The sequence below is a fragment of the Vanacampus margaritifer genome, chromosome 9 (assembly GCF_051991255.1).
Source record: "Vanacampus margaritifer isolate UIUO_Vmar chromosome 9, RoL_Vmar_1.0, whole genome shotgun sequence".
Taxonomy (NCBI): Eukaryota; Metazoa; Chordata; class Actinopteri; order Syngnathiformes; family Syngnathidae; genus Vanacampus; species Vanacampus margaritifer.
Window position 1 is genome coordinate 24,799,175 of NC_135440.1, and position 112,538 is coordinate 24,911,712.

At 40.0% G+C, this 112,538-nt stretch overlaps 13 protein-coding genes across 32 annotated transcripts; 5 read left to right on the forward strand and 8 right to left on the reverse strand.

Moving 5' to 3' along the window:
- Window positions 1-1,386: 1,386 nt before the first annotated feature.
- On the reverse strand, window positions 1,387-13,120 carry cacng6b (calcium channel, voltage-dependent, gamma subunit 6b). Of its 2 annotated transcripts, XM_077576092.1 has the most exons (5): window positions 12,855-13,120; window positions 9,838-10,369; window positions 4,252-4,326; window positions 2,299-2,436; window positions 1,387-2,211 (listed from the first exon to the last, which is right to left on the reverse strand). In XM_077576092.1, exons 2-5 carry the CDS (start codon window positions 10,199-10,201, stop codon window positions 1,991-1,993), a joined length of 798 nt encoding a protein of 265 aa, XP_077432218.1. In that variant the 5' UTR covers window positions 10,202-10,369; window positions 12,855-13,120; the 3' UTR covers window positions 1,387-1,990. The 2 variants fall into 2 exon arrangements, with proteins under 2 accessions (XP_077432218.1, XP_077432219.1); XM_077576093.1 differs by lacking the exon at window positions 12,855-13,120 and having other exon boundaries at window positions 9,838-10,419.
- Window positions 13,121-16,193: 3,073 nt separating this feature from the next.
- u2af2a (U2 small nuclear RNA auxiliary factor 2a) lies at window positions 16,194-24,667 on the reverse strand. Of its 6 annotated transcripts, none has more exons than XM_077575653.1 (12): window positions 24,094-24,667; window positions 22,849-22,990; window positions 21,513-21,548; window positions 21,177-21,283; window positions 19,872-20,023; window positions 19,670-19,786; window positions 19,455-19,593; window positions 19,250-19,329; window positions 18,944-19,066; window positions 18,765-18,851; window positions 17,615-17,863; window positions 16,194-17,473 (listed from the first exon to the last, which is right to left on the reverse strand). In XM_077575653.1, the coding sequence occupies exons 1-12, from the start codon at window positions 24,140-24,142 to the stop codon at window positions 17,339-17,341; spliced, it is 1,416 nt and encodes a 471-aa protein (XP_077431779.1). In that variant the 5' UTR covers window positions 24,143-24,667; the 3' UTR covers window positions 16,194-17,338. The 6 variants fall into 6 exon arrangements, with proteins under 6 accessions (XP_077431779.1, XP_077431777.1, XP_077431776.1 ...); XM_077575651.1 differs by having other exon boundaries at window positions 19,250-19,347; XM_077575650.1 differs by having other exon boundaries at window positions 19,437-19,593.
- A 1,004-nt stretch (window positions 24,668-25,671) lies between these two features.
- On the reverse strand, window positions 25,672-31,584 carry ccdc106a (coiled-coil domain containing 106a). Of its 3 annotated transcripts, none has more exons than XM_077576386.1 (8): window positions 31,428-31,584; window positions 30,692-30,752; window positions 30,488-30,589; window positions 29,863-30,081; window positions 29,702-29,758; window positions 28,263-28,514; window positions 27,830-27,994; window positions 25,672-26,286 (listed from the first exon to the last, which is right to left on the reverse strand). In XM_077576386.1, exons 1-8 carry the CDS (start codon window positions 31,461-31,463, stop codon window positions 25,970-25,972), a joined length of 1,209 nt encoding a protein of 402 aa, XP_077432512.1. In that variant the 5' UTR covers window positions 31,464-31,584; the 3' UTR covers window positions 25,672-25,969. The 3 variants fall into 3 exon arrangements, with proteins under 3 accessions (XP_077432512.1, XP_077432511.1, XP_077432513.1); XM_077576385.1 differs by having other exon boundaries at window positions 30,674-30,752; window positions 31,428-31,583; XM_077576387.1 differs by having other exon boundaries at window positions 30,674-30,752; window positions 31,485-31,508.
- A 170-nt stretch (window positions 31,585-31,754) lies between these two features.
- LOC144058126 (transmembrane protein 238-like) lies at window positions 31,755-33,686 on the forward strand. Of its 2 annotated transcripts, none has more exons than XM_077576388.1 (2): window positions 31,755-31,904; window positions 33,012-33,686. In XM_077576388.1, the coding sequence occupies exon 2, from the start codon at window positions 33,014-33,016 to the stop codon at window positions 33,341-33,343; it is 330 nt and encodes a 109-aa protein (XP_077432514.1). In that variant the 5' UTR covers window positions 31,755-31,904; window positions 33,012-33,013; the 3' UTR covers window positions 33,344-33,686. The 2 variants fall into 2 exon arrangements, with proteins under 2 accessions (XP_077432514.1, XP_077432515.1); XM_077576389.1 differs by having other exon boundaries at window positions 31,884-32,029.
- LOC144058124 (C-Jun-amino-terminal kinase-interacting protein 4) lies at window positions 33,500-44,694 on the reverse strand. Of its 3 annotated transcripts, none has more exons than XM_077576384.1 (28): window positions 44,573-44,694; window positions 43,596-43,847; window positions 43,324-43,518; window positions 43,119-43,239; window positions 42,450-42,520; window positions 42,296-42,360; window positions 42,120-42,180; window positions 41,879-42,039; window positions 41,543-41,790; window positions 41,318-41,375; window positions 41,078-41,230; window positions 40,937-40,979; window positions 39,550-39,677; window positions 39,380-39,433; window positions 39,144-39,269; window positions 37,931-38,063; window positions 37,752-37,838; window positions 37,639-37,686; window positions 37,429-37,570; window positions 37,247-37,289; window positions 36,298-36,378; window positions 36,144-36,211; window positions 35,925-36,073; window positions 35,679-35,850; window positions 34,614-34,727; window positions 34,435-34,533; window positions 34,216-34,302; window positions 33,500-34,147 (listed from the first exon to the last, which is right to left on the reverse strand). In XM_077576384.1, exons 2-28 carry the CDS (start codon window positions 43,692-43,694, stop codon window positions 34,035-34,037), a joined length of 2,919 nt encoding a protein of 972 aa, XP_077432510.1. In that variant the 5' UTR covers window positions 43,695-43,847; window positions 44,573-44,694; the 3' UTR covers window positions 33,500-34,034. The 3 variants fall into 3 exon arrangements, with proteins under 3 accessions (XP_077432510.1, XP_077432508.1, XP_077432509.1); XM_077576382.1 differs by having other exon boundaries at window positions 37,907-38,063; XM_077576383.1 differs by lacking the exon at window positions 44,573-44,694 and adding an exon at window positions 44,517-44,559 and having other exon boundaries at window positions 37,907-38,063.
- Window positions 44,695-45,622: 928 nt separating this feature from the next.
- Window positions 45,623-50,593, reverse strand: LOC144057424 (uncharacterized). 3 transcript variants are annotated; one of them, XM_077574975.1, is made up of 3 exons: window positions 49,898-50,593; window positions 47,236-47,695; window positions 45,623-46,205 (listed from the first exon to the last, which is right to left on the reverse strand). In XM_077574975.1, the coding sequence occupies exon 3, from the start codon at window positions 46,147-46,149 to the stop codon at window positions 45,736-45,738; it is 414 nt and encodes a 137-aa protein (XP_077431101.1). In that variant the 5' UTR covers window positions 46,150-46,205; window positions 47,236-47,695; window positions 49,898-50,593; the 3' UTR covers window positions 45,623-45,735. The 3 variants fall into 3 exon arrangements, with proteins under 3 accessions (XP_077431101.1, XP_077431100.1, XP_077431099.1); XM_077574974.1 differs by having other exon boundaries at window positions 49,767-50,593; XM_077574973.1 differs by having other exon boundaries at window positions 47,236-50,593.
- Window positions 45,878-56,168, forward strand: LOC144057423 (visinin-like). Of its 3 annotated transcripts, XM_077574972.1 has the most exons (5): window positions 45,878-46,073; window positions 49,870-49,946; window positions 50,020-50,493; window positions 52,795-52,906; window positions 54,542-56,168. In XM_077574972.1, exons 3-5 carry the CDS (start codon window positions 50,113-50,115, stop codon window positions 54,628-54,630), a joined length of 582 nt encoding a protein of 193 aa, XP_077431098.1. In that variant the 5' UTR covers window positions 45,878-46,073; window positions 49,870-49,946; window positions 50,020-50,112; the 3' UTR covers window positions 54,631-56,168. The 3 variants fall into 3 exon arrangements, with proteins under 3 accessions (XP_077431098.1, XP_077431097.1, XP_077431096.1); XM_077574971.1 differs by lacking the exon at window positions 45,878-46,073 and having other exon boundaries at window positions 48,137-49,946; XM_077574970.1 differs by lacking the exon at window positions 45,878-46,073 and having other exon boundaries at window positions 48,138-50,493.
- On the reverse strand, window positions 54,918-69,318 carry LOC144057421 (germ cell-specific gene 1-like protein). 3 transcript variants are annotated; one of them, XM_077574966.1, is made up of 9 exons: window positions 68,615-69,318; window positions 67,859-68,033; window positions 66,321-66,366; window positions 65,775-66,025; window positions 61,817-61,999; window positions 60,927-60,974; window positions 60,704-60,856; window positions 60,038-60,149; window positions 54,918-58,414 (listed from the first exon to the last, which is right to left on the reverse strand). In XM_077574966.1, exons 4-9 carry the CDS (start codon window positions 65,968-65,970, stop codon window positions 58,027-58,029), a joined length of 1,080 nt encoding a protein of 359 aa, XP_077431092.1. In that variant the 5' UTR covers window positions 65,971-66,025; window positions 66,321-66,366; window positions 67,859-68,033; window positions 68,615-69,318; the 3' UTR covers window positions 54,918-58,026. The 3 variants fall into 3 exon arrangements, with proteins under 3 accessions (XP_077431092.1, XP_077431091.1, XP_077431090.1); XM_077574965.1 differs by having other exon boundaries at window positions 65,775-66,188; XM_077574964.1 differs by having other exon boundaries at window positions 65,775-66,366; window positions 67,859-68,030.
- A 137-nt stretch (window positions 69,319-69,455) lies between these two features.
- atg12 (ATG12 autophagy related 12 homolog (S. cerevisiae)) lies at window positions 69,456-71,738 on the reverse strand. Its single transcript, XM_077574976.1, has 4 exons — window positions 71,577-71,738; window positions 70,878-71,014; window positions 70,743-70,805; window positions 69,456-70,102 (listed from the first exon to the last, which is right to left on the reverse strand). The coding sequence occupies exons 1-4, from the start codon at window positions 71,668-71,670 to the stop codon at window positions 70,043-70,045; spliced, it is 354 nt and encodes a 117-aa protein (XP_077431102.1). The 5' UTR covers window positions 71,671-71,738; the 3' UTR covers window positions 69,456-70,042.
- A 50-nt stretch (window positions 71,739-71,788) lies between these two features.
- On the forward strand, window positions 71,789-73,468 carry isoc2 (isochorismatase domain containing 2). 2 transcript variants are annotated; one of them, XM_077574969.1, is made up of 7 exons: window positions 71,801-71,919; window positions 72,055-72,127; window positions 72,294-72,418; window positions 72,507-72,719; window positions 72,798-72,868; window positions 72,934-73,051; window positions 73,292-73,468. In XM_077574969.1, coding segments are annotated over exons 2-7 (594 nt in total). In that variant the 5' UTR covers window positions 71,801-71,919; window positions 72,055-72,126; the 3' UTR covers window positions 73,358-73,468. The 2 variants fall into 2 exon arrangements, with proteins under 2 accessions (XP_077431094.1, XP_077431095.1); XM_077574968.1 differs by having other exon boundaries at window positions 71,789-71,919; window positions 72,507-72,868.
- Window positions 73,469-75,040: 1,572 nt separating this feature from the next.
- Window positions 75,041-83,601, forward strand: foxj2 (forkhead box J2). The gene is made up of 10 exons (XM_077575595.1): window positions 75,041-75,187; window positions 75,472-75,816; window positions 76,692-76,766; window positions 76,888-76,980; window positions 77,055-77,180; window positions 78,802-79,144; window positions 79,994-80,170; window positions 81,384-81,485; window positions 81,576-81,905; window positions 83,025-83,601. Exons 2-10 carry the CDS (start codon window positions 75,481-75,483, stop codon window positions 83,138-83,140), a joined length of 1,698 nt encoding a protein of 565 aa, XP_077431721.1. The 5' UTR covers window positions 75,041-75,187; window positions 75,472-75,480; the 3' UTR covers window positions 83,141-83,601.
- Window positions 83,602-84,098: 497 nt separating this feature from the next.
- epn1a (epsin 1a) lies at window positions 84,099-97,987 on the reverse strand. Of its 2 annotated transcripts, XM_077575593.1 has the most exons (13): window positions 97,693-97,987; window positions 94,594-94,747; window positions 94,062-94,163; window positions 93,511-93,669; window positions 91,997-92,125; window positions 91,607-91,727; window positions 91,368-91,525; window positions 91,133-91,204; window positions 90,080-90,163; window positions 88,820-89,111; window positions 87,079-87,243; window positions 86,700-86,942; window positions 84,099-85,090 (listed from the first exon to the last, which is right to left on the reverse strand). In XM_077575593.1, the coding sequence occupies exons 3-13, from the start codon at window positions 94,128-94,130 to the stop codon at window positions 84,627-84,629; spliced, it is 1,956 nt and encodes a 651-aa protein (XP_077431719.1). In that variant the 5' UTR covers window positions 94,131-94,163; window positions 94,594-94,747; window positions 97,693-97,987; the 3' UTR covers window positions 84,099-84,626. The 2 variants fall into 2 exon arrangements, with proteins under 2 accessions (XP_077431719.1, XP_077431720.1); XM_077575594.1 differs by lacking the exon at window positions 91,133-91,204 and having other exon boundaries at window positions 97,693-97,986.
- A 4,563-nt stretch (window positions 97,988-102,550) lies between these two features.
- On the forward strand, window positions 102,551-109,942 carry sbk3 (SH3 domain binding kinase family, member 3). The gene is made up of 4 exons (XM_077575597.1): window positions 102,551-102,845; window positions 105,352-105,499; window positions 105,831-106,033; window positions 107,888-109,942. Exons 1-4 carry the CDS (start codon window positions 102,789-102,791, stop codon window positions 108,629-108,631), a joined length of 1,152 nt encoding a protein of 383 aa, XP_077431723.1. The 5' UTR covers window positions 102,551-102,788; the 3' UTR covers window positions 108,632-109,942.
- Window positions 109,943-112,538: the final 2,596 nt, after the last annotated feature.

The following is a 112,538-nucleotide window of genomic DNA, read 5'->3' on the forward strand; positions in this document are numbered from 1 at the left end:
AAACTCTCATACATTCAAACAACCTCTTACACATATTTGTAAAACTTTTCATATTCGCCAAAAACAGAACCCCTCACATACAAAACAAAAAGCAATCTTTTTTGCTGTGTGAGAGTCTTTGAGGAGTGTATGTGAGTTTAGTGAGAGGTGTTTTTGTTGATTTTGAGAATATTTTTAGGACTGTGTGTGTTTTTCTGAGTGTGAGAGGACTGTGTGGAGGAATGTATAAGGGTTTGTGAGAGAGTATTTTGGGTTAGTGTGTCTTTGTGGGAGAGTTTTTACTGTCAATGCGAGTTTATTTATGTGAGGTTTATTTTTTGTTAAGAGTTATTAGGTGTGTGTGTGAGAACTATTTCGGTGTGCGCAAGAGGTTATCTGTCATATGAGGGTTTTTTTCTAAGATGAGAGGTTTTTATGTGTGTTAGAGAGTTTTTGTGTGTATGTGTGAGAGGTGTTTTTGAGTGGGAGCGCTTTTTGTTGCATGTGTGTTTTTTTATTTTGGTGATTGTGAGTTTTTTGAGGTACCTGAGAGAGGAAGATGTCATTTTCACACCGCTTTTTTTGTTTTTGTTTGTTTATTGAGAGATTTTGGTGCGTGTGAGATGTTTTTTGGGGCGAGTGTTTTTCAGATTTGCTTGTATTTCGCTTCTCAAACATGCAACTAGCGTCCAGCCCGACATGATATAAATACGACCAAGATCAGATGTCACGTAGATCGCCTTTCTTCCCAAAGGGAGCGTTTAGCGTGCATGTGTGCTGCTGATGCAAAGACAGATACGGCTTGTGACGGTAATTATCCCGGTGTGAGGGCTCCGGTATGATCGGGCTCTCACCGGGAGGGTGGGGGGGGGGGGGGGATAATGGGTGTTGCGAGGGGATTTGGACGAGACATGCAAAAGGTGTGAGCACACGGAGGGTGGAAAAGTAAACGATGAGGCACGCATAGTTGAAATTCACGGGTAAGGTTTCTAAACTTGAGCAGTGACTAGCTAATTATAGAGTGTGTGTGTGTGTGGGGGGGGGGGGGGGGGGATTGCCATAAAGGTCACTTGTGGGTTGAATTGGAGGGAAAATCATTTACATGTTTCTTCGTTAGCTTCATTCAAGACTCCAAATTGTGAATGCGAGTATGATTGTTTTTGTTGTTGTGTGGTGCCTTGTGATCGGTTGACATCCAGGCTCATCTTGATTGGCTCCTGCTCACCTGCTGAGACCCAATGAAGACAAAATTCTATTGGAGTTTGCACTCGGTTGCTAACATTCAACCTTTTTTTCATTGTGTTGAAAAAATACACTTTAGAAAAACACAGTGAAAATATGTAGGAACACGTTTCGCTCTGAGAAGAAACCAATCAGAGGACAGAAACATGTTGATGTCATGGAGGATTTGAAATTTGATTGGTTGAAGAAACAGTCCCATTGCTAACATAGTTGAAGCTACATGGGACAGTATTATTGATTCTGAATGCCATGGGGCAGATTAGATGGACATAGCAACACATAGAGGCTGAAATCTGATTGGACGAAACAAAACGTCCACTTACATGCAGTGAAAGCACAGAGAAATGCTACAAAACAAAAACAATAGATTTTTTTGGGGAACAAATATTAGACATGATGTTGTAAATAAAGCTACAACAAGATTTGATAAGATAATGATCATTCATAAAATATATAAAGTGATAAATGTTATGTACATTGTAGAGCTTAAAAAGTGAGTCTATACAGTTGTCAGATGTACAAAATCTTACATACATTTTTTTTTGGTGATAACATCCCCAAAAAATTAACACTACAGACGCTTTTTCAAAATCTGATTGCATACCTGTTGGCGAGATCTGCTTTATACACACAAAGTGGGAAAAACATAAATCCAACGAGGTATTGCGTAATAACTGTCAAATGCTAAGCTATGCTAATTGTTATGCTTTAGAAAAACTGTGGAGAAAAAATAAAAGATAAAAGACGTTCCAATGTCGACAACCACTCACTAGGTGGCGCTGTTCTTGTGCGGCAAGCACTTCTGCCAGGAGCTGACGGGAAGCGAAAGGATGAGGAAGAGGACGCCTCCGAAAATGAGGACGGCCCCCGCCGAGCCCGCGCAGGCCGCCGACCACGACAGCTGGTGGTGCAGAGGGATGGAGTGGTCGCTGGACAGCAAGGTCAGCACCGACTGATGGAACGTCAACACCGACACCAGCACCAGGACGCCTGAGCCGTGCGTGCGTGGCGGTGGGCAAACCGTTTATTGGCATTAGCACGTTACGTCACATGACTTTTATCTGAGTGAGGTCAGACCTGAGAGTATGAAGCAGAAGGAGGCGGGCTTGAGAAAGAAGGAAACGCCTTTGCTGAGTGTCATGATGATGCAGATGGAGCCCGTCACCATCATGGTTAGACTGAGGAGAGCTAAAATGGCCGCCGCGATGTTCAAATCTAGAAGAGGGGCAAAAATATTGAAAAATGGACTTGTAGGGTTGGAATCACATGGAAATTACAATTACAATACTTTAACGCCCTAACTCGACATTATAACCAAAGGTGGCAAATCCAGGTCCAGAAAGTGAAAACCCTGCCACAGTTTGGTTTTAGCCCCAGATGCTAGCTATTTAGCTCCCTAGCTAGCTCCCATTGTGTTCTTTTCCCTGCTGGTACTGGTAAACGAGCAGCATGGGAGCTAGCTAGGGAGCTATCTAGCTAGCATCATCTAGCTTGCTATCTCCCATGGTGCTCGTTTACTGGCTAGGGAGCTAGCTAGCTAGCACCTGAAAGTAAAAACCCTGCCACAGTTTGGCTTTAACCCCTGATGCTAGCTAGCTCCCATGGTGCTCGTTTACCGGCTAGGGAGCTAGCTAGCTAGCTAGCATCAGGGGCTAAAGCCGAACTGTGGCAGGGTTTCTACTTTCTGGACCTGGGTTTGCCACCTCTGATCGTAACCCTACTTTGAAACCCTAACCCTACTAGAAAACCCCATTTTGAAGCTCCAACCCTATTTCGAAACCCTAATCCTATTTCTAAACCCTACTTTGTAATCTGACTTGGCAACCCCATTTTGATGCCAAAACCCTACTTTTAAAACCTTGCTTTGAAACCCTAATCCAATTTCTAAATACTACTATGAAACCCTAACCCTATTTTCGCGCTCTAACCCAACATTGTAACCCGACTTTGAAACCCTAACCCTGCTGGAAAACCCCATTTTAAAGCTCTAACCCTACTTTGAAACCCTACTACTCTACTTTCACGACCAAACTCTCTCTGAAACCCCAACCCTATGAGGAAACCCTATTTCTAAACCCTAACCCTACTTTATAACCCTAATATTAAGTATTGAAAGAGGAATAAAATTATTTTGTCCTCTTTGCGTGTTCCAAAAATGAAGATAGATTTAATGTAAGAAAAATACACCTTTGCAAAAATGATTTAATAAAAATCAGAGAATCTCTGGACAAATAACAGCCTCTAATTCATCACTTAAACAGGTGGGATTCAGAGCGTCAAATGTAGCTCTTCCGCGTGCACAACGGTTTCTTATAGTTAAAAAGACCTCCTCTCTTTCATTTGTAGACAAAACATACTCTCTGGGTATTTTCCATGAGCGATGGCGAAAACAGAGTCAGGTGTGTGTGGGTGTTCAAAACAGATTCTGTTCTCAAGGACCAAATGTGTTTTCGCACAAAACTCTGAGAAGGAACTTTTTTAGACTAAATAGTATGTCCCAGTTTAAGGTCAGATTATACCGAAATCAACACCACTTGCTCTGCACAGGACACAAAACATTTCGACAAGGTTAATATAAAGAATTAAAATGTTAATAATGTGTAACAATGGTTAATATATGAAATGAAGTATTAAAAATGTTACAATATCTATCAGTATGAACCATGAAAAACACTTTAAAAAAACAAAACAAAATACGTTTTCAAACGTCTGCTTTTACTTTGTAAAACCACGCTTAATGTTTTTGTCGATTGTCTGAACTCTAATCAATTTTTAGTTTTGGCATCCGCCTTGATGATGCAAATGTTGTCGTGCGCGTCGGCAAGTGGGCCAATTTGGCTCAACTTGAAGCACATTTTATTGGCAGGTGAAGACGCGCAGGTGCAACATACAAAATCTGCGCCAACATGTGAGCCGTTGATGTCATCATTAGTCCCGAGTTACATACGAGCGTCCCGTTGATTTCGACCTCAATTTGCAAAAAATAAATAAATAAAAAAAATGGGGTTTTGAATTTTCCATTCATCTTACTTTTGTTTGTGGTCTTCTTGAACACGATGGCGTTTTCCCCCGAGGTGAAGAATTTGAAGTAGGTGCAGTTGGATTCTGTAGACCAAGAGGAAACTTTAGTACAACACGCACGCACGCACGCACGCACGCACGCACGCACGCACGCGTGTAGTGGTTTGCTGCTGGTCTTGTGTGATGTGCTTTCTATGCATCCATGCACACACTATTGTCCTTCCAGGCATCCGTCCTATTTATAGACAAGTGTTGAGTCGGAATACGCACACACGCTGCACATATGGCGCTGCTAGCTGCAGTAGGAGTGCGTTACTGTAGATATTGGTCATTTACTTGAATATTTATTTTTCAGATGGTTTCAAGAAAATAGCCTAGATTTGAAAATACGAGCACACGCTTGACGATCCAAGTTTGTTTGAAACCCTCGAAGACAAGTTGAGTGTATTGAAATTTGATTTGGACACAAGATCACCTACAAACATTACGAGAACCGGGAAGAGGAATTACAGGGTGGATTTTATTTTTTTTTTTAATTTTGTCGCCAGGCCTCGTTTAGGAATTCCTTACACGTGTTATGTACGCAGGTGTCGAACTCAAGGCTGGGGGCCCGATTTGGGCCACCGCGTCATTTAATGGGGCCTGCAAAAGCAAATCATGTGCGATGATGTCATATTTATTGCTAAAGTATCAAAATTGTAAATTAGGGTTGCTCGATTATGGAATTTTTTTTAATTACAATTATTCAAATGATTATTTTTTGGTACAAAATGAGAACATTTTTAAACATTTAAAAATATTAAGACAAATAAAATTATTAAGTTCCTTTTGGACCAAGCAAGATTTATTAAATTTGTCATTTTATAAAATTTAAAAAAGGTGCAAATATATAAATTTAAACAATTTAAAATTTGTATTAATAATTTTTATTTTTGTTTATGATTATGCCAATAATATAATATAATATAGGTAATAAGGTCACCAATATTAATTAAAAACTTTTTTTTTTTTAAACATTACTCATTCATTCAGAATTCAATGTGGCCCGCAACAAAAATGAGTTTGACACCCCTAGACTACGATTTGACCAGGGACGGGCGATCGGGGCTCTGCCTCTCCTGCCTACCCTACATGTGAAGAGTAAACAATAACAACAATTACATTCAATTCTTTTGCTTTTTAGTTCTGCGGTTGCAACATATAATGCAACATAAGTTCCCATTAAGTTAAAAAAATAAATTAATAAATATTTCTATTTTGTGTTTAGCAGTCATGTCAAGATCTTCATTAATTCATTGCAATCTTGGTATCCTATAAAGCATTAAAAAAAAACAGGCACAAGGAAGTTGGAGGAAGAGGAGGAGGAGGAGGAGGAGGAAGAGCGAACTGGGAGCGCAGATGGAGGGGAGGTGAAAGCTGCAGAAGAAAGAAGGACGCCACAGATGGAAGAGGAGGTCGAGGGAGCAAGGGACGGTGGAGTGAGAGTGGGTGGGGTGTGTGGGGGGGGCAACATGTAGAGGGGGGAGGTTGTTAATACTGCATTAGACCTGCTCTCCCTTGGTCCCTCCCTGTCCCTCCCTCTCATTGGCCGTTCACTATATTTAGACAAAAACTGTGAAGTAGACAGATTCCACTCGGCTTTCCGAGCACATAGTGACAACTCTCACCCACTGAGCGTTACGGGCTGCGCATGCTTGTACACACACACACACACACACACACACACACACAAACACGCACACACATATAGAGTACATGTAGCCACTACTTATCAGCTTATCTGTGATCTCGCTCACTCATTAGGCCCATATTGCGTTGAAGACGCCTCCGAGCCGCTCGTTTTTTTTCGGGACGGCAGCCACGGAGCGTAAAAGATGGGCAAGAAAACAGTTGCTTTTTTTTTGCCGCCAAACAAACATGGCGGCCATCTGCCAGTGGTGCGAGGGCGTGTGAGAAACATTGTCGCGAGCAGACTGGTTGCCGTCACACGTCAGCACGCTGACATGTCACAGAAATAATCGATAATATTATCAAAAAAAAATGTAATTAAATTAATATAGAGAATAAAATTCATACAAATAAATAGACTATATAAATATGAAAAATAATACATTATTAACTCATTCACTGCCATTGACGGCTATAGACGTCAAAAATTCATTTGAACAATTTCTATTAGTTTCACATTTTTTCCTACTTTTGTTAACAAGTTTGAAAACCAAGAAAAAAAAATTTTATTATACATTTAGAACAGATAAAAAAATATTAATTGTGAGTTAACTAGTGAAGTCATGCGATTAATTATGATTAAAAAATATTTTTTAATAATATTTTCTTTAAAAAATAAAGATTATTAAAAATCCCTTTTTTAACAAGAAGAAGAAAAGATCACTAAAAATTAGGGGCGTCAGGCGATTAAAATTTTTCGTTATTAATGGCATGACTTCACTAGTTAACTCGTAAATTTTATATCTGTTCTAAATGTACAATATTTTTTTCTAGGTTTTCATACTCAACAAAAAAAACTTAACAAAAGTGGATTTTTACTAATAGAAATATTTGTAATGATTTTTTTTACGTCTATAGCCGTCAATGGCAGTAAATGAGTTAATAATAGTAATAAATATATAATTAAATAATTACACTACAGTGAGAAAAATAGGCTGATTAAAAAAAAAACAATCATTTTTATTTTTAATGGCATTATCTTTATTTTATGTCTTTTCCTACAGCGTCGCGTATGTGCAATATTATTACATCATGCTCCGCAAGGCTTCCCTTCCGTCTCCTGCCATTGGACGACTCCTTTGCCGTTGCTCTTTAATGATTGAATTAGCACGTATGGCGGGCTGACCTAGATGCATATATGTACGTACGTACACGCTATGTACAGTGCGCCGCGTCACGTTCACACACCCCCCGCGTGCTACGTTTCAAGACAAGTGTGCATCTGAGGCTCACGTTCGGTGCTGACGGGAATTTGCTGTTTTATGTAAGCGATGCAGTATATTGCTGGCGTTGCATTTTCTTGAGGACTCTAAAAGTTGATTTTAAGTTGGCATTTATTTCAAAGTACAAACACTTTATCGATTTATTTTATTTATTTCCGCCTTTGAAATCAGAGCATTGCAAATTAGAGGATGTATTTAATTGTATTTGTTTGAATAATGTGGATTTTTTTTTTTGATTCATCAGACTATACAATAGGTAATAATTAATGAATATAACCGGTTCAAACTTATGTTAATTACACACCAGATTTATAATTAGGGAATAGCATCACTATTACTGTCACGGCAACCCTGACTCATTTATTTTTGTGGTTTATAATTTGTGAAGCAGCCAGGATACGGCTCAGGTTATACAAGCACGGGCGTCGGTGCTCATTTCACTTTTCAGAGTTGTTTTCAAGGCGTGTACAGACTATATTCCGTGCACCCTTTAAAGCGTCATTTGTAGCTATTAATAACTGGAGTCAAACGCTAAACCAGATTTTTTTTATTACGCTGAAATGCATCCAAGCCTCTCATGTTGTGCTAGCCTGGTCAAGCGATGAAAATGTTCCGCAATTAATCGCAATTAATCATGTTTTCCTACTTCTTCTTCCACTTTTTGTAACAAATATTTACTTGAGGAAAATACTGGAATTAATGTGAAATCATCAAAGTATATTTAGTAGTACTGTGAAGCGATTACATTTTTTAAAATAATTAATCACACAATTTTCCGTAATTAATCGCATATTAATCACATTTTTCTACTGCTGCTTATACTTTTTTTTCAAAGCTTGTAGCAAATATTTACTTGAGTAAAATACTGGAATCAATGTAAAATCATCAAAGTATATTTAGTAGTCCTGTGAAGCGATTACATTTTTTTAAATAATTAATCACACAATTTTCCGTAATTAATCGCATATTAATCACATTTTTTTACTCATGCTTATACTTTTTTTTCAATGTTTGTAGCAAATATTTACTTGAGGAAAGTACTGGAATTATTGTAAAATCATCAAAGTATATTTAGTAGTGCTGTGAAGTGATTACATTTTTTTAAATAATTAATCACACAATTTTCCGTAATTAATCGCATATTAATCAAATTTTTCTACTGCTGATTATACTTTTTTTCAAAGCTTGTAGCAAATATTTACTTGAGGAAAATACTGGAATTAATGTAAAATCATCAAAGTATATTTAGTAGTGCTGTGAAGCGATTACATTTTTTAAAATAATTAATCACACAATTTTCCGTAATTAATCGCATATTAATCAAATTTTTCTACTGCTGATTATACTTTTTTTCAAAGCTTGTAGCAAATATTTACTTGAGGAAAATACTGGAATTAATGTAAAATCATCCAAGTATATTTAGTAGTGCTGTGAAGGGATTAAAACATTTTCAATAATTAATTGCACAATTTTCTGTAATTAATCGCAATTAATCACATTTTTTTACTTCTGCTTATACTTTTTTTCAAAGCTTATAACAAATATTTACTTGAGGAAAATACTGGAATTAATGTGAAATCATCAAAGTATATTTAGTAGTGCTGTGAAGCGATTACATTTTTAAAAATAATTAATCACACAATTTTCCGTAATTAATCGCATATTAATCACATTTTTCTACTCCTGCTTATACTTTTTTTTCAAAGCTTGTAGCAAATATTTACTTGAGGAAAATACTGGAATTAATGTAAAATCATCCAAGTATATTTAGTAGTGCTGTGAAGTGATTAAAACATTTTCAATAATTAATTGAACAACTTAATGTAATTAATCGCAATTAATTGCGTATTAATCACATTTTTCTACTCCTGATTATACTTTTTTTCAAAGCTTGTAGCAAATATTTACTTGAGGAAAGTACTGGAATTATTGTAAAATCATCAAAGTATATTTAGTAGTGCTGTGAAGAGATTACATTTTTTTAAATAATTAATCACACAATTTTCCATAATTAATCGCATATTAATCACATTTTTCTACTCCTGCTTATACTTTTTTTTTCAAAGCTTGTAGCAAATATTTACTTGAGGAAAATACTGGAATTAATGTGAAATCATCCAAGTATATTTAGTAGTGCTGTGAAGTGATTAAAACATTTTCAATAATTAATTGAACAACTTAATGTAATTAATCGCAATTAATTGCGTATTAATCACATTTTTCTACTCCTGATTATACTTTTTTTCAAAGCTTGTAACAAATATTTACTTGAAGAAAATACCGGAATTAATGTAAAATCATGAAAGTATATTTAGTAGTGCTGTGAAGCGATTCAATTTTTTAAAATAATTAATCACACAATTTTCCATAATTAAAATATTTACCTACTTGAGTAGAATATTGGAATTAATCATCAAATAGAAAGTATATTTAGCCTCAAAGACCGTTCTAATAGCTTTCTTGAATATTTATGTAAAATACAAATATATATATATAGATTATTTCAAATTTTTTGTTTGAAGATTTTTCTCATGGAAAAAGTGCCCCGGCTCAATAAGAATGAATAAGTAGGTGACTTGTGGTCGCCATGGCAACAGCAGCGCTGCCATTCAGCTGGTCAATCACAGCGTCACGCCTGCCTCACCTCCCGGCAGTTCGGCGGGACCGCAGCTGACCCTCTCGGGGTCCACGTCGGCCACCCACAAGGTGTGCACGCAGGCCTTCCACAGGCCGTAGTGCGCCATCTGGCACGTCTGGTTGCCGGCAAAGTTCTTGGGCTGCGCCAGTTCCACCCAAAACTCGGTGCCCACGCCCAGCACGGTCAGCGTGACGCCCACCGCGCACACCAGGAAGGCCAGCTTGATTTTGCCGTCTTGGCTGTCGCTCATCTTTTGGCTCCGCCTGTGAGCGCGTCCGCCCTTCAGGGCGGCCAGACCGCCGGCTTGGCCGCCGCCCGCCGCCCCCATGCGGCCTTCGTCATCCTGGGACACGAAGAAGTTGCTCCACATCTCAGTAGGCCGGGTTCGAGGTGGAGCAGGATTTAGTATGGGTGTGATAGTGGGGTTTTAAAGTGGGGGGAAAATAAAACACAGCTACTAGGAAGGAGGATTTAAATAAAAAAAGACATCAGGGGACTAATTGAAGCTCCGCGCCAGTATTTCCTTTCTTGCAGTGCACTGAAGAAGAAAAAAATGCAATAAAAAACAATAAATAAGGCAGCAAAGGTGTCAAATTCAAGGTCCAAAGTTTACCACAATTTTAAGTAGAAGCCTTTAAAATGGCATTTTGAAAATGAACAAATTAGACAACAAACGTCTGCTTGCCTGACCCTCTTGCCACACACCAAGTCCGTAAACAAACACAGTGCAGCTCAGCTTCTGGCAGGCATATGTTAAGGCTAGTGATGTTTTCTTTTTTAAACTAGTGCAGTAAAATGTAACTTGGATGAAAACTGCCTCTTCAAATGGAGCTATTATTAGCTTTTAGTGCATTATAAATTAATTAATTAATTAACTCTTTGACTGCCAGACGTTTTCAGAAAAGGGATGCCGTGGGTGCCAGCTGATTTTAAGCATTTTGACTGATCTTTCAAGGTCCATAGAAAATTATGTGTTTGGACTGTGGAAACACACATACTACCAAATGAAAGATTGGACTCTCATCTTTCATCAGAAAAAAAAGTTTGTCTCTACCTTATTCTGTTTTTCAGTAATCAACAATAGAAAATGGTTAGTTTCACCTCAGTTTTGAAACAAACGTCTTTTAACGTCTTTGGCACTCCTCCATAGGATTTTACTAACGTTATTTAACGTTTTTGGCAGTCAAAGAGTTAACTTTCTGAGAAGTAAGCGGTTAAGAAAATGGATGGATGGATGGACGGATAAATAAATTCAAATTATGGTTTCAAACTAGGTTAGGGTTTCAAGTTGCGGTGAGGGATTCAATATAGGGTTTTAAACTAGGGTTAGGGTTTCAAAGTAAGAGTAGGGTTTCAAAGAAGGTTCACCATTTATAACAGTGGCTATAAAATTATTGAATTTTTGTGATTAAAAAAAAAGTCAACTGTCAAATTGTGTGACCTCAGTTTTCAATGTAGGATTTCAAATTAGGGTTTCAAACTATGGTTGGGATTTTCAAATTAGGGTTTAAAGATGTTATTAGGGTTTCAAAGTAAGGTTTCAAACTAGTGTTTCAAATTATGGTTAGAGTTTCAAAGTAGGGTTAGGGTTTTTAAGTTAAACTTTTGTTAGGGTTTCAAATATTGTTAGGTTTTGAATTGGGGTTTTAAATTAGAGTTAGGATTTCAAAGTAGTGTTTAAAACTAGGGTTAGTGTTTTCAAGTAGGGTTTCAATATAGGAGTAGGATTTCAAAGCAGGGTCACAATTTAGTGGCTATAATATAGAGTTATTGGTTTAAAAAAAACAACTGTCAAAATGTGTGATCTCAGTTTTCAAAGTAGGGTTTCAAATGAGGGCTTTCAAATGACGATTACGCTATCCTCAGCAAGTTTGTCGAAACCGGATGTGTTCTGATCCGGCCTGTTACTACCAGCATTGATGAAAACACTGAACTCCTAGAGCAGGCGTTTGCGCAAAGGCAAGGAAAGTCTATCTAGAGATCTACACGGGAACTCCGAATCCATAAAAGCTTGATTCAGCGGACGCTTCGGAAAATGATAAAGCGTTTTCTCTTCTCGATTTTAGCTTTCAAGCGAGTGCCACACTGGACCACCCATAGGCCCTCTTTCATTGTCCCGCCGCGTCGGGATTGGATGCGGATCCCGTCGGATCTGAGGGGGATAACCCGATGCCACAAATACTCCGCGTCCCGCATCACATGTCACGGCACATACTGGGAATCAGGTGTGTGCGTGTGATCCAGGCTTATGAAACATTTTCCGCTCCCCCTAAATATGAGCGGGTGCCCGTGGGAGCGTTTCAACGAGGTGGCAGCTGACCCTCGCAGGGTGCGAGGCAGGTGATAATTCAAGCCTGAACCAAACTAATTGACCCTGCTGCAGGGGGGGGGGGGGGGGGCTCTGACAGGTCAGACAGTAGACAGGAGGCGTTGTTGGATCACTCGATCCTGAGCTTTGCACCAGCGCTCTCAAAGATTTGATATAGGCGGCCCACCAAATCGCATCAGCCACCTGTTTGCTTGGGTTGTGCTATTCATTAAAAAGAATGGCAACAACATTACATCTAAGTGCAAACATATACATGGAATATCGTCATTCACATAACGAGATCCAACAGATGAACAAAAATGGAATATTACAGTTCAGATTAGACAAACGATACGGACTGTAATAGTAATACAGGTGTTTGCAAAACCATCATATCGATCTGCTAGCTAGCTAGCTAGAATTATATTTAAATGTATACCATTTAAAATTCTCTTTTACGAGCCAAACTTATAATTATCCCTTGTTTATTCCCAACACATTCCTCTTAATTCTGATGGAAAGTTTCCAATTTTGAAAATCCTGGACTTTTGCAACTCTTATCTGTGAATTTCTAGCGAGCTAGTATAGCTAGCAAGACATGCTAAAATGTCATTTATTTTTTGAAAAACTCTACGTACGCATGTGTGCGTGTGTGTGTGCGTGCCTGTAGGAAAGCTACAAATGGGAGGGGAAAAACAAAAAAAATAATTCTGACCTGCGGTTTGGTGTTGAGTTGAGGAGAAGACGCTTGAAAATTAAAAAGAGAGAACGATCGAGTGCTCATGGGTGAGTTAGTGAAAGAGAGAGCAAAAGAGAGGAGCAGGAGGAGGAGGGGGTACAAAACAGTAATGGAAAGTGAGTGTAACAGGGGAGGGGGCTGCAGCCGGGTTGGCTGACACCCTCCATTATTAAATATCCATCTATGTGTGTGTAGTGTGTGTGTGGTCATGTCAGGAAGCAGCAAGTGGAGGTGCTGCAGGGGCGATCACGCACAAACATGCTGGCATTCGTATGACGTGAGGCGTGGCAGCGCCATTGAAAACATGTCCGCTTCTGTCACACACAGGCCGTGCATGCGTGCGTCTATTTTGGACGGGCACCTGTTAATGACTTTAAAGTGAGAGTGGAGGAGGAGCCCCAGCGTGTGTTCATGCGGCGCGTCTTACTGCAGCCAGCTGAGTAATTGATCTGTCCAAAAAAACGTAGCGTGATTAATTATTGCAATTATGGATCAAATGATCATGTTTATGTCACGCTTTTGTTCAGTCTCACGTGTAATTGCATTGTCTGCCACTAGATGGTGGCACACTTTTACAGGTGACATGGTAAATTTGAAAGAAGAAGAAGAATGAAAACAGGAAGTATTTCAAGATCAACCTACTTTTTGCTGAATTTTTTTTTACTTTTTTGGGACCGCTTTTGTGTATGGGCTCTTTCTAATGATTTGGGCACTGCGTCTTTCACTTACACAAATGTAAAATTTGGAGTAACAATAAGGTAAAACAATGTACATTGAATAACTTGATTATTATGGCAAAAGTTTTTCATTCATAAAAGCAAAAAGAGACTAAGTCGACCTTTATTGTGTTTTTAAAGGAATTCACTACAATTTTGTAAGTCTAAAAAGGCTTTATGGCTTTATAATAACATGGTGACCTTTTCCTTTGACCCCATTGTACGATGTGCGTATGTTGTTGGTTTTCACTTTTTTGTTTTTGTACCGCTTAGTGGTATGTTTAAATTTTTCTGTAAGCTTCATTTGTTAATAAAAGGAAGAAAAAAAACGCAAACTCATTAATCCTGCTTTTTATGCCTACAAAAAGCAACAACTTGAGGCTAATTCATGTACTGTATTTTGTGGGATGATAAGTTTGGAATAAACGTGATTTCTTTACTGTTAATATGGGGAAAATGTTGTGTTTGGTTAAATAAAAGATCTAGTTTGGCCCCTTACTTTTTAACTTTCGTCCATAAAGTAATGCATACCATATAGTGTGTATAATAAGGGAGCAAGAGGTTTAGGGTTGAGGTGACCAGCCAGCAGAGAACAGGACAAAACAAGCTCCAGGCAGTGTCACTTCCTGTCCATTTCAGTGTTTCCGCTGCAGCTTTTTACATCTCCCCACTTGTAATTATGCATCCGCTCTCATCTGCTCGTCCATCATTTGACGCAAAAGATCAATAATGCACCAGCGCATTGCCGACCTCTTCTGCACGTCGCTCAAGTGTTGCTGTCAGCATGATGGAAATCATGCGCTTCATCAGAACGCATACACGTGCAAGAGCATGAAGTTAAGTGGTGCTTTAAAAGACGAGTGACCCGATTGAGATGTTTTTTTGATATACATTGGTTAAAAAAAAAAAAAAAGAGGCTTCAAGGTAGTTAATGCTACTCCCAGTTCATGTTTACTGTCAAATCACCCACAAAACAAAGACAAATACACGTCGTGTACTTAAAACTTGCCTTCTGCTAGCTTAATGCTAACACACAATCCAGAACACCACAGAGATGCTAACAAATAGCATCAATAGGCGCAGTGTTATGACCATTTAAGCAACAGACGGTCGAACACATACAATAACAATGCTTACAGGCATATATTCTTTATTCCCTAATCCCTACAAATGACTAATTACAGCAGCTCGCCGAGTCACTTACAGTAGTTGTGAATTTGTCTGTCTTCATTTGCGTGTATGATTGTGTTAAACTGCCCCCTGGTGGCCAAGTCGTACCCATCAACATAATGGATTAATTATGACGCACAAATAGTTATTTATATTCTATTCAATGATGTTGCTACTATTTTATTTACAATATTAAAATGCTATTTTCCCCATTAAAAAAAAACACTTATATATTCTGCATCCTCTGCGAAAAACAATTTATGTGGCTGCAGCTTACAAATATTATGTTTCTCATATTAAAACGCATTACGTTTGAATTTAGGTTTTAAATGTAGGTCATTGCCTCGTGGCGGGTGTACCTAATATATTGACCACAGACCTGATCCGCAAATGCACCTTAGCACCTAATTTGATGCCCTCCCCCTCCACCTCGGGCCAATGTTGCCTCGAATAAATATCAATGGAGCAAGAGAAGCGTTACCCAGAACAATTAAGTATCAGTGGGGGTGACGTCATCACACTCGGCTCATAACGTGTGTTAATGAACGGAAAATTAAGAAATTGTAACCAATTTAACAGTCTAATATTTGCATGTGTAATATATGTCACTCATATCATTTCATCGGTCGTTTCTTTTAAACTGGAAATATTGTGGTCAATTACGTTAGTCTGACGTCACATGCCGCATGCAAGGGTAGAAGATAGCGCCGCCTTATGGACATTACGATTAACTACACGTGGTCTCCATGGCAACTAAACGAGATGATTAAAAAGACGTTAATTCTATTAATCTTCATCTGGAAAAACAATTATACTTTTATGAATTAAACTAAATTAAATGTGACTCTTTTGAGGACAAGTGGTTTAGAAAATAGATGGATGGATTAATGTAGACTTTTATAAACTACAAGTTTTTTTAAGTAACAATTTCAATCGTTTGGTGAAATGCAAAAAAGTAGGTTACACTAAAGCGAAACAAAAGGTAGAGAAAATGCCTTCAGAAAAATATATATTTGCTAAAGTGGTCTCTGAGGCTAATAAGTAGCATTTTTACAACAATAAAAAGTAATTTTGACTACCAAAAAAAAGGTACGTGTTAGGTGCGTTTTCTGAATTCTTCTAACATTGATTTGTGTTTTTACACATTTATATTATAATATATTTATTTTAAATATCCAATTTACTGTTCACTATTTACAATGGATTTGAGGAAAATACTCCTGGACTACATGCAATAATGAATACATATTCACATTTACAATTATCATGCTTATTAAGATACACAATATACAGTTACCCGTATTCATGGCTCCTAAAAATGGAATCTGCATTCAATTGTGACTTAATGTGCATACAGTATTAAAAAATATATAAATACTGAATTGGCTGGAGTTGCACCAGTTTGTAGTGTTTCCAGTACAAGACGAAGTGTAGGTATAATCCATGTGTTTATTTGGTCTTGTCAAAGAGGTGAGACGATGCACACAAATGAACCCAAAAATAAATTCAGCACGGAGTCCAAGCACAAGTTACAGTTCAGATCCTTATGTTAACAAGAGACATGAATGGCATTGCCAGGCAAAGTACAGGAAAGTGACGCCTTTGTAAGCGATCATCGAATTAAAAGAAGGGCCAGCCGCTTTTGTTTTCCTCGTCCAATTGTCACGGAATCATCCCATTAAGGCTTTTGGTAAGCTATCTCCCCAATAAATATACGTTTGAGTGTGGTCTGAACAGAAGCTGTTAAAAGAAGATGTTGATAGCAAACGTGGATGGAAAACGTCCTTTACTGTAGTTGGTGTCAATTCTACAGGCCGAGTACAATGTGATGTTACAAGCTGGAGCCGGCGAAGCCGCACAGTTTCCGAACAGCAACATTTGACATTCACACGACACATTCTCGAGCGATCGTCCTGAGGGGGGGCGAGGGGCAGTAGTCTGACAAAAACAAACAAATCCAAAACAAAAACAAAAACAAAAAAAAAGGAACAACAATGTCTTCTCTAGTCATTCTAATGGCGGCGAAACTCAATTGGACGTTACAGCTAGTGACAAATAATACGGTAAGTACGACGCGGCCCAACAAAAATGCCCTCATCATTTTCCTCCTGTCTTCTCGTTTCGGTACAGCCGTCTTAATTCCCCCTCAATGCACCTTTGACAAGTTCCTTGCATTTAAATACAAACATTGATGTGTTACGCCCCCTCTTCCCTCCCCCTCCCGCCAAAAATGACATCTCCGGCTCGCAAAGTATAAAAACTGTTTACCCCACCCTGGACCTATTATAACACACATTTCTCAAAAAGTTTAGACCCTCCCACCCCACCGACCTCCCACTGAGGACCCCACCCCCCCACCCCCCACCCCACAACCAGAACAAGCCCACGTTACTTTTTTTTCTCTGAGATCTCACATCACACGCGGTGATCTCCACTGAAGGAGAAAAAAAATCACTCATTGGGCTGATCTGGTCTGTGGGAACTGGAACCTCCCTACCCGACCAAAACTAGCCCTCCCGCTATCACCCCTCCCCGATTTTGACCCCCCCCCCCCCACCCCCTGTCTTGCCTCCTCTACCAGAAGTCCCGGCGGTGATACGCATCGGGGTCGCAGTACTTGGTCACCACTACTCTGTTGGCAAATTTCCTTCCTGTCAGGCCCTGCATGGCTTTCTGGGAGTCGAACACCGACATGAACTCCACAAAGATCTGCAGGAACAAAACAAAACACACTTTTACAAGGGAAGTAAGTTGAAACCAGCAATGGAAGGATTGTTATCCTCTTCTTGGTTCCAAGGTGTGTGTGTGAAACTATCTGGACGATATGTTCAGAAGCGGGTCCGGTCTCACCTTCCCGGTGCCGGGCACTTCAAGGCCGTCGACGGGCCGCGGGATTTCGATGCTCTTGACTTGGCCGTACTTGCTGCACTCGTCCCGCACGTCCTCCACGATCTCCTCGTACTCTTCATCATCCACAAGGTCTTCGGGCGCCACCATGTTCATCAGGCACAGCACCTCGGTGGGCAGACCGCCCATTTGGGTCACGGTGCTGTTCAGGCCGGGCACCTGCAGCGTGACGGGGGTCTGGTTTATGCTGGTCTGCAAACGCACACAAAAACAACGTTATAACGAGCGACAAAAAAGGAAATGATTGATTTTCTCGTGATGGTTACTGAGGTACAGCGTTTCTAACTGAAAATACATTTTGACTGCTGTATTGATGATTAAATATTGTATTTATTTAAAAAAAACAAAAAAAAACTTGTTGAAATAGATTTGTTCATTTGTTGTTTTTCTTATCAGGTTCATAGAAAAATTCATTCATGTACCATAATTTATATTTATATAGAGAAACTATCAAGCCCACGAAGGAGTAATTGACAACGACTGAAATGTTTGTAATTACTTAAAGTTATAGTTTAAAAAGTACATAAACCACAAACTACAATAACAAAACAATTTAATATTAATTAAAGTAGCACTAAGGAACTTCTCAACTTAAGTTTGTCCTCATGGGAAATGTGGTCTTCCTGCAGGCATAACATTACCACTTTTGCCCATATGGCGCCGGCATAATCAACATAAAATGAAAGTCCCTTACACTATTGCTTTAAAACAAGGGCTGTGCAATTAATTGAAATCCTATAATATATTAAATATTAAAACTACCACAGTAAATCGCCCTTGTCATGTCACGATATTAAAAGCAGCACATCTGTTAAAAAAGTCAGGTTGATTTACATTTGTGCAGTTTTAGCACCCTCTGGTGGCTAGTTTTTTTTGTGCAGTTTAATTTTCATAAGGCATGTTTTGGCCCTTCTTTGTCTAGTCAAGCACAATATTGTGTTGTTGTTTTTTTTTAAGTACGAGCTCTTTTTTTATATATATATATGTTGCGCCTGATTATTGTATCGTGAGCTATTGTGATAATATCAGATCGTGATGTTTGTATATCGTTACATCCCTACTACATGCGAACCACGCATGCATTTGCACATACCAGAGTGGCGTTCTTGGATCCCACACTGGCTCGCTGCACCAGGAGCTTCTTGTCTCCCAGCTGCATGCCGTTGAGCCCGGCGATAGCCTGCAATGAAGGGAAGCCTTGAAACCGCCCCGTCGCCGTGACCTGCACCGCCCCGTCTCCTTTTCAGTTTCGCGTTGCGCCGACTTGCTCACCTGGTCATTGAGGTTGACGTCGACGTATTCACAGAAGGCGTATCCTTTCGACAGGCCTGTCGCGCTGTCCTTCACCAGGTTGAAGGCCTTCAGTGGGCCAAAGGACGTCAACAACTCCTTCACCTGGTGAAAAGAAACAACAGATTCCGCAGTGATATCCAGCTTGAGCGGGTGGAGAAGTCAATTGGGTACTTCACGACATCCTACTTCCTAGTGGAGGACAAAGGTCGTATTACTACGTAGACCTCAAGCCGGCTATCAAATAAACGCTGCAGGTCAGCCGCTTTTTCCGCGGCGACCACTAACCTGGTCGTCATTCAGATAGTTGGGCAGCCCGCCGATGAAGAGCTTGTGGGCCGAGTCGGGCACCACTGTGGACACCACTCCTGTGTTGATGACAAGACCTTTGAGGACAGCAAACAGTGCCAGCTCCCATACATATTTTCGCAAATGGTGTATGAATGATGCCAACAGGAGTAGTAATAGTAAAAACCATTAATTGTCTGTGTACCAGGCACATAGACACTGGGGTTCTCGCTCATGCCCGGCAGTGGCTGGTAATCGTGCGGACGGCGAATTTTAAGGCTTTGGCCTTGAAAGATGATTCCATCAAAAGCCATTGCCTGTGTTGTCTCATCCACTGAGCGGAACTGGACAGGAAAGCTCACGTTATTACAGGTTCGATTTGAAAGACGCGCGTGTGCGTCGCCGGCGTTGACCACTCACCTCAAGGAAGGCAAAATTCTTATCTTGGTTAATCTGCACAGCAAGCACGGGGTTACCCGGGGCTTGCGTAAGACCACCCAAACGCATCTGAGCGTTAAAGAAGTCCATCATTGACTCCTGGAAACAAGCGGAGATGAAGAAAGTCACAAACGTGGAACTAAAAGCAACAGTGGACGGTTTCAACGCCGCCCTGGTGCGGCACCTCAGTGATCCCGAAGGGGATGTTGCCCACGTAAAGCCTGCGAGCCTGTCGGGTCATCTGGCTGCCCACGACGGGCACGGGGGTGGGAGTGACGGCCAGGCCGTCTGGAGTCATGGTGGGCAAGAGCGCCGTCGCTGGAATCTGGCCTGCAGCTGTGGACACAAAAACAATTTCCGTGCTACCTTCAAGTGGCTCGACTTAAGAGATTTTCAATTCGGAGCCGTCGCTGGGTCAATTATTGACTTGCTTTGTGTTATCAGCAAAAATTTGACACTGCCCTGATAGATGGCGGCAGTAAACTTCACAACAATGTGTGAAAAGTGCCGGTAACTTGTGCTTTTTGTTGCTTGTATTTGACAGAACCACTTTCTGCTCACTTGATCATTTCAGATAGCACTTCAAGTCCAAGTACCCTCAGGTTAGGACTGTGTAATTCATCAAAATGTAATTAAAATTTGAATTATTGCAGTCCACAAATACAAAATCCGCATAATCATAAAAAAAAAAAAGATTATTAATACTCATTTTGAGTTGTGTAAATGTATACATTTGAACCATTTTTTATTTTTAAATGAGTAATTTGATAAATCTTGTTTGGTCCAAAAGGAATTTGCCTAATTATAGTGTTTCAAAGAAATTTATTTGTTCCAATATTTTTGGGGTACATGTTTAATCATTTTATTTGTACCAAAAACAATTGATTGTCCTAATCATGATTGCAATTAATACCAAATTAATCGCGATTAATATTTTCTTCATAATCGAGCAGCCCTGACGCAAGTTTATGGCTTGTCAGTGTCTGTCTGTAATCTGAGTTTTATATCTATAAATAAAGTCTAGTCATATTGTACTATAATAAATTGACTTTTGTGTGTTTATTGTAAGATTAAGATTCACTGATTGTCACACCCACCAAAGTGGGGCGAAATGTATTCTCCGCATTTGAGCCATCCCCTGAGGGAGCGGTGAGTAGCAGCAGCCGCAGCCACAGCCGCAGCCGCGCTCGGGAATCATTTGGTGATAACGCCCCAATTCCAGCCCCCAATGCTGAGTGTCAAGCAGGGAGGCAATTGGATCCCATTTTTAGAGTCTTTGGTATGACCCCGGCCAGGGATTGAACCCACGACCTCCCAGTATCAGGGCGGACACTCTACCACTAGGCCACTGAGCTCATACTGGGGGATGTTGATTTAAAGTATGAATTTTTTGAAATACAAGCATAATGATAGAATGAAACAAACTTGCAAATAGACTTCTGACACACCAACAACGACGGCAAGCCGAAGCAGGCGACGGCGGCTCTACCTTGCATGGCTTTGTACTGCATGGGGCTGATGTTTTCAAAACCGGGTGGTGGCACATCCCAGTACTTCTTCACTTTGATTTTCTTCTTCTCGCGGTGCGGAGAACGGCTGTGGGATACACACACAGGAAATTCAGGATTAGGGTACCAATCGTCAGCGGGAAAAAGAAAAATCCAACAAGGTGGTTCCAAAACACAAACGACGCCTCACAATCAGGAGGCGTTCATGTCAAAACACTGGATGGCAACTTGCACAAGTCAGTTGTTTGTAGTTTCCGTAGGCAGGACATGAGATTGTGGCACAACAAAGCAGCTTTGTGTTCAATTTGCTGTATTACCTTGCAGTATTGTCCTGTGGGAAGCTCGGTGGTGAGCTGAAATGACATTGGAGGGATTTCACAAAAAGATAGTCTCTAACATTTCCACTTCTAGATTTCTATGGAGTCACGCCCGACACAACTGGCTGGATTTATTACAGTTTGGGTCTGGATCATTTTGTTACTTTTTACTCAAAAGTGCCGGCATGCTTCAGTGCATGTAAAATCTTCTGCGGTGTGCAGAAGGATAATGGCTCGCTATTCATTCGCTTTGATTTCATTTTTCACTTGTTTAATCATCGTGATTATCTGGTTGAGCCTGAGCTGATTATTTAAAAAAAAACGGGTCTGCGAAACAATGTGATGAAAAGAGAAAGGGTGAAGTAAACTGGCCAACATTTTCAAATCAAAAGCTAAAAGAAAATCTTTTCAAAAGTCAATAGTGGTGAATGGTGTGTATGTTTACGCAACTTCAGAGTACCCGAGCCCAATTTGAAGGTGGCATTAAATTGTGCAAATTCTGAGGTGACACCAGACTCACTGCTGTCTGTTGATTGGTCAACACATTTGGCACATGAAGGCCACTTTTCAATGCTGCTCTCTATAACAATTTGGCCCAAAATATTTTGACAATAGCCTTTTTATTTGACCATTTATTACTGAAACATCTTCTAATTAGTAGATTAACACGTGGGCTGTTCACAATGGGTACTCCTGCAAGCCTCTGGCCAATAATTTTCTGACTGGATCGGGATTCAAATTCCCGCCCTCTGCCTGCGGATGTGATGTGATGTCATGTGTGCGTTCTGTACGTGAAGAAGGGTGTGTGCAGTTTCATATTTCGTCAACAGGTGGCAGTAGCAATCCAAAATGGAATTTTCTGCATTCAGTAGCTTCAAGTAAGTGTGGTAAAAAATAGACTTCACATAAACATGGTGTAATGTTTCACAAGCTTTAGTGCGATTAATTCGCCGTAGATGAAATCATCACAACCCTGTGATGGTCTTAAGGAATTTGCAGATGTGAGTTTGCCACTGATAAAAATAGCACGTCTCATTTATGAACACGCTAAATCCCCAAATTTAAATGGGCATCATGCATGAGCTTGGAGAGAGCTTAAGGCTGTGGAGATTCAAGTGTCCAGTCATGTGTAAAATTGTTTCTTTCCCACAAAGAGGAGGAGAGTGAAAGAGGTCAAGGCAGACAAGGGTGTAAAAAAGGAATACTGATATGCTGGAGTAAAATCTTAAGTGATTAAAGACGCCAAATTATAGAGCAGACTGTCTGGCAATCATCAGGTGCGACAGACGTTTCCAGTCTGTCGGTCCAGCCTTGGATGACAAGAAGGGATACCAACCTGCGTCTGTGTCTGCGATCCTTACTGTCGCCACGGCGATCCCGGCTACGTCTGTCCCGGTCTCGGCTTCGCCTCTTCCTGTCTCGGCTGCGGCTACGGGAGCCGGAGCGGCGGTGGTGCCGGTTCTCCTTGTCTCGCTCAGCTGGACCACAAAGAAGAGTGATGGTGAATAAAAGATAAATGTGTGACAAATGTAGAACAAAGTCGTTGTTTTTTAAAAGAAAGAAAAAGAAGCATGTTTTAAAGGCCAGCAAGATTATGTAAAGTAAACCTCATTGATGTGGACTTTCTGAATACAGCACAGTAAGGCAGGAGGACACACTTTGTCCTTTCAAATGCATCACTCACATTTTCTATTTCTTTGAACCCAACTCCATCACGGCACAATCAACACTCAAATGTTGCAAATATGACATCATTCTTGCGCGATTCACAGCAAAATAACTGCTCAATTCTTCAATAAACTTGTGAAATTAAGCGTCTTAAAACAACTCCCGATTGACTGCAAGACATTGTGAACATAGTAAAAAATAAATAAAGCAAAGAGGTGCACACTGGTATTTTGAAAAAAAAAATGGGGAGTAATATTTACTTGGGAAAAAATAACGAGTAAAGTTTTTCACTCAAAAATTCTAATTAAAATAAACCCTCTTGTAAAATGTTTTTGGAATTTCTGAGTGGAAAAAAAAATGACTACTCTTTTTTCCAAGTAAACATTACTTTTTACAGTGTAGACATTCACCAGCGCTGAATTTATAATAGCGCAATTCACGGCAAAATAACCACTGCGTTATTCGGTTAGCACTAGCCAATAAGTAGATTTCACATCGACTTACCTGAACATGAACTTTAAATATGTACTTACCATATTTATTTTATTTTATTTTGGTTAACGTACTTTTAAGTAGAAACTAGTTATTCGAAAATGTTGTCTTCTTTTTATATACAACTTAAGTCGACTCAGCGACAAAAGGGCGAATATAAAATTTGGACTACAATCCCTTAAATATGATTCCGTCAAATTGACTTGCTTGCGAAATATAATGCTCACAAAAAGTCGATCCTGTTGCAACAGTAGCAAGTGGTCCCATTTTGAGCCAGTGCCTAACGACGGCGCGATGCCCTTTTACCTTCCAGTAAATAGACCGAGCCCGAACAGCCCAGCGTCATGGCGGCAAGACAAATCAAAACGGCATCTAGACACATTTATTTTACTAACGCGCCCCGATGGTGTGCGTTGCTTACCTTGCTTGTTTTCAGACAGCTGCCGTTCAAATTCGTCGAAATCCGACATCTCTGCAGGCTTCGGCAGCTTTGCGCTTTTGCGTTATTTGCTCGAAAAAGTGGATCTCCGAGCAGCCCCTAAAAAAAGGCTGCACGCGGAAATTAGCTACGACTAGTAACCCACTATGGATTGACTATATTCTTATTAGCACAACAACAAAACGAGTGGGCTTTATTTACACAGCGAGGGGGAAAGTCATCGGAGAAAAAAACGTGGGTTAGCAACGCGAGCTAGTAGCAAAGTCCAGGGGGAAAAAAAAGGCCTGGCAGCGCAGCAGACACTAAGCTATCTTAGCTTAGCGTGCTAGCACAGACAACGGAATGAATGGGGGCTATTCACTCACACGTCAAACGCAAACTTCCGCGGTTAACTGGTCACACCGAAAGCGCAATCGTCCGGCTTCAAACTCCAAACGCTCGCGACTTGTTAGCTTTAGAGGTCAGCGAAGAGTAAGAACAAAACAATATGCCCGCTTTTCTTTCTCCCTCCGTCTTCTGGTCCTCCTCAACACCGGAAGCTGATGAACGGCTTTCCGGGAAATGGCCGTCAGTTCATTTTTTGAAAATTTATAGGAATTTATTTTCTAACAAAACTATCAAGAACGTAATTATTTTATATTGTGTTATTATTATTATTATTATGGCTTTTTTTGCCAAGTATTCTGTTAATGTGAACGTCACCCCTGAGCTTCATCGTGCTGGTTTGAGCGAGCAAGCACCAAGTGTGGTGCCTGAAAAAAGGGCAATTAGGGCATTTCATTCGGCGTTGAAATAATATTCTCATTAAAAATAAAGAATTAAATAAGGGAAATAATATGGTTTAGGGTTTGATTCCATTTTTAATATGTTTTCCGTTCTATTTGTAAAATAGAGTAGTGTGCTGTAATAGGAATAATAATTAATCGCTTTAAATATGTATACATATTTAAAAAATAAAAAATAAATGAGATGAACATCCATCCCTTATCTGAAGCAATTAGCCTCACAGGGGTCATGGCATGGGTGTGCTGGTGTCTAACCTGGCTGACTTTGGGCGAGAACAAACATTCACACCTTAGGACCAATTGAGTGTTTTTGACCTAACATGCCTGTTTTTGTAATGTAATGGGGTCGGAAGCCGCAGTAAATGAAGATAACATATGCAAGCACAAGGACAACATGTAAACTCCGCAAAAGAAGGTCCGTTTCGAACCCTCAAGTGTGCCACACTGCCACCATGTCATGTGGTTAAATTATTTTTAGTGAAGATTTAATATCTGCATTTTTGGAATACACAAGAAAGGTACACTATTGAAAGAGACAAAACTTTAATTAAGGCAATGTAGAGCAACTTAAAATGAATGACCAACAAAATACAAGCAGACACAAAACACAGTGATAATAAATAAAGGTTCCTCATGCCTGACATTTGCAAAGTGGCTGTACAAAAATGAAAGTGCAAAATCTAAAAATGATTTTCATCCAAACATTACAATACTGCAACGTGATTATTTTTGTGTGTGGAACTTACAGAACATAATCTCCACATAAAAGACAAGCTGACGATAAGAGTCTCATTTTATTGCACACATAAAAATAAAAAATGTTAATCACAAACCTGTTGGAAGGGCAAAGTTTTGCACGCCAAGGTTGGAAAGCGGGTGCTAAATAAATGATTTGATGGAAAATTTGTGAGAGCACCAAAAGCACAAAATGAATTTTGAAGTGATGGCATTGGAAGCGATAGTGGAAGCGGCATCCAATATTTTCTTATAGTCAAGTTTGGCCGCATTTGTAAAACTACAAAACACATCTCCTTGCCCGCGGACTTCCTTACGTTGAACCCCGGTTCTTTGCGTCAGTGTCTGAACCTGTAGGAAATGGGCAGGAGCAGGTTGTTCTTCTTCAGGGCTTGCACCCGGCTCAGCGTCTCCTCGTCCAGCGCCGTGTAGCAACGGCGAGCGTAGTCCAGCAGCTTCTCTTTGGACGGGTCAAACTCTCCCACCACCGCCACCTTCTCGGGAGCCACCAGCAGCATCTCGGCGATGGGTGTGGTGGAGGCCACCGTGTTGCGGTCCACGCCGTGGATTTGGAAGGCCTTGGACATGTTTTTCAGACGCTGGTATGTGAGGAGGATCTTCTTGTAGCGGAAAAGCACTCCGGCAGCGTCTTTTACTGAAGCACGGAATATAAGAGGAGAGTTAGTTACAGCAGTCAAATGGACAGGATTTCTTTTATATTCCACCAACGTTGATTTGCTATTTGCTACGTGTCCCTTCTTCACAGATTGTAGCCCAATTCACATCATAAGATCGTTCCTGACAAAAAATAACCCAACTATAGGTTAAAAATGGACCGATCCGAACTTTGAGTCAAGAAATGGGTCTTTTAGTGTAAAACAACTCATAAATATTGGTCAGATCCTTTACGTGGGTCAAAAAAATTGGGTCATTTTGTATAAATAGTTGGGTCACATTGACCCATAAAGTGGATCGGTCCATTTTTGATCCATAATTGGGTTACTTTTGACCCAACTGTTTTTAGAGTGTAGTCATGTAACGTTTCAGTGAACCTCTCCTACTCACATGTCGAATAGCAGCAATCTGCGAATAATTGACATCCCTCTTTCGTAATTGCACATATGCTACAAAATGTCAGTAAAGCACTTAAATCGGAGATGACCATAAAACATCAACACCATGCATCTCGCATGTACACAATTATGAAGCCATGTTACATGAATGACTGCATTCAGTATTTAACTAATCGGTACCAGCTTCACATGATGCTAGTAGTATTAACTAGCAAACTAGCATAAATAACACGCTAGCAGACGCTGATGTGACATCACACATGGGCAAAAAAAATAAAAAACACTACAAATGATTTGAACATATAGTAACAAAAAAAACCACCAAGATTCCACCAGATGTCACCAAAGTTATATTTTTGTTGACTACAAAAAACAGCAGATAGAAAAAAAATTCTGCAAATACGTGAATTTGCGAATGCCGAACCACAAATATGGCGTTGAGGTGCGGTTTACATAGACCAATTAACCTTTTGTGTTCAAATACTTTTGAGCCTCACAAAATGGAGGAACAGCACATTAACTCATTCAAACCCATTTTTAAAAAAAAAATTGTCCTTCACTCCCAAAAACATATTTACATGGTTTTTTTAAATGCAAGAGCATACAGAGGGCTTTGATGCAGCTTCTGACATGAGGCGGTAGCTTTAAGAAATTGTAGTTATTACAAAAAAACGGCCAGCAGGTGGCAGCAGAGTATAAGAGATCAGCCAGGGCTGTGTTGCAACAAGCTCTTGATCATGTTTTCACCAGGAATGTGAATATTGATGAAACTTAACTTAACTGTATTCTAATGATAATTGCTGTAAAACGGATGAAAGAAGAGACTTTAATCTTTCTTTTGGTAGGTTCCATGTTTTTTTATAGCAATAGAACACAATATTCTGTGGGCCTTGCAAAATGAGTCAAAATCCAGTAAAACCGCCAGGAGCGAAGGGGGTTGCTTCAGTGAAAATGGCTGGGATGAATGAGTTCAAATGTTTGTAATTTCTAAATGGTGAATGCTACATTTTTGTGAAACCTCTCCAGTTAAAGCTGAAGTTTTCAAATCAATGGCGTAGTCCATAAAACTCAATTGAGAAAACTATATGATGTGATTAAGAAGCAAGCGCTGGGGTCATTTCTTACCTCTTTGCCTCTCTCGAAGGCCTCGGAATATCCGCCTTCTCTTTAAATGTTTGTTGCTGTTAATTGAATCTTGCATGGCACCTTCTCCTGGTATCATTTCCTCCTCTTCTAGGTAGCCATCATGCCCCAAGTAGTCCTCCGATTCTCCCAAGAGTGGAAGCGAATCTGATGAAAGAATGAAAAAAAGCAAAAAAAGGACTTTAGCTAGTCCATGCTATATATATTGCTGTTCATCAGTGGCACCCTTGCTTTTGTAAACAATCTTTTTTTCTGCGTTTCTAAGCACTATTAACTGTAATGCCCTCACGTGTAGGAAAGGAGAGCCACACTATCTCAAAAAGTTGAGATACAAGCGTGAACTCAACTCATTTCAGTGGAGAATAAAGATTTGAATTGAAGTCGTGACGATTTACCTCGTTTGGGTTTTTATTACCTGCATCCAAATTTCGATGGCCATTCAAGTCGCTCATCAGCGGTCTTGCGGCACCGGCCGAAGTGCCGGCAGCGCCGAGGCCTTGCAGGAGGGCCGCGGATTGCGCCGAGGTGAACAGAGCATTCATGGAGCTCATCGGATTGGTGATCGGATTGGAGACGTGTTTTTTAGAGGGAGCCGCAGGTGGAGCAGCCGACCTTCGTTGGATAAATTGGCGAGAGGGTAAGTGTGGCGAGTCCGTCGTCTGTTGTTCTATGACAAGAAGACGCCAGTAAATACACTGCAACAGTAAATGGCAAAATGTAGGGAGCATTTATTCAATATCTAGTCGGACAATTTTAGCATATTAGTCGTACTCCTACATATTAACTCAATCACTGAAGCAACCCCCTTCGCTCCCGGCTGTTTTGACTGGATTTTGGCTGATTTTGAAAGGCCCACAGAATATTTTGTTCGATTGCTATAAAAACATGGAACCTACTAAAAGAAAGATTAAAGTCTCTTCTTTCATCAGGAAAAAATATTTGTATCTGTTTTGCACTAATTATCATTAGAATAAGTTTCATCAATATTGGTGAAAACACTGACAAAAAGAGCTTGTTGAAACATGGCCCTGGCTAATCTATTATTCTCTGCTGCCACCTACAGGCCGTTTTTTTTAAAATAACTACCATCGCTTTAAGCTACCTCTTCATGTCAGAAGCTGCATCAAAGCCTTCTGTATGCTCTTGCATTAAAAAAAAAAAAGAGAGAAGGACAAAGTATTAAAAAACGTTTTTACGCAATTTTGTGATTGAATGAATTAAGAGTGAGGCAAGCCTACTAGTGGGCATTTTAGTGCTACTAGTAGGGCCCTGAAACTGGGCCCGACCGATTATTCGGCTTGTTGATTTATTTAATCGGCCATTATTAGCTCTTTTAACATTGGCCCACAAAAAAAAGCTGATTTTTAAAAATAATTCAAATTAAATTAATTCAAATTAAAATATTTATTATTATTAATTAATAATACATTACTACATAAGCCAAAGGTAATGACATTCATACCAACCCACGCCAAAAAAATGTAAATAGCCAATATTGTAAACAGTTAATTGTTTTGCCCTGAATTCATATTTTTATTGTTGCAGGCATTAAGGGACCAAAAAAAACAAGTTACTTTATTCATGGCCTTTTCTTTTTTTACATCCAGTTAATCCATCCGATTTTCATCAACCTAAAAAAAAAAGTCCATATTGGTCGGGCACTATCCAGGAGTCTACAAGTGCATGACACATACCTTCTAGTAGAGTAGTCAAGTCAGGTTTATAAACCAGGTTAGCTGTTCTCTGAACATACCGAATTGTCTTACTTTGAGGACAGTGAGCTAACTAGTTCACAATATCAAGGTTAACGAATAAATGCTCACGTGTATTCGACAAAAATGTTCACCCACTAACCAGCAGGACGTTCATCCTCTCTTCTTCCCCTCCAAGTGAACCGTCTTGACTCGTAACCTGCAAAATGCCAAATTGTCACAATTCGGTTGAGTAAAACAGTAGTGGTGGATGATCAAAGCAAATCATAGGAAGAAAAAAAAAATATTCGATACTCTTCTTACCGTTACTGTACTGGCCCTGATCTTGACGCTGGCTCTTCGTGGACGAGATGAAACAGTCGAGCTGGCACCGCAGGAAGTCCCGCTCCTCTTCCAGGTCCTCAATTCTTTTCTGAAGCCAGGAGTTTTTCTCCACAGAAATCTGCAGCTGTGTCCGCAGGTTGGTGATCGCCATGTAGGAGTTGCTGACGTGGTGAGACGGGCCAGCAGATGGCGACGACTCTGCAAAGGAGTCGACAATTGGGAAAACAAGTTAACTTTGACCTTAGGAAGGTCAACTAGCTTAATGCTAACACAAAATGCCGTTGCTAGGCTAACGAGCCAATAGCATTGACCTTGTGGTGTTTGTTAAAATCCTCCATAACAAATAAATTAGTAAAAACAATAATGTTCCATTTGAGCTACTTAAATCGAGTTTTTAAGCCAAATGATGTTGTTTGGACACTCTTAGAAGTAGCTCCTCTTCTTCTGTGTCTGTATGTCTGAATTACACTGCCCTCTGGTGGCCAAGACGAGCACATCAGAATCAACTAAATGTGGTGCTGGAATGGATTAATGGCATTTCATTTCCATTTATTTCAATTGGGAATGATGACATGATGCAAGTCAAGTCGAAATATAAATTCACCTTCAAAATTTTGGTCACTTTGGTTGAAAAATCCTGCTTGCTGCTCAAAGTTGCTTTCCTCCAGCGGCATGGCTACTTCATAATTGTCTTCATTTTTTAAAACTTAATAGGAGGGAAAGAACAGAAATCAATTACGGTATAATATTAAAGGGAACATGTATAATATTCTGAACATTATTATCTTACTCTGTAGCTGTAGAGTGCCTGAGTGATTCTTGGATGCGGATGCAGCATCAGACCGGTTTCCGTTCTCCATCACCAAGATCTAGAAAAATTGGATAATATTTGATTAGCGGGTTATTGATTTTATTTTGTTGTCTTGTATTTATTTTTAGCGACGCATATCTAACAGGACACAATCATACTGAACAAACACATAATGTGATCCAATACAAGAACTGTATTAAAAAAAATAAAAATAAACTGCCTTTGAAAAGCTAATAATGCATTCATAATTATTAGTCTATTACAGATCCAAAACCACTGCACAGAACATGCAAAGTCATAAACATATATTGGCCTTTTTTTCTTTTGTTTTTAAAAAGCATGATTATTTTTGTACAGAGCGATTTTCTGATGCTTTGTATTTAGATGTCTTTATGGAGGTGTCCCTAATGAAGTGTCCAATGGTTGTAGGCTTTACAACTGTTAATTCTGTTTACATGAGATAATTTTTCATCAATCATTCTGTTTATTCTCGCATAAGACACGGTTACTCGAATTTAATTAGCTATTTGTTTCCTACGGTATTTACTGAGGTATTATGCTAAGGACCTCATCCAAACTAGCCTGTCATAAAGGCTAGCAACGATCTAGCTATGGAAATAATATCAGCCAAAAAAAAATCTTTTTTTCTTAATTTCAGTGTTTCATTCTGTCTTTCGGACTATATATCTCATCATTTCTGTTGCAAAAGTGCCAATGTGGGTACGGTACGTACCGGATGAACGCTGGTAATAACCTTATGATAAGACATGTAATAAGACGTCGTTATTACTCTGTCATGTCGCCATCTCGCGAGCCCCGCCGCTAGCTAACAAGCTAACAATAACAATATTATTATTGCATACAGGGTGACGTCATTTCCGGTTATGATGGGAGTCGCTTGTCAAAGCGGCGCGGCTTTCGAAATAATTTCTCAATATTAAAAATTGACAGTACGTGCATAAAATGAAATAAAAAGTAAGTATAGTTTGGGAACGGTGTCATTAAAAAACAAAAACAAAGAAAGTTTTCACCTACGTTGGCACGAGTGAGTAACAAAAAAAAAGAAGTAGCTGAGGACAGGTCGAGCAAGTGACGAGGTGTCAGGTTTCATGTTGATTGGCGACTCGGGAGTCATTCCTGACGGGGAGTGTCACAAACTATTTGCGAAAACGTTGACAAACCGTAGTGAACAAATCTGGATATCTATAAGGTAAGATTTGGATGATGATAATGATGTGTTTGTTTGTTTGTTTTCCCACGAGTTTTTCTTAGCTACTTTCGAGCTGCGCTTGTGTTCTGGAGGTTATTTCTTGTCACCTGAAGCTCACAGGACAGGTGTGGCACTTTCGACCGTTTTGACACCAAGTCAACTGTTTGCACAATATTGTTCAGCCTGATATTCCCTTTTTATGTACAGGTTTTTAAGTTTTAGTATGATGTGCTCGTCGTTTGTGGAATGTTCTTGTAGCTACATTTAGGCACCGATTGTTCGAGTATTACTGAAGCAAATTGTCATATATTTAGTAAAATAATTAAAAGTGTAAACATACTGATCAAATAGGGTTTATAACAGAATGACAACATAATGTGACTAAGGGTACATTTTCTTAAAATATACTACTTTATCACTCTTAAATATTACAGCTTTTCTTGAAAAATACATTTTTAATCTTGTTCATTTTGAAGTTTATCCTTTTATATAAAAAATACAACCGTATTCTTTTAATTTTATGACCTTTTTATTTCCTCAAAATGATTTGTTGGAAAATTACAACTTCTTGATAAAAGCAATCTTTTAACTTGTAATTTTAAGATTTTTCATCATTATATTGATTTTTTTTTTTTAAGTAAAATTATATTCCCTTAATTTCATTTTCACAATATGTATTTGAACAAGTGAATATTGAGATGCATAAATATTGGTAATATTGTGCATGATGTTAATTAATGTGCAAAATATCAATTGTACACATTAGCTTCTTTTTTACACACACACACACAAACAAACAAACAAAAAAATCGCAACCACTGATGATTTAGTCAAGGTAGCCACAATCACAAGTTGACTAAAACAAAAAATATTTTGTAAATCTAAACTTTAATAAAAAGAAATAAATAATACGAATATCCAGGACATTATTTTTGTGTGTAAAATTATAACTTGCTAGCTTCATCTTGTTTCATCTTTTTTTTTTTTTTATTAGATTTTAATGAACTGTGTTATCGTCCCTTCCCAGCGCTTTGTATGTTGGTTGTGTGAATATTGCTGCGATTTAATTTCCCTCACGGTATGAATAATTCATCTTTCTGTGTCTAGCGATGGCCCCAAAATACGACGGCCTGTCCCACTGCAAGCTGGCCCTGGTGTTTGCGGTGCTGATGGACCTGCTGGGCGTGACATCCCTGCTGCTGGGTGTCTTTGCGCCGCTGGAGATCCGAGGAAGAGACTTTGGGGACTTTCTGGTGTACTCGGGCGCCCTGCTGGTGCTGCTGTCCTTGGCGTGCTGGGTTTTGTGGTACAGCGGCAACATCGAGGGCCTGACCTCCAGGAAGGAGCTGGGGGGCGCCATGGGCGGCGCTATGGACCGCCTGGCCCGATCCCTGAGCAGGAGGATACGGCTGCCCAGGACTCGCAGCAGTCCCACATAGAGCCACTGTGTGCAAGGACAAGCAATAGTAAATGTAATGCACTACATTGCATTGTGTGCTTCAATGTACAATGTAGGGATACTGAACCTACACGTTGCGTCAGATCTGGTGTTGTCCTCAGAGTAAAACAAGGCAGAACTGAAGCTATGAAATAAATCAGTTTTTTTTTTTTTATATACAAGATTGTAACCACTCTACTATTGTCAATAATTCCTGTATGTTGGAATCATGCGCACAACTGTATTTAAATACTGCACAGGATGCATTAAATAATAATGACACCCTTTAGCTTTGGAGAAAATATTAAAACAGTAAAACAATCAAAAGTTGCAACAAAAAAAAACATGATCATAGAAATAAATAACGTGAGTACATTCCATAAGGTAGAATTCCCAATCCCAAAATGGAAAGCTTTTTGTGATGATAACAAGAAAATAGAAACAGTACACAAAAGATAACTGAACAACGCTACAATCGCCTTTGGAACATGAACACAACAAGCTGGCAGATGCGCGCATTCAAGCGTATCTCGGTGAAATTCAAAGCGTGACGGAAGCTATCAAGTAACAGGCAGAAGGACAAGGAACAGAATTGGGACACATTTGCATAAAGCCGGCAGCGGCAAAGGCACACGAGGGCGATTTTTTTGGTAGTGAAAAGATGTGACAAAGTCTGCGGCATCCAGGACATGTCAGAGGTCAGAGCTGGGCGCTGTACAGTTCTGCCAAATGATCATGTGACTGCGTTCGAAGCGCTGCGGCGTGGCTTGGGACAACTCCACTGACACGTCGCTCTCGTCGTCTCCTGGAGGCGTGAGCACAGATCAGTCTGGAAAAGTCACAACTGGGATATTTTCAGTCCACTCGACTCACCGATGCGCAAGTTGATGTAGCCCTCGCCTCCGCTGAGGATAAGTTGAGCGCTTGTAACGTTGCCGCCGGTGGGCGACATCAAGCAACCTGGAACGGGACAAAAACGTCACTGACAAGCATATCATAAAATCGCGACATAGCAACTGTACTCAACTCAATGGCAAAAACTGCAACAAGACTGCACAAGAACTCCATTGCATTAATAAGCTAATTACTCACCTGGTGCGGCAATGATGAAGCGGACAGCTTGTCGGTGTCCGTGGTAAGACAGTTGGGCCGTCGCAACAGAGCAGTACGGGATGGAAAGAGCTTCAGACGCTGTGGAGGACAAACTTAGCAATAAAAAAAAAAAAAAAAATGTTTACCTCCAAAAATATGAAAAAGTGCATGACACTTACTCATGGACAAAGGGATGGAGACGATTGCCCCGCCCGCCGTGCCAACCCACAGGCGGTCAGAGATGACGGCCAGGGAGGAGATCTGAAGAGGCGAGAGGTTCAGGAAAGCTTGGCCTGCAGACACCGATTGAGAGGAATTAGTATCGAAGTCATGCAAATAAAAGGGCCAGACCGATTAATCAAGTCTTAACTCTTTGACTGCCAAAAACGTTAAATAACGTTTAGTAAAATCCTATGGAGGAGTGCCAAAGACGTTAAAAGACGTTTGTTTCAAAACAGAGGTGAAACTAACCATTTTCTATTGTTGATTACTGAAAAACGGAATAAGGTAGAAACAAACTTTTTTTTCTGATGAAAGATGAGAGTCCAATCTTTCATTTGGTAGTATGTGTGTTTCCATAGTCCAAACACATAATTTTCTATGGACCTTGAAAGATCAGTCAAAATGCTTAAAATCGGCTGGCACCCACGGCATCCCTTTTCTGAAAACGTCTGGCAGTCAAAGAGATAAATTGGTCGACTGAAGCCCTTTTGAAATCGGCTATATAAAAAAAATATTATATAAAAAAAAAAAACCTCAATCTAGTTTTGCCAATTTTTTTCAACATTAACACATTACAACATAAAACAAATATAATTACAGTCAAATAAACAGAATCAGAAAAAATAATTCTCTGTTGTAAACAGTCAAAAATGTTCTTCTTATTTTTCATATCTTTGTTGTTGTATTAAGCGATCATTATATATATTTTTAATTAATGAGCTGACCGGAATTTTATTTTTTCATTTTTGTCTGATGACTTCTTATATTTTTTCCTTGAATTTAAAAACAAACAAATGTGCTACTCCTTTGCCAAAACAGAAGGTGTGAATCCAACTACTAGCCCTTCACATTAATCAATACCAACGATGTAGCCTTGGGTCCCAAATAGGTTTGTGACCTCTAACCTCCATTAATTCCTTGTAGTCGTAAATCAGAACAAATTTCAGTTCAACAAGCATCCTGGCACTGATCGTGTTCAACTTCAGAGGTTTCCACTGTATAAGAAAGAACCAAACACTCACCTAATGATTTGGTAACCAAAGCAGCAAAATCCACTTCCTGTAGCGGCCGTCCAGTGGACCAATCAAACAGCCTGAGGACGGAGTCGAGTCTGCAGGACGTCCAGACGCCGCTTCCTCCCGCACACAGGAAACGAACCTGCTGCTCACTGCGCTCCGACACTGGAAAAACGTGCTGCCGGGGCAAAGGACGGCGCGTGTGGATTCAAAGTCACCTCAGCATGAAAAAGAAACTCTGGGTTGAATTACCTCCACCTTCCGCTTGTTGATGTCAACCACGTGGACTCTGTTCCAGTATCCAACCCACAAGCGTCCTCCTTTAGCGAGGCAGCAGCGTATAGGCTGCACGGGGTTTGAGGCCAGGGGCATCAGTGAATGTGACTGCAGGTTCCAGCCACCTCCAAATCAAAGACATCACTTGAATATATCATAAACATACTCAAATCTGCCATAAGAGACAGCTGTTACCTGAACTACTTGAAAAGAAAGCCAAAGTTCCGTCACCTAATCCGGCTACGACTTGACCCTGGGAGTATCTGTCAAGTCAAACATGTCAACATGAACATATTATCACGTCAAGATAAGAATGATCTATATATTGTAGTTCAAAACTTGCACTCACTTGAGTGAATGAACGCTTTCAGAGAGGGAAACTGAGTGCAGACAGCGCCCCCTACCTGCAGAGGCCGAATGTATCACTATGCTGGAGGAGAAAATGATCACATGATTTTTGTTAATCTAACATGCTAAAGATAATTCAACAGGCTGCAGGTCAACATATGCTAAGCAGTTTAACAGATTAAAAAAGCAAGTGTAAATCTTTGCTTGGTGTTATTGGTGACAATGTAAAAAATGTTTTGTTAGCATTAGCTCTATACCAAAATAAATAAAAAATTGCATGATATCTAATTAAAATGAAAACAAACTGTAGTGTGATTGAAATAAATAATCCTTCAACATTTTAACATTTTCTTCTAACTTTTTGACGCACACTGTGTTCATTTTGGATTATTAGAGTATGTAACAAAACAATAAAAAAAAAAACTTGCAGTGGGTTGCAAATGGCCTCCAACAAAAATTTGGACACCCCTACTTGAGAGTCTTGAATTAACTTAATGCACGGACGCCCAGAGCCGAGATTCAAACCCTGAACCTCAGAACTGTGAGGTAGATGTGCTAACCACTCAGCAACCATTTACGACTTCAAATTTACATCCACACAAAACCCTAAAAAAAATTAAAAAAATCATGCAAACACAGGCTGTCATGCACATGCCAAAGCAACAGGTGGTGCTATAAGCCCTGATAACAAGTCCAAGGCAGCCAATCAGAGGATAGTATTTTCTAATGACAATAATGATTGCAAAGTAAAATATACATTCCAGACCCAACTGCAATTGGGGGAAAATTATTTCAAAAATTATATAATTATATTTAATTAATATATAATAATAATAATAATAATTAAAAATACAATTAGATAAAATACAACAAAATAGCAACCAAATTGGTTGTGACATCATACAAAAAAAGTGAGCGTGGACAGAAGTGCTTGTTCAGCATACATTTACCTTCCTTCCTGAGTTCCAATCCACACGGTTCCTGGAGAGTCCCCTGACATAACAAAAACAGGAACGCGTGAGAGGAAAATCCACACTAGCGGCGCTAATCAGTTCCCAGTACAACGCTGGCGAGGGTGGGACCAGACGGAACAAAGTTTGGGGAATGTTTGCGAGGGGGTGCGGGCACTGACCGGCGGGGGGCACGGCACAGATGCAGAGGGCAGGGGCTGTGGGGGGGAGGCTGAACTGATCCAGGACAGTGTTGGATCGGGCGGGGTCAATCACCGTGATGCCACTGTTGGAGGCGGGGCCAGAGACTACCCACACAGAACACTGACGGAGTTTGGAGAAGACGTTACCTCAAGGGTGAATGGCGGAATGAATGATTGTCATCGACTTACTGTTGCCTCTCCTGAGATTTCAGGTGGGACCGCCACCGCACAGTTCAGCTGAAATAAGCAACGTTTATGTTTGATGGTTGTTTGGTTAAGAGATCTGCATGAACACGCATCACCTTTGCAGTGCAGTCTTTCTGGTCCAGGAGTCGGAGTTGTGTTAGGACCGGCACGTCTTTGGGCTCCGGGACCGCTTCCTGAGATTCCTACAGCCAAAAAGGATTGTTGACGTGGAACGAGGAATTTGCAACATTTTACTCCGCAACATTCTCACTGTGAACGGCAGCCTTGCAGTTACCGGAGTGTTGGCCAAAGGTACGCTCCAGCCGTGCAGCTGGCGCTTTCCGAGCGTTCCCCAAATGTGCGAGCGAATTTCTCTGTAGAGTTCCCTTCTCCGGGCGCGAGGTGATAAAACTGCAGCGGCAGATGATCTGGGGAGAAAGCATTGGCCCAAATGAGAGAAATTGACACTGGAAAAGAATTTCGGCCATGTAGCCCAACAGGGAACTTCTGATTGCTAATGCTAATATGTATGTATCATAAGAACAATCGGGTTCCATAATAAAGTCATTTTATTTGTATTCAAAATTTCTTTTGAATGATATGGAATAGTGGTCGACAACGTACAACATAGCTCAAAATTAAAGATTTGTAAAATGGAAAAAATACTTTTACTTTTACCATTTTTTTATTTGTTCAAATAATTGGTTGATGGATTTATTGAGAATAAAACATAAAATATTAGCAAAATTGAAAAATTTACATATACATTTACAAAATAATTGATTGCAAAAAAATAAAATAAAAATAGTACTGAAATTAAAAAAATGCCATTATTAAAAGTATTAAATTAACTGATTTATTCAAATAAAATAAAACAGTAAAATAAAAATAAATATACATTTAAAAAAAAAAGTTGATTTATTTATTGTAAAAAAAAGAAAAAAAAGAAAAAAAACACGTTTTTTTTACTTTTTAAAATGAACTGATTTATTCATATAAAATCAAACTTTGGAAAATTAAAGCATGTACTCAATGTAAAAAAAAAGTATTATAAAATAAAACCTTCAAAATAAATTGTTTTATTAAATCATTTGCCAATTCATTTATTGCAAATAAAATAAAAATACTAGTAAAATGAACAACAAAATTTTAAAAACAATCATATACGTATTTTATTAAATTAATTGACCGTTTACTGTAAAATACTAAACATTATTAATTAATTTTAATTTATTTTATTAAATAATTGCTTTAGTAATTGCGATTTAATTAATTTTAAATAATATAATACAAAGTGTATTTTTTTTTTATTGTAAAACTGTAAATATTTAACATGAACATTTTAACTAAACCTAAACTAAAAGGAAAATGTCATAAGTTGGAATTTTGGCAGACACACAACTTTAAATCCAATGAGGTTGCGATAAAATTATTTCATTCGATATCAATTCACAAGTTATATAAAGTAGCACGATGGAAGTGTGATACGGCAACAAACACTATCTTACTCGACCTGACTTTGACCGACTTCCTGTCGCTGCTGAGGCGGCGGCAGAGGAGGGATATTGAGTGTTGGTAAAGTTGCACGAGGTAGGATCAACGGTTGTTTGGACAGACCAAAAAAGCGATTGAACCTTTAAAAGAAAGACAACGGGCGAAGTTAAAGACAGATCACATGACATATTTAGATTGACAGTCATGCTCATTATCATAAATGGACCCGATCGCTTCCAAACAAACTTACTTTGCCCAAACACTTGACCTTCTCTCCTCTGAGAGCTTTTCTTCTTTTGTTGCCCTGCACAAGAGGAAAAAGGAAACGCAACTTCAGCTGGTGGGAAAATGACATACAGAGTCATGCGGTGTGAAAAGTGCAAAGTCAGACGTAAGCTAACAGTGGACAACGTTGCGGACCTGAGCGTCTGGCTTTGCCTCATTGCCTCCTGCAGCTCAAACAGCCGCTGTTTGTACTGGTTCTTCTCCATGACCACGCGAGCCATTTCCGAGCGAGAGAAGTGACGCACGGATGTGGCTAATGAGGCCTGAATGGAAAGATTGATGACGTTAAACGGGGGTACAGGGTGTAAACACACTGGCAAGTCGCACCATTGGCAACACCTGCACAATCGAATTAGAGCCGCTAAGGCATGGGTGTCAAACTCCGGTCCTCGAGGGCCGGAGTGCTGCAGGTTTTGGATGTTACCCTTCTCCAACACAGCTGATATATGATCAGCTGATCAGCAAGCTCTGCATAAGCCTGATAACGATCCCGCTGATTGGAATCAGCTTGTGTTGGAAGAGGGAAACCTCCAAAACCTGCAGGACCACGGCCCTCGAGGACCGGAGTTTGACACCTATGCGCTAAAGGATTTGGAGCAAAATTTTGAATTTTTGGAGATGCAACCTGTCGATCAGATGATTATTATTTAGTACTCAGTAGAATTTTACAGTAAAACGAAATATAACACAAAGTAGATTAATCACACATTGTGTATTTAATGAAACCGCATAACTTTCTCTTACAAAAGTCTACTAGCGTAATGCTAACACACTATGCTAAACGCCGAAAACAAGCTAATAAAGCTAGTATCAATGTTGTGCTATTAACTTTTAGGTTATATTTGAACACAATCATTAGCAACAAATAGGGGGGGGGGGGATTATTGGTTGATAACAAAAATCACCACCACACATTAACAGAAGCCCAGAGGTGTTAATTGAGAAGGAATTCATGTCCAGTTTTCATGAAGTGTCTATTTCTGAGTGAAAACTAAAGAACCCACCTTAAAAGTAAAATACAGTAGCGTGCTTTTTATTTTTTATTTATTTATTTATTAACTCTTTGACTGCCAAAAACGTTAAATAACGTTTAGTAAAATCCTATGGAGGAGTGCCAAAGACGTTAAAAGACGTTTTTTTTTTTTTTAAAAACAGAGGTGGAACTAACCATTTTCTATTGTTGATTACTCAAAAACGGAATAAGGTAGAAACAAACTTTTTTTTCTGATGAAAGATGAGAGTCCAATCTTTCATTTGGTAGGATGTGTGTTTCCATAGTCCAAACACATAATTTTCTGTGGACCTTGAAAGATCAGTCAAAAATGCTTAAATCGGCTGGCACACACAGCATCCCTTTTCTGAAAACGTCTGGCAGTCAAAGAGTTAAGTAATTAAGTATTTATTAAGTAAAGTATTTAAGTCATGGCACCACTGTACACCTAATTAAGTGTCCAGTAAATAACTAAGTGTAATTAAATGACAGTTTACATTGCCAGTAGATTTCAAAATAATCTGCTCTTACATCAGGATCAGACGACTGAAATTTCTCCAGTTTTTCTCGAAGTCTAAAAATGAAAAAAAAAACAAAAAAAAAACACGAGATGATTATGATAAAAAAAAAAAAGTGAAATGAAAGCACCAAATAAAGTACTCTGACAGACACCTTTTCATTTCCTCGTCTTTTTCCTTCATCCGGCCTTCGACGCGTGTCACCGTTTCCCGCAGGGAGGCGACTTCCAGTTTCAGAGTGGAGCGATCGTCCGTCAGCTCCACCACTCGAGATATGAGAGCCTTGCGGGCCGTGTCCACCAGCTCGCTGAAAAACAAAAGCCGAGAAAAAGCAAAATAACACTTAAATCACTTGCTACTGTGAACATGAGATTAAGCCCAAGGCAGGACTCACTGTGTGCGTTTCAACTCCTCGTACTGAGAAAGAATCTCCTCAAACTGGTCAGCACTGCCTAGAGGACGAGGGAAAATTCAGTTCAATACAGCCAACCAACTCTATGCTCTTATTCGCTGACACCCACGTCACTCACCAGGCAAGGCCCCGCCTTTTAAAGCCACACACATTCAAAGTCGCAGATACTAATACAGAACCCCGTGGTTGACGAGTTTTGGTTCTTACCTCTGAGGCTGGCCCCTTGGTCAACACTCTCCACAAAATCCTGACTCATCTCCGACAGCTCCGAGAAAACAGAGTCTGTGTTGCGGAGTTCCCACTCCATGCTGTCCTCGTCCAGATCCTCCTCCTCCTCCTCCTCCTCCTCCTCCTCATTCTCCGCAGATTTGTCTCGCTTCTCCACTTCTGTTTCTTCTTCCAACTTGCCCTCCTTGAGCTCATCCTCCAGGCTGCCAGAAGCTTCCGTGTTGGGTCTTGACATGTCAAATAAGGCGACATGATGTATTCATATTGTGCACTTTTGCCGCAAATAAACGCACCCCAAGCTTTCACATGAACGACCTTGCATCAGCGAAGGAGCCGTGAAACGGTCTGAGTTCAGGAGTGGAGCTTATGATGTTGTTGATAAACTGATCCGAGGCAGACTTGATCATATCCATCAACTTCTCCTCTTTGGTTTCTGAGTCTTCCAAACACAAAGTACCGGAATTGGAGTGCGGGCTCTGTTAAAAGCAAGCAGGACACATTCATTAGTTAGCGGGCAAAAATGTGAAATAAAAGTAGAAACGTCGAGTGGATTTACCTGAGAATTTGACTTTGATAGGACTTGGTTGGATTCAGCATTTTTGGGCCGTGTGTGATTCCTGAATGTTTCCGGGAAAAAAAAATGTTTTTGTTCATTTGCACTGATCATAGTTTCACTATTACAACTAAAAACATAACGCGCTTGTCGATTTCTAAACATAACTTAATAACAACCTCAGGGGCGAATCTCTTTCAGAGTCCTTCCTCTTTTCCAGCAGTTCCCGATACGAGTGCGCCAACTAAACAGGAGGACGCCGAGAATGTGAAGGCTGAGATGACCAACAAGAAAGCATACACGATGTCCGCATTAATTTGAACAATATGTGACCTTGTTGTGTGTGAGCCTCAGCATGCTCAGTTCTCTCCCCAGGGCCGACTTCTGCTCCTCCAAGGCCACCACTGCAACACAACATTTCAGCTGTCAGCGTCACTTTAGCTCGCTGATGGACTTGCTAGAAAATGGAAAATGACACCTAAAATGATTATTGGACTCGTCAAGTAAGAGCCCTGTTACTAGAATATGACTCAAGTAAAAGTTAAAAAAAAAAAAGTTTGCAAAATAATTGCTTGGTATTACTGAATTAAAAACAAACTGTGTAAAACCATCATTTTTTTATTTTGTTGATGTGGCCAAATGTATTTGACAATCCTAATCAGGGCTGTCTTAAACAAATGTTTATAGAATTGATTATCCTATCAATTTATTCCACTGAGTACATTAAAATGCTTAAATAGTTTCAAGCCAATTAGAGTTTCGAGGCAGAAACTTTTGTGTCAACCAATTTCTGTGGTCAACCTAAACCAGTTAGTCGACCCCCCCTAACCCTAAACTTAAAAAAAACAAAAAACTTTAAAATAGCTAATATCGGCTGATTCAATCAGCCAGCCGATTAATCAGCCAGGCCCTAATTAATCGCATTTCAATTCATTCCAATAGAGAACATTGATTTGATTTGGTTCCCGAATGCATTCAAGTCCAAAGTCAAGTTTTACTCACACTGATCTGCTTGCTCCCTGGCTTTCTTCTCCAGGCGTCTCTCTCTGCTTTCCCGCTCCTTTTCCCTCCCTCTCATTGCTCTCCTTTCCTGCTCGATTTGGTCATCCAGCTCCAAATACCTCTGGAGGACGCAAAGACCGCAATATTACATCGAAGCTCGGTGATCCAAAATCACGTGAGGCCACCTTCCAAAGATCCAGCACACCTCTTGACTTTCTTTCCTCTGCACCTTCTCAGCCTGGTATCGCTCCAGCAGGCCCTCTCGCTCAGCCCTCTCCCTCTCCGCCTCGTCTTCTCGTTCCCTCAGCTGACCTTTGCAGCTGGCCAGCCCCTCCAGTACCCACACAAATATGGGTACCAGGGACTCCACCACACCCTCGCCATGGGCCTCGATGACTGTCTGCGTGCGTGGTAGAGCCAAGCAACACTTTGAATTCAGCATGAAGGGAATACAAATAAATTATTAGCAAACGTCACCTGTAGTTCGGAATACAGCTTTCCGGCCTCCTCGCTGACAATGTTGGGATCCAGCTCCAGTTCTCCTGTCCCGCACAGCACTCTCTCACTGTAATCCATCGGCTTTTTAGCGTCGTGCTTGCCGACACAGCATCAACTGTGAGTGATTTTACAATCTATCCGGCTTTGGAACAGTTGTGCAAACTCCAGCACCACCCATCCTCCGCAACGTCATGTTCCGATTGCGCTCGTCAAGGGCGGCATCCTCGGGGACTGTAACAAAATAAAAAATATGATCGGTGAAAATAAAAATGCTTAATTTATTTAATAAAATAATAAAAATGTCACTCATGCTTGGCCATGCCCTTTTTTTTTTTTAATTTGGAGACATAATTGGCATTGAGAAATCGTTTGCGGTTCATAATGCATGACTAACTAACAAAAACAAATGACAGTGCAGTGTAGATGATGCTTTTTTTTAAATTAAGGAAATAACTTGCTGTTGGCTTGAAATTTGCATATTTTAGAACAGAATGCGAGTTATGTGCAAAATGTTCAACTGTATCACTGACATGGGTCACTGCAAACAAACCAAAACGACAGTATCTGACCTATGACATTAGAGTGACATTCCGTAAATTTAGATGAACTTGCAGGTAACTGACCGTTTCTTATCTGAGCCTAGTCAGCATTTAAGCACGAGAAACTCGTGTTCTGTTAAATATTACAATCATCTTCAATTGTGAGGATTATGAGACTGAACATACCTAGACGACAAAATAAACGCCGTGGCTCTAAGAATATGATTGGAATGACTGTACTGTATTTTAAAATGTCAACATTTAGGGCGAATGTATATAGGCTACCTTGTAGGCTAGCTACTAAACGCTAAATGTGCCACTTTTGGAAAAACAGTCTGTATAAATAAATAACGTGACTGACAGGAGACACCTGAGAAGGCAAAGCAGAGCCGTCGCGTTGTTGTTCGGCAAACTCACCTTAAACGTTTGACTCCACGGAGTGTTTTATTTCACTTCTTCAAAACAAAAAAAAAAGTCGTCAACTTTCGCTCGTTGTTTCGTTGTTGGTGGGGGGGAAGTGTCAATTACACCGTACAGAGCCAGTTTAAAGAAAGGGGCGTGGTTTGAATTTGACGCGTGTCTCATTTTATTATCTAGCCAATCGGGTTAAAGTATTTTTTTTGGTAACCAATAGGGGGGGACACGAGGCGGGGCTTGAACGGCTGGTGTTTTTAGAGGGAGAAAAAAAAAGTTCCTGAAACTTGAAGTGTGACACGTGACCACGTGGTGTGTCATGTGACTTGGATTGACTTGAAGCGCTGATACCTGCCTGTGGAAATTCTTCACATACCTGAAGGAGTAACAGCACTTTTGTCAAACCTGCCGCCGCGGTTCAAATCAGACTAAACTCAGTTCGACCTTTTTAGCTGATGCAGGTGTCAAGTTTCATCAAAAAAAAGAAAAGAAAAGTTGCATCATTTGTCAACTGAAAAGTAGCATCTTTGTAAATAATCAGAAAACATATGTAACGATGAAAATAAATTGAATGCAAAATTACAAAACATGTTTCATTCTGTTATCTGTTTGAAATTTACTACGATCATTTTTATAGGGCACACATTTTGAATTTGCAGCTGTTTCAATGAGTACACTAAAACAGTTTCAGTTTTCTTAGTAACTGCAAAAAATTGTAATCAAAAACTAATAAATATGTAGTGTAGCTAGTGTTATATTAATTATGAAATGTGCTTCAAACGTTGTACATTTTCAGACACGTTAAATAAAAAAAAATATATATATTTTTTTTACAGTTCGAAAATTCAGCTGTCAGAATGTGTGACCTCGGGATTCAAAAGTGTCAGGTGGCTTGGGGCAGGGTCTGATACACAAATGACTTTGAGCAACAGATGCTAACATAAGTAGCACGTAATGGTTAACATCAAGCATAAGAATTTTTTGAGAGCTTATTTCCACTTCAATATGTATAAGTGATGTCATCATGAGACAGTGAATAGTTTCACTTCAGAATGGTTTGCTTAGTTTTTTATTAACACAGTAGATACAATTTCATGTTTGCATGTCAGCTCAACACATTTCATTTGAATCACACAAATCAAATTCAAATCTTTTCCAACTCTTAATTACACCGTGACCCGTTTAACGACATTCTCCTCCACAAGCACTTCCTTGCCATCACGCCTCAAGCTCCGCCTCCTCTCCCTCCTCCTCTTGGTCAGGACGTAGAAGGCCACCACGCTCCCCACCACGACAAAACTGAGGGCCAGGATCACCAGTCCCAGCGCCAGCAAGTGAGAGGTTCCCCCGCTGAAGTGCTTGAGTTGGTCCCACGTGCCCACGCCCACGCAGCTGAACCCGATGAGCGTGCCCCAGAAGCCGAAAGCCAGCATGCACGAGCCGCAGGACAGCTCCACGCCGCCGGTTACCACGGTGATGCCCGCCACGGAGACCACGCCTCTCGGTAATGTCACGGCCTGGGATTTAGGGTCATAGGTGACGGCGGAAGCGGAGAGAGTGGAAGCATCCAGGGTTTCCATGGCGAGGCTTTTTACGGCACCACCACAATGGGGATGCTTCACCTTGTTTGTTATTCCTAGAAAATGATAATATGATCTTTATTGTTTTTCTTTATCTCCATTGGGAGATTTTTTTTTTTTTTCAAACACTGCTTTCTGGTGCATGTCTATTGTAAAGTAAGTGTTTGGATAGATTCAGGACATGTACATATAATCATTTAACCCTCATTGCAAATGATGCATTTACATTTAACCATAGTGTAATGAAACAACAAAGCAAGATTATATTAACTGTAATGTTATGTCATGAGTGAAATTAACCCATTTATAAGTTAAAAATAAATAAATACACACATTTATTTATTTACACAATAAAAAAAAAAAAATATATATTTTTTTAAACGAAAATAAGAATGAAAAAAAACGACTGCATGTTACTGTATTTTATATATATTTAACAAAAGTACATTTAAAATGCAGAAATGAGTGAATTAAATTATCTTCTTTGATGTGTGACCCCCCCACCCCCAAAACAAACAAAAAAACAAAACCTAAATGATTAAAGAAGTTCATGACCGAGTCAATAAGGAAATGTAAATAATGTTTATTAGGATTTACAACCTTATTTCTGACACATTTATATGATCAAATATGCATTTTTTATTGGCATTCCTGCAAAAGCAACATAGCAGGAGGGCTATTGTAATTTTTTTTAAGCGGTCAACTCATCTATTAGGAAGAATTTTTTTTAATTTTTTTTTTACAATTTTGAGTGCAAGTGTATAAATACATGATGAGAGGAGGAGCCTTAATTTATACGGAAGCGTAAATACAAACAGTTTCCTGAATCGAAATGTAATTTGCTAATGTTTTGTAACATAAAGACTTTCAAAATGTAATCTCCGCAGCTAGCGTACAGTTTAGAAAGCGCTATATAAAATCCGTCCATAAGCACCCTATGAATATATTAACTTAGTGATGTCTTGCAACGTCCTTGCTAAATGAATTCTATTAATCATCCAACGATAAGTGTTCCCATTTTCTTTCTACAGTACCTGCGCCCAATCACTTTTCTGTCGCCAAGAAACAAGATTAGCATAGTCTTACCTTAGTGAGCAAAAATGTCCCAAGGGGATAAATATTCCCGGATGGACCTGAAAGCGACTGCGCCTCTCTCCCAGGACAACGCGTGCAGGAATGGGCCGCAGGCGGGCCCCGACGCGGTCACCTTATCAAATGCGTCACAAGTGGAGGCCTCTCAAGATGGAGGCCATTCTCATCAAGATTGCTGTCGGGCGGCGTGTTTTTTTGTTTGTTCCTGTCTTTCCTTTGCGTCCACGAGGAAATGGTCATCTGTCATTAAGCGTCATTATGAGCCATTAAGTGATATTTATCTTGGAGCTACTCCCTTCCTCTGCGCTGAGCTCTGTCACTCTCAAAATCGGAGCGGTGTCCCGCCAAGGCATTGTTTTCGGCGCCCCTTAACTATTTGGCTAGTTTCTTACCTCATTTTTCTGCAAACAAGCACTCTTGGTTAGCTTTGGTCTCAGACAGACATCATCTGGAGCTGTTGAAAATCAATATTTGTCTAATAACTTGACAAAAACATTGAAATAGAATTCGTCTTTACAGATACATCAAGTACTGTAGAATTACAGGACAGAAACAAATTGTATGACATCATTGGAGGCCCTGCGCTCTGACCCTGTCAGAATAAATTTGAAATCTGGTTTACTGCCAATGTAGATTAATTGACATGGACCAAAACTAACTCTTTGACTGCCAAACGTTTTCAGAAAAGGGATGCCGTGGGTGCCAGCCAATTTTAAGCATTTTGACTGATCTTTCAAGGTCCATAGAAAATTATGTGTTTGGACTATGGAAACACACATACTACCAAAAAAAGATTGGACTCTCATCTTTCATCAGAAAAAAAAAGTTTGTTTCTACCTTATTCCGTTTTTCAGTAATCAACAATAGAAAATGGTTAGTTTCACCTCTGTTTTGAGACAAACGTCTTTTAACGTCTTTGGCACTCCTCCATAGGATTTTACTAAACGTTACTTAACGTTTTTGGCAGTCAAAGAGTTAACGTACTGATTACGAAGGTCAAGGGCAGAATTCGATTGACACAAAAAGGCTGCATCCTGATTGGACGGAAAACAAACAAAACAAAATCTAACATCCATGTATAGTACTGTAAGCAGTTCAGTCAGAAGAAATGCTACAAAAAAATAAGATAATTATTGATGGTTTTGATGAAATGAGCACAATCTGACAAGCTAACATCTGCGATATGTGCTTTGTGAAGCGACAAAGACATATTTTTTGTTATTACCTTTTCAAATAAAGGAGTAGGCCTATGGCCAAATAAGGATTAGTGTCAACTGGCTAATTGCTAACAAATGTGGTTAATACAAATGGTGACAAATGCTAAATGTGTCATCATACGCCATGTGGTTGATTTCATCAGGCAAGTTAGTTTAAGAGACAAAGACATGGTTAAGAAGTATACTATCCCTAAACAAAACCAGCCTGTGATAACATCGTTTAAAATAAATGTTAGCATCGACTGCTAGTGCTACCACCGGTCTTTAATACAAATTGCAAAATTAAATAGAGTTGCTAAGTGACAAGACATGGTTAAGAAGTGAAATAATCTATGTACCGTCTAATCCCAAATGTTGGTGGCACAACGTGTCTCAAACTACCTTGCCGAAAATACATGCTAGTGTCAGCTAGCTGCTAGTGCTAATAGGACTGAGCACAAGTGATCTGTTCTATAAAGCAAATGTTAAATGTGTTGCCAAGAGACAAGATATGGATAAAAGGTGAAATAATCGATGTAGTGTCTAATCCCAAATGTTGGTGGCATTATAAAATGTCTCAAACTGCCTTGGCGAATATACATGCTAGTGTCAGCTAGCGGCTACTACTAATGGGACCGACCAAGCATGAGTGGTCTGGTCTATTATAAAGCAAATGTTGCCCGAAAATGGTTTGCTGGTTAAAATAACAATACTTTCAAGATGTCACTTTAATGATATGGTTTCCATCCTTGGTTATCTGTAGTGTACACCTATTTTAATTAGAAGGTAAGTTATTAAAAACGAACTCCATATTACTGAGCTATATGAGACAATTAGGCCTTTACTGTAACTTCGTCCAGTCTGGGTCAGAGGTAAAATGTCACAGACCCCCCTTTACTGAGGGGCTAATTCTATTGGTCATGACAGTCCTGGGATGATGGCGATGATGCTAATAGGCTAAGTAGTGGATCGGGTGGGACAGGGCAGGGCACGGCTAATCCAATAGATGGACTCACAGAGCATATTTATGGCGTCAAGTCAATCCAGCAAGCAAAACAGCGAGCACGTGTAAGTTAGCGTCATTAAGATGTCTAAATGACATTTGCATCTTTTGTGGTCAGGGGAAACAAAAAAGTGGGCCTTTGACTTAAAAAGCCAGAGTTAAATGCATCAATGTTAGTTTGGAAGGCAAACAGAAAGTCAATGAAGGGCGTGATTGGTCAACTTTTGTGGTTCATGTTGTATACATATAATCTTAAATTCAATACATGGTTTTTGAACTGTCGAGAATTAAGAGCGACACGATAGAAAAAAAGGACATAATCATACCTTGGTAGCTCCTTCGAGAAGCACCATCAAAGAAGTTCATTTCAGTCAAAAGCTCAGCCACCTTAAATCCCGCATTAACAGAATTATCCTGGTCCCACATTAGGAGATGGTTTCCCCCCTGCCCTACTTACCTCCAACTTATCTCTTATGCCGCTGAGACGCTCGACGTGCACACAACAGGTAAGCAAGTTCTCGCCTTCTCGCCATTTTGAGGTGGATTTTGGTATCCGGACTGCACTTGAATCCCGCACAGGGATCACCGTGGTGGATCTTGACGTGACAGCCTGCGATCGGGAACGGGCTCAAAACGTCGCCTCTTTTCTAAAGACACTCGCCAAATCCAAGCATGGGGAATAGCACGAGTAGCGCCTTGTCCAAGGAAATCCTGGAGGACCTGAAGCTGAGCACCAAGTTCAGCGAGCACGAGATCGGCCAGTGGTACGAGAACTTCCAGAAGCAGTGCCCGACGGGACGCATTACGCCCGAGGAGTTCGAGCAGATCTACGCTCGCTTCTTCCCGGACAGCGACGCCAAGAGCTACGCCCGCCACGTGTTCCGCTCCTTCGACACCAACGACGACGGAACGCTGGACTTCAAGGAGTACATCATCGCCTTGCACATGACCTCCACCGGGAAGACCACCAGGAAGCTGGAGTGGGCCTTCTCGCTCTTCGACGTGGACAAGAACGGATACATCAACAAGACCGAAGTGACGGAAATCTGCCAGGTAAGATGGACGCCTTCTGCTAGACGCAATCCTTAGGAAAAGGAATACTCGGTTCTTGGGTCTTGGTTCTACTAGCGTAGGTCTTGGATTTCAGTTGGGTGAGTAACAGGATGCAATTTGATCATCAGACATCAATCATATTGTAACAAATGCTTGATTTGGTTACTTTTCAACCTCCGCATCTGACGGCGTGAATAGAGAGGCAACCTTGGTTGAGATCTTGGAAATCCCGGGACAGCCGCAGCATAAGGGAACCTTAACTAGGGAGCATTAACGATGATGTCGAAACGGATTCGGAAAAGCAAAAATATCTCCCATCTACGGCCTAGTTCAAGAGAATTGTTTTATGTTTTTTGGCTACGTAGAAACCAATAGATCCTAGCGCTCAAAAATTCTCTCCCAATCTGTAAGAACATACAGGTAAGGTGTATTTTTTTCTTTTTTTTAATCTCTAACTAATTTAGCATTTTTTAGCTCATGCTGGATCTATATCTATCTATATAATTTTTTTTGTTCGTGTTTTGGGGGTGGCTGGAACAAATTAATGGCGTTTCCATTCATTTCAATGGGAAAAGATAATTTGGGTTGAGATTTTGATTTTATAAGCGTAATACGGACAAATTGAATTTTGCAGATTAGTGAATGTACAAACAGACCTGTTTTGCTCGTTTAAAGGAAGCTATAACATGTTTTGTTTTGACAAACCAATTGAAAGAGGAAAAAAAAATGACGATTCCAAACCTTATTGGATTGAAGTGACAGTAAAAACAATTCAGAGACTGTATGTTTTTTTTTTTACTTTAAATTCTTCTACCACTATGTAGAGTACTTGTGCCACCTCGGCACCAAACACTACAGCCGACCATTTTGTCTTTCTTCCAGTCCGTTTGTTTCTTCCACCTCCAAGGTGGTGATCCATGTGCGGCTTTTAAGCACTAATTGCCAGCCCACTTGAGTCCTAGACTCCCCCCTAATCTCTAATCTTTAGCTCCCGGGCTGCAACGTATAACGTCCGCCCCGCTCGTATAATCTGTATTTCTCTCTTCCATACACCGGCTGTTGTCGTTTAATCCCACAAAGAAATGTCATTGTTTCCACCCCCCAAAAAATCAAGATTGCGTGTGAAGTTTTAAAAAAAATAAAAAATAAATAAATGATCATATCTTTCAAGTTGGACATGTCGAATTGTTGAGGGTTTAAGAAATCCAGTTGGCACGGTAATGGGATTTGAAACTCACCAACTGGAAGGGTTACTTAATCCAGGCATGTCCACATTTTTATGCTCATCAGATCTTTAACTACTATTTTCCTATTCACAAAGGGGACAAATTGGATCTTAAAGACTGGTGCAGTGTTTTTTTTTTTCTTTCTTTCTGGTATACAAAATAAAACCAGAATAAAAGTAAACATTTACAACAGAGGGGGAAAAGTACAAAAACAACCGAGATAACATGCTTTCAAAAGTGCACACACCCTCTTGCCACTTTTATGTCCAGGAATACTGGGAGGTGCTTCAGCACCACTTGGGGTCCATGTGTGCCATAAATCCAACGTCTACTATTTTAGTAGAAAATACAAAAAAAATAAATAAAATAACCCACGGTCCAATTTCCTGTAAGGGGCTACTGAGTGGCTGTTAACATTGTACAAAAGGGTCAAACGTTGCCACACTACAACGTGAGGCGTACAGAAGGCGCGCTTAAGAGGGGCCAAGATGGAGGCGAGAGCGCTGGAAGTAAGCGGAGATCTCGCTGTTTGGCGGCCGGCCTGCGTCTTGGCTCTAATCCATGTTAATCTAGGTGTTTTAAATGTGGCAGATGAGTGCTTCCTTCTCTCTAAGTGGGACACACACACACACACACACACACTTAAGAAGGGCCTTGCCTTGACGGCGTCCTGCTTTGCATTCATCTGGAGCCCAAGTGGCCATCAGCGTTTTGTAATATTGTCATTTCAACAGAACCAAGTGAACCTTAAAAAATGTGACATATTTGGCTCTAAATGTACCCAACTTAATCCACATTTTAGTACCACCCTGCTGCAATTATAAAAAAACATCAAAACTATATAAAAATCAAATCAATATTTAGGCAATAATCACTTTTTGTGTGTTTAACCAAACCACATACAGTATCATTTCTTGAAAATTGGCGGCAAATTCTAAATGTTGTGATTCAGGAGCATTGAACTGTTTGGATGATCAACTCGATTTGATTGAAGGCGTTTCATAGCCTTGAATGAAATCCTGACGTTGCCACAAAGATGCGAGGATGTTCAGCGTATGATCGTTTCTGCCTTCAGGCCATCTTCAAGCTGATTCCCAAAGAGGACCAGAGCAAGCTACCGGAGGACGAGAACACGCCCGAGAAGCGAGCCAACAAGCTGTGGTCCTACTTTGAGAAGAAGGACAACGGTAAGCAGGGCTGCAAAGTAGAACCAAGAACAAATTCCTCTCTTATTTTTCTCTACTACTTTTACTTAAGTACTGCGTAAGAGTACTTTTGTAACCTCTGATAAATGTACTTTTAGTTAAGTACAGGAATTGAATTAGTACTTGTAACAGATTTATTAAATTATTTATTTACATTACATTTTTTAATTTACTTAATTAAGGAGTGGAAACTACTTTTACCAGCTTTTTTTATTTTTTTATTTACTTTTTCCTTTCCTCTTGTTTTATTTTACATTTTTTATTTTACTGAAGTACAAAAGTTGAAGCAGTACTTCTGATTTTACAAGTCTTTTTCTTTCTGCTCAATACCCCTATACTTTCAACGTAAAAAAATAAATAAATAAAATAAATAAATATATATATATGTACTTCTAGTAAAGTACACAAATCAGTACTTTTGCTTTTCACAGAGTTTTTTTTCCCAACAATATTTGTACTACTAAGTACTTGGGTACAGAAATTGGATCAATATTTTTACTTTTAGTGTGAGTATTTTTACTCGCAAACACATTAAAAAAAAAAAAAAAAAATAATGTTTTTTTTTATGCTAGAGCATACAGAAGGCTTTGATGCAGCCTCTGAACTGAAGAGAATGGTTGAAGCAATGGTAGTTATTACAAAAGCGGCCAGCAGGTGGCAGCAGAGTATAAGAGCTCAACCAGGGCCCTGTTGCAAAAAAAAGCTCTTTTCTCCAATATTTTAAACAGTTTTGTGAATAATGATGGAACTTAGCTATATTCTAACTCTTTGACTGCCAGACGTTTTCAGAAAAGGGATGCCGTGGGTGCCAGCCGATTTAAGCATTTTGACTGATCTTTCAAGGTCCACAGAAAATGTTGTGTTTGGACTATGGAAACACACATACTACCAAATGAAAGATTGGACTCTCATCTTTCATCAGAAAAAAAAGTTTGTTTCTACCTTATTCCATTTTTGAGTAATAAACAATAGAAAATGGTTAGTTTCACCTCTGTTTGGAAACAAACGTCTTTTAACGTCTTTGGCACTCCTCCATAGGATTTTACTAAACGTTATTTAACGTTTTTGGCAGTCAAAGAGTTAATGCAAATTGCTGCACAACGGAAACAGAAATATACTTCTTTTTTTTCCTGATCAAAGAAGGGACAAAGAGGTTCCATTAACTTCCATGTTTTTATAGCAATAGAACACAATATTGTGTGGGCCTTGCAAAATCTGTCAAAATCCAGTAAAACAGCCGGGAGCGAAGGGGGTTGCTTCAGAGAAAATGGCTGCCAGTGAATGAGTTAAAATATCTGTACTTTTTCCAAAACACTGAGTTACTCTCAAATTTGGAAGAGAGGGGGGGGGGGGGGGGGTGAACATCTGCGTGCTACCTTTCCTCAGCAGCTGTTCGCACACATGCACGGAGATTATATGTGACAATCAGCTGTTGGGCACAACAATGAAAAAAAAAAAATGGAATAAATCCACCTGTGGGCTCGGGGAAGCAAGCACATGACGGGTGGCATGCGAGCTTTGTTCGAACCTCAGCTGACTCTTTTGTTTTGCATGCATGCAAGATCAGAGCGGATTTCTCACATAAGTCATACGTCTTGGTTTTTTTCCACCTCACAGAGCGACTGGCCGAAGGGGAGTTCATCAAGGGAGTGATCGAGAATGACAACGCGATGCGGCTCATTCACTACGAGCCGCTGAAACAGTAAAATGTTTGTCACATCTGTCAAATCAGCTACTTTTGCTCCCCGTTTTTGAATATCCTCCATGTGTAAATACTTTGGGTTACGTATTTGACAGGAAATGATATCAAATGTTATTTTGTGTTTGGCATATATTGTATCACCTTAAGCCAAAATTATTCATACCCTGGAGGTGAAGTTGTGTTGGAGATGTTAATTTAGAAAAAAAAAACTAAGTATATAGTAATAGTAATTTTTTAGCATTATAACAAACTTTAAATAAGGACATTGCATACGTACGGATTTTTTTTGGGGGGGGGGGTCAAAAAAGATACAAAATAAACAAAAACAAAACGTTCTTAAATGTATATCTCAACAAAATAAAAACACAGATGAGCATTACATTTAATTAGCCAGTGTATGAATAATTTTTGGTCTTAACTCTTTCACTGCCACTGACGTTTAAAGACGTCAAGTAAAAACCTACGGAGCACTGCCAATGACGTCAAAAGACGTCATCCAATTTTTTTTATTTTTTTTGAAACTGGTGGGGGGAAGCCCTCCGCATCTCTGGCGAAAGTTTCAATTAGGTCTCTTGTGCCTAAGGACTATTTTTTGCCCCTAGAGGGCAGCAATGACTGTCTTTTGACAAGATCGGGTGGGCGTCAGTAGAGGCGGAGCTAGAGCGTCGAGCAGGAGATCAGAATGGAAAACAAAGGAAAAATGGCGACCGTTTGCGAGGAGTTCACGCCCGAGCCGTTTTATTTCAAAGACAAAAGCATCGACCAAAGCTAAAAGAGCACATTGATGACAACGATGATCATCATCGAATTTCGGTGAAAGTAACCATTTTCTATTGTTGATTACTGAAGAACGGAATAAGGTAGAAACAAACTTTTTTTTTCTGATGAAAGAAGAAGTCCAATCTTTCATTTGGTAGTATGTGTGTTTCCATAGTCCAAACACAACATTTTCTGTGGACCTTAAAAGATCAGTCAAAATGCTTGAATCAGCTGGCACTGGCGACATCCCGTTTCTGAAAACGTCTGGCAGTGAAAGAGTTAACTGACTGTAAAGTAAAAAAAAAACATTTTTTTGCGTGTTTATCTAAAGAACATTTTGACATAAAATATTACGTACAGTTGCGGTTTACATTTTTTGGGGTAGTAACAATGGAAATCTAAGTCATTTTACAAAGTAATCATTTTCTTAGCATCTTAACATTTTCTACAGCCACAAGTAAGATTATGTGAATATTTCAGTTTACTGTATTTGTGGGGACTTCGACAAATACAAGATGAATAGAGATTGAAAATGATCACTCAAAAAAAAAAAAAAAAAAAAAAAAGTGGTGTGGTCAGTTAAACAAGTGACCCGAACTCATATTCGGTATCATTTAAGTGTCATAGTTGATTGTTTGAACCTGAAAGCTCTGTTGTTACTTTTTTTCTTCTTCTAATTTTACAGCTGTTGAAATGTATGTAGCCATTTTATTTCTGATGCATTGGAACTTTACACAATACGGCGAATGACATTAAAGGTTTTCTCATACATGTCGACTTGAATCCAAGTTTTTATTCTCAATCCTAAATTCTACGTGAAAGTGGTGAATAATGTTCTTTTTGTTTAAAAAAAATGATATATATAAATATATCATGGCCACATTTGTAGCTGTTCCTGTTAGAAAACGACACTCCAGTAACGCAATTCTACGGAAAGCAATAAATGCATCGATAGCCCTTCAAACGCAGAAGCTGCAAATATGTACTGTATTTACTTTGACAATTTCATGAAATGTCACAGAAACCAGACAGCAGTTTTGCGATACATTGAAGGCAGCACGCCTTTCAATCCCCCCCCCCCCCCCTTCCTGCATTAAAAGCAGAAAATACCTGATAGCAGCGCTGGTGGTGGTTGATAACATTGTTGATTAAGCTTTTCAATTGTATTTATCCCAGACGGCAAATCCAGGATTATCCCAAATGTGTAACCTAAAGACATTAGGATGAATTTGGCTCCATTTATTTGAGTCACAATTTTTCGCTTTGGCTCAAGTAAGTGTCGTTTGATATTTTGCATAACGACCACGAAAGTGTGTTTAAGCACCAACCTTCTTATTGTGCGCGCGGCGTGCCAGCGCCTCTTTCCAACTTTTCTTCTGACCCCCGCGACCCTCTCGACCCATCTCTCCTTGCCCGTCTTTCCATCCAACTGTGGATTACTGCTTTACACGTAATCTTCTGTTCAACATCAGAGAGCAGACTTTTCAAAATCTCTATAATCTATCTCCGTGCGTCCATCTACTGTATCCGTCCATCGCACGGGTTTGTCAGCAGACGTGGTTTGTTACCAGCAGATGCTGCGTTGGCTTTGATCGGGGGGGTGGGGGGGGAATCATGATGACAATGAATGTCTGACTCGGATCAGTGAGTGCGTGTGTGTGCGTGTTGTTTATTGACTTCAGAAGAGAGCATGTTAGAACTGGAGAAGAAACGGCTCAGTCCACATTCATAATTATATGCATAAATTAGCAATACAGTGTTCCCTCGCTGGAGGGGTGACGTTCCCAAAAATACCCGCCATAAGTGAAATCCGCTAAGTAGTCAGCTTTATTTTTTTTACATTTATTAGAAACGCTTTAAAATTGTAAAACCCCTCAGCACACACTTTTCTCACAGAGGCATTAACGTGTTGTCACATTTTTTTTCTTGCTTATACACACAATGTTCAAACTTCATAAAAAATAAAAATAAAAAATAAAAAACAACGTTATAGAGAGGGAACACTGTATACTTATTTGTGTACGGTTTTCAAATGTTTCATTTAGTGTGCAAATCAATGATCAATCCAATTTTAATTGAACGAATGAAAAGAATTTCCACAAAATGTACCCGTCGAGACCATAACTTTTACAAAAATTTGAAAATTACTATACTACTGTAAATGTGAAAATTAATAATACTAATTATTCTCTCGTGAAAGCAATATTTATGACACATTGTTTACCATTACGGCAGTTGTGCCCATTGTTCTCTCGTCCGTCCCTCAGAGTGGTTCCTGGCCTTGCTCAATGTGTAAAGTGACTTGAGATAACTTCTGTTGTGAACTCATAAGCAAAATTGACCGGACTCGACTCTTATCGGCCCGTTGGATTGTGTGGGTGTACCTAATGAAGTGTCTGCTGAATGTATTTTGTGTTTGCACGTGCGCGCATTAGCCTTCCTCTATGAGGCACTGAGAAGAAAAAAAAAACACACAACATGCATCCCTGCACGTCACTATGGCCTGTATTCAATTCAGTATGGTCAGATTTGATATGAAGAGTTCAAGCAAAGTTTCCTTCACCTTGTCCGCGAGTCTCCATCTTCAGTTTTTTTAAGCTCCTGGGAGGTACGGCGGGCGCTCTTGCGTTCTCCCCGTCCTTCAGCAAGGGGAGTCCACTCTGTCCACGGGCCCCTCCATCTCGTCCATCTCCCTCTCGCAGTCTTCGCAGCCCTCCGGCCCACAGCCTCCGACGAGAACCAGCGTGGGCACGTCCCCGTTGGCCACGCCCACCACGCTGCCGTTGGGGGCCCACGCCACGTCGATCATGCCGTCGGGACACTGCAGCAGGCCGCTGACCGAGTAGAAGCCCCCGGCGCCGCCTCCGCCGCCGGAGACCACCTCCTCGTAGCAGGGGGCCCGGGTGGTGGCCCTGGCCTCCTCCAGACGAAGCCTCTGTTTGCGGCGCAGCTCGATGATGGTCTTTGTGTAGGAGTTGAGCGTCACCACGGCGGCGCCCATGCAGCAGCTGAAGGACACCCAGGCAAGACTGCAAGCAGCAGATTTTTTAAACATTAGGAGGTACGCTCAAGGTATTATAAATAAATATAAGGATGACCCCAAAAAAAAGAGCTCATAATAGTTTAAGTGAAGTACGACGGCGTATTAGTGCCACGTATAAATATATATTTTTTTGAGGGCGGGGGAAATATTCAGAGAAAAAACTTACGAGAAGTACACGTAGCGTAGTTATAGTCTAATCATGTGAGGATTTTGTTGGTGCTTAATGGGACGCTGTTTATAAAATGAAAAGGCACTTTCCGTTATTTTCTTTGGTCCTTCCTCGGGTCTCCTGACGGCCTCACGACTCTGGCTGGAAGTGTTCGGTTTAGGTGAACGGTTTGGGATTTTTTTAATAGGTTTTAGGTGAACTAATGAATACACACACACGCACGCACGCACACAAAAAAAAAAAAAAAAAAAAAAAGAGCAATGATATGTCAAATCGGTAAAATTACCGAATGAACAATACTGAGCTCTCCAGAAAAAAAAAAAATGAAAAAAAATGAAAAGGCAGGATGGAGACGGATTCATTCTTAATTGAAAATTTACTCGTCATACACGGTAGCTAGAGCGACAACACTTCCCTATCAGGTGACTAAACACTAACCAATCACAAGCTAGCATACTTGAGGTCAATGCAAGTGAATGACGGAGAGCAGCAGAATCAACACATCGACTTAGATACTTGTACAAAAAAAATAATTAAAAAAAATGTATGAATGTGTAAATAATAATTCAAGTAAATATACATTTTAACAAATTAACTAAAATGCTTGATCCTCAAGGGTGTGGACCTCCACAAAGCGAGGCGTCTTTACGCCATTACTATCTCCTTATTTGAAACCCGACCGAAAAGTATTGGCACAAACATTTGCTACGTGTATAGTTTTTTTCTCGCAAATCTACCACTTTATAAAGTCGTAAATTTGCTATTTAATAAACTCGCTAGATTGCTACTTTATAAACAGGGATGTGATTTGACCAAAGTGAAATTATCTGAAAATTTAGCCGGGGGTCTGGGGGCCGCTGGCACCCAGCTAGGTCCAGATAGACAAAACAACAGCATAAATTTTCAATGTATATTGAACTATCCCATATAAAATGGCAGTTTTAGTCAACTCAAAATCAGTCACATTCAAAAACATTGGACTGCCTTTGCTTTTAAAAACTATCACTGAGAATATCATCATATCTAACTAATGTAAAGTTAACACATAAATAATGTTGAAGAGTTCAAATTTCATGAACAAATAATTGTATCATGACCAAATGAAAAGTAACTCATATTAGAGCATACCACAAATGTCTTTGTTATCGCAGAAGATGTTATCTGTCGGAGTCATGTGCATACACAATGAACTACTAAAAAAAAAAAAAAAAAAAAATCTGAATTTTTTTTTTTTGGTTGGAGATAAAAAAAAAAAGCGGAATTCCGCGAATTAGCGGAAAAATCACATCCCTGTATAAAGTGCCACGTTTTTTTTCTCTGAATATTGCCCACCGCCCTAAAAAAAAAAATATATATATTTATATGTGGCCCTAATACGCCGTCGTAGTGAAGAGCTGATATTGACCGTAATCATTTTGTGCGTGTTTGGCAGTAACCTACGCAAAAGACCAGCCATAGTCCCAGGACTGAGGCCTCCAGTCTTTGGGGCCTACAATGACTGTCATCTGGAACACGGTGGTGTACATCATGTGGGCCACCATCCCGAGAAGACCTGCATTGGGGATAATACAGTAGGGGAAAAAAAAAATAATAAAAAAAAATATATATATTAAGTAGAGGGGGAAAAAATGTATCACAATCAGGCAAGCATAAACCGCCACTCTGGTTGCATTGTTTGGATTACTGTCATGCATTTATTTCACTTTGGAGTCAGCCAGCTAACCAGTTGCTCCAGTAGAGGTTCCGAAGTCAAAGCAGAATCTCAGGGTGCGCGTTAGACAAGCCTCTTCTTTGTCTAGTTTTTAAAAACCCACCTTTAAACCCATTTTTACTCCTTGGCGTTCAACAGAGCACGATACTAGAACCCTTATTTTAGTGGCAATTTTTTTTTCAATTACAGTATAATATGTTTAAATGTCTGAGGTGTCAGGAATGATTTTTCTGTGCCCTTTGAATACAATCGTTTTGATGGTTCAATAAAACCAATGTTTCTTTGTCCGGGTCATTCAAAAACAAGATCATGTTTTGTCAAAACCAACATTAAATGGATTTCTCGTCATCACAAAATTGGTTAAGTACATGAAAAGCAATACCCCGTCCACTCACCTGACAGCACAGTGCACATGGCAGCGTAGGCACTGATTTTGAGCGAGTGCATCTCTTTGTGAGAGCACAACACTTCCAGCCACATGAGCAAGAAGCCCATCCCGAGCAGGCCGATGTACGTGAACTCGGATATGACCGATAGCCAGAGCACACCTGCGGCGACCACAGCAAAGTAGAATGAAGGAAGACTTAAAATGTATTTTTTTTATAACGATCGTCTCACCTTGCGTCTCCCCTGGAGTCAACTCGATGAAGCTCCTGCATTTCTCCCCTGCCAACAAAATGGATCCGATTGGTAATGATAACATGACAAGTAAAAAAATACGTTTTATTTCAGTAGTTCAGTTCTAAACGTAAAACTCACAGTATCACAATTTGATTTCCCAAAATGTAGATTATTTTAGATCACAGCTAACAAAACGTCCAAATTCACTCTTTCAAGAAATTAGAACTTTTATTCACATCAGGGAAGGGGGGCAGTAGGTCAGCGTGGGCGCATTTTGCCGCTCGGTAAATGTTTGATAATGTTCACTGTCAATACACTAATCCATCTCTAGTACCAAAACATGCGTTTGCATTGCCAGAAAATTCTCTCGGACTCTCTCTCATACACACTCACAACATGCATGAATACGCATGCCATAGCGGGCGTGGAATTAAACACATGGCTTAGCTTTAGGAGAGTTGTAGGCAGGGCCCGACCAATTTTTTATTTTTTTTGTTTTAGACAGAGTCCATTTTCCATGTTTGGCAGAAAAAAAGTTCCAGTGAGTGATTAATTGGATGTTTATTTAAATATATAGTGTGACTAAAGTAATATTTGTGCATTTACAGGAAGAATCGGCTGGTGTTTAAATTGATAAAAAATAGACTAATGTCTTGTCAGTTAAATAAGCGGCCCTAACTAGAGCTGCAACAGTCATCCTAATAACTTTAATAATGCGATAAAATAAGTAAAAAAATAAAAAATAAAAAAAAACTCAAAATCAGTGCTAAGCAGCTTTTGCTGGGATTATTTCATATATATATATATATATATATATATATATATATATATATATATATATATATATATACCACTAAGTTTTTGTATAACTATTACCCTCTGCTCACCATCACTGTGTTTCTCGCAGCTTTCCCAAAAGCCGGTGTGGAAGTATCGGAAGGCAAACTTGTCCTCGCCCGTCTCCCAGATGTAGTGAACGGCGTTGGCCAGCTGCCTCTGGCGGATCTTGGCCAACTCCTCGCGTCTGGCTGGAGACAGCGTGCGGTTGAAAGGGTTTTGGGTCGGGCTCTCTGTGGGACAGCACACAAGTAGGGCGACGCTCACACACACGGCATGGTTTCGATGTTTGGACGTTGTGGCCAACTACTGGACACAAACACATAATCGCACTGGTGCGCCTATGAGTGACCCTCTAAAGTTTTTTTTTTTTTCGTAACTGCTCTAACACCTTTCATGCATTTGACGTTATAAGTGATGTTGTAAGCAAAGTCAAAAAGCCAAAGACAGATTGAGACTGTAGCTTTTTTTTTTTTTTTAAACCCATGTATTGTCTATATTATATTGTATTTATTTTTTTCATTATGAATGTACTGTGTGTCAGATGGAGATAATTGAATTTCCCATTGGGATTATTAAAATATCTATCTATGGAAATGGCATACCAATCACACCAATAGAGGTGGCAAAAGTAATTAACCTTGTCGTAGGTATTGAACCCCACCAGTTTCCCAATGGCAGCAGATACAATGAAAACATCAGAAGCCCCAGAATTGAACCCTGTGGAACACCATACGTTCCGTTATACATGTGAATTCATATCGCGCATATTCGTCCGACCACTTTTTTTTTTTTTTTTCCGCTCGATGCAGATAGTATGAAAGGATGACAATAATACTTCTACCTAGGGCTGGGTATCGATTCAGGTTTCCTCAATCGATTCGATTCACAAGAGTTCAATTCGATATTGATTAACTATGGAACATCAATTCTTCTTAAATACCAAGGACATGATAAAAAAAAATCCACAAACATTAAATATAAATTAAAAATATTCTGAAATGTCATAAAGTGCAATAAATCAGGAATTTCATAAATACAAGAAAATATTTTAAATTCACGTAAACTTCAAGAAAACTGTACGGTACCAAAAAAAAATTGGCCTCTAAAATTCTATTTTGTTGTTTAATTTATGGGGAAAAAAGAGGTATTAAAATAATCAATTCATGGCTCTATGAATCAATATCACGCTCGAAAAAAAAAAAAAAAACGACTGATATTGATTATTCGATTTTTAAAACCCAGCCCTACTTCTACTCAACTGACTTAAGCAGAAGTACGGACGGTGTTTATGGACAAGTGCAGCAATGTAGCAGCATCGGGGGGAAAAAATTCCCCCTGGGATAATAAAGTTGATTCTATCCTATACAAACCCAACTCCAATCTCATTAGGTCCAGAAATCAGAACTGGAGATGTCGCAATGATTTAAGCCAACAGTGTACATTGCTTACAAGTACATCCTGTACTGTTTTTAGGCATACACAGCAAACAGTGTGAGCCTACTTAATTCCTTTATGCCGTTAATCCCATTGTGAATTAAGCATATATGGTGGAGGAATAAAAAGCAGATGAGGGAAATCGCTCCCTCACTCAACTGTGTAGACCTGTGAGGGGTGTCCACAGATTAACGTAATCCATAATTAAAAGTGAGCTATGGGTAAAATGAGATTTAAAAAAAAAAAAACACCAAGGACAATAGGTTTTCAAGAATCCTGACACTCATCCGCATAGATTAGTTCCAGGTATTGGCAATGTACTGTGGTGACACAGTATAAAGATGGAAGAATTTGCTTCAAATCTAATCAGGGTCAACCAGAATTTTGGTACTAATTACTAGTGCGTAGTGAAAATATAATCCACTCACAGGTGCATGTAATCAACAAAATTCTTCCAATCTCTGTTTTTTTTTTTTCCTGCTTAACTCATATTAAAAAGTTCTTACCAAGAATCAAGAGACAGGAATGGACAGTGCACCTGCATATTAGTATACTCCATACATGGAAGACATACAGGACGTGATTATGTGACCGTTTCATCCACTACAATGAATTGCCGTTTCCAGTAAATGGCAACAAGCCGTGTTTAACAAACACCATCTTGGAGCTCAAGAAAAGAACATTTGATCGTCAGTGGCTACAACGTAAGGGACGGAATCAGATGCAAGATAAGACCGGTATTAAAAATTCCGTCAGTACAATTGTAGTGGTTTGTATTATTTTATTTACATGGCTATATTTTAAAAACCTAGATTATTTCATTATTAGACATGTTATTTCATACAATTGCAGCAAATGATCATATGTCATTTTGTACATTAGAGCATTTAAAAAAAACATTACACAAAGCTAATTATTTATTTTTATTTTTTTTATTATTTTTTTTTCCAGGAGCTAATTATGATCATTGGAAGGTTCGCCACATTGGACATTTTAAAGCACCAGATGGCAGAAACTTTTATTTTTAGCATACAATAGGAAACATATCGTCACACTCTTTTAGAAAAAATAAAAAATAAAAAAATAAAATAAAATAAAAAATTAAAATTAAAAATTGCAATTATATACCCCTATATGAAATTAATTTATCACATATAATCAATATTTTTTCTTCAGTTTTTTTGTGTCTTCAGAGGGAAAATGACTTGTGTCATTCTTTTAGGAGAGTGACAATATTCAGGACAAAAAACGATGGCAAGGCAAATTAATTATTTACATTTGCTAGTTATTGGGCATAAATTGAAAATATTGGCATTATTTTATTTACATGGCTGTATTTCTAATCACATTTAAAAACCTAAATTATTAAATTATTAGACATGTTATTTCATACAATTGTAGCAAATGATCATATGTCATTTTGTACATTCGAGCATTAACATATGACTTGGAAAAACATTACACAAAGCTAATTATGATCATTGGAAGATTCGCCACATTGGACATTTTAAAGCACCAGATGGCAGAAACTTTTATTTTTAGCATACAATAGGAAACATATCGTCACACTCTTTTATAAAAAATAAAAAATAAAAAATAAAAAATAAAAAAAATTAAAAAATTAAAAATTGCAATTATATACCCCTATATGAAATTAATTTATCACATATAATCAATATTTTTTGAGGGAAAATGACTTGTGTCATTCTTTTAGGAGAGTGACAATATTCAAGAAAAAAAACGATGGCAAGGCAAATTAATTATTTACATTTGCTAGTTATTGGGCATAAATTGAAAATATTGGCATTATTTTATTTACATGGCTGTATTTCTAATCACATTTAAAAACCTAAATTATTAAATTATTAGACATGTTATTTCATACAATTGCAGCAAATGATCATATGTCATTTTGTACATTCGAGCATTAACATATGACTTGGAAAAACATTACACAAAGCTAATTTTTTTATTTATTTTTTTTTCCAGGAGCTAATTATGATCATTGGAAGGTTCGCCACATTGGACATTTTAAAGCACCAGATGGCAGAAACTTTTATTTTTAGCATACAATAGGAAACATATCGTCACACTCTTTAAAAAAAATAAAAAATAAAAAATAAAAATAAAAATAATAAAAATTGCAATTATATACCCCTATATGAAATTAATTTATCACATATAATCAATATTTTTTCGTGTCTTCAGAGGGAAAATCACTTGTGTCATTCTTTTAGGAGAGTAACAATATTCAGCAAAAAAACGATGGCAAGGCAAATTAATTATTTACATTTGCTAGTTATTGGGCATAAATTGAAAATATTGGCATTATTTTATTTACATGGCAGTATTTCTAATCACATTTAAAAACCTAAATTATTAAATTATTAGACATGTTATTTCATACAATTGGAGCAAATGATCTTAAAGTAAAAGGTGAGTGAAGGCCGGATTGTCGGTAAAGGAAAAAGCAATCCACCGCGATAGCATATTTAAACTCTTTTAAATAACTGCCTTTCCAGAAAAAGTATACAGAAAAGCCTTTGAGAACGAAGAATGAAAATGAAGTACCTGTAGTGTAAGGCTCGCTGTTGTTCTGCCCGCAGTTCTTCATCTTGACGGGCGACAGGCAGAGGGGCTTGACCACCTTGTGGGTTCCCTCGCACCAGTAGGAGGTGCACAGGGCCAGGATGGAGAGCGCCAGGGCCAGAGAGGTCAAGGTCAGGGAGAGCAGGGAGCGAGAGCGGCGCGACATGCGCTCTGGCATGGCCGAAGGCGCCGGGGGGCAGGGCGGGAGACGAATGCGGCGCACGGCGTGGCGGCTACGGGGAAAAAAAAAAAGAGGGACGGAGGAACAGATGCTTCCGGTCGGGGGGGGGCGGGTCGGGAGGTGATGAGCTGCCAGGTTTAATAAACCGTGCGGCAAAGATGAATGTGACGTAACCGCCGGAGAGTGATTAAAAGGGGAGGCGGGAGAGGAAGATGCTGTCAAGTTGATGCATGTGCGGGCAAACAGATGGAGGTAAAAGTGGACAAGAGGGGATTTCCATGGTTGGCGTAAGGAGAGAAGTGCTGGGGGGCTTGCCTGGAAAGCTTACTATTGATTTTTACCGTTACCTAACTGCGCCTTTGGCAAATCCGACAACAGAAGCACCCGACGAGCCTGAGGATAGAAACAGGGCAAAAAAATTTTTTTTGCCATTCATGTTATTGTAACTTGTGCATGATACATTTTCACACATCATTTTACATTTTCAGTTGGTAACGTGAGTCACTCTTTGGGCTGAGTTGTTCAAACAAAAAAAAGGTACAACTTGAATACGTGAACTTGACTTAATGTGCTAAGATCAAAAGTAGTAGTCGGATCTTGGAGTTAAAAAGTTACATTTGTTATATATATATGTAATATTATATGGCCTTTATTGGAGTGAATCAATACTTTTATAAACGCGATCATCCTAGATTCTATCTGATCTAATCTAAACAAAGTTGGTGACTTGGCGGAAGAACACACCAGACCAGTCTGCCATCTGTCGCTAATTGCCGGTGGAACGGTCACCTGCGTGGCCGCAACTCTTATTGTTATTTTGGAACAATTTATATTTATATGTTATGGAAAATGTTTAACTTTTTTTTTGCTTCATTTCAATTAAACGTACATTTGTGAAAGCAAAGAACTTAGTGCATCATGGTGAATTTTCAACAAAGATTCTTAGGTTAACATAATTATTTATTTATTTTTTTTTTACAGTGTATTGTAGCGAGGTCCCCCAAAAATTAAGCATTTCTCGGTTTTTATTTTAAGTGTGCTTTTCCTGTATTTAAAGGGGAAGTCAACCCCCCCATTTACAATAATATGTTCTATGCAGCCCCACTAGTCTAAATATGGCATTCTAGCTAATATTGCATTAGCGCAATATGACTTAAGCGGTAAAATCCAGCCGTTTTTTTTTTTTTAGCCATCTCAGGGGGCGGCCATTTTGCCACTTGCAGTCGACTGAAGATGACATCAATGTTGCTCAGGTCTCAGGTAACAACCAATCACAGCGCAGCTTCACAAAACAAGTGAGCTGTGATTGGTCGTTGCCTGAGCAACATTGATGTCATCTTCAGTTGACAGCAAGTGGCAAAATGGCCGCCCCCTGAGATGGCTAAAAAAAAACGGCTGGATTTTGCTGCTTAACTCAAATTCCACAAATGTAATAATAAAAGTCAGTCATGTAACATATTATTGTCAAGAAATGTTTAAGGTTGACTTCCATTAACAATCTCAATTGTTTTGGTGAACATTTTCCACACATTTGTGGCATTTTTATTTTTTTTTGTGTCAAAAAGCTGCACCGGTGTTGTGATGTTGCTGCGTGTTGTTATATGAATAAAGTTCCCGCCATCACCCAGATGTTGCCTGCGCATTATTGGACATAAAATTTTAGTGAAAAAGAGGGAGCTTCACTTCACTCGGCCAGACATTTTGCGTTATTAGCCCAGCAACGGCAACTGACTAACCAAACCGTAGACTGCTGTAAAGAAACCAACTGCGAGACGAAATTGCCAAAAACGCCCAATTATCGATTAGTCAACTCCCAACTTTGATGACAACAATGCCAAACAAGAAGCACCCATTTGACTCCTTGCAGACTCGCTCCAGTTCTCACCTCAAATCAAAAGTTGAACGGAGCGCAAACAGCTTTCAAAACGTCCACCGCGTTGGATGCTCGGGTTCACTCTCCTGTTGCTTGGGTTACTTTCTTAAACGCGCCATGTACTTCGTCCCCGCATCCCGATTAGGACTCCTTGGCCCGCTGCTCATTATGGACTCCACCTGCTCTGCTGCCAGGCCAAGACAGAAGACAACAAAAGCAGAGATGATGAAATTAGGACTAAAGCGCCAATCCGAATTTCGGTCAGTAATCCCTGTCAATCCGTTTGTGCTAGTGGTGTGGTTCGAACCATAGCATCCTTTAATACAAGCAGCCACATAATATTGTGACATTAGTTGACTATTCTGGGTGCTTTTTGATTTAGTAGGAAATATATTGGAATAGGCTTTTTTTTTTTTACTGTACAAAATTCTGAACTGTTCTAATTGTATCGACCTTCCATGAGAACAATATAAAACTTGCATTGGACAAATGCTTTATATATAGAATGTTTAGTCTTGGTTGGATTTAACAATAGTGGTGTAGAAATGCATATACAGTATTCAATACGGCATGCAATGCTTACATAGTAAAATTGCAAAGTGACGAGAGTAACATGTTCAATATTTATCAGTCATCAACCATGCAGGCATGAAATCCATGGCAACAGTATTTCGGATTTTATATATAAAAAAAAAAAACTCAACTATGGATCTTCAATCTTCAAAAAAAAAAAAAAGCAAACTTCCCATCATAGTGTTAATTACTTACCAAAGTCGTTATCCTGTAGTGGAGCTCATGGATGAGGTACATCAAATGATAAAACGTCATCCAGTGTTCAGCGGTGGCAGGGGAGGAGCCTCACAATCCTCGCTCATCTTTGTTGATCAAGGACCTTGTCAAAGTAAAAAAATATCATTTATCCATCTTCAATGGATTCCCGGTGACATTATGGTGCCCTTCGCTCATTATCGCCGTCTTCCCTCGTCCAGAATGAGCATCAGTGACCCTCCACTGGCGCCGCCGCCGCCGCCGCCCTCTTGTTAATCCTCCCGGCCAATAGTAAAGACGCAGAGTCGGGCTTCTTGTGTCCACGCTGCTCGACTGTCTTTCTTGGGAATGGATGTCACCAAGTCGCACTGATTCATGTCATCTCTCTAAATCCATCTGCCTACTGTTACTTGCCCCCCCCCCCCCCTCGCCTCCCATTGTGGACCACTTCACTGACCACCTTCACCACTAAGCAAACATGGTGCATTCAGCATTGAGCTGTTATGCTGCTGCTGGTATACACTTTCAACAGATCTGAATTTAGCCACAAATATAAATGATTTTAAAATTGAGGTTTAAAAAAACAAAAACTATGCTCCGAAGTTCATTTACTGCAGTTCTATAATCATTTTTTCCAAAAACATGCTTGACATTATTTTAGCAAACTACTTTTCATTTCTCTACTTTGTTTTTAAATGTTGTATTTTGCCTTTAAATCTTTTATATAATTAAAGCTGCCTTGCCGTAAGTTTTAAACTACTTGAATGATAACGACAAATTTCCTGCCATTTTGTTTGTTTTGTACTCCAAGTAAAATCCTAAAAAAAAAAACACACAAATATAAATTGTTATATTGTTGATCATTTATTTACAATATGTACACAAAACAATAAAAAAAAAAACATGTTTGTTCTGATGTTAAAGGAGGCATTTTATGTCATTTAAAACCGATTGCAGGCATCTTAGTAACATGACTGTGCCAATTATAATACACTTAACCTTTATGACGCCCGATTTCTTTTTGTCTAGCTGAATGAAATGAGACCGTTTGCGAGTGGAGCCGGATTTCATGTAAATGAGCCAATGCTGTTTGTGCTTACCTTTGCGCTTTGATGTAGTGATTCACTCGTCCGCATTAAGCAAGATAATGCCGCTTGCACTGGCAAATTTGATCATATCACATTCCATAAAAAGTAAATTTCTCGTGCTATGTCCAAGAGGACATAATATGAAAGATTGACACGGGTTGCTTGTATACAAATAGAAATTTCAAAAGGGGCTAAAAAGTGTGATGGATGTTTGTTTGTTTTTTAATCCTTGGGTAATTTTGACCAAAGCATGTCACAGACACCTGGAAATTGCATTAATTTGTGGAAAATGTTCATAATGTCTTCTTTAAAGTGGACAAATCCCGGACCAAATCTGACATCAACCCCAAGCTTGAGATTTACAATAATGCAGAATCAATTTGCTGTCACTGCCAAAACACTGAAAGAAAAGACAGAAATACAAAACATTCTTTAGACAAGTAACAGCAGTGAGATGTTCACATCACAGTTTGTCTTGGATTTTAACGTCTATTTGACCCCCCCCCCAACACTGCAGCAGCACTTTAATCTGAAGCCAAGGATTTTTGTCACAGTCACAATGATCTTGACTCATCTGGCGTCCTCTGCTGGTCAAGGCTGCTAATGTTTCATTGACTTGAAATGACTCCATTCTGGTATTCGTTGAACCCATTTTAGAAGTGTGAGGAATGATTCTTAGAAATTCTGCTCCACCTGATGAATGTATGACTTAAAATGTTCCGGGGTTAACTGTGCTGAACATTGCACATTTATACACTGCAGTGATATATCGACACGCCGGAAACGTTTTTGATGTGAGGTATGTGCTTCAAAGCTGCAAATATTTTGCAAAGGTTGCCTTGTCTCACTTGTTCAACTCTTCATTAGAAAAGAGTGCGATGTTCCTTCTCAATCTCAGACATTGGGACCCTTCTGCTATTTGTTTCCTTTTTTTACTAAACAAAATGAAATCCTCAACTCACGCAAACATGTTTATGGCGTTGGCCTATGGATCTAGTCAGTCTAACACTGGTTATGAAAGCAGTGTTTTAGGTACTCACGTCAAAGAGGATCCCGACCTCTTGGTCCGGTGACGGCGCAAATGATTGGTTGACGTAGATGAACTGCGAAAAAAAAATACAGTGTCATAATAATGTGCCTGTACTGAAGATACTTTGTACAAAGCTGTTTCTTACCAGTTGTTCATTTGCATCCAACTTGAGGAAACGAGAGATGAACTGAGAAAGCGACTGCACTGTCCTGCTCCTATCCACAGCCCATTTTTTGGTTTTCATGATGGGGGTGTCCCCAACTGCCTTCAACAGGACATCAACTACAGATTGAATGAAGAGATGCAAGTTTTTTTTAGTCAATATATGCAGGAGTGAGAAGCAAAAAAGTACAAATACGTGGTTACTGTACTTAAGCAGGTTTAAACTTTTAATCAAGTACAGAGTGGGAGTACTTCTGCTACCTCATAAATTTAATTAAATAGCCGTAAAAATGTACAACTATTTTTCATGCACCATCTCGTGAATTCGACAGCTGAATGCAATGCTTTACGTATACTTACGTCAACCCCGCCCCTCGAATGTATAACTACTACAAGGCAACCTTATAATTAAACAAACGTATTTATGTGAAGATAACATTAAATGGAGGTAATTCAGTAGTTATCAACAAAAACATTAGCATTCGCTACTTCCCCAATTGGACGGACGTATAAACAACTTACAAGCTCATTGGTCAGGTCGCCAAAAAGCAACAACCGGATTGGTCGTCACTAAAAACATTTGCACGATACGTCACATACCCGGAAAAGGGTGTTTATCGCGGCTTTGATAGTCGTTATGATACGCTTAATTAGGAATGTTGTATAAAATACACGTTCGTACTCTTTTTCTTCTCCTCTGTTGTCGCCGAGTCTTCTGGAGGCGAGTGTAACTCCTCTTTATGAGCCTCTGTCGGTGACTCCGCATTGTCAGACATCTTTGTAGCTTTTCGGTTACCACCCACCGGACCTATTTTTTTCTCTTCCTCATATAACTTTATTAAACAATTTCAGCACAATGCGGACCTCAGTCAGCGAGGCGATTCGTCTTCCGCTTTTGATTTCTATTGGTTTACAGAGACGTCAATCATTAAGACGCCAGATTCTATTGGTCAGTATGCCTCAGGCGTGGTTTACAGGACACAAAACAGTCTGCACGTTTGCCTTCGAGTTGTGTGCTTGCAAAGGTTTGTTATTGTTGATCTTTGCTGTCTATTTCTTTAAGTAAATAAGACTTCCTAGTGGTTGTTTATGTCTTCTGATTACTTCGATGGAAGTTTCTCTTTCTTATTTGCAACTGTACGTTTTCTTTTTGAACACAGGTGGTGGTGTCACATGAGGACAGTCGGGACAGTTGGAACTTCAAACAGGGTGCTTCATAGTCAATCAGCAACAGTAAGTCACCTTGGCTTTGCGGAGGCAGCCTTGCTATTATTTTTTTGTAGCCTTGTTGCAGTCATACAACCCAAAATTTCCCTGCATGATTCAGAGAGCCAAAAGAAATCACTCAGTCTAAACCTTCCACCAACTAACATGCATGCACATCCTGTAATGTTGACAGTGGCTGGCATCGGCAGGCTCACCACCAAGGATGCGGTGCTCCTCCTGTGCGACATGCAAGAGAAGTTCCGACCCAACATCTTCCAGTTCACCAACATAGTCAGCAATGCGGCCAGATTGCTCCAGGTTGCGCCTATCGCCTTACAGTTAAAAAAAAGAAAAGAAAAGAAAAGAATCCTACTTCCTGTTTTACGTTAAATTAACATTCTGATAGGCCGGCCGAGTTCTGGGGATCCCTGCCATCGTCACAGAGCAGTACCCTAAAGGTCTGGGCCCCACGGTGCCTGAGCTAGGAGCGGAGGGCTTGACAGCTCACGCAAAAACATCCTTCACCATGATGACAGAGGAGGTGCAGAAGGAGATGCAGATCCTGGGGAACCCCAAACAGGCCATCTTGTGTGGCATCGAGGCGCACGCTTGCATTGCAGTAAAAAAAAAAACATTTGCAACTCGTTTAGTCAATGAGTCACAAGCTCTGCCTGATTCACCTTTGCTCTTTTGGCAGTGTACAACATTTGACCTGCTGGAAAAGGGCATCGAGGTCCACATCGTGTCGGACGCAGTCTCGTCACGGAGGTAGCCGCTTACATAACACGCCGTATTTCCACAGCTAAGCGTGTGTGCGTTTTCTTCCCGCGTAGCCAAACGGACCGCTTGTTCGCTCTGTCCCGCCTGAAGCAGAGCGGCGCCTTCCTCACCACCACTGAGGCCGTCCTGCTGCAGCTGGTCCAAGGCGCAAAGCACCCCAACTTCAAGGAGGTGCTTATCATATACTTTTCCTAGCCACAACATTAGGTACACCCTGCGAAGTCAAACGAGAGCTGGATGATCAAGCTAGCTAGCTAGCTATTGTTACCTCTAAGGCAGATTGTTTTCACATAACTTTTGTATTAGATCTCATTTGCTGCCTCATCTAAAGTTGTGGCCCATTATTGTAAATGTGGCTGCTTGACATTTTTATGATCTAGATAAATTTTTCATTTTCTGTCACCCACCCAGATTCAGCAGCTCATGATGCAGCCGTCCCCTGACACGGGCCTCCTCGCCTACTTCAGTGCGCTGTAAGAAAAAAAAAAAAAAAGTAGAACATCCAGTCATATTTGCAACGAATACGGAATTCCAAAGCCATCTACATGCTAAGTGCTTCAATAAAAGGATGCTGCATTATTAATTGCATATGTCTGTTTGTCTGAGTGCTTGGAAACAGCAATAATATGGAAAGACATTTGAGCATTTCATATGAGTGTGCTACTAGCATAACTGTCTTACTAGTAAAGTTTTTTCCCCCCCCATTACTGTATGATATTTTGTAGCAAACAGTTGTTATCTAGTTGACAGTTTTACCTCACAGAACGTTCGAATTCATAGATCTTAAGTATTAGCGATAAAATGGTCGAATGATTTGCCATAAAACTGGATGAGCATTTAATTACAATATACACATTTTCATTGATTATTTAGTGCACTACTAAGTCAGGGCAGTGAGGCAAAACTGTGGACAAGTGGAAGTTTTTTAAGTTCCTTAACACAACAATAAAGATTCAAATTACAGGCAGAATATTTAACAGATTTACAATACTTTGTCCTTAGTATTTGTTTGATTGGCTGATATAAGCTAAATCAGTAAAAAAATAATAATAATTTGGGAGGGGGGATATTTGAAAATCATTATCTTTGTCTTAGGTTGTATTGTACTATTGTGTGTTAAATAAAAGCTTATTTTTTTGCAGATTAAAAAAAAAACTTGCCATTCTATGAGGGGAGGAGGGTGTTATTATTAATTATTATTATTATTAATGATCTTTGTCTTAGGTTGTATTGTGTTAATGTGGAAAAAAAATGCAATTTTATTAAATAAACTTTTTATTAAAAAATTGCCAATTTTTTGGGGTGCGGGAATGTTTGAATATCATATTTGTCTGATTTTTTTTATTTTTATTTGCCGATTTTTTTTGTGTGTGGGGGGGGTGTTCGGAAATCATTAAATTGGTCTTAATCTTCTAATGTGTTAATGTGTGTAAAAATAAAAATTAAAAAAAGCAGATTTTTGCTGATTTTAAAAGAGCTAATATCGGCCAGATGATTAATCAGTCAGGCCTATAAAATTGTACTTGTTAGCATCTAACACTTGACTAGTGGTATTAGTAGTCCACAGATGTCAACTATAGTGCACACTTTTTTCCTACTTGTAACATTTTAGTAGTTTCGCAACCAAGTGAAAAATCCCATGGCACACCACCAAACAAAAATTTCCCCAAAACTCAATGCGCATGTCAATTAAGTAGTTATTTATGTAATTATTCTGCCTTTCTCTATAAGTCACTGGCATAGATAGATGAACAAAGTTTATTTGCTATAAATAAATACTTTTTTGGACCTATTAAATAAGGTTTCAAAAGTATTTTTGTTTTTTTTTGGCACTGGTTGAGAATCTCTGCTCTAGTAAACCAAAGTTGTCCTACTAGTGAGGACAAAGCATATTTGTACATATGGACCTTTAGCTGGCTATCACCGAGTTATTTGAATAAATGCTCAAAAGAAATTTCTGCACACTGGTAAGACAACTAGTGAGGCAAAACTGTGCTACTAGTGCAGCTAGTTGTCCGTACGACATAAACGCTCAAACTACTTTCCATACAGTCCAACAGTCAGACATGCTGTCTCCTGTTTGTTGGAGGGAGGAGGCGAGCTCGCAGGGGGGGAGGCATCCAAAAGCGATGATGTCACCCGGGAGGGAGGAGCGGCTGACGTGATTCATGCACAGGCAGAAAAAGGGAGGGGGAGAAAAAAAAGGAAGCTCACCCGATAGGTCTCGATGTGTACAAAGTTACACAAAACGTTTCCCCCGTCTCGAGCTCTGGAGGGGATTGCAATGCTGTGGGGGCAGATCTGAAGGTGAGCTGGTGGGAGAGGGTGGGTGGGGTTAGTGCTTTTGAAACTGTGCACCGCTGCTGTGGCGGCGGCATGAATTATTAACACTTTTTTTTCAAGGCCTTGGCCCTCGAGTGGTCACAGGAAAAGCAAGGCACTCTTATCTCTGTGGAGCAAAACTGTGTGGAGGGAAGTGCGTGTGAAACGTAATCCGATTGTAATCAGTTGGGCAAAAGTGAAAGTAATGCAGTTGCGACTTCAAAGTCCCCCGTTTGTCTATTCAACTAACACCGGTGCTCCGTCCTCAGACTCCCAACATGTCCTCCAACCTGGACTCCAGCCTCACCAGCATCGACTGGCTGCCCCAACTGGGAATCAGCGGCCTGCGTTCAGGTCGCGAACGAGGAGGAGAGCGTGAGAAGAGGGGGGATCGAGGAGGAGGAGGAGGAGGAGGGGGGGAGAGGGGAGACTCGTTGGCTTCCGTGCCGGACCCCTCCCTCAGCAACTCCAAAGGCAAACCCCCCCACAGCTACGCCACCCTCATCGCCATGGCCATCACGGCCGCGCCGGAGAGGAAGTTGAGCCTGAACGACATCTACACCTGGATCAGCGACACGTTCCCTTACTACAGTCGCACGGGGCGCGGGTGGAAGGTAGCCAGCCTCGAATTCGGATTTTCTTCGCTTTTTGGTCCCATAAGGCATCCCAATGAATGTTATATTATGAATAGCTCCCAGGTGCCTAACTTCACCTAAATATTTGCACATGGGACGAAATAGATTCTAGAAAATACCCAAACTATCGATTATAGGAACTATCAGGGCTGGGCTGTGATTTTCCACACATATCCAAAACCTTGCTCAACACCATCAATATACATAGAAACCATCAGTATCAATATTTATCTAATGGCATGAAAAAAACGTAAAGAAAGGAGAAAGAATGCATCATATTCACCAGAGATGCCGATTGTTAATCACTACAGACACTTTGAGTTAGTTGAACTTGACTTTCACAAGGTTTGCTCTGACCAGCCAATCAGAGGACATTAACTCATTCACTGCCATTGACGGCTATAAACGTCAAAAATTCATTTGCGCTATTTCTATTAGTTTAACATTTTCCCCCCACTTTTGTTAACAAGAGTATGAAAACCTAGATTTTTTTGTTGTTGTACATTTAGAACAGATATAAAATTTGTGATTAATCACGAGTTAACTATTGAAATCATGCGATTAATTACAATTACAAATTTTAATTGCCTGACGCCCCTAATTTTTAATACTCTTTTCTTTAAAAAAAAAAAAAAGATTTAAAAAAAAAAGTCTAGCTTTTCATACTCTTGTTAACAAAAGTGAAAAAAAAATGTTAAACTAATAGAAATAGTTCAAATGAATTTTTGACGTTTATAGCCGTCAATGGCAGTGAATGAGTTAATAATATTTGCTTACACTGCTCTCTCTCTCTCACACAGTGCATTACTGTCTCTTGGCTGAGTTGCATGGTGACATAATGTTCTTCTCAACAGAACTCCATTCGGCACAATCTGTCCCTCAATAAATGCTTCAGGAAAGTTCCTCGTCCGCACAGCGACCCCGGCAAGGTGAATAGTTGCAAACCTCGCGACAGGATCTTACATAAGTAACACAAGTTTGCCCCAAATGAAATGTGTTGCTAAATGTTCACCGGATTCTACAAAAAATAACTTGTTTTGGTTTTACCAGGGCTCCTATTGGACAATGGATGGACCGGCGATGTCCAATCAAGTCAGGGCGCCCAAACGCCCGTATCCAGACGATGAACAGCAAAATCTGGATGTGTGTTAATCTTTCGAAACCAGTCTACAATAATGTGCTTATTTTATCTTATATATACACATTTTACCTTCCAGGCTGCACAAGAACTAGCAAGAGACCCCTCTCCTTGTCCAGCTTCCCACAAAGAAGGCGGCGTACCTCTTGAGATGTCCCTGCAGCAGCCCCCCCGACCTGCTTCCCTCTCTCCTCCCCCATGCAAGGTAACGTTCTTCATTTAGTACCTGGGCCTGTCATTTCGCAATTACAGAAACTAGGGATGGGCGAGTACCGGTATCAGGTATCAATCTTATTTGAAGGTATCGGGTACTCATGGAGGCTGCCGATACCAGCCGAGGATAATTAAGGCACACAAAAAAATTCTGACATTGAGTAAGTCCTCCTCGGCAGTAGTTGGCGCTATATTATGGCAGCTTGACACATCCGCCTGGAAAAAAAAAAGGGTCATTGAACATCCCTACCAGAAATAACAGCACACAACTACGACATGTACACAAAAAAAAAAATCTAGATTCATCTAATAAAAAAGACACCATACTTAGTACTTACGAGGGGTGTGCCAAAAAAATCGATTCTCATTTAGTAACTATTCAGAATTGATTTTAAATGTCCCCAAATCGATTTTATTTAAATTATTTTATACTGTCTTGCCGTTGTCTGTGTGTGCCTTTATTTGGAGCGCTGTTCATGTTGTACCCGATTTGGCCACTTATGGGCAGTGTGGTTCCACGCGGTCTGATATACTGTTAAGTTGTAGCCACATTAGAGAGTAGAAGGAAAAAGTCACGATCAAGTTATTCCAATAAAAGTTGTTTTTTTTTTTTCCAGCGTGGAGCCGTTCTTTTGAGTAATAAAAGTGCCGTGAGTAGCATTAGCGGGTCAGACTGGAGTAGATCGTTACAATTCCTTGCACATCTATAGATTGAAAGCAAAAATCATTGTCAATCAAATCATTTTGAATCAAAAAACATTCTTAATCGAAAATCGATTCTGAATCGCAGACCCAAAAATTGGAATCGAATCGTGAGACATTCAAAGATTCCCACCCCTAGTACTTACCAGTGATGCCGAGTACGAATGGCGCGGATTGCTACATAAGTGTTTTGCTAGTTTGGCTCTGACCAACCAATCAGAGCATGGCAAAATTATGATGTCATCGAGGCTCAGCGCTGCAGAGCTGTGAGGATTAATTTGAAATGTGATTGGTTAAAGCAACAGTCCCATTGTTAATTAAGTTTAAGTTACAACGGCCAGCACTTCTGATTCTTGGACAGATTAGATTCACACATGACAACACGCAGAGGCTAAAATCTGATTGGACGACAAAAATAAAACAATTCCAACATTCACATGTTCAGTAATTCCTCGTAGTCATTCTATTATGACTATGAATGGATGTACGGACATACTATTGGCTGGCTAGGCTACTTCCTGATGATAGCATTAGCTACCGTTGTGCTCACTGACAGCGTCAGTTGAGCCTACCGACAGGTGTGCTAACGGCTAAGAATGTTTTTTCTGTTTATTGCCCACTGTTTTTGTTACCGTTTGTTTGATAAAGCAACTGAGAGAGTAAAACCACCTGTAATGGATTACAATTTGTTGTAACTAGCTAGCGCTGGTAGGCTAAATTCATTTAGCTAACAATGTCTACTTGAGAGACGTGAGTGTTCTGTACTTCACAATAGAAAAAGTAGGAGAAACACTAGAAAATGAAGAAAACAGACTGTTGGGGATACATTATTAATTGACTTACTTACTTACCACTGTGCCACTTCTTCTTTGGTCCTTATTTATACTGATACAAACAACGTGTCTTCGCAGCAACCGTACACACCAGCTCCCGCCGCCTCCATCAACACTCCCCCCAGACCCGGCCCCACTCCCCCTATCCCCCCTCTTTTTGCTGCCAGTGCCTGTCCAACATTCCGTGCCCACTCAGGACCGGAATGTGCTCCCACTTCCTCTTCTTCTCAACCGAACTCTTCTACTGTCACTTTTTCTCCTCATTTTTCTTTACCTGTGACCACGTCCTCCTCAGCCGGGTCGGGGCACCCCACGGTGGACCCCCCGCTGCGATTCACCTTCGACGAGATGAACTTACCCGACTTGTACGCATCGTTTAAGTCGATCTTTAAGAGTATGAAGGAGAGAGGAGGCTCACAAGGTAAGCACGGGCACTACTGCATTTGCCACAAAAACGTCCCTGCTGCAAATAGTAAAATGCTGCAAATAATTTACACTTCCCCCAAAAGGTGTTTGTAATGGCAAATACAAGCCACAGGGGGGCAGAAAAGAACTTAAAACGGTAACCGAGACTCTCATGAAGCACCAAAGTCGTAAATCTAGCATGTAGACAATCATGCACCCATGTTACATAAACAGGACATCAACAAAACATCTCAAATGAAAACCAAAAAAAACACAAAAATTCCGCCAGTGTGAATAGAAAAGATTATTGGCGAGTGACGCTAATTTAAGATGTTTCCAACTGCTGTGGATTGTGATGTCACAGTGCGACTAATCTACAGAGGTTAAAAAAAAAAAACGGAATTTTGAGAATTTGAAAATGCCAAAAAGCAAAAATCTTCTGCTGCCACACACAGTGGAGAACGGACGAGAAGAAATGGCAGTAATTACTCCAGTACTAGCCAATAGCTATACTGTGGACGTGTGCACTATGGCCCGGCCAATTAATCGTCTGGCAGATTTATTATTAACTTTTTAAAAGTAGGGGGGTCGGCCAATTTGAAAATAATAATAATAATAATAATCAGTTGTGTTGTGTATTTTGGGACTAGAACCAATTTTTTGGGTGTCACCCTGTGTCAACATTTCTTATCAAAGTTAAGCTTGAGTGCTTTGTGAGCTCTTATTTATACACACATTCAAGTGTGTGTGTAGCATCACTATGACACAACATTCCACACAATGAGAACTCCCACTCGGATGACCAAATATGGTTCCTTGCCCGATCTGACTGACCCCTTTTTTTCCTCTTTTCTTTTTTTAATAGCCGATTCTGCCCCCGTGGCTATGCCAAGCAACGACGTCACTCCGCTTCACACCCCGGTTCTCCTGCCAATGTCTCCTCACTTTGCACCACCACCGCCACCGCCAGCGCCACCAGCAACCGTGGCACCACTCGCACCACCTGCCCCACCGGGCGACACCGTGCGCCTCTCACAGCACAGTAAGTCTACAAAAAATATTTCTGACGTTGGGCGAGAGGTGCGGTACACATTGACAATATAACTTCTTAAATGAACCGTATTTATGTCGCTCTTTGCGTGCACTCTTGGCCGACAACGAGGCACTCTACAATAGTGTTAATTTCGTCAACACACATTTTTCACCTAAAACGAGACTAAACTAGACTAAAACCCTCATTAATAAACAATGAAAATGTATTTCACTTAATAAAAACTGGACTAAAATCTATGGACATTTTAGTTTATGAACAAAAACAAGACTAAAATTATATGATTTTGTAAAATCTTGTCTCTGCTAATCTGTTTTTAAATCTGCATCTAGCGAATGCAACATCCACAAACACACAGGACAGACAGGAGGTGGATTCACGGTGAAAAGTAAAAAAAAAAGAAGAAGTTATTATAGTTATAAAGTAACATTAATTCAACGGCTATAACGTTCCAACAATAATGCTAATCCGACCGCTAACTAATGCTAGCTAATTTACTAGCTCGTAGCATGGAGCCAGAGTAGCCACTTGTTGATATACTGTAATTGTGTGTCAAGTTCAGAGGTGGCAAATCCAGGTCCGGAAAGTAAAAACCCTGCCGCAGTTTGGCTTTAGCCCCACGTGCTAGCTAGCTAGCTAGCTCCCATGGTGTTTGTTTACCTTTTAGGGAGCTAGCAAGCTAGCATCAGGGGCTAAAATCAAACGGTGGCAGGGTTTTTACTTTCTTGACCTGGATTTCCCACCTCTGGTCAAGTTTTTCATCAAAAAGATGAGATTTTTTTTTAGGTGAAATAGTTCAACATTATCTACTGACCAAAAAAATATACAGTGGTAAAATGATTGTCCTGGCTAAAAGTAGACTAAAATTTTGAGTTTTTGTTGACTAAAACTATAAACAAATAAAATAGTTTTCTTGGACTAAAATAAAGACTAATATGCTAGATTTATAGTCAACTAAAAATGGAGTAAATAAAAACTGGATGAGGTGTGATTAAAAACTAACAAGCGTGAATGAAACTGAGACTGAATTTAAAAATGGTATCTATCTGAAGGTAAGATGAATTTTGGGGATGTAGTCATAGCTAGCTAGCTAAATGTCTCACAAGTATGCCGGATAACCACTTATGCTAATGTAGTCTTGTGGGGGAGGAGTTACAGAATTCACTTTACAAGGTCTTCCATTGCTGTCTTGTGTTCTCTGTAGCGGTACCAGCCGACTGGTTCACAAGCACAGACTCTCTAAAGGAGAGCTTCCGCATCGCCAGCAACCTTGACTGGGCTAACATTGACCTCTCTGGTCACCCAGGTTAGACCGCACTAAAGGACCGATCCACCCAATGAGGAAAATAACAGACAAACCTTTCAAGTCAACGCTTTCCTTACTTTGTGTGGTCAGACTTGCTGGAGAGCATGCGGCAAGCGGAGCTGTGCGACTGGGCTCTGGACCCGACGCTTTTCACCTCCCTGTGCGACTCCCTCAACCGCTTTTTTGTCCAGAAAGGGATGCTGACCTCGGGGAGTCACTCCCCGCTGGCCCTGGGCATGCACCACCCCTCGCAGCCAGCACCTTTCTCTTTCAACACGCCACCCCCGTCGCATCTCGCCGCCCATCCCTCGTCCTTCCACTACGGACCCGCCAACGGTTCGCCGCTGCCTCGCAGGCCTCTTCACATGCAGGGGCACAACCTTCATCGACCTGTACACACACAGCCTGCAAATACAGCCGGTAAGACCAGGTTAACTGCATTTTCTGAAAATTGAAAAAGGTGCGAATACAGTAACAATACTTAACCATGTGTACCTGGTACAGTTGGTAAATGGTTTCCTTGCTTTGTGCCGAACTGCTTCTTCCATGACAATTGCCTCGAGCCACTGTAAGGACTCGCGAGGTCGTCTCCAGGGCAGAGACGATGTGCTTCTAGACATACTACACATGACCTTATTTATCAATGCTGTAATGTCCCCCACCCGATAGACCCCTACCCAACTGTCACGTGTGCTAGTCGTTGATATCAAATCAATTGTCCTTTTCATAGCCTGATATTAATTAATTTAACCATAAATCGATTATTTTGTCTTTTCCCCATAATTAATGAGAAAATCGTATTTTAAAGGCATAAATGTTTTTTTTTAATCTTGCTGTTTTCTTGAAATTTACTGTTCATGGGGATTTCAAATTATTTTCTTACATTCACTGAATTCACATGACTCATTGCACTTTAGACAATTCAGAATCATTTTCATTTAAAAAAAATATTGAATTACATTTATGAAAATGGTAGTTATTTTGATCTCATCCTTGCTGATGCCAATGTTTGTGTAATACTAAAGTGATACATTACTTTAATAAAAATAAACTAGTCATAATAATAATAATAAAAACAATAGTAATTTTACCAATTACTTCCGCTGCATAATTTAATTTGAGAAGTAATGTTTGTGAATTTTCAATCATATCTTTGATATTTAAGTATTGACATTCCATAATCGATATTGGATTGCGTTGGATCAAATCGAATTATAGGAAATTATCAGGAAATTAGTATTTATACCCAGCCCAAGCATTTGCTGAGTTTTTTCCCCCCGTTCCTAAATCCATACTTTTTTACCAGAGCCGTATATAGTTTGACCAACTCTTGTTTCAAGCAGGGTAACAAGATGGCGTCCTTTTGTCATGTGACCAGCAGTCACCAGCATGATTGGTCAACTGCTGGCCACATGACAAATGGACACCATCTTGTTACCCTACTAAGTTGGCACCGCTTCAGGCCTCCTGTTGTCTCCCTCGTCCATTATTTTATGTCTCTTGATAAACCCTCATGGTGAACGTGTTTGTGTGTCTCAGGTGTTGCACAGCAGCCTCACGCGATGGCAGCACGGCCACGTCCGCCTTTTAAAAGTCTCCACAGCAACAGCGAGGAGATCCAAGATGACTTCGACTGGGATTCTCTAATTGTCTGAAAAAAACGAGACATTATCAGCAACCAGAAGACAAACGAACTGTTCATTAGAAACTATTCTCCCTCACCGTTTTTTTTTTTATACTCAATCCTAACTGCTTCTTGACGCGTGTCTTCTGCGGATAATCATCGGGGTGTGGTTTTGCAACAAAGGGTTAAAAAGCAATTTGATCAAGGAAAATAAAATATACATTTATTCTTGTCACATTATTGTACTCTGCAGCAGTAAAAATTGCAAATTGGATAAAGACATTAAAGTACAGCACAAGCATGAAACCAGCCATAACCCCACATCCTGTTTGCTTTTTTTCCCCTGTTAAATTTCATAAACTTTTTTTTTCATTTTACTTGTCAAACGTGAATGTTCACAGGCAACACCACACGATTACCCAGTATAAGATTTTTTTTTCTTCTTGTCGATATAAAATGTGTAAATTAAAAGAACAGCATGGAGCATGTCAAGTCTTTTTTTTTTTGTCATCTTCTCAATTCCTTCATTTCATCAATGTCTTTTCCCAACAGCACAGCAGGGCCAAAACACATGGACAGTCGCAGTTTCCGGGAGACGTACAAACGGGATTGAAATGTTGTGGATTATCAAAAATGAAATCAGATTGGCAGCCAAATGTGCGACCCTCAAAGAGAATAATACCTCATTTGAAATTCCAACATTGCAGAGTATTAATACAGGTTAGTCTTTAAAAACAAAATGAATGGATGCAATTTTTTTTTCTTCTTTCCGTCGAGTGAGTCACAGAACCGATGACAGAACACGAGAAAAGAACCGAAGAAGGGGCGACGTAGTGAAAACACGTACACAGAAAGGCATTGGAAATATTTCAGACTTGCACAAATAAGCGTTCGTCATCTCGCACCCTTGCGTCACTTTTCGCGTACATCGGTCACACATCAGTCAGAGCGCCGATTCGGCTTCCACAGCATTTAGGAAATAAGGAAAATAAGCATTTGATTTCTTTATATATGGCATGATCACATTTGATTTTCCTTAATTGTTCCCAAAAATACAATAAATTATGCTTAAATTAATTGAAATGATTTGACCACATTGTACCTGAAATGCTTTTTTTTTTTTTTTTTCCAGTCCATGTGCAGTTTGTTTAAAAATAATTCTTCATGCGCGCTTTTCCTCTCACAGATTCAGTGTTTGTGGAGGAAGAGGAGGCAGAGTTCCACCCTCCGGTTTGTTATTCGTTCTCGGCGGCAGCTTTTTCTCTCAGTGCGCAAAATGTTAGACGTGAGTTTCACATGGAACATAAAGACCACTACATAAATAGATCTCTATTTCCCCCCGGACCCCCAAAATAACCCCTCTTGAAATGAACATGGTGAAATGAGTCCTCAGTGAAATGCTTCTTGGACAGACAGAAATGATTTTCGTTTCAAAAGAGCCGAGTGGACATTTTGCGTGTTGAATAAAAAGGGAGCAGCAGGTTATGACAAAGGAGCTTCAAACGGGCGACACGTCCTCAAAGAAGAAAGGGATTGGTGCTGCCTCCCGTCGTCCCCGCGCCTCCTACCGCGCCCCCCGTTCCCATCACTCCTCCCGCTCTGCCGGGCCCACCCAAAATCAGCTGAGGGGGCGCGACCCCCCCGGGGCCCAGCATACCGGAGCCGGGCGGCGCCATCGGGGAGAGCCCGCTGTAGCCCATGCCCATGGGGCCGGCCTGCATCATGCCCAGGCCCATGCCCGGGGGGGGCCCCATGCTCATCGGGCCCATGCCCATCCCTGGCGTCGAGATGCCCAGCAAGGGGTTGGGAGGCACGGGGCTGGTGCGAAGGCCGCTCAGGCCCAGCGACGAGGGCTGAGGCGAGATGGAGGTCATGGGCGGGGCCACGCCAAAAGGGTTGGACGAGGCCGGCGTCGGGGAGACGCCGCGGCTGGAGATGGTGCTGCCCGGGGTCACGGCCATGCCGGGTGCTGGGGAGGAACCTGAGGGCAAACGGGGGAAAGGTCGCAATTTCAATTTGTTACGTGGCCAAGCTCAGGACAGAACGACAAAATAAAAGTTGTCTTTTTTGTAATTTTGTTGTCAAAATGACACTGTTGTGTTGAAATTGACCATCACAAATGTTCCGCCTAAATGAGCACATTGTACAACTGCACATTAACATGTTGTCAGCCCTTCTACATTCGTGATGTTCTCCTTCCTTACGTTACGAAAAAAGACCCGCAATAAGTGAAATCCGCAAAATAGTCAGCTTTATTATTTACATTGTATTTATTATAAGTTGTCAGGTGATTAATATTTTTTTTAAATTGCAATTAATCACATGACTCCAATAGTCAACTCATGATTAATCCCAAAATTAATATCTATTCTAAATTTACAATAAAATGCACAATAAAAGTTTTCATACTCCTGTTAACATAAAAGTGGGAACAAAATGTTAAATAGAAATGTCTGCATCTTTTAGTCATTGATACATTAATTTCAAAATAAATCACAAAATTGCATTCAAATTAAAAAGATGTACTGTAAAAAAACAAGTGAGATATTGATTTGTGTCGGTCATTTTTTTGCCACTAGATGGCATAATTGCATTTATAAGACGGTGACAGCTCAGTGCGTTTTTCTTTTCATATTAAGAACTCGTGAAATTCTGCATTTTTAAAATTGTAAAAAAACAACTTGACCCCAGTCTCCACAAATATATATGCATTGTTATTAAATTGATTTCTGCTACATTTTGACGTGGACGTGTCTGCTGCGTTGCGACTGGAATTCCCCCAGTACAGGCTTTCCGAGTAAGAGGGCGGCCGTTAAAAAAATGTTTACTATGTTTACTAATGAGCACTAATTTTGACCCCTATTATGAATGTTATAAGGCTTTAAAACCCCTCATCACACTTGTCTTATAGAGATAGTTACGTTTTCTCACATTTCTCTCGTTTAAACGCTCAATGTTCAAACTAGAGCTATCAAACGATTAATCACATCTTAGAATTTTGATTAATCACGATTAATCGCTTAACAAAAAAGGCTTTTTTAATCAACATTTTTTTTCCCGCACCAGGTTATGTGTGAATTCTTTTGACATTTAATGTGAAGAGGACGTCTTCAACATTTGAATATTTTGACACAAACAAATATTTCTAAAACAGTCATTAAATGCTTACTTTACTTTAATGCATGTAATTATGTTAATGGCTCAAACACAACCCGTGCTACCTTAAACGTAGCACTCCGCTGTCACGCGCTAAAGGATCATCTATGGCCAAAATTAATAGTGTGATTAATCTGCATTAATTCACGATTAATGCGATAATTTTTGTGATTAATGAATCAGTTAACGCTTTTAACTTTGACAGCACTAGTTCAAACCTTCATACATTCTAAAAATAGGTTCGCTATTGTAAAAAAATAAAAATAAAAAATGCACGCAAAAAAGCGAGGCCAGGAAAAGCGAACCGCGTTAATGCGAGGGAACACTGTTGACAACTTGCATCGCCTGCCTCTAGTCAAGGTACAAATGCACTCGTGGGGATAGTACAGAGCCAAGGAGGTACCATAATTGGTTTCCCATTGGTTGTAGCTCACCTGTGTTCTGGAGGAAGGGGTTGTGCGCCGACGTCGAGGAGATGGAAGGAGGCGGCGGCTGTTTGGGTTTTGGTTTGGACGACACCAGCGAGTCGAGATCAACCAGCGCTGCGTTGGGCCCGAGGAAGGACTCGGGAGTCTTGCGAACAGGTAGGGAAGAGCCCAGGGAGGAGAGGTCAAAGGGCACGGGCGAGCCGGTGCTGTTGCAGCCCATCGCAGAGGAACCTCGCCGCTCAAGATCGCCTGAGAAATGAGCGGAAAGTCGGCCGCTGGAATATAACTGGAATCGAACCACTTGGAGGGGATGAAATGGTGGACGAGGACGACTGCATGATGTGTGTTTGTAACTTAACCATGCGGCTCACGGGTGTGAATGTACCTGTGCCGTTAGTGTGTTTGGCGGAGTCACTCCAGATGTCGGAGGTGATTGGGTCAGAGGCAGGGACAGGCACGTCCTTCGCCCAGGGGTCTACTGGGCCCCCTGAGGAGGAAGTGCTGGGTGGCACTGAGGGGCCCCAGGGGTCGACACCGGGGGGTGTCACGGCTACAGGGGGGAAGGAAGGGGGGGGAGATGCAGGGGGGGCAGGGGAGGATTAACACAACACCTTACAGGTACAAATTAGGGCTGGGCGATTCCTCCATTTACGATCATTTCTTTGTTTTTTTTTTTAAAAATTGGAATTCAGTAATTCAAAGTGCGTCCCCGCTGATGTGTCTGCAATGACAGCGAGCAAATTTGTGGTTGTTTTGAGAATTAAACAATAAACTGTATTGATAAAGCGGATATTTATCCAATAGGGAGCACTTAATTTTTATTTTATTAAATTTTTATTTCTTTTTTTAAATCTTGGTATCAGGAGTACGACGACGTATTATTGCCACATATAAATATGTTTTGTCAGAGGGAGGGGGCAATATTCCAAGAAAAAAAAAAAACTTTAAGAGGCAAATTTGCAAGAGAAAAAATGACGAGAAAGACACTATAGCTATAATCTAATCATGTGAGGATTTGCGGTTAATGGGACACTGTTTATAAAATGAAAAGGCAGGATGGAGACGGATTCATTCTTAATTGAAACTTTACTCGTCCTACACGACGGCTAGAGCGACAACACTTCCTGATCCCCTATCAGCTGACTAAACACTAACCAATCAGAAGCTGGCATACTTTAGGTAACTATCGACATCAATTTAGATACTTGTACAAAAAAATAAAAAATGATGACTATGTAAATAATAGTTCTATAAAACATAAATGTACAAGTCAATATTTATTTTAACAAATTAACTTTAATGCATGATCTTCAGGGTGTGAACCTTCGCAAAGCGAGGCGTCTTTGTCGCTGGCCGCGTCCAACGCTTCAAACATCATATGGTTCATCTCTGCTGAAGCAATTACTATCTCCTTATTTGAAAACCCGACGATAAGTATTGGCACAAACATCATAGTAGTACGCCATGTGTATTTCTTGTTAAGTTTCAGAATTTTTTTCTCTCGCAAATTTGCAACTTTATAAAGTCGCAAAAGCAATTTTTTCTCGGAATATTGACCAACGCCCTCCCCCCAAAAATATATTTATATTATACATAGCCCTAATAAGTCGTACAAGAGAAATAAAGCAAATAGAAGGGAAAAAAAGCACATTTGTTTTAAATAACGTCAATTGGTTTTTCTATCAGCAATGGGAGCAGAAAATAAATGGACTACAATGAGATTTTTGGTGAAACAAATTGGAGATGTTATCTTTAGGCTGCCCAGCCCTAGTACAAATCCACAGTGGGGAAGAAGCAGGAAGCTGGTTTCCGAAACAGAGGCTCTCATCTGACACACTGGTGGCACCGTCAGGCATTTTGTTCGTTCTCATTTTTGAGGAGCTTGTGACTTCATACATAAAAACATGAGAGCACTCTGCTTGAGAAACAGCCAGTCAATCCTAAATCGAAACAAAAGGATTTACATCCTGCTTTAGACACAGAAGGAGGATGAATTGAACAAGCATGCTTTCCTCCACATTAGCTTGAAAGCATGAGAGTCAATGACAAGAAATGGCAGAATGGTAACAACATGGGTGCTGTGTGGTTATGACACCGGACAGGTGAGGAAAGTTACTGTTGCCTACCTGAGCTTCCCCAGGGGTCCACGTTGTTAACTTTGTTGGAAGTCTCTCCCCAGGGGTCCGGAGGAGGGGCTATAGTTGGCGGCGGCGGCCCTCCGCCCCAGGGGTCGGAGCTAGTTGGGGAAGTGGGCGAGGCTACCCCCCATGGGTCTGTGGCGGTCGTGTCCCACGGACCCGAAGTGGCGATGGGAAGAGTTGGCGGAGGGGAAGGGCCGGCTGAGCCCACGGCGGCAGGAGTGGCGGCGGCGGCAGGTGCACCCCAAGGGTCCACGGCACCCAGTTCCATTAGAGCACCCTGTTGAGCACAGAACATTGTAGGGCTGTGCAATCAATCAAAATTAAATTCAAATTTCAATTATTACACTCCACAAAAAAAACATTTGAGTTGTTTAAATTCATATATTTGCACCTTTTTTATTTTAAAATGACAAATTTAATCAATCTTGCTTGGTCGAAAAGGAACTTACATAATTATAGTGTTTGAAAGAATTTTATTTGTCTTAATATTTCTAAATGTTTAAACATTTTCTTGTTTTGTACCAAAAAATAATCATTTGAATAATTATGACTAATTATTACCAAAAATAATCGTGATTTTTTTTTTTCCATAACTGAGCAGCCCTAAATTGCATGTAATATTAATCAGTGTTGTTTTATCACTGTAAATATTAAATTTCCCATTTTCAGTCATTTGACATAACAGCAAAATTAGACAAATTTGATGTTACATTTTGCAAATGCAGACTAAGACGAACTATTTTATGTCGTTGAGTTCTTGTAGGCTGAAATGCTAACATTTTTAGGCACACATTCGTGCCAATGAGTCACTTTAAAAAAGTGTTTTTTAATGTGGGGCAGTCATGTGACTGCTTGGTTCAGTTTGATTGGTAAAATGAAAAAAAATGTCACTCGTAGTTCCAGTGAAAAAACAAAATCAATCATGCAAGCAATAGCCAAGATAGAAAAAAAATAAAAATGTGCAGGAAGCAGCTCAGTGTCATGATTTTGATGAATGGGATTTCCAAATTCTAGATTTTCTACTTCATAAATTCGGATCCTTTGTATATATATTTTTTTGGCCAACCAACTCCAGCAGCACGTGTTGCCAGCTAATGTTAAAAAAATAAAATAAAAAATGTGGCTGCAGCACAATTCACGAGGCATTTAACAAACAAGAACCACTTGTAAATCAGTGTTGTGAGGAGCAGCTGACGCTGTGTGTGACACAAACACACACACACATACGCACACATACACACAAACCTCTTCCGGCTTCGCTTTCTCCCTCCTGCTCTCCTCGAGGGCCATTTGCAGTCGCAAGTCGTCGCCTCTGCGCAGTCGTTCCTCCTGCCAATCACACACACACACAAAATAACATAAGCAAAGTGTGATGCACATCTTGAGGTTAGCAATAACTTTTTCTTTTTTTTTTTTTTTAGTCATAAGAAATCCCTTGGGTAAATAAAACTGCAGACAAATCACTCTAGACAGATCAGAGATTCTATAAGTTTTTTTTTTTAAAGCTCATGATGGTGTGTTCAATAGAAGAAGCACATGCTGACCCAACTGACTGCCAGTGTGAAGTCTTAAATGAAAAGCACTGTGCAGGCTAATAATCAACTGTGGGTCTGTTTAGAAAGAAGCAGACAGTAGAATTCATCAAACAAAGGACTGGCTGGCGTGAACCATATCCAGATCATTGAGTGACATTTTATCTAAGGAGTGACAGTAAATGTTGTGGTTTCAGGAAGAAGTACGGGAAAATAACAGAAGTGAGATGTCAGTAGGAGAGATTTCTAATCAAGTCCAAAGTTCGGTTGATGAGGAAAGAAGAATCAATGTTTGTAGAGCACAACATGGAGGGTTAAATATGGTGTTAGACAAGATATTTGGCATGCAAATTCCAGAATTGGATTACCTTGAAATAATCAAACACACGAGGTTATGTATATTCTTGTGCTTGGTCTTTTTTAATCAAAATCTCATCCATTTTCCCCTTTGGTGCGTTTTATTTGGTCAGGTGTTAACACAGGGCAGTAATGAACTTTGGTCACGGATCAACTGAACCGTTTCAACTCTGGCAAACTGGCAAATGAAGGATTTTACCGTGTTAAAGCAGACCAGGGGGGAAAAGGACAAAAGTCATGTGGACCAACAAAAAGCAAACTATTGGTGTGAAAGGCTCTGGAAAAAAGATGTGATAAAATGAACAGTAAATTTGTCATCTTGATTGAACAATGCTTTGAATCCCAGATGACAGAAAGACAAGATAGTCGATGGCGGGCCGGCCGGCTGTGCCCGCCGGCTGCCCCTAACCTCTTGTTGCATCTCTTTGCTGAGTGTGATTGCAAAGCGGATCTCTGCGTCCTCCAGAGGGTCCTTGCTAGTCTGGGGGAGGTCAGGGGTTACATGGTGAGAGCAAAGCTAGGTGTAGGTGTGGCCTAACATCACTGAAAATGTCATCTGCATGCACAGCACTTGCTGGCATAGTCAAACTGCAAAACAATTCAATAAATTAGTTTCTTCTCTCCACCCGGCTGCTTTGTGTTACCTGCTCGGCTTCTTCTTTACTCATGGCCAAAGCCAGCTGGAGCTGCAGGTCCTCCTCTCCGGAGCTCTGGGGCCACGCCTGCTCGGGGTCGGCCCCGCCGGAGTGGGAGCCCAGCGACAGGCTGCCCCCCAGGTTGGGTGCCGATGGCGCCGAAGAAGCTGGAATACAACGCCAAATGAGCGTGTTGGGCGAGCGGCGAGGTGAGGTTCATCGCTTTGAGGAAAACGCAACAGTCTCACCACTGGAGGTCTGTGCCATCTTCTCTTTGGTTTTGAGGGCGTGGATCCTCTCCTCTCTTAGTCTCTCTTCGTCTTTCAGCAGGATGACCAACTGTTTGGCTTTCTCGCGTACATTCACGCCCTGGAGAATTCCAAACATGAAGGCACCCCGGTATTCAAATTCTTCGTTAAATCACTTGCACTGCTTATTATACTGCATTGCTGATTTAGTGTAAGTGCTTGTAAAAAAAAATTAGCGTTGTCCCATAAAGCAAGATTTTATAGCTGGCTTTGTGAGACTTGCACAAGAGGTCAAACTTATCTGATACCACAACAAAGCGGAACTTTCGAATGAATCACTTTGCATTTCACAATGCACACACCTTTGTGGGCATTGGCGTGTTTGCATACCTGGTCTTTGCCGTCCCTGTCGATGTACTGGAAATCCTTCAGGGTCTGGACTGCGTATATGTTCTCTCGGCACTGCTGGGCGACCCGCTCGGAACCCGTCTTGATCAGATATTCCATAAGAGTCATGGCCTGGCAGACATGAACACAACAGCTTACAAATTTTTTTTTTTTAAACTAACGCAATTCTAAACATATTGATGTGTGATTACTCAACAATTAGGGGGCACAATCCTTTGAATTTTTGGAATACGGATTAAATACAGTAAAGTAAATTTATTGTATTACAGCCGAACTAAAGGATGGGTTTGGAGGACTAAACATTTTTATCATCCATTAATGTGTTGAAAGCAAAGTCAAAATCGATTAAGCAATACAAGTCATTGATATTTTTTCAGTGGCCACCAAACAGCTTTTGTGCTAAGGTCCAGTTTCATGAAAACACATTTTGAGAAAAAATAAATGATTAAAAACACAGCTCACAATCTCACCGACGACAACCATGTGCATCCCAATTAGAACTATGGCGAGTCGCATTTGTCTCAATGCCCGCCCGTTCGAATGTCTTTACGAAAAATAGGTCTGTGACACACAAAAGGTCAGGGAACACTTTACTGTACTTTATCATATATTTTTACATTCTCGATTAATCGACTTTCTTTACATTATAGTTGGCTACAATAACAAGTAACTCATTCAAACCCAAAAATGTATAAATAACTTTTTAAAATCTTTGTCCTGGACTCCCAAAAACATATTTATACGTTTTTTTAATGTTTTTTTTAATGCAAGCATACAGTTTCTGCAATGGCAGTTATTACGACAACAAAAAAATGCCAGCAGGTGGCAGCAGAGTGTAAGAGATCAACCAGGGCCATGTTTCAAACAAGCTGTTTAAAACAGATTTGTAAATAATGATGAAACTTAGCTATATTCTATTGCTAATTGTTGCAAAACAGAAAAAGATACAAATATACTTTTTTTCCTGATGAAAGAAGAGAATCTTTCTTTTGGTAGGTTCCATGTTTTTATAGCAATAGAACAGAATATTCTGTGGACCTTGCAAAATCAGTAAAACAGCCGGGAGCGAAGGGGGTTGCTTCAGTGAAAAAGGTTGCGGGTTTAGTTGTTCAAACACTACTCCTATTACTGTACTAATTATGTGTGTCCTGGGTGGAATAAAATCAAACTTTTCTAGTTCTCCTTTCACCAATGAGACACAAACTCTTAGTCAGCGAACATCATCGTGTGTTTCTTAACGTAATTCTTTTCAGGACAATGTTTAGCAACTGTTGCTCACTCGGTACACTGCGGCGTAAACTTCCAAAAGGAGGTATCTGTTTAGGAAAGGTAAGTCCAGCCGCATAGAAGCACAACCGGTTATTTTTATTCCTGAGGGGGATAAAAGGAGCAATCTATTTGAGGTGTGGCGATGAACTGAAAGGGAGTCTAAAAATTGTGAAAAGAAGGCATTCATTTACAAACCATTTTCAAGCATGGATTGAATTCACACACACCTTGTAGACGTGCCTCCAGTTCTTGCCATGGTCATTGAGGCGCTTCCACACCATGCTCATGATTTCCGAGAAGGCCACAACATTGTACGTCAGATCGGCTATCTCTGACATCAGAGAGCTGCTGGGGCCCCACGGGTCATTGGACGTCGCTTCTCGAACCTAAACGAAGGACAGACTTCAATGCATCCACTGTCTGGGTCATTCTGCGTCGCACTCGAGGTCTGTTGCTGTCGTGAGCATCAATGCAAACCGTCAGGAAAATGAGTTGGAGGAGGCCAATTAATGAAGGCTTGATGTGATTGTGCGAGGTCATGCAGTATATAATGAGAGGAAAGAGAAAAAGGATTGCTTCAAACAAATATTGTATTCGATTACCAACAGACATTGTGCTACCGGTGCTGTGGTGAGGCATGACATGAGCTGACGGAAATCGTACACACAAAAGGGGATGTGGGTGTTTTAAAAAAAAAAAGAAAAAAAAGGGAGAGAGCGAGAGAAAGAGAGAAGAGAAGGCAACGGAAATAGTTGCCAGAAAAGGCATAAAATACAACCTTGATTTCAGCCTCTGAATAGTTGTGGACGATGTTCTTCACTTGTCGCCGTAGCGATGAGGTCGACATGGCAACCGCCGGGCCGTCGAGCTGTGTTGGACTCTGAAGAGCGGTATTTGACAAAAAAAAAATTTTTTTTTTAGACTTCTTCATACCAATTAAATGAAGTATAACCAAACTGGAAGGAGTAAGATGAGCTTGCCGTGTGTCTGTGGGCTGAAAGCTTTCACAAAACACTAGTTGATGGTGACATTGAGCGTTTATTTTTGTAATAAAGAAATTAGATAACCACTTTGTCTTCATTTTGTTGTCTAAACAGACACTTTTATATTATTTTCACCATCACAGGAGGGTGTTTGGTGAATTTGCTGAAACCTTATGTACTTTCTATGTCGTTTTATGATAGAATTTGGGTTGCTCAAAGGAATCACAGTTTCTAACTTTGTACTTCCGTCAAAAAAAAGTTCAGGGAAACCTTGCATTACATCGTTTGTAGCAATAAAGGGAGAAAGAAGGTCAGTGTTGTGCACACCTGTTACACAAGAATAATGCAGAATCGCCGCTTCTCCTCTTGGTACGCGTGCTGGCCTTTTGGTCTGGCGCGCCGCTCATTCACAGCGAGCTGCGTCTTCTTCCTTCCCGTGGCAACATTGGATCGCAAAATCACAGACGCCGGGAGATGAAGACTGCGGAGTGGGAGAAGACAAACAACACAAATAAATGACACGGTCACTCGGTGTCGGCTGCCAAGTAAGTCACCCACGCACACACTGGCTGAGTAGCAGATTCCAAAGTGCCCGTGATAAAATGAGGACAAAGCAGATATTCAGTGAGAAAAATCACATGATTGGAAATTAAGAAATGGCTCATGGGCAGAGAGAATAAATTTTATTTGCTTGGAAGAGCAGACAGTCTCACTGAGCCAGAATTCACTATCAGAAATGTTTGAACTGGCATCAACTGTACAGTACCCACGAATTGTGACACATTTAATGTTGGCACAAACCTCAGAGCTCTTAAATGTTGGTAAATAAATAACCCCCCACCTATCATCAAACACATTTTCATTTTAGTCAAACAAAATATAGAATATTGGTACAGAAAACATGTACCATGTTAGGTTTGTCTTCTGTATTATTTTTTCTTAGCAATTCACAGTGTCCTATCACTGGGAAGCTATTTTTTAAAACAGACCTGTAGATTACTCATGCTACTCATGTTGTCCTTGGGGCTAAATAGTACCCAGTCGCCTTTTTAAAGGGGAATGCAGAGAACAAAAGGTATCAGTGTTTGCAGTATTTCTTTCGTCTTGCTCCCTACCTCCTCCATGCGCCACCGCACGAGAACAACAAAAAAAAAAGTTAATTGTCATTTTGCAGACCATCATCGGACAAAGTTATGGGCTGTTTGACTAAATATGCAACGTGTAATTCTCGTTTTTGTTTATTTTTTTCCCCCAGTAAACAGTTTACAGCAAGCACTTGGCCTCTGTTTTTTTTTGTAAAAATTGTTGCGCATCTACTAAACTGCTGCTTGTTGTGAAGTTCACTGCCACCATCTAGTGCCAAGAAGTCAAACTTTTGCTTGCAACTCAAGACAGAAAAAATAAATTAAAAAAATACTCATCATGGGTAATATTTTCTTTGTCCACAAAACTGGACATTTTCACATCTTTAAAGTATGTCACTCTGCCTACTCGGAAGTAACCCAGTCAAGCACAGGTCATCAGCCAAGCACAGGTCATCAGTCTCTTAGCTCCAGCAGCACTTCTCAGATATTATTACATTGATATACCGCATGGCTATATCAAGACGGGAGAGTGTGAGCAAAGTGCACAGCTTGGCCTCCAAACCACTGATACAACCGTGTATGTTGATTCAAAATACTTTTAAACTATTTCCATGTCCTGAAATAATCACTCACTGTGTGCATCGACAATCCCAGCTGCATAAAAAAAAAAAAAGACCAAACATTGAATCGAATATCTAAAGCCACACACAGGTCAAAGGGTTGCATAACAAACTAAATACCTGTGTCAGTTAGCCACCACTGAGTCTCAAAGTTCAGACAAGCCGATGGATAAGGGAGTATACAGTACTTTACATGCCTTTTGCGGCGAGCAATCATTGCCAACAACTTTCCTCAAAAATATCCACTGTTCTTTTTTTCTTGCCTGTTTTCTTCTCTGTGGCCATCCTTGACAATCGCACCACGTTTTTGTGGTTTGATTATATACAGTGCAAATTGAAGAAGTATAAAACCCAATATAGCATTGCAGTTTTCCCGTTGATGTGCAGGTGTGAATTGCAAACTTTAGTCCACTTTAGTCGTATTTGGCCACGTCTCTAATGCGAGTTGACGGCGTTCTAGCCTCCGTCCTCAAGTGTTTACAGTAGCAACGTGACAAGTGGCCGCCATCTTTGTGGAATTTCCTACAACACAGGAAATAAGCATTTCAAACGCCTCTAAAATCCACAATAACAAACACACCAATGAAAATAATAATTGATGATCAACGCGAATTACTTATTCTACTGCCCACATGACTCATCTCACCAAATGTTTCATCTACGCTATTTAGGTCAAGTTTTTAGGGCAACGTGACGGTATTTTTGATGTATCGACTTTGGGCCCTGGATACTTTTAACTAAAACTTGTCTGCCAATCAGAGAAGGAGTTCCCCGGGTACAAGAAGAATCAAAAGGGTCAAGGAGATTAGTTGAGAAATAATCAAGTTATAGTGTTATTGCTAACACGAAAAAAATGTATTACTTTGGAACCAACCATCGATCCAATATTCCAAAATCTTTGTGCGGTGTACTCGGGTTTAAGTGGCCGTTCTAAAGGGACTCTGCATTTTGATAGACTCATTTTGGGGAAATCTTGTCAGGTTGCTATTTATAGGACTGTGGGGTTCAATTGATTTTCTTATATACATAACATAATGTATGATGAGTTAGGTTGATGGTTTGCTCATTGTGTAAAGTGTTTCTAAATAACTTATGAACTGACGTTATATAAATAAAATCGACTTGACTTGTTTGAGGGGAATTTGCCAACGATCCATATCAACAGCTCGTGGTTACACTGACGTTATGACGTGCACCCACGAAGGTCAGACTAGAACTGAAAGCCTTTATTGTCATCGTATGTTGCAAGTAAAACACGATGTTGTGATTAACAAGTATAAAATTGACATGAACAAAACAGCCTCCACTTATTGAAGCAGCCTGCCTGACACGCCTACCAACTTAACACTTGCTATGCTAACTTAGCTAAAGCCTGAAAAGACCGGACGGCTACTCCATTCAAACACTACAACAGACACAACTTAAACAAATTCAAATGTATTATTGAAAAGCTGAACGAGAGGTTGAGAAGCTAAAAATAACCACTCACTGACTTCATCTGTCATTTGCCTGTGCTAGCTAATGCTAACCACTATCCCGTGGGTTTGTACCTGTGCTTAAAAAAAAAACACTTTGCCCCCAAGCTTTCACTTGAGTCTGGGTAAAGTAGAAACAAGCTACACGATGGCTTAGCTGTGGAGCAACAATATACGACAAATGTTCAAGCACGCGGTTAAGCCCAAATGTTAAAAATCAACCATAGCGGGTGTTCTGTTACCTACCGGTAAGCGAGTGGTCAAAGGTATCACTTGCTGCTTGCGGCTAAGAGAGATTAGCTAGCGAGCTAGCTGATGCTAGTTCGCCATTTGGACTGCGAAACGGCTCGGGCATGTCCGGCATGAGGAGCGCAGCCGAGTGTGACGCGGTCACACGAACAAACAAAACGTGGGCCACATAGGTGACGAGACGGCCCGAGAAAAGATCCAAATCGGAGCGTGTGGACTGACCCCGGGCTAGCCTGAACGGAGCAGCGAGGAGGAGATGGCCGAGTTTCCGCTTCCGCTAGCGACGACGGCCAGACCGCACCCCCGCCACCTTTGTTTTCCTCACGCTCACGCACACGCACGCACGGCCAAGTTGCACAGAAACACTTTGCATCATTTACAACAACGTCAATAAAATAGACAAACGACAAGATGTACACACAGACCTCATTTACTTGATGAGAACAACTTCCGTCCATTGTGTTGCTGTCATCTCTATCTGATGATGACGTCAGCCAGTCTATCCATCTATCTATCTATCTATCTATCTATCTATCTATCTATCTATCTATCTATCTATCTATCTATCTATCTATCCAGAAGTAGTTGAAATTGTAGTCATATAAATATTGGCGAGAAATCGCCATAGCATTAGTAAGATGCACTATTCTTCCTTGGCCAAGCTTCCACCAAATTACATAGAGATTGGATTAAAAATTATTTTATTTTGTTTTATTTTACACCGGTAAACGACAATTATATGTCCAATGTTGCGTAATGACTTGTTCTGGTTTAGGTCAGTGGTGTAGGAATTGTTGTTTCTATATTTTTATTTTGGGATTCTCATTCAGTGTAGTACTAGTATCACTAGTACAGTAATTCTCAATTCATTTGTGTTATTATGCCCCTCATAGGAAGCAGAAAATATTTCATGCCCCTTTCCAACAACCCTTCACCCAGACTATATAAATAGCATAATTTGTCTACAAAATTGTTAGAAGTATACCACTGCATATTATTAACATTAAAGAAAACAATAAAATAAATAAATAAAAATAAATCAATGTACAAGAAAGGATAACTTTATTAACATGTTTTTTTTCAGTCTGCCACAGAAAAGAGTTGAAGTGCATTAATACACCTGAAATAAAATAAATAAATAAGAGTACCACTGCCACCTACTGGAGTGGATGTGTAATTTATTATTTTAAGGCATAATTTAAAAAAACAACTAAATAAAAACAACACATTCCCCAGGTCCCATGCCCCCCCAAATACAATTAAGAAGACTACTACGCTAAAGCGTTGTAATTTTGTTTTGCTTTTTTTTTTGTTCTTCAGTTGACAGATTGACCTTGGCGGTGGTGCACTTGTGCTACACAGTGTTATTGTCTAGTGCCGATTACTTGCAGTCATGCTGACTAATCAGTGCAAAAGAGACGCTAAGCAGTTGTAATGCGTGACAGGGGCTGTGGTTGTAGCGTGCGCCATCCACATAGCGGCACTAACTGTACGCTCACAGTCATTTGTCTGTGGATCCATAAATACTACATAGTAAGCCCCGCAGATCAGAACAACACAGGAACAGCTGCCCTTGCAGACATGCGTGTTCCTGTGTTCCTCTTTTATCTCAGGTCTCACCAGGGAAGGGCGACAGGAGAAAACACTGTGGCATGACCCGTGCGGAAAGATAGTATGCTAAAGCACAGTGACACTGCTTTGGAAATATTAATCTCGTGGAGATAAACCAAAAAAATGCAGGCGATTATCACTGTCACAAAAGGCCATTGTGACAGGTGGTGCGGCGAGTGGTTATGTCACACAGCCAAACTTTGTTACCCCACGCCAAACATTTCATCCGAACAATTTAGGTATCCTCAAACCAACTGTTAAAGGGATACTTGACTCAATGAGCCATTTTCAGTAGTAAAAAGTTCATATTTTATCCAGAATTTGATAACTTCATTTTTTAAAATTGTACAATTAATAGCTTTAAAAACATTTTTGTCCACTTGCTGTCGACTGAAGATGACATCACCTGTGCTGACAAAGCCATGATTGGTTGTTAGTTACCTACTTCCTCAGCTCATTAATTGTACATGAAAAATTCATCAAATTAATTCTGGACAAAATATGAACTTTTTACTGCTGAAAATGGCTCAATGAGTCAAATATCCCTTTAACAATGTTGAAATCTTCTTGTTGGCAAATGAAACAGGAATTCCCAACATTTTCTATGCGCTGCGGCCTTTTACAATGTTCTTGAACCACCCAAAGGATTACGGTATTTATTTGAAGATAATCAATTAAACCAATTCTTCTGTATGTTTGTTACTAGCCAACGGAGGAACCATCGACTATTAGAAAGCCGCCGTTATTTGTTTAACTTTCAAACTGTGCTTGTAGTGGTGTTAATTTTATCAGCCATTTTTAAATTTAGTCTCAGTTTAAGTCCAGTTTTAATCACGCTTGTTAGTTTTTAACATAGTAGGTCAACCTCATCCCGTTTTTATTTAGTCCATTTTTAGTCGACTATAAATCTAGCATTTTAGTCCAAGAAAACATAATTTTATTTGTCTAGTTTTAGTCAACAAAAAATGTCAACGTTTTAGTCAGGACAATTATTTTACCCCTGTATATTTTTTTGTCAGTAGTTAATGTTGAACATTTCAGATCTAAAACTATTTCACACAACAACAACAACAACAAAACTTGACCAGAGGTGTCAAATCCAGGTCAAGAAAGTAAAAACCCTGCCACAGTTTGGCTTTAGCCCCTGATGCTAGCTTGCTAGCTCCCTAAAAGGTAAACAAACACCATAGGAGCTAGCTAGGGAGCTTTCTAGCTAGCTAGCTAGCGCCTGTGGCTAAAGCCAAACTGTGGCATGGTTTTTACTTTCCGGACCTGGATTTGCCACCTCTGAACTTGACACACAACTACAGTATATCGACAAGTGTCTACTATGGCCCCATGCTATGAGCTAGTAAGTTAGCTAGCATTAGTTAGCAGTCGGATTAACATTATTGTTGGAACGTTATAGCCGTTGGATTCATATTACATTATAACTATAAAATGCTTTTTTTTTTTTAACTGTCAACATGTTGACATGTATTGTGCATGTGTGTAAACACCGTTGACCGAGTGACGAAGGCTGTATTTAGGATGATGGAGTGGACCGAGGTTGCCACAGCAGGGGCGGAGGATCCCCTATAGAGTGACTACAAACTGCCTTGTGCATGGCATCCATGAGGGGCCCAAAACACAGCAGGGGTCAGGTGGGCGGCCAGTAACCTGAGTACGGCCCGCTCGTTGTGATAGCAGCCTGTGTTTGTGTTACATAACGCTGGCGGTAGCAATAATAGTCCGCTAGTGTGTACTACCAGGGGGGAAATCTAAGGGCGTCGACAGAAAGAGGAGGAGGGTGTTGAGGCGATGCGAGCCGGAGAAGAGCACGTTTGACCTGCAGATGGTGCTAAGTAGGAAGAACAGCTGGCATGAAGATGCTAATGTTTGAATGGAATCTGTTTTTTTTTTTTTGTGCGTGCGGAAGGCTCCGTTGCAACTCTTTGCTGTCATCCCATAATAGGTTCCAAGACAGAGATAGTAGGGATGGATATTATATTTGATCATTAAGAAGTATGACGATTATGTGGAACTGATTAATGAATACTATTTAAGCAATAACGGTCGGGGGAAGTAACTAGTACTAGTACATTTAGTAACACTAAAATGTGTGATTAATCGTGAGTTAACTAGTGAAGTCATGCGATTAATTACAACAAAAAAATGTAATCGCCTCTTGCCTTTAATTTTTAATAATCTTTTTTTTAAATGAATTTATGGCAGTAAATGAGTTAATATGAAAAGAAAAATGCACTGAGCTGTCACCAGTGTCTTACAAATGCAATCATGCCATCTAGTGGCAGAAAATTACAAATCAATATCACATTTTTTTTTACAGTATAGTACATCTGTTTATTTTTAACTCAATTTTATGAATTATTATGAAATGACTAAAAGATGCAGCCATATTTCTATTCGCTTAACATTTTTTCAACAAGAGTATGAAAACTACATTTAGAATAGATATAAAATTTGCGATTAATTGTGAGTTAATTATTGAAGTCATGTGATTAATTAAGATAAAAAAAATAATAATCGCCTGACACCCCTAATTTAAATAAATTCAAACATACTCGCCAGTCAATACTGTTTACTCCACATTGTTGCGTTCAGTGTATAATTCGCAAAAAAGTGACATTTTTCTTCATTAAAAACGTGTCATGCATCGTATTTTATGTAATGACTTCTCACGATGGACAAATGTTGTTTACGTCAGTTCACGGTAAAATGAAAAGTGAGATGAGGGTCCTGGATCTGATTGAAGCTGTTTTGGGAAGTCTTCAAACAGTTGAATGCATTAACGCGGGTCGGCTGGGGTGGGGGTTGACATATTTTGTGCGCTTCATTCCTTTATTACTGCCCATGCATTGATAGACATGGAATGAAGAGTAACATAAGAGGAGAGTGATCTGGGACAATAAATCCCGCAGAGGCACGCTTAACTGTACTCTGTAATCCCAGTAAGAGTCCTGGGATCAAGAGTACAGCTTGTTGGCCTATTGCGACCATTCCTGCATACCTGTTGATTATCCAGGAATCCTGCACGACGGAGGGAATTCACCGACTCAGACTGTGAGCGAGGGGTGAGAAAAAAGGCGAGACGTGGAAAGAGGGAGGGACGGAGTGACGGTGGGGGGGAGGCAAGAAAGGTGAGTGACATATTGGAAATGGGAGTGGAAGGGGGGCATCAACAGTGGCTGTGGGAGGTGAGGGGGGGGGGGGGGGTCTGCGGGTGAAAGAGAAGTTTGAAATACCTCGCGACCCGTTCAGGCCCACTTGCCAGCAGTCCCACCAGGCGAGCTGCAGACAGACTTGGCCGCAGAGCAGGAAAAGAGAGAGAGTGTTGGACTAAGTGTGTCCCCTCAGGGAGAGGCGGTCATTGTCTACTTTGCCACTGCGCCGATCAGCTGCGGGTCCGATCGACTCATCCGCAAGCGCGCAAACGGCTACGGCGCAGCACACCTGCTGCATCCAAGTGCGACGACAAGCTTATGAGGACGATCAGCCGAAAAGAAGTCGACCAGCACAAACTTCATACAAGCATGACAGTGAGTACTTTCATCAAATTCATTTATCCAGTTGTTGTTTTTTTTAAGCGCAAACTTGCCAAAGCATGCAAAGCTAATTTTATTGCTTCTTTGTCCATTTATTTTATTGCCTACCATCAATTTGCCTTTTATCAGCTAATACTCAGCTTCGTCCGAGTCCGGCGCTCCCTCCGAACTTCACGTTCAGAATGTTGGCCCATGCGGGGCGCTAAAAGAAATCCATGAGTCATGCCATTAGCTTGAATAATAATTTCATCTTGCGAACATGCTCTCCGTGCAATAAAAAATGGACGACTCCTCTGTGATTTTCAGTATTAGAATCTATAAACATATGTTTAATTAACCTATAAAACTGTTGCAAACACTGCAGTTGTATATTTAATTATATATATATATATATATATATATATATATATATATATATATTCATATTCAATATAAGTATACTTATTAATACATTTATTGCTTATATTACCCTTGAATATGAAGGTAAAGATTATCTTAACATACAAATGATAGGAAATATTTTGTTTTGTTTTGTTTGTAAAATAAACTATGTAAATGGAAGGACTTTTCTATACTCAAAAGAATATAGAAAGTTAAATAAATATTACTGTATAAGAAATATTAAAACCATGCACTTTTAAATAATAATAATAATAATAAGTTAAAATTTCAACCCATACAAAATAAACATAATGCGACCGTGCAGAAATTCATAAAATATTTTACTGTAGGTTAGACATAAAATAATAATAATGAATTTGTCACGCACAGCTTTTAAGTAAAAAATTAAAAAAATTAATGTTAAATAGAAAAACGCTTTTAAAATGTAAAATAACATTTTGAAAGCGTTTTTATATTTATTTATTTACTATTAAATTAATTAATAAAGCTTTTAAATATAGATAAAAATAAATAAATATGAATTAAAATATATAGAAATTGAAAAACGCAAACAAAAACAGGTGAATAAAGCCACAAAACATTTGACGTAAAAAAAAAAAAATCCTTCGAATTGCAGATAAAAGATTAAAATCTCATTTTAAAGTTTCCAACATGAAGGAATCAGATCTGCATTTTGGGAATGTAACATCGTTCTTAATTAAAACACTGGAAAACCAGCCAGGCAGCCATTTTCCATAGCGCTTATCCACATTAGGGTCGGGGCGATCTGGGGCTTATCCCATCTGACCTGGGGCGAGACGCGGGGTACACCCTGGACTGGTTGCCAGCCCCCAAGACTTTGGAAAGCAGTCAAAGAATCTAACAGTAGATATTTTGTTCCATGTCGCCCTAAATCAGCATCGATTTACATGGTCCGTAACGCTATATGACAAACTGCCAGGTCATTGGCATAAACATGCTTCCTCTAACGTGACTGTCTTTGAATTTTTTGGACATTTGAATCCATCGCGCTTAATCCATCTGCTCAACATCGAAGAGGTCAAATGCTCTATTTAAAAAATGGAGACGTCTTCATCATATCTCTGCCAAGTGTCACTCTCCCACTTGAAGACATTTTATTCCGACGCCAGCAGGGAATGTGTGCAAATCTCCCAAAAGGTTTTGCATGTCGTCACATGACAGTCGAAGCATGTTTTTTGTCTGGAGTGCTGCCTTGCAAACGTTCGCACCCTTCCCAAATTTGCCCGGGTTGACGTGATAAGGGATTGACTTCAAAGCGTATCATCCAAGCTGTGACTGGAGGAGACAAAGCGTCGACCATTAAGAGCTGAGTGACAGCTCCAGATGCCGCCATCGTCCTGATAAAACACCGTGTTTACCACGCTCGTAGGACGAAAGAGAGAGAACATGTGTCCTGACACTTTCTGCCCAAATGCATGCTGGGATATCTGACTGAAGCCTGAGTTTTAAGTTAGGACTGTAAAAGCATACTGTATACAGTGTTGGGCAAGTTACTCAAAATCAGTAATAGATTACTCATTACTAGTTAGTTACTTGAAAAAGTAGTTACTTATTACTCCCTACCACTATTACTAGGGGTGTCAAAATTAGTGCATTCATTTTTAGTGCTTCTAAGCTATAATTTTTTTTTTTAATTAACCGCATAATTTCAGAAAATACTTTTAAATTCATGTGAACAGTAAATTTCAAGAAAACAGTAAGATAGAAAAAAAATTGCCTTTAAAATTCTATTATTGGGGAAAAATTAGATATTTAAATAATCGATTCACGGTTTTATGAATCGATATTGGGTTCGAAAAGGAAAATCCATTTTATATCAATTATTCAATTGTTTAAATCCCAGCCCTAGTTAAAGCAACACTAAGGAACTTTCAGTTTATGTTGATTATGGCGGCGCCATATGGACAAAAGCGGTAACGTTATGTCTAAAAGAAGACCACATTTCCCATGAGGATAAGCGCGTTGCTTCATTTTTGAGTGAAAGATTGTTCTTTTCTTACGTATTAACACATCACAACGCAAGACAAAGATAAACATCCGGTTGACATTTACTTCCCCCTCCTCCGCTTCCACGCAGGCGGCAAATGCCAAGGAGCTTGACGAGCGCTGCTTCCTGTCGGCGCAGGCCATCTCCAACCTCAAGGTGTCCGACCACTTCCAGGTCCTCAAGTTCCTGGGCGAAGGCTCCTACGGCAAGGTCATGCTGGCCGTACACAGGAAGAAAGGTCAGGCGGCCCGTTGCCGTGACACATCAAAGCTCATTACGTCTCAATTGTCGCCGCGTGGAATTCCCGCCCGCGCCGTCCCGCTCCCTTAACTGGGTTAGGTAACACGCGGCTTGCGCCATGCAAAATAAAGCCACTAATGCATCTCTAATGTAACCAATCCCGGCTCTGGTTTCACGCTTGCGATGAAACGTCAAGTAATGTGAGGACGGATGAGTTTTTTGGATAGCCTCCATTTTGCCTTTTACACACCCGCCGTTTTAATCGAGAGCTATTCTTCAGGATCGGGTTCCATCGTATGTTTCACATCGTGTCATTTATCTGCTTCCAGGAACGCCGATGGCACTGAAGTTCTTCCCTCGCCAGTCCACGAGTCTCACGTCCTTCCTGCGGGAATACAACTTGTCTCTTTCCTACTGCACGCACCCCTCGCTGACACGCGCGCTGGGCATCTTTTTTTCCACCTCGTCGCACTACGTCTTTGCCCAGCAGGCCGGCCTCTACGGGGACTTGTTCAGCGTGATTGTATCAGAGGTCAGTTGACTTTTGTGCTCAAGGGCACTTGGTTCGATTTTGAACACACACGGTTGGGCCAAGTGTTAAATGCTCGGTGGGCCGGATTAAAGAACTTTTGTCTATATCAGCAAAAAAAAAAAAAAAAGACGTGGATAAAGGTCACCAGGCGTCTTGTCACAGCCAGTAACAAGTAAAGCGAGCGATAAGAGCGAGAACACGCAGCTCGGCTCTCGGGCTAGCAGCAGGCAAGCGTGTGAAGTGAGGCAGGAGGTTTCCATCAGCGTCACTGAGTGTGTGTGTGTGTGACTTGTTCTCAGCACGCCACAATTGTGTTGTGAATGCTGAGCGATAGCAACACGGTGGTCCTAGCGGTTAGCACATGTGCCCCAACGTTGAGTGGTTCTGGGTAAAAATCTTGGCTCGGTGTTTGCATGTTCTCGTGTGGGAAAAATAAGATTTAAATATACCAACTGTGGCGGTGGCTCTAATTTCCACACGAAGGGAATTCCAGAGAAGTGGAGCCTGAGTAGCGAATGGTCGAGGACCTGCAAACTTAAAAATTTGAATTCGGACGATATTTTGCATTTCATGCAAAATCGGTGATCGGCTGTAATGTCTTAATTTGCCCAATCACTCAATAACGTCATTGATTGGCTCTGCGAAATATGACATCACATGTCATTTTAATGTTTATCAGCGTTTTTTTAAGCGCCCCCCCCCCATAAATCTTTTTTTTTTTTAATAGATATGTTGCTCCATCTTCCTACTGAATCAGTGATCAGTCTTTTTTCAAAACTCGTTAATCACTAATTACCCGAAAAATCCTGATCGTGTAAAGCCAAATTAACTCATTCAAACCCAAAAACGTATAAATACGTTTTTTTAAATTATTTTGTCCTTCACTCCCAAAAATGACCTGAAGAGGTTGCTTAAAGCAATGGTAATTACAACAACAAAAAACAGCCAGCAAGTGGCAGCAGAGTATAAGAGATCAGCCAGGGCCATGTTGCAACAAGCTCTTTTTGCCAGTGTTTTCAACAGGTTTGTGAATAATGATAAAACTTAGCTATATTCCAATGCTAATTGCTGCAAAACGGAAACATATACAAATGTACTTTTTTTTCCTGATGAAAGAAGAGACTATAATCTTTCTTTTGGTAGGTTCCATGTTTTTATAGCACTAGAACACAATATTCTGTGGGCCTTGTAAAATCAGTCAAAATCCAATTAAACAGCCGGGAGCGAAGGGGGTTGCTTCAGTGAAAATGGTTGGGACTGAATGGATGGAAATTGTCTTATTTGAGGGTTTTGGTGGTGGAGGTGTGGATGCAAAGAGGAACCAGAAATATATTGACAAAAAGGCAAACAAGGTACAATGAACCAACAAAGACTGAAAGAAACCAGGGCCCCAAATACAATGTAAACAAAAAGGTAAACATTTTCACACTTACTGTCAATATGTAGCCGTAAGTCAGGTTGTGTGCCCGCTTCCTTTATATACCGTAGATGGGGGGTGGAATTGCTTCGCATCGGCCCCCTCCTTTACACGCCCCTGCTTGAGATAAGACAAACAAAGGAAACATAAAATTAAACTAAAAAGCTAATTCTGATTAAAACAACGCAAGAGTCAACAAAAACACATTTGTCCACTTGGGGTCGCCATTTAACACCAGGGCTCACTGCCTGTTCTAAAAATAGCTCACCAGTGATGGGACATTATGATTTTTTAGGTATGAGATTTATAGAAAGTTGATATTGATCTGTTTCCTAATTATCACGAGAACTCATTAACATGATAGATTGTCATTTCATCCCTTCACGATAATCCGTACCCAAGAATTAGCTTTAAAAGGCGTGTCCGCTGTGTTGTAGGTCGGCCTGGACGAGGAGCACGTCCAGAGGGTGATGTCCCAGCTGAGCGGCGCCGTGACCCACCTCCACACCCTGGGCTTCGTCCACCGGGACATCAAACCCGAGAACATCTTCCTGTGCGACAGCTCGTGCCGCTGGGTCAAACTGGGTGACTTTGGCCTGACCCGGCCCATCGGCTACACCGTCGGCGCCGTCTGGTACGAGTCGCCCTTCTGCACCCCCGAGGTGGAGTCGGCCAAGGAGGCGGAGAAGGCGAAGGAGGTCACAGAGGAGGAGAAGGAGCACATGTGGATAACGGTGGAGCCCTGCATCGACAGCTGGGCCCTCGGAATCCTCACCTACTGCCTGCTGACCGGTTGCTTCCCCTGGGAGGAGAGCACCGGCGCCGATCCCGGCTATACCAAATACAAGGCCTGGTTTGAGCGCGGGAGCGAGAGCGGCGGGAAGGAAGCGGACTGCTACACCATCATGAAGGAGAACCACCGGAACAACCCGCCTCCGTCACAGTTCCACGGCCTGAGCTCGCTGGTCATGGCGCTTTTCCGACAGCTGCTCCACCCGGACCCGGAGCGGCGAGGGAACCCCGAGGAGATCCTGAGCTACCTGGGAGGACCCTGGCTCACGGAGACGGAGAAGGAGGAGACGAGGAGGGACGAGGAGGCTGAGAGGGAAGCCAGGAAAATCAGAGAGGCGGGAGGAGGAGTGGGAGAGGAGATTGTGAGGGAGGGAAGAGGGGAGAGATAAGGGAACATATGAGGGATTTTAGTTTTTCTATTTGACCAGATACGATATTCACAAAAAGTTAACTCATTCACTGCCATTGACGGCTATAGACGTCAAAAATTAATTTCAACTATTTCTATTCGTTTAAAAAAAATTATTTTTGTTAACAAGAGTATGAAAACTTAGAATTTTATTCTATTACTCATTTAGAACAGATATAAAATTTGTGACTAATCGTGAGTTAACTATTGAAATCATGCAATTAATTACAATTACAAATTTTAATCGCCAGTCGCCCCTAATTTTTAATATGAAGGAATTTATGGCAGTGAATGAGTTAAGGACATTGTATGAATTTCAGGGTGAACCTAAAATGTTACCAGTGAACTTCAATTGACCTTCTCTAAACGTTTGAATGTCCAACGGTTCAATGTTTCAGTACTTTTTGCTCAACTTGCTCTTTCTAACAAGGAAAATACATTTTTAAGTATCGATATACTTGTATCTCAAATCATTTTAGCCATTGAAATGAATGGAAATGCCACTAAGCCGTTAATGGCCTCTTAAAAAAACAACAAATATTTTCATAGTATGTTTTTTAAACTATAAAAAAATAGCACACTATACGCCCGATTTTTTTTGCTTCATTGCAATGTATATGTGTTGCTCCTTCTGGTGTGTGCTCCTTGGCAGAAGTATGATAGAAACGTCACCACCATTTGTGTTCAAATATCTGTTCTGTAACACTGGGAGACCAAGGTTAGCCCATTTATGGTATTTTGCAATGTTTGTTAGCATTAAGATAGCAGAGTTTGCTATGGCAAATTTATGTGTGTGTTTTTTTTTTTTAAATACACAAAATGAAATTTAAATTTACTCTCTGCCAAACTGCTGCTTGTGACGTAACTCACAAGTGCTCACATCTCAAATTTTTGCTCCCAAGTCAAAGCAAAAATATTGTAAACAATGGCTCTCCAAAAACAATACAGTAGTTTGGGGAGTATGGAAAAATATATGAAACACCTGCCAGTAGCCAATGCAGCAATATAAAAAATAATAATATTTGTTTTATGTATTTCATACGTAGGATAAGGTTAAATATTGTAACAAAAACATTATCTTTGTTAAGGCGGAATTGCATTGAATCTCAATGAATTGTGCAGGTGTGGCTAATGTTGTGGCCAGTGAGTGTATAAATGATATTGAATTGCAAATATTAGGTTCTGTATTTTTCATAGGTTTTAAAAAAAATGTATACAGGTATATATGTAGATATCATTGCCACTACTGCTGTTGTATAGATTCCAGTGTGTAAATATGTGTGTTTTAATAAAAAAACAGTATGACAAACAATTCATGACAAATTTGTTTGCATTGACATAAAACTTTACATCATATATATCACATGATCAATATCACAATATTCATACGAGCAATGATGTATTTATAAAAACAATATAACAATACAGAAACAGTCATTGATTGACTGCCTTGACCATCTTGGGTCACTTTACATACTTCATATTGAAATTAAAACTAAAAATATATATCGTATTATAGCTTGATTTATACATGTGCCTTTAACTATCGCTAACATTAACTCCTCCCATAGTTGTAGGGTGAGAAGAATGTCTCAACCACTCGGCAGCTGTTACCAACCTTAACCTAACGGGTTCCAACAACATTTTTCATAAACACTGTATTTCATTTTTATGCGTATCCAAGCTCACCTTACTTTATACTGGTTGTGAACAATTATTAATAATTTTAAAAAAAAATCTGTAAATCAAAAACTCATAACTTGGCTCAGACCTCTGCTAGAGGGAAAAAAAGCCAATAAATCAATCAATCAATAAATAAATAAATAATAAATAAATGAATGTAATCTTAAAACAACGCTGTTCCACTCCAATCCTATAGGTGGCAGTGATGACCATTATCAAAAGTTAGCTAAAAGGTCAAACAACGGACGCAAAGCCATTGCAAAAGTAGAATGAAAATACATACTCAAAAAACAATCACCCTTTTACATATTTATATGTATTTGCACTCTGTTACTTCGCACCGCTGCAAAAAAAAGGTCACGTGCAATATAATATGTACACGCTGACCTCCATACTTAACGTTTGTCCTACATCTGTCAAAGGGGGACAATCACTGCATGAAAAATCACTCGCACTCCTGTTACGCCGCCCTCGAAAGAATGTTGGACGAAGTTTTATGGCCATCCTCAACACTAAATCATACGGTGAGGATTCCCTAGTCAAACGAAATAGGAACAGCCTCACCGCAGCTTAACAATTGATCCACTTTAGCTTCTCGAAAAAAAAAACGCAAAAGGAGGTTGATGTCATGTTATTGGACATTTTGAAGTAACATTTCCACTGCATATTAAGACTATGACTTTGGAGTGGTAGCTAACGCAACGCCGACGCTAACCCCCGGCTAAAGGGCCACTCAACCCAATTTTATAAATAGACCCCCGGCCCGTCTATTTACACACTCCGCACATCATCACCTTGCCGCTACTATCTGAACAGCACCGTCCTCCTAATGCACACGGTCGGGCTTGCCTGGCCCGACACAGCATAAACGAATGCGTGTTTTGGTTGGTTTGTCTAATTTGAATCACTGCTCTTGAATGATGAATCCATTTTTTCAGCCACACACGTGATACTACGGAGCGCTCATATCGGCTTTTGCACTAATACGTTCCTATCGAAAATAGCTGCTGAAATTACAACCTGCGTGTTCCAGGAAATACAGCGGCACTGCTGCGACGAACGTTTCACACATTTCTCATCAGGCTTCATTCAAGGTCGCAAACGTTCGCTAGACATTTGTCAACAGTTTGAATGTTTTTTTCTTGTAAGGAAATTTGTAATTGCGAGAAGAAACCAAAAACTATGGCGAACATCTAGTGAAGTCTGGCGAGCGTTTAGCAAAACGTTTGCGACCTTGAACAAATCTGGATGAGAAATGAACATTTGCTATCTTCACAAACAATCACAAACGTTCACCCCCTGAGGAAAGCGGCAGTGGACGTCAAAACTAGTGGCGATAAACAAGCTTTTTTTTTGTCTTAAGATTTTTTTTTTTTAAATAAAATAATATATATTTTTAAAATAAATAAAAATAATAAAACGGTATGGGATTTTTAATTTTTTTTTTATAGGTTTTAGGTGAACTAGTGAATGCACGCACACGCGCACGCACATACACACCCACATACAAAAAAAAAATAAAAATACAAAAAATATATATATATATATAAAAAAAAAAAAAAAGGAGAGCAATGATGATGACATGTCAAATCGGTAAAATTACCGAATGAACAATACTGAGCTCTCCAGAAAAAATAAAATAAAATAAAAATAATAATAATAATTAAAAAAAAAAAGTAAAACAGTGCCGGGATAAGGGCTTACCCTGTTTATGAATTTGTTAGACGCGCTACACTTGACTGGTCGTCCCTGTCGATGCGGCTTCTGCAACACCTGGCGCATCTCGCAATTTGGTGACAAAAAAGAAACTTGATTTTAGACTCACTGGTGTAACACGATTCCGTAAGATTTTTATTTTATTTTTTTTACAATGCTTCAATGAGAAAAACGTATAAACTGTGTGGTGATGTGGTTTTAAAGCCTTAAAACATGTATAATAAAAATAAAATTAAAAACATAAAGCTAACTATTTCGTGGATTTCATTTATTGCGAGTATTTTTTGCTAGACATTTGTCAACAGTTTGAATGTTTTTTTCTTGTAAGGAAATTTGGAATATGTTCCAAATTTAATTGCGAGAAGAAACCAAAAACTATGGCAAACATCTAGTGAAGTCTGGCGAGCGTTTAGCAAAACGTTTGCGACCTTGAACAAATCTGGATGAGAAATGAACATTTGCTACCTTCACAAACAATCACAAACGTT

What these genes read in the sequence shown, in the direction of transcription:
- cacng6b (XM_077576092.1), bottom strand. Translation starts at nt 10,201, where the DNA reads ATGTGGAGCAACTTCTTCGTGTCCCAGGATGACGAAGGCCGCATGGGG. An exon ending in CAAGAAGACCACAAACAAAA is followed by an intron (nt 2,437 to 4,251) that starts GTAAGATGAATG and finishes CCCCTCTTCTAG; the next exon opens with ATTTGAACATCGCGGCGGCC. An exon ending in CTTCTGCTTCATACTCTCAG is followed by an intron (nt 2,212 to 2,298) that starts GTCTGACCTCAC and finishes CGCACGGCTCAG; the next exon opens with GCGTCCTGGTGCTGGTGTCG.
- u2af2a (XM_077575649.1), bottom strand. Translation starts at nt 24,142, where the DNA reads ATGTCGGATTTCGACGAATTTGAACGGCAGCTGTCTGAAAACAAGCAA. An exon ending in AGAATTTTGCCTTCCTTGAG is followed by an intron (nt 19,594 to 19,669) that starts GTGAGTGGTCAA and finishes TTTCCTGTCCAG; the next exon opens with TTCCGCTCAGTGGATGAGAC. An exon ending in GATCCAAGAACGCCACTCTG is followed by an intron (nt 17,864 to 18,764) that starts GTATGTGCAAAT and finishes GTGCGTTTGCAG; the next exon opens with ACCAGCATAAACCAGACCCC.
- ccdc106a (XM_077576385.1), bottom strand. Translation starts at nt 31,463, where the DNA reads ATGTCTTATCATAAGGTTATTACCAGCGTTCATCCG. An exon ending in CCATCGAAATTTGGATGCAG is followed by an intron (nt 27,995 to 28,262) that starts GTAATAAAAACC and finishes TTCTTTCATCAG; the next exon opens with ATTCGCTTCCACTCTTGGGA. An exon ending in CCTTCGAGAGAGGCAAAGAG is followed by an intron (nt 26,287 to 27,829) that starts GTAAGAAATGAC and finishes TCCGTGCTTCAG; the next exon opens with TAAAAGACGCTGCCGGAGTG.
- LOC144058126 (XM_077576388.1), top strand. Translation starts at nt 33,014, where the DNA reads ATGGCCCCAAAATACGACGGCCTGTCCCACTGCAAGCTGGCCCTGGTG.
- LOC144058124 (XM_077576382.1), bottom strand. Translation starts at nt 43,694, where the DNA reads ATGGATTACAGTGAGAGAGTGCTGTGCGGGACAGGAGAACTGGAGCTG. An exon ending in AAAGACGAGGAAATGAAAAG is followed by an intron (nt 40,980 to 41,077) that starts GTGTCTGTCAGA and finishes TTTCATTTTTAG; the next exon opens with ACTTCGAGAAAAACTGGAGA. An exon ending in CTGTGCCGTGCCCCCCGCCG is followed by an intron (nt 37,290 to 37,428) that starts GTCAGTGCCCGC and finishes TTGTTATGTCAG; the next exon opens with GGGACTCTCCAGGAACCGTG.
- LOC144057424 (XM_077574975.1), bottom strand. Translation starts at nt 46,149, where the DNA reads ATGGAAACCCTGGATGCTTCCACTCTCTCCGCTTCCGCCGTCACCTAT.
- LOC144057423 (XM_077574972.1), top strand. Translation starts at nt 50,113, where the DNA reads ATGGGGAATAGCACGAGTAGCGCCTTGTCCAAGGAAATCCTGGAGGAC. An exon ending in AAGTGACGGAAATCTGCCAG is followed by an intron (nt 50,494 to 52,794) that starts GTAAGATGGACG and finishes TTCTGCCTTCAG; the next exon opens with GCCATCTTCAAGCTGATTCC. An exon ending in CTTTGAGAAGAAGGACAACG is followed by an intron (nt 52,907 to 54,541) that starts GTAAGCAGGGCT and finishes TCCACCTCACAG; the next exon opens with AGCGACTGGCCGAAGGGGAG.
- LOC144057421 (XM_077574964.1), bottom strand. Translation starts at nt 65,970, where the DNA reads ATGCCAGAGCGCATGTCGCGCCGCTCTCGCTCCCTGCTCTCCCTGACC. An exon ending in CATGTGCACTGTGCTGTCAG is followed by an intron (nt 60,150 to 60,703) that starts GTGAGTGGACGG and finishes TCCCCAATGCAG; the next exon opens with GTCTTCTCGGGATGGTGGCC. An exon ending in GACTATGGCTGGTCTTTTGC is followed by an intron (nt 58,415 to 60,037) that starts GTAGGTTACTGC and finishes TGCTGCTTGCAG; the next exon opens with TCTTGCCTGGGTGTCCTTCA.
- atg12 (XM_077574976.1), bottom strand. Translation starts at nt 71,670, where the DNA reads ATGTCTGACAATGCGGAGTCACCGACAGAGGCTCATAAAGAGGAGTTA. An exon ending in AACAGAGGAGAAGAAAAAGA is followed by an intron (nt 71,015 to 71,576) that starts GTACGAACGTGT and finishes TTCAATCTGTAG; the next exon opens with TTGATGTCCTGTTGAAGGCA. An exon ending in AGGTCGGGATCCTCTTTGAC is followed by an intron (nt 70,103 to 70,742) that starts GTGAGTACCTAA and finishes CTTTTCTTTCAG; the next exon opens with TGTTTTGGCAGTGACAGCAA.
- isoc2 (XM_077574968.1), top strand. An exon ending in ATGCGGCCAGATTGCTCCAG is followed by an intron (nt 72,419 to 72,506) that starts GTTGCGCCTATC and finishes ACATTCTGATAG; the next exon opens with GCCGGCCGAGTTCTGGGGAT. An exon ending in AGCACCCCAACTTCAAGGAG is followed by an intron (nt 73,052 to 73,291) that starts GTGCTTATCATA and finishes TCACCCACCCAG; the next exon opens with ATTCAGCAGCTCATGATGCA.
- foxj2 (XM_077575595.1), top strand. Translation starts at nt 75,481, where the DNA reads ATGTCCTCCAACCTGGACTCCAGCCTCACCAGCATCGACTGGCTGCCC. An exon ending in GGAGAGAGGAGGCTCACAAG is followed by an intron (nt 79,145 to 79,993) that starts GTAAGCACGGGC and finishes TTTTTTTAATAG; the next exon opens with CCGATTCTGCCCCCGTGGCT. An exon ending in CGTGCGCCTCTCACAGCACA is followed by an intron (nt 80,171 to 81,383) that starts GTAAGTCTACAA and finishes TGTTCTCTGTAG; the next exon opens with CGGTACCAGCCGACTGGTTC.
- epn1a (XM_077575593.1), bottom strand. Translation starts at nt 94,130, where the DNA reads ATGTCGACCTCATCGCTACGGCGACAAGTGAAGAACATCGTCCACAAC. An exon ending in GATGGCACAGACCTCCAGTG is followed by an intron (nt 91,526 to 91,606) that starts GTGAGACTGTTG and finishes GTTGTATTCCAG; the next exon opens with CTTCTTCGGCGCCATCGGCA. An exon ending in AGAAAGCGAAGCCGGAAGAG is followed by an intron (nt 89,112 to 90,079) that starts GTTTGTGTGTAT and finishes TGTGCTCAACAG; the next exon opens with GGTGCTCTAATGGAACTGGG.
- sbk3 (XM_077575597.1), top strand. Translation starts at nt 102,789, where the DNA reads ATGAGGACGATCAGCCGAAAAGAAGTCGACCAGCACAAACTTCATACA. An exon ending in AACTTCATACAAGCATGACA is followed by an intron (nt 102,846 to 105,351) that starts GTGAGTACTTTC and finishes GCTTCCACGCAG; the next exon opens with GCGGCAAATGCCAAGGAGCT. An exon ending in TCAGCGTGATTGTATCAGAG is followed by an intron (nt 106,034 to 107,887) that starts GTCAGTTGACTT and finishes GCTGTGTTGTAG; the next exon opens with GTCGGCCTGGACGAGGAGCA.